The 144179-nt window shown below is 38.3% G+C and overlaps 3 protein-coding genes across 9 annotated transcripts; 2 read left to right on the top strand and 1 right to left on the bottom strand.

Annotated features, from left to right (window-relative positions):
- Positions 1–27272: 27272 nt before the first annotated feature.
- Positions 27273–121726, bottom strand: LOC311080364 (cellular tumor antigen p53-like). 5 transcript variants are annotated; one of them, XR_014605567.1, is made up of 11 exons: positions 121612–121720; positions 121059–121192; positions 120690–120750; positions 118896–119108; positions 43996–44245; positions 43233–43345; positions 29552–29661; positions 29336–29460; positions 28045–28769; positions 27845–27948; positions 27273–27714 (listed from the first exon to the last, which is right to left on the bottom strand). XR_014605567.1 is itself a non-coding variant. In XM_084110293.1 (11 exons), exons 2-11 carry the CDS (start codon positions 121124–121126, stop codon positions 27657–27659), a joined length of 1146 nt encoding a protein of 381 aa, XP_083966419.1. In that variant the 5' UTR covers positions 121127–121192; positions 121612–121726; the 3' UTR covers positions 27273–27656. The 5 variants fall into 5 exon arrangements, 3 of the variants coding, with proteins under 3 accessions (XP_083966419.1, XP_083966418.1, XP_083966420.1); XR_014605568.1 differs by having other exon boundaries at positions 43996–44182; XM_084110293.1 differs by having other exon boundaries at positions 28045–28151; positions 43996–44182; positions 121612–121726.
- Positions 64195–75428, top strand: LOC311078919 (uncharacterized protein; the record flags this gene model as incomplete). The annotated part of the gene is made up of 6 exons (XM_084107972.1): positions 64195–65575; positions 65821–65871; positions 67102–67149; positions 67342–67410; positions 68625–68675; positions 75381–75428. The coding sequence occupies exons 1-6, from the start codon at positions 65498–65500 to the stop codon at positions 75426–75428; spliced, it is 345 nt and encodes a 114-aa protein (XP_083964098.1). The 5' UTR covers positions 64195–65497.
- LOC311080365 (uncharacterized protein) lies at positions 75477–87127 on the top strand. Of its 3 annotated transcripts, XM_084110296.1 has the most exons (4): positions 75477–75716; positions 75831–76166; positions 76281–76343; positions 84051–87127. In XM_084110296.1, exons 2-4 carry the CDS (start codon positions 76091–76093, stop codon positions 84299–84301), a joined length of 390 nt encoding a protein of 129 aa, XP_083966422.1. In that variant the 5' UTR covers positions 75477–75716; positions 75831–76090; the 3' UTR covers positions 84302–87127. The 3 variants fall into 3 exon arrangements, with proteins under 3 accessions (XP_083966422.1, XP_083966423.1, XP_083966421.1); XM_084110297.1 differs by lacking the exon at positions 76281–76343 and having other exon boundaries at positions 75831–75893; XM_084110295.1 differs by having other exon boundaries at positions 75477–76166.
- Positions 121727–144179: the final 22453 nt, after the last annotated feature.

The following is a 144179-nucleotide window of genomic DNA, read 5'->3' as shown; positions in this document are numbered from 1 at the left end:
TGTTGCAATATGGTTGCTAGGTGGCTCTAAATGGTTGCTAGGGTGTGAATACACAGTTACCATGGTGATATTTACAGACTGTTTTACAACTGAAACTAATGAGCCAACCCCCATCTCTATACAATATTCTGATGCAGAGATGTAGGTCTTGTAAAATGGTTGCTAGGGTACTCTGTTTGGTTGCTATGGAGTTGCTTGGCAGCTGCTAATGATGAAACTGCAAAGGCTTCTTGTCAGTATGAATTATATAAACCAACTCCCATCTCTATACGATGTTCTGATGCAGAGATATACGTTTTGCTAAACGGTTGCTAGGGTACTCTGTTTGGTTCCTAGGGAGTAGCTTGGCAGCTGCCAATCATGAAACTCCAAAGGCTGCTTGTCAGTATGAATGATATAATCCAACTCCCATGCCTCTGTGAAATACAGAATGGAAGATATCCCTCTTTGGATTTTGGTTGCTAGTGTACTCTATTTAGTTGCTAGGGAGTAGCTTGGCAGCTGGCAATCATGAAACTCCAAAGGCTGCTTGTCAGTATGAATGATATAATCCAACTCCCATGCCTCTGTGACATTCAGAATGGAAGATATGCCTCTTTGTATTTTGGTTGCTAGGGTACTCTGTTTGGTTGCTATGGAGTTACTTGGCAGCTGCCAATGATGCAATTCCAAAGGCTTCTTGTCACTATGAATGATATAATCCAACTCCCATGCCTCTGTGACATTCAGAATGGAAGATATCCCTCTTTGGATTTTGGTTGCTAGGGTACTCTGTTTGGTTGCTAGGGAGTGTCTTGGCAGCTGCCAATCATGAAACACAAAGGCTGCTTGTCAATATGAATGATATAAACCAACTCCCATGCCTCTGTGACATTCAGAATGGAAGATATGCCTCTTTGGATTTTGGTTGCTAGGGTACTCTGTTTGGTTGCTATGGAGTGGTTTGGCAGCTGCCAATGATGAAACTCCAAAGGCTTCTTGTCAGTATGAATGATATAAACCAACTCCCATGCCTCTGTGACATTCAGAATGGAAGATATCCCTCTTTGGATTTTGGTTGCTAGGGTACTCTATTTTGTTGCTATGGAGTGGTTTGGCAGCTGCCAATGATGACTTTCCAAAGGCTTCTTGTCAGTATGAATGATATAAACCAACTCCCATGCCTCTGTGACATTCAGAATGGAAGATATCCCTCTTTGGATTTTGGTTGCTAGGGTACTCTGTTTGGTTGCTAGGGAGTGGCTTGTCAGCTGCCAATCATGAAACTCCAAAGGCTTCTTGTCAGTATGAATGAAATAAACCAACTCCCATGCCTCTGTGACATTCAGAATGGAAGATATCCCTCTTTGGATTTTGGTTGCTAGGGTACTCTGTTTGGTTGCTATGGAGTGGCTTGTCAGCTGCCAATCATGAAACTCCAAAGGCTTCTTGTCACTATGAATGATATAAACCAACTCCCATGCCTCTGCGACATTCAGAATGGAAGATATCCCTCTTTGGATTTTGGTTGCTAGGGTACTCTGTTTGGTTGCTAGGGAGTGGCTTGTCAGCTGCCAATGATGAAACTCCAAAGGTTTCTTGTCACTATGAATGATATAGACCAACTCCCATGCCTCTGTGACATTCAGAATGGAAGATATCCCTCTTTGGATTTTGGTTGCTAAGGTGCTCGACAATGGTTGCTAGGGAGGGGCTTGGAAGTGTTGAGGTGATTCATGATTGGCTGTTTGCTGCGCCGAGTCAAATGAGACCACCCCCATGTTTCTATGACAATTCAGTCTGGAGATATCTGTTTGAACTCTTTCAATGGAAGTCTATGGAACTTGTTGCTAAGGGGCTCTAAATGGTTGCCAGGGCGTGGCTTTATAGCTTCACAATGATCTTGAGAGACTGATTGGTCGTCTGAGTAAAATGAGCCCTCCCCCTTGTCTCTATGACACTGTGATCCAGAGCTACGTTCAATACAAAGTCCCTATGCAATTTACCATAGTAGGAAAAGCATGTGTGTTTCACGGGACGTTCCTTCCCCATAGTAAGTCAATGGGGCAACTTTGGGCATCTCCTGCCCCCCAGGGGTGCAACTTTTAGCCCATTGTGAGGTATGTTCTTACAGAGCCTGTCAGCCTCTTCAAATGTGGCAAATCACACGTTTCTGCGAAATCCTCGCTCAGAGCTACGTGTGGTCAAAGTTCGTCGCAATGTTAAGTCAATGGGACTTTTTTGGCCGCTTTTTCGCCCCTGGGGTGAACACCGCACCCCCGATCGCTTATAAAAATCATAGCACACCTCTCCTTAATGAGCCAGTCGATTTGACACCTCATTCATGGGTCTGAGACAAACGGTGCGGGGCGAGTTACGCGCCAAACTTTGTCCAGAATAAAAATAAGAATAATAATAATAAGTATGCAAGAGAACACTAATGATGCCTTGCCTTTGGCAAGCACCATTAATAAGAATAATAAGTATGAGCAATAACAATAGTGATGCCTTGCTTTCAGCAAGCACCACTAATAATAAGTATGAGCAATAACAATAGTGATGCTTTTAAAAAAGCACCACTAACTAGAATGTACATTTCCTGAAGAAAATGTGAAGTGGTGCTTGCAGTGGCAAAACTCGCCACTCGGTTGCTAGGGTGTTGTACTTGATTGCATACGAGCCAACAACCACGTCTGTACGATGTTGTGGAGCTGAAATATGGCTTCTATATGTTGCAATATGGTTGCTAGGTGGCTCTAAATGGTTGCTAGGGTGTGAATACACAGTTACCATGGTGATATTTACAGACTGTTTTCCAACCGAAACTAATGAGCCAACCCCCATCTCTATACAATATTCTGATGCAGAGATGTAGGTCTTGTAAAATGGTTGCTAGGGTACTCTGTTTGGTTGCTATGGAGGTGCTTGGCAGCTGCTAATGATGAAACTACAAAGGCTTCTTGTCAGTATGAATGATATAAACCAACTCCCATGCCTCTGTGACATTCAGAATGGAAGATATCCCTCTTTGGATTTTGGTTGCTAGGGTACTCTATTTGGTTGCTATGGAGTTGCTTGACAGCTGCCAATGATGAAACTGCAAAGGCTTCTTGTTATTATGAATGATATAAACCAACTCCCATGCTTCTGTGACATTCAGAATGGAAGATATCCCTCTTTGGATTTTGGTTGCTAGGGTACTCTGTTTGGTTGCTAGGGAGTGGCTTGGCAGCTGCTAATCATGAAACTCCAAAGGCTGCTTGTCAGTATGAATGATATAAACCAACTCCCATGTCTCTGTGACATTCAGAATGGAAGATATGCCTCTTTGGATTTTGGTTGCTAGGGTACTCTGTTTGGTTGCTATGGAGTTACTTGGCAGCTGCAAATGATGAAATTCCAAAGGCTTCTTGTCAGTATGAATGATATAAACCAACTCCCATGCCTCTGTGACATTCAGAATGGAAGATATCCCTCTTTGGATTTTGGTTGCTAGGGTACTCTGTTTGTTTGCTAGGGAGTGTCTTGTAAGCTGCCAATCATGAAACTCCAAAGGCTGCTTGTCAGTATGAATGATATAAACCAACTCCCATGCCTCTGCGACATTCAGAATGAAAGATATACCTCTTTGGATTTTGGTTGCTAGGGTACTCTGTTTGGTTGCTATGGGGTTACTTGGCAGCTGCTAATGATGAAACTGCAAAGGCTTCTTGTTAGTATAAATGATATAAACCAACTCCCATCTCTATACGATGTTCTGATACAGAGATATACGTTTTGCTAAACGGTTGCTAGGGTACTCTGTTTGGTTGCTAGGGAGTGGCTTGGCAGCTGCCAATGATGAAACTGCAAAGGCTTCTTGTCACTATGAATTATATAAACCAACTCCCATTTCTCTGTGACATTCAGAATGGAAGATATACCTCTTTGGATTTTGGTTGCTAGTGTACTCTGTTTGGTTGCTATGGAGTAGCTTGGCAGACACCAATCATGAAACTCCAAATGCTGCTTGTCAGTATGAATGAAATAAACCAACTCCCATGCCTCTGAGACATTCAGAATGGAAGATATGCCTCTTTGGATTTTGGTTGCTAGCGTAATCTGTTTGGTTGCTATGGAGTTGCTTGACAGCTGCCAATGATGAAACTGCAAAGGCTTCTTGTCACTATGAATGATATAAACCAACTCCCATGCCTCTGTGACATTCAGAATGGAAGATATCCCTCTTTGGATTTTGGTTGTTAAGGTGCTCGACATTGGTTGCTAGGGAGGGGCTAGGAAGTGTTGAGGTGATTCATGATTGGCTGTTTGCTGCCCCGAGTCAACTGAGACCACCCCCATGTTTCTATGACAATTCAGTCCGGAGATATCCCTTTGATCTCTTTCAATGGAAGTCTATGGGACTTGTTGCTAAGGTGCTCTAAATGGTTGCTAGGGCGTGGCTTGATAGCTTCACCATGATCCTGAGAGACTGATTGGTCGTCTGAGTAAAATGAGCCCGCCCCCTTGTCTCTATGACACTGTGATCCAGAGCTACGTTCAATACAAAATCCCTATGCAATGTGTAGGACGGCCCATGAAATGTACATGGGCCTACACCATTGTAAGTCAATGGGAAACTTTGGGACGCTCCTGCCCCCCAGGGGTGCAACTTTTACCCCATTGTGAGGTATGTTTTTACAGAGCCTGTCAGCCTCTTCAATTGTGGCAAATCACACGTTTCTCCGAAATCCTCGCTCAGAGCTACGAGTGGTCAAAGTTCGTTGCAATGTTAAGTCAATGGGACTTTTTTGGCTTTTCGTTCGCACCTGGGGCGAACACTGTACCCCCGATCTCTTAGAAAAGTCAGTGGACACTTCTCCTCAATAGGCCGCACGATTTGACGCCTCATTCATGGGTCTGTGACAAAAGCTGCGGGAGGAGGAGTGCCCCAAAATTTTTCCCGGAATAGTAAGAATGTAATACTAGAAAAATTTCAATGGGGAACCTTTGGGACGCTCCTGCCCCCCAGGGGTGCAACTTTTACCCCATTGTGAGGTATGTTCTTACAGAGCCTGTCAGCCTCTTCAAATGTGGCAAATCACACGTTTCTCCGAAATCCTCGCTCAGAGCTACGAGTGGTCAAAGTTCGTCGCAATGTTAAGTCAATGGGACTTTTTTGGCCGCTTTTTCGCCCCTGGGGCGAACACCGCACCCCCGATCGCTTATAAAAGTCATAGCACACCTCTCCTTAATGAGCCGGTCGATTTGACACCTCACTCAGGGGTCTGTGACAAACGGTGCGGGGCGAGTTACGCGCCAAACTTTTGTCCGGAATAATAAGAAAAATAACTAGAATGTACATTTCCTGAAGAAAATGTGAAGTGGTGCTTGCAGTGGCAAAATTCGCCACTGGGCAGATGCTAACACAATTAACATGTTGTGATACCTTGATATACCACATTTTAGCATTATTTACCACGATTTACCATGTTTCTAAGATGTTTTACTACGATTTACCACATTCCAGCATGATTTACTATGATTAACATGTTGTTAGAATGATGCTAGCAGGATTAGCATGTATTTAGCATGATTAGCATGTTGGTTGGATGATGCTAGCATGATTAGCATGTTGCTAGCATGCTTTTAACAAGATGCTAACATGATTAGCATGTTGCTAGCATGCTTTTAACAAGATGCTAGCATGATTAGCATTTTGCTAGCATGTTTTTAGCTAGATGCTAACATGATTAGCATTTTGTTAGCATTATGCTAGCTTGATTAGCATGTTGCTAGCATTATGCTAGCTTAATTAGCATGTTGTTAACATGATGCTAGCTTTATTAGCTTGTTGGTAGCATAATGTTAGCATGATGCTAGCTTGATTAGCATGTTGCTAGCATGATTCTAGCATGATTAGCATTTTGCTAGCATGCTTTTAACAAGATGCTAGCTTGATTAGCATGTTGCTAGCATGATGCTAGCTTGATTAGCATGTTGCTAGCATGATTCTAGCATGATTAGCATGTTGCTAGCATAATGCTAGCTTGATTAGCATGTTGCTAGCATGATGCTAGCTTGATTAGCATGTTGCCAGCATGTTTTTAGCAAGATGCTGTTGCCAGCTGGTTTGCTAGGGTGTTCTGGGTGGTTGCTATGGTGTTGCTAGGCAGTTGCTAAGGTGTTCTGGGTGGTTGCTAGGCAGTTGCTAGGGTATTCTTGGTGGTTGCTATGCAGTTGCTAGGGTATTCTTGGTGTTTGCTAGGGCAATGCTAGGTGGTTGCTAGGGTCTTCTGGGTGGTTGCTATGGTGTTGCTAGGCAGTTGCTATGGTTTTCTGGGTGGATGGTAGGGCATTGCTAGGCAGTTGCTAGGCAGTTGCTAGGCTGTTCTGGGTGGTTGCTAGGCAGTTCTGGGTGATTGCTAGGCAGTTGCTAGGTGTTCTGGGTGGTTGCTAGGCAGTTGCTAGGGTGTTCTGGGTGGTTGCTAGAGTTTTTTGGTGGTTACTAGAGCATTTCTAGACGTTGCTAGGGTGTTCAGGGTGGTTGCTAAGGTATTTTTGGTAGTTGCTATGGTGTTACTAGGTGGTTGGTAGTTGTCAAATATGGTTACTATGGAGTTTTTATAGACTTCTTAAAATCTTTAATAACGAGTGCCTTCAGTACGGCACTCGGCCTGCGGCCTCGTGCCTATGGCCGAATAGGCACAAGCATGGAGCGATATCGCAAGGCCACGAGAGTAAAATTGCTTTAAAAAATACAAAAAATTTAAAAAAATGTTTTTTTTTGGTTTAGGGTGGTTGCTAGGGAGCTCTTAGTGGTTGCTAGGGTGCTGAAACTGGTTGCTAGGGTGTGGCTATGAAGATTTTAGGCCATTACTTATTGGCTGCTTGATAATATAAATCCTCTGAGGGAGAGAGAGAGGGAGAGACGCAGGGGTGTCAGGCCCTTTGGAGTCTGTGTGTGTGAAAACGTCGGTTGGGATTCAAATATTTGTAGAACTCCCAATGTAAAGTCAATGGGACTTTTTTGGCCGCTTTTTCGTCCAATGTGCGAACATCGTACACCCGATCGCTTAGAAAAGTCATAGCACACCTCTCCTCAATGAGCCGCTCGATTTGACGCCTCACTCAGGGGTCTGTGACAAACGGTGCGGGGCGAGTTTCGCGCCAAACTTTTGTGTGGAAGAATAATAATAAAAAGAATAATAAGTATGAGCAATAACAATAGTGATGCTTTCAAAAAAGCACCACTAATAAGTATGAGCAATAACAATAGTGATGCTTTTAAAAAAGCACCACTAATAATAATAAGTATGCAAGAGAACAATAGTGATGCCTTGCTTTCAGCAAGCACCACTAATAAGTATGCAAGAGAACAATAGTGATGCCTTGCTTTCAGCAAGCACCACTAACTAGAATGTACATTTCCTGAAGAAAATGTGAAGTGGTGCTTGCAGTGGCAAAACTCGCCACTCGGTTGCTAGGGTGTTATACATGATTGCATACGAGCCAACAACCATGTCTGTACGATGTTCTGGTGCTGAGATATGGCTTATTCATGTTGTTCTGGGTGGTTGCTATGGTGTTCTGGGTGGTTGCTATGGTGTTGCTAGGCGTTTGCTTGGGTATTCTGGGTGGTTGCTAGGCGGTTGCTAGGCAGTTGCTAGGGTATTCTGGATGGTTGCTAGGGCGTTGCTAGGCAGTTGCTAGGGTGTTCTGGGTGGTTGCTATGGGGTTGCTAGGCAGTTGCTATGGTATTCTGGGTGGATGCTAGGGCGTTGCTAGGCAGTTGCTAGGGTGTTCTACGTGGTTGCTAGGTGTTCTGGGTGGTTGCTAGGCAGTTGCTAGGTGTTCTGGGTGGTTGCTAGGCAGTTGCTAGGTGTTGTGGGTGGTTGCTAGGCAGTTGCTAGGGTGTTCTGGGTGGTTGCTAGAGTTTTTTGGTGGTTACTAGAGCATTTCTAGACGTTGCTAGGGTGTTCAGGGTGGTTGCTAAGGTATTTTTGTTAGTTGCTATGGTGTTACTAGGTGGTTGGTAGTTGTCAAATATGGTTACTATGGAGTTTTTATAGAGTTCTTAAAATCTTTAATAACGAGTGCCTTCAGTACGGCACTCGGCCTGCGGCCTCGTGCCTATGGCCGAATAGGCTCAAGCATGGAGCGATATCGCAATGCCATGAGAGTAAAATTGCTTTAAAAAATAAAAAAAAATTAAAAAATATTTTTTTTTTGTTTTAGGGTGGTTGCTAGGGAGCTCTTAGTGGTTGCTAGGGTGCTGTAACTGGTTGCTAGGGTGTGGCTATGAAGATTTTAGGCCATTACTTATTGGCTGCTTGATAATATAAATCCTCTGAGGGAGAGAGAGAGGGAGAGACGCAGGGGTGTCAGGCCCTTTGGAGTGGTGTGTGTGTGAAAACGTCGGTTGGGATTCAAATATTTTTAGAACTCCCAATGTAAAGTCAATGGGACTTTTTTGGCCGCTTTTTCGTCCGCTGTGCGAACATCGTACACCCGATCGCTTAGAAAAGTCATACCACACCTCTCCTCAATGAGCCGGTCGATTTGACACCTCACTCAGGGGTCTGAGACAAACGGTGCGGGGCGAGTTACGCGCCAAACTTTGTCCAGAATAATAAGAAGAATAATAATAACTAGAATGTACATTTCCTGAAGAAAATGTGAAGTGGTGCTTGCAGTGGCAAAATTCGCCACTGGGCAGATGCTAACACAATTGACATGTTGTGATACCATGATATACCACATTTTAGCATTATTTACCACGATTTACCATGTTTCTAAGATGATTTATTACGATTTAACATATTCCAGCATGATTTACTATGATTAACATGTTGTTAGAATGATGCTAGCAGGATTAGCATGTTGTTAGCATGATTAGCATGTTGGTTGGATGATGCTAGCATGCTTTTAACAAGATGCTAGCATGATTAGCATGTTGTTACCATGTTTTTAGCTAGATGCAAACATGATTAGCATGTTGCTAGCATGATTAGCATGTTGCTAGCATGATGCTAGCTTGATTAGCATGTTGCTAGCATGATGCTAGCTTGATTAGCATGTTGCTAGCATAATGCTAGCATGATTAGGATGTTGCTAGCATGATGCTAGCTTGATTAGCATGATGCTAGCATGATGCTAGCTTGATTAGCATGTTGTTAGCATGATGCTAGCTTTAATAGCATGTTGGTAACCTAATGCTAGCATTATTAGCATGTTGCTAGCATTATGCTAGCTTGATTAGCATGTTGGTAGCATGATTAGCATGTTGCTAGCATGATGCTAGCTTGATTAGCCTGTTGCTAGCATAATGCTAGCATGATTAGCATGTTGCTAGCATGATGCTAGCTTGATTAGCATGTTGTCAGCATGTTTTTAGCAAGATGCTGTTGCCAGGTGGTTGCTAGGGTGTTCTGGGTGGTTGCTATGGTGTTGCTAGGCAGTTGCTAAGGTGTTCTGGGTGGTTGCTAGGCAGTTGCTAGGGTATTCTTGGTGGTTGCTATAGGCAGTTGCTAGGGTATTCTTGGTGGTTGCTAGGGCGTTGCTAGGTGGTTGCTAGGGTGTTCTGGGAGGTTGCTATGGTGTTGCTAGGCAGTTGCTAGGTGTTCTGGGTGGTTACTAGGCAGTTGCTAGGTGTTCTGGGTGGTTGCTAGGCAGTTGCTAGGGTGTTCTGGGTGGTTGCTACAGTTTTTTGGTGGTTACTAGAGCATTTCTAGACGTTGCTAGGGTGTTCAGGGTGGTTGCTAAGGTATTTTTGGTAGTTGCTATGGTGTTACTACTTGTCAAATATGGTTACTATGGAGTTTTTATAGAGTTCTTTAATAACGAGTGCCTTCAGTACGGCACTCGGCCTGCGGCCTCGTGCCTATGGCTGAATAGGCACAAGCATGGAGCGATATCGCAAGGCCACGAGAGTAAAATTGCTTTTAAAATTTTTAAAAAATGCAAAAAAAATTTTTTTTTGGTTTAGGGTGGTTGCTAGGGAGCTCTTAGTGGTTGCTAGGGTGCTGAAACTGGTTGCTAGGGTGTGGCTATGAAGATTTTAGGCCATTACTTATTGGCTGCTTGATAATATAAATCCTCTGAGGGAGAGAGAGAGGGAGAGACGCAGGGGTGTCAGGCCCTTTGGAGTGGTGTGTGTGAAAACGTCGGTTGGGATTCAAATGTTTTTAGAACTCCCAATGTAAAGTCAATGGGATTTTTTTGGCCGCTTTTTCGTCCGCTGTGCAAACATCGTACACCCGATCGCTTAGAAAAGTCATAGCACACCTCTCCTCAATGAGCCGCTCGATTTGATGCCTCACTCATGGGTCTGTGACAAACGGTGCGGGGCGAGTTTCGCGCCAAACTTTTGTGTGGAAGAATAATAATAAGAAGAAGAAAAATAATAAGTATGAGCAATAACAATAGTGATGCTTTCAAAAAAGCACCACTAATAAGTATGCAAGAGAACAATAGTGATGCCTTGCTTTCAGCAAGCACCACTAAAAACTAGAATGTACATTTCCTGAAGAAAATGTGAAATGGTGCTTGCAGTGGCAAAACTCTCCACTCGGTTGCTAGGGTGTTGTACATGATTGCATACGAGCCAACAACCATGTCTGTACGATGTTGTGGAGCTGAAATATGGCTTCTATATGTTGCAATATGGTTGCTAGGTGGCTCTAAATGGTTGCTAGGGTGTGAATACACAGTTACCATGGTGATATGTACAGACTGTTTTACAACTGAAACTAATGAGCCAACCCCCATCTCTATACAATATTCTGATGCAGAGATATACATTTTGCTAAACGGTTGCTAGGGTACTCTATTTGGTTGCTATGGAGTTGCTTGGCAGCTGCTGATGATGAAACTCCAAAGGCTTCTTGTCACTATGAATGATATAAACCAACTCCCATGCCTCTGCGACATTCAGAATGGAAGATATGCCTCTTTGGATTTTGGTTGCTAGGGTACTCTGTTTGGTTGCTAGGGAGTGGCTTGTCAGCTCCCAATCATGAAACTCCAAAGGCTTCTTGTCACTATGAATGATATAAACCAACTCCCATGCCTCTGCGACATTGAGAATGGAAGATATCCCTCTTTGGATTTTGGTTGCTAGGGTACTCTGTTTGGTTGCTAGGGAGTGGCTTGTCAGCTCCCAATCATGAAACTCCAAAGGCTTCTTGTCACTATGAATGATATAAACCAACTCCCATGCCTCTGTGACATTCAGAATGGAAGATATCCCTCTTTGGATTTTGGTTGCTAAGGTGCTCGACAATGGTTGCTAGGGAGGGGCTTGGAAGTGTTGAGGTGATTCATGATTGGCTGTTTGCTGCCCCGAGTCAAATGAGACCACCCCCATGTTTCTATGACAATTCAGTCCGGAGATATCTCTTTGAACTCTTTCAATGGAAGTCTATGGAACTTGTTGCTAAGGGGCTCTAAATGGTTGCTAGGGCGTGGCTTGATAGCTTCACAATGATCCTGAGAGACTGATTGGTCATCTGAGTAAAATGAGCCCTCCCCCTTGTCTCTATGACACTGTGATCCAGAGCTATGTTCAATACAAAGTCCCTATGCAATTTACCATAGTAGGAAAAGCATGTGTGTTTCACAGGACGTTCCTTCCCCATAGTAAGTCAATGGGGCAACTTTGGGCATCTCCTGCCCCCCAGGGGTGCAACTTTTACCCCATTGTGAGGTATGTTCTTACAGAGCCTGTCAGCCTCTTCAAATGTGGCAAATCACACGTTACTGCGAAATCCTCGCTCAGAGCTACGTGTGGTCAAAGTTCGTCGCAATGTTAAGTCAATGGGACTTTTTTGGCCGCTTTTTCGCCCCTGGGGTGAACACCGCACCCCCGATCGCTTATAAAAGTCATACCACACCTCTCCTCAATGAGCCGGTCGATTTGACACCTCACTCAGGGGTCTGAGACAAACGGTGCGGGGCGAGTTACGCGCCAAACTTTGTCCAGAATAATAAGAAGAATAATAATAACTAGAATGTACATTTCCTGAAGAAAATGTGAAGTGGTGCTTGCAGTGGCAAAACTCGCCACTCGGTTGCTAGGGTGTTGTACATGATTGCATACGAGCCAACAACCATGTCTGTACGATGTTGTGGAGCTGAAATATGGCTTCTATATGTTGCAATATGGTTGCTAGGTGGCTCTAAATGGTGGCTAGGATGTGAATACACAGTTACCATGGTGATATTTACAGACTGTTTTCCAACTGAAACTAATGAGCCAACCCCCATCTCTATACGATGTTCTGATGCAGAGATATACGTTTTGCTAAACGGTTGCTAGGGTACTCTATTTGGTTGCTAGCGAGTGGCTTGTCAGCTGCCAATGATGAAACTCCAAAGGCTTCTTGTCACTATGAATGATATAAACCAACTCCCATGCCTCTGCGACATTCAGAATGGAAGATATGCCTCTTTGGATTTTGGTTGCTAGGGTACTCTGTTTGGTTGCTAGGGAGTGGCTTGTCATCTGTCAATGATGAAATTCCAAAGGCTTCTTGTCAGTATGAATGATATAATCCAACTCCCATGCCTCTGTGACATTCAGAATGGAAGATATGCCTCTTTGGATTTTGGTTGCTAGGGTACTCTGTTTGATTGTTTTGGAGTTACTTGGCAGCTGCCAATGATGCAATTCCAAAGGCTTCTTTTCACTATGAATGATATAAACCAACTTCCATGCCTCTGTGACATTCAGAATGGAAGATATCCCTCTTTGGATTTTGGTTGCTAGGGTACTCTGTTTGGTTGCTAGAGAGTGTCTTGGCAGCTGCCAATCATGAAACTCAAAGGCTGCTTGTCAATATGAATGATATAAACCAATTCCCATGCCTCTGTGACATTCAGAATGGAAGATATCCCTCTTTGGATTTTGGTTGCTAGGGTACTCTGTTTGGTTGCTATGGAGTTGCTTGACAGCTGCCAATGATGAAACTGCAAAGGCTTCTTGTTATTATGAATGATATAAACCAACTCCCATGCTTCTGTGACATTCAGAATGGAAGATATCCCTCTTTGGATTTTGGTTGCTAGGGTACTCTGTTTGGTTGCTAGGGAGTGGCTTGTCAGCTGCCAATCATGAAACTCCAAAGGCTTCTTGTCACTATGAATGATATAAACCAACTCCCATGCCTCTGCGACATTCAGAATGGAAGATATCCCTCTTTGGATTTTGGTTGCTAGGGTACTCTGTTTGGTTGCTAGGGAGTGGCTTGTCAGCTCCCAATCATGAAACTCCAAGGCTTCTTGTCACTATGAATGATATAAACCAACTCCCATGCCTCTGCGACATTCAGAATGGAAGATATCCCTCTTTGGATTTTGGTTGCTAGGGTACTCTGTTTGGTTGCTAGGGAGTGGCTTGGCAGCTGGCAATCATGAAACTCCAAAGACTGCTTGTCAGTATGAATGATATAATCCAACTCCCATGCCTCTGTGACATTCACAATGGAAGATATCCCTCTTTGGATTTTGGTTGCTAGGGTACTCTGTTTGGTTGCTATGGAGTGGTTTGGCAGCTGCCAATGATGAAACTCCAAAGGCTGCCTGTCAGTATGAATGATATAAACCAACTCCCATGCCTCTGTGACATTCAGAATGGAAGATATCCCTCTTTGAATTTTGGTTGCTAGGGTACTCTACTTTGTTGCTAGGGAGTGGCTTGTCAGCTGCCAATCATGAAACTCCAAAGGCTTGTTGCCACTATGAATGATATAAACCAACTCCCATGCCTCTGCGACATTCAGAATGGAAGATATCCCTCTTTGGATTTTGGTTGCTAGGGTACTCTGTTTGGTTGCTAGGGAGTGGCTTGTCAGCTACCAATCATGAAACTCCAAAGGCTTCTTGTCACTATGAATGATATAAACCAACTCCCATGCCTCTGTGACATTCAGAATGGAAGATATCCCTCTTTGGATTTTGGTTGCTAAGGTGCTCGACAATGGTTGCTAGGGAGGGGCTTGGAAGTGTTGAGGTGATTCATGATTGGCTGTTTGGTGCCCCGAGTCAAATGAGACCACCCCCATGTTTCTATGACAATTCAGTCTGGAGATATCTCTTTGAACTCTTTCAATGGAAGTCTATGGAACTTGTTGCTAAGGGGCTCTAAATGGTTACCAGGGTGTGGCTTGATAGCTTCACAATGATCTTGAGAGACTGATTGGTCGTCTGAGTAAAATGAGCCCTCCCCCTTGTCTCTATGACACTGTGATCCAGAGCTACGTTCAATACAAAGTCCCTACGCAATTTACCATAGTAGGAAAAGCATGTGTGTTTCACGGGACGTTCCTTCCCCATAGTAAGTCAATGGGGCAACTTTGGGATGCTCCTGCCCCCCAGGGGTGCAACTTTTACCCCATTGTGAGGTATGTTCTTACAGAGCCTATCAGCCTCTTCAAATGTGGCAAATCACACGTTTCTGCGAAATCCTCGCTCCGAGCTATGAGTGCTCAAAGTTCGTTGCAATGTTAAGTCAATGGAACTTTTTGGGCCGCTTTTTCGCCCCTGGGGTGAACACCGCACCCCCGATCGCTTAGAAAAGTCATAGCACACCTCTCCTCAATAAGCCGGTCGATTTGACACCTCATTCATGGGTCTGTGACAAACGGTGCGGGGCGAGTTACGCGCCAAACTTTTGTGTGGAAGAATAATAATAAAAAGAATAATAAGTATGAGCAATAACAATAGTGATGCCTTGCTTTCAGCAAGCACCACTAATAAGTATGCAAGAGAACAATAGTGATGCCTTGCTTTCAGCAAGCACCACTAATAATAAGTATGCAAGAGAACACTAATGATGCCTTGCTTTCAGCAAGCACCATTAATAAGTATGAGCAATAACAATAGTGATGCTTTCAAAAAAGCACCACTAACTAGAATGTACATTTCCTGAAGAAAATGTGAAGTGGTGCTTGCAGTGGCAAAACTCGCCACTCGGTTGCTAGGGTGCGGTTAGCTAGATTTTAGCAAGATGATAACAAAATTAACATCATGCTAGCATGATAAGCATGTGACTAACATAATGCTAGCACCATGTTAGCATGATTAGCATATTGCTAGCATGATTATTATGTTGCTAGGATGATGCTAGCATGCTTTTACCACGTGGCTAGCATAGTTTACCATGATTTACCATAGTTTACCATGATTTACTATAGTATACCATGATTTACCATGCTCAAGTATGATTTACTGATTCAAGCATGATTTACCATAGTTTACCACGATTTACCATAGTTTACCATGATTTACTATAGTATACCATGATTTACCATGTTCAAGTATGATTTACTGATTCAAGCATGATTTACCATAGTTTACCATGATTTACCATGATTTACCACGATTTACCATAGTTTACCATGATTTACTATAGTATACCATGATTTACCATGTTCAAGTATGATTTACTGATTCTAGCATGATTTAGCATTGTTTACCATGATTTACCACGATTTACCATAGTTTACCATGATTTACTATAGTATACCACGATTTACCATGTTCAAGTATAATTTACTGATTCTAGCATGATTTACCATAGTTTACCATGATTTACCATAGTTTACCACGATTTACCATAGTTTACCATGATTTACCATAGTTTACCATGCTAGCTTGATTATCATGTTGATAGCATGATGCTAGCATTTTTTACCATGTTGCTAGCATGGTTTACAATGATTTACCATAGTTTACCATGATTTACCACGATTTACCATAGTTTACCATGATTTACTATAGTATACCATGATTTACCATGTTCAAGTATGATTTACTGATTCTAGCATGATTTTTCATAGTTTACCATGATTTACCATAGTTTACCATGATTTACCACGATTTACCATAGTTTACCATGATTTACTATAGTATACCATGATTTACCATGTTCAAGTATTATTTACTGATTCTAGCATTATTTATCATAGTTTACCATGATTTACCATAGTATACCATGATTTACCATAGTTTACCATGATTTACTATAGTATACCATGATTTACCATGTTCAAGTATGATTTACTGATTCTAGCATGATTTACCATAGTTTACCATGCTTTTCCATAGTTTACCATGATTTACCATAGTTTACCATGATTTACCACGATTTACCATAGTTTACCATGATTTACTATAGTTTACCATGATTTACCATGTTCAAGTATGATTTACTGATTCTAGCATGATTTACCATAGTTTACCATGATTTAACATAGTTTACCACGATTTACCACGATTTACTATAGTTTACCATGATTTACTATAGTATACCATGATTTACCATGTTCAAGTATGATTTACTGATTCTAGCATGATTTAGCATAGTTTACCATGATTTACCAGTTTACCATGATTTACCACGATTTACTATAGTTTACCATGATTTACTATAGTATACCATGATTTACCATGTTCAAGTATGATTTACCATGATTCTAGCATGATTTACCATAGTTTACCATGATTTACCACGATTTACCATAGTTTACTATGATTTACTATAGTATACCATGATTTATCATGTTTTAGTATGATTTACTATGATTCTAGGATGATTTACCATAGTTTACCATGATTTAGTCAAAAGAGCCAAGTCCCATCTCTATACTATGTTTTGATGCAGAGATATACGTTTTGTTAAACGGTTGCTAGGGTACTCTTTTTGGTTGTTATGGAGTTGCTTGACAGCTGCCAATGATGAAACTGCAAAGGCTTCTTGACACTTTGAATGATATAAACCAACTCCCATGCCTCTGTGACATTCAGAATGGAAGATATCCCTCTTTGGATTTTGGTTGCTAAGGTGCTCGACAATGGTTGCTATGGAGGGGCTAGGAAGTGTTGAGGTGATTCATGATTGGCCGTTTGCTGCCCCGAGTCAAATGAGACCACCCTCGTGTTTGTATGACAATTCAGTCTGGAGATATCCCTTTGATCTATTTCAATGGAAGTCTATGGGACTTGTTGCTAAGGTTCTCTAAATGGTTGCTAGGGCGTGGCTTGATAGCTTCACAATGAGCCTGAGAGACTGATTGGTCGTCTGAGTAAAATGAGCCCGCCCCCTTGTCTCTATGACACTGTGATCCAGAGCTACGTTCAATAGAAAATCCCTATGCAATTTACCATAGTAGGAAAAGCATGTGTGTTTCACGGGACATTCCTTCCCCATAGTAAGTCAATGGGGCAACTTTGGGACCTTCCTGCCCCCCAGGGGTGCAACTTTTGGGTGCAACAGTGTTCTGGGTGGTTGCTATGGTGTTGCTAGGCGGTTGTTAAGGTATTTTGGGTGGTTGCTAGGGTGTTGCTAGGCGGTTGCTAGGGTGTTATGGGTGGTTGCTAGGGTATTCTGGGTGGTTGCTAGGCGGTTGCTATGGTGTTTTGGGTGGTTGCTAGGGTGTTCTGGGTGGTTGCTATGCTGTTGCTATGCGGTTGCTAGGGTATTCTGGGTGGTTGCTAGGCGGTTGCTAGGGTATTCTGGGTGGTTGCTAGGCGGTTGCTAGGGTGTTCTGGTTGGTTGCTAGGTGGTTGCTAGGGTGTTCTGGGTGGTTGCTATGATGTTGCTAGGCAGTTGCTAAGGTATATTGGGTGGTTGCTAGGGTGTTGCTAGGCGGTTGCTAGGGTGTTCTGGGTGGTTGCTAGGCGGTTGCTAGGGTGTTCTGGGTGGTTGCTAGGGTGTTGCTAAGCGGTTGCTAGGGTATTTTGGGTGGTTGCTAGGGTGTTGCTAGGCAGTTGCTAAGGTATTTTGGGTGGTTGCTAGGGTGTTGCTAGGGTGTTCTGGGTGGTTGCTAGGGTGTTCTGGGTGGTTGCTAGGGTGTTGCTAAGCGGTTGCTAGGGTATTTTGGGTGGTTGCTAGGGTGTTGCTAGGCGGTTGCTAAGGTATTTTGGGTGGTTGCTAGGGTGTTCTGGGTGGTTGCTATGGTGTTGCTAGGCGGTTGCTAAGGTATTTTGGGTGGTTGCTAGGGTGTTGCTAGGCGGTTGCTAGGGTGTTATGGGTGGTTGCTAGGGTATTCTGGTTGGTTGCTAGGGTGTTCTGGGTGGTTGCTAGGCGGTTGCTAGGGTGTTTTGGGTGGTTGCTAGGCGGTTGCTAGGGTGTTCTGGTTGGTTGCTAGGGTGTTGCTAGGTGGTTGCTAGGGTGTTCTGGGTGGTTGCTATGATGTTGCTAGGCGGTTGCTAGGGTGTTTTGATGGTTGCTATGGTGTTGCTAGGCGGTTGCTAGGGTGTTCTGGGTGGTTGCTATGATGTTGCTAGGTGGTTGCTAAGGTATTTTGGGTGGTTGCTAGGGTGTTGCTAGGTGGTTGCTAGGGTGTTCTGGGTGGTTGCTATGATGTTGCTAGGCGGTTGCTAGGGTGTTCTGGGTGGTTGCTATGATGTTGCTAGGTGGTTGCTAAGGTATTTTGGGTGGTTGCTAGGGTGTTGCTAGGCGGTTGCTAGGTTGTTCTGGGTGGTTGCTATGCTGTTGCTAGGGTGTTTTGGTGGTTGCTATGGTGTTGCTAGGTGGTTGCTAGGGTGTTCTGGGTGGTTGCTATGCTGTTGCTAGGCGGTTGCTAGGGTGTTTTGGTGGTTGCTATGGTGTTGCTAGGCGGTTGCTAGGGTGTTCTATTCTATTTTTTTTTAGCAGTGGTGTGAAGTTGAGTGTTACCAACTCTGACAGTCTGGAGGAAATCTTAATGCCTAAGTAAGTGATGTGATCATGACATATAGGTATAGGTGATTGGTGGGGTGCCACATCCCACAGGGGGACGAGGCATCCCTGCCTCGTCCCCCTGTGCAGTGTGAAGCTTTGTGATGTTAGTCCATTGGTTGTGACTGTGGCAGATGGTGATGTGTATAAAATCTTGATCCAGTTAATAAATGACTCTCCAAAGCCAAATTTTTGTAGTGTGGTGAATAAAAATTTCCAGTTGACCCTATCAAAAGCTTTTTCAGCATCTAATGTGGCAATGAGAGTATCTTTCTGTTGTACTGATGAGTAATGCATTAAATTGTATAATCTGCAGGTATTGTTGGATGCATGTCTACCTTTTATAAAGCCGGTCTGATCAGGATGGATGATATATGGTATAATTTTTTCAATTCTATGGGATAATGCTTTGCTAATGATTTTTATGTCGACATTTATAAGTGAAATAGGACGGTAGTTAGATGTGAGGGTGTGGTCTTTGTTAGGTTTAGGAATGAGTGATATAAGCGCTGTATTCATGTGGGATGGGAATTTAGCATTTTGTTTTATTTCCGTTATTGTTCTACTGAATAGTGGGTATAAAGTTGACCAAAAATGTTCGTAGAACTCAGCAGGGAAACCATCCGGTCCTGGTGCTTTATTATTTTGCATGTGTTTCAGCACGGAGTGAAGTTCTTTTTCAGTGATTGGTAATTCGAGAGAGGTAATTTGTTCCGGGTTGAGTTTTGGTAGAATGGTGTTATCGAGGAATTGGTTTATGTCTTCTTGGTTTGGGTCCAGATCAGATGAGTATAATTTTGTAGAGTATTCTTCAAATATTTTGTTTATCTCAATTGGTGAATTGGTTAGCTTCCCTGCTGAGTTTCTAATGGAGGTTATAGCTGTTTTTTCTTTATTTCTTTTAATTTGACTGGCTAAACATTTTCCGGATTTATTGCTATGGTGAAAAGTTTCGTGACGAAGTCTGTGAATCAGAAACTGGTTTCTTTTGTTTATTATTTCATTAAGCAAGAATTTATTTTTTCTTAATTCTTTATAGATTTTTTTTATTGGTTGTTTGCGTGTAAAATTTCTAATTTTTTTTTTTTCTTCCAGTTGGACTTCTTTTTCTTTTTCCTTCTTTTTTTTATGGACTGAATATGATATAATTTTCCCCCGTAATACTACTTTCCATGTTTCCCAGAGCAGTGATGCTGGTGACTTTGGAGAGTCATTTATTTCAAGGAAGGATGTCCACTCTCTCTTGAAGTAGCTGTCAAGTTCTGGATCTTTCAAGAGAGATGTATTAAAACGCCATCTGGTGGGGTGCTTCTGTATTGCAGGTGGGTTCCATGTAAGAGTTACCGGAGAATGGTCACTAATATTGATGGGATGAATTTTGGTTTCTATGATATTTGGTATGATTGAATTACTGGTTAGAAAGAAATCTATGCGGGAGTAGGTTTGGTAAAAATAAAAAGTGTATTCTCTGGCGAGTGGGTGTTGTAGCCTCCAACCATCGCCAAGACCAAAATCACCCATGAACTGTTTTATTATTTTGGAGGACTGCCAGGATTTGCCTGTATGTTTTGACCTGTCCAATGATGGATTGATTACAGTGTTATAGTCTCCCCCTATAATTATTGGACCGCTGGAAAGGTTTGAAAGAGAGGAAAAGAAATTTGAAAAGAAGGAGGGTTCATCAGAGTTTGGTCCATAAATGTTGCCGATTGTGATTGGATTATTGTTGATTGAAATGTTAATGATAAAACGGCCTTCAGGATCTGAAATGGTTGTATGGTGGTTAAATTGTATTTTTTTGTTTATTAAGATGTACACTCCTTTGTTTTGAATTATAGTAGGAGGAAAAACAGTGGTTAAAATGTGTAGTTTTTAAGCTGTTTTGTGTAGATTGTGAGAAGTGTGTTTCTTGTATTAGACATATATCAGCTTGCGTATTTTTTAGGTAATTTAGGACTTTGTTTTTTTTTTTTTTGTGAGGCAACTCCACGAATGTTCCAAGTTCAGAATTTTAATTGCATGGACCTATAGTGTGTATTTCATAATTACACTGTGTGAGCATAAGTCTGTGTGTATGGATGTGAGTGTGGGTGTGTGTGTGTACTTGTAGATCTACAATACCAAATGACAAACAAAACAGGACAAACATAAATACCTATAACCAACAACAAAACATGTAAACAGTGAACAAAAACGTTAATTTGGTGCATTTAGTATACAATGTGTGTGCGTGGTGCAAGTTGTTTAATGTAAGAATATAAATTGATTGGGGGGGTGGGAGGATGAAAAAGTTACAATGAGTAACTTGTCTCTGAACAATTGTCCATCAATATATAGTTTGTCTACTGTAATGATTGCTTTTTTACCTTGATTGATCATTGTCTTGCGGATGGGGAAGAGTAGCTTACGTCTGCGGATGATCTCTTGTGGAAATTGGTCGAGTCCGTAATGAGTCCCTTCTAGCTGCCGGCCCTGTCGCTGAACCAGTACTTTTTGTTTGAAATGTTCAAATTTGACGATGATGGGCCGGGATCGGGTGGAGTTGAGGAGTTTCTGTCCTAAACGGTGTACGCGATGGAAGGTGATGTGCTCAACAGTCTCTGGTGTAAGTTTGAGCTGGTTAACCATGAAGTCCTTAACAGATTTTTCGGGGTCTTCGGTGGATGATCTTCACGCTTCACGCACCCATCACCTAATCATTACGTGACATCCTCTCACGTGCCTCCGTGATTAAGACTTGATTTTAATGTGTTCTTTCAGCGACGTATGCCGCTTGTAACCGCAGGAACAGTGAGGACAGGTGTGCAGTTGGGAGAATGCATCAGGAGTCTTTTTTTTTTTTCTATAGACAGTACTCAGAAAGGTCTAACGATCAAGATTAACTTAAAAATTGCCTGGAGTTCTCCTTTAAGGGTCTGAGTGTGCTCGTTGTACCACGGCGTTGGATTATTTTCTTTAATCTTCTTTAAGTGCAACGGAGCAACTGTGTCTAAAGTGCTGGAAAAGAGAGAGTTAAAAGTTTCTGTTGCAATATCAAGTTCTTCTAAGCTATCCGGGATGCTGAGATGATGAAACTGATTAGGAAGATTATTGATATAGCAATCTTTAGTGGCAGAAGTGATAGGTCTAACATATTTATAACACTGAGTCGGCTTTGCAGCCTTGGCTAAATGTAATTTACAAGAGACTAGATAATGATCTGAGATGTCATCGCTCTGCTGCAGAATTTCAACAGCATCAACATCTATTCCATGTGATAATATTAGATCTAGAGTATGATTACGACAATGAGTGGGTCCTGACACGTGTTGTCTAACTCCAATTGAGTTTACAATGTCTTTAAATGCCAATCCCAATGCATCTTTTTCATTATCTATGTGTATATTAAAATCACCAACAATTAGTACTTTATCTGCAGTCAATATTAATTCTGATAGAAAGTCCACAAATTCTTTGATAAAATCTTTATGGTGCCCTGTATACAGTAGCCAGCACAAATCTCAAACGTGATTTATCATTTACACTATATATTTTTGCATTAAGCACCAACACTTCAAAAGAAGTATATTTAAAACTTGATTTCTTAGTGGTTTTGAAAATATTACTATAAATTACAGCAACTCCTCCCCCTTTGCGTTTCAGACGAGGTTCATGTTTATAACTGGAATCTTGTGGGGTTGACTCATTTAAAGTAATGTAATCGTTTGGTTTTTGCCAGGTTTCTGTCAAACACAGCACATCTAGGTTATTATCTGAAATCATATCATTAACAATAAGTGCTTTTGGAGTAAGGGATAGAATATTCAGCAACCCAAACTTTAGCCTTTGCTCTTCTGTATTATATCTGATTTTTATTTGTTGAACAATTAAATTTTTAACCTTAGATGGGTTTGGACGTTTTTTGGATTTCCAAATTCGGGGAACAGACACAGTCTCTATATAGCCCCTTTCACACAGAGATTCCGGAAAATACACGGATAAAGTGACCCGGGTTCATTTGATTTTGGTACATTCACACTGCCAGTGATTTTCCGGAATGAGTGAGTGCGTTCACACACAAGCCGTAAAAATCCCGTAAAGACACGTGACATCGACGTGACTTTAATGTCTCAGCAGCGTCTGAAGTTTGCTTATGAGCTGCGATTTCCCTCTCGAGAAACCACGCTTGTGCATTTTTTTCTCTGATTCGATCATAAACTTGCGCATTACGTACCGTTTCACAGCTGGCGAACGATCCCGGCTTCAGCGTCATCACTACGACACGGCATTATTACGGCTTTTGTTCACACAGCGCGCGTTCCGGGACTGAACACGGCAATGTTACTAGGTCCCCAACCCGGCATCGATCCCGGCATTAATCCCGGGTCGTGTTTGCTTTCACACAGAAGGCGCTCTGGCAATTTGCCGGCAATTTCCCGGGTTCAAAGCGCTGTGTGAAAGGGGCTCTTGATGATATCTAGGTGAAAGAGGCTCTATGTTATGGGATTTATCTGACCTTGGTGACGTGAGGCTGCTAGCAGACGGTCGGTTAAGCCAGTCTGTCTGCTTCCTGACCTGGTGCCCAATTTGTCATTTTTTTATCTCTAAGACTATGAGCCAAATTACTAGAGAGAAGAGCAGCACCATCCCGGGAGGGATGAATACCATCTCTTTCCAACAGGTCAGGTCTGCCCCAAAAACATTTCCAATTGTCTATGAATTCTATATTATTAGACAGCCAGCCATTGAGTGAACACAATCTACTAACCATCTCATCACTCCTGCGAACAGGAAGGGGGCCAGAGCAAATTACAGAGAAATTACACGTTCCGTGTAATAGAATCACCAATTACTAGGGCACAATCAACAGAATTCTCAGTGGGTGTTTCACTGAGCGGGGCAAATCGATTTGTTATGGTAATCGGAACGGAAGAGTGTTTTTTTGATCCGCGACTAGAGCGATCCCTCACTGTCACCCATTTGCCTTGCTGCACAGGCATTAATTCAGCCGGAACCGAATCATGTAAAGAGTTCACTATGCTAGGCGCATCCAAAATAGTATCTAAAGCTCTAGCACTCTTACTATCCTCAATTAAAGTTTGGATGCATGTCTCTAGCTCTGAAATCTTCTCCGTCAGCCTGACTGTCTCCTTGCATTTATCACATATAAATCCTATATTGCCGACAGAGAAGGCTATGCTAAACGTGACATGAAGTGCAGGTGACAATAACAGGACAAGACATTACTCACCGTGTTTGTTGACTAATTCTTACTCACCTGGGCTTTTTATGAACTCAAAGGCGCGGGCGCGCGAGAGAAAATAAATAAAAAATAACTGAGTGCACGGGTGGCGCGTTAACAGGTTAGTGAATTACTAGCGTGTTGTGCTAATAATAACGGAAGCTAGCGATATCAGGTTAATCTGAGATGTTGGGTAAGCTGTATTTAGTAGTATAAACAACCAGAAATTATAGTAAATGATGGTTAAAAACAGAAAGAAATACGAGGCTAAGCAATCGATCAGCGATCAATTCATCAGTGAATGGTGAGATATTTTAGTAAATAAAATTATCCTGTCAGAAAAATTGCGCGATAACTTATTTATTTTTCCATCTGAATCATATCAGTGATCTTTTGTGGGTTTTTACGCATGCACAGTAAGGTGAATTTAGCGTTTTAAGGCGTTTTTCAAAAGTTTCTCATCCACACTGAAACGTCCGAAAACGCTAGTGCGGACGGAGAGCGTTTATAAATGAAAACGCCGTTTCGTTTAAAGTCTCGGTACTTGCTCTGCAGCTGCAGCAGCGTCTATTCCACCAAGACCAAATTAGGGATGTCCCGATACCACTTTTTCACTTCCGATACCAATGCCGCAGCTTTGGCTATTTGCCGATACCAATATCAATCCGATATTTTTATTTTATTCTTGAACTAATACTACTACTACTAATAAAATATACGGAAGCACTTTGCTCAATTAGCCACATAAAAACATGTCACTCAAATGGAGAACAAATACTTCATGTATAGTCCACAACAACAGTTGATAATGAAAGACTGCCAACCTTTATTCAAAAGACCTTGAGATATGTTTGGTAATTGTACCCAAATTAATTTAAAATTAATTTGCTATATTTCAGATCAATATATTGGTTTCCTTAAAATTGCAATTAACTTTAACTTTATTCTCATCTGAATTATAAATAATTTATTTCTGTATAAAATAATACTACCATTAAAAACACATTTGATTTTATTTTTTAATCAATGTAGAATGTGTAACTTAAAAATAAACAGATTAGTGCTCTGTTTTAGGACAAGAAATGAAAACCAATGCAATATGATTAATGTCCAAAAGATGAGATAATTTTTGCTTTTAAACAGTGTGTGTGTGATTTTGGTTGGGTGACAGTTGTAGGTTACAGTTTGACAAGAGTTTACAGTTTGACAAAAGCACAATGTTGTGTTTTACACAAATATAAGTAAGCTAAACATTTTGCAGTTTTAATGATGTCCTGTATGAACAAAATGACGAAGTATGTTTTTATGTTTCCACTGTTCGATCGCGCCCGTGCCTCTCTCTCTTTCTGACACACACACACACACATTCCAGCATTGCAAGCTTGTCATCGCAGCCTGTTCATTATGCTGCGTTCACACCAAACGCGAAGAGAGGGTCAAATTCGTGTCTAGTTCGACGCTTGAACATTTTGAATCCTTTTGCGCGTCCAAAGCGAATAGGATGCGCGTATAAAGTGAGCGTTTGAAGCTAAATAGATGCGCGTTCAGAGCTAAGGCGGGGCTACAGATTATTATCTGAATATTATCTAAGTAATTTAAAGTTAAATCTTACATTTATTCAGTTTATAAATGTTTGAGACAAGTGTACCAAAAAACAAAACAGCAGCAGCGTAGCAGATCTATTCAGTCAAGATCAAACATGTTAACTTTGTCATATCAATATAAAAACAAGTAAGAACAAGATAATCAACATGCTGATCAAGACTCGAGGCCTGTTCCACATAAACGCCTAAATTACAAAGGGTAGCTTTAACAGAATAAGATAAAGGAACAAGGCATTTTATCGCTTTCGGGAGAACACCAGCAAGAGCAGAAATAAGAACTTCTGCCCCCCCCCCCCAGTATTTAAAAGGGAGTTCACCCACAAGTGAAAATTCTGTCAATTTACTCACCCTCAAAATGTTCCAAACCTGTGTGCATTTCTTTCTTCTGCTGAACACAAAAGATGATCATTTTGAAGAATGTCTGTAACCAAACAGTTGATGTGCCCCATTGACTTCCATAGTATTTTTTCCCTACTATGGAAGTCAATGGGGCCATTCAACTGTTTGGTTAACCATATTCTTTAAAATATGCACACAGGTTTGGAACAACCTGAGGGTGAGTAAGTGATAATTTTTTGGGTGAACTATTCCTTTAACGGCAAGTAATTATCTGCCATCCAATCTTTTATATAGTTTTTGCAACTTAGAAGAACAGACAATTTTGTGATTTCATGAGGCTTAAAAAAAATTATATATGCATAATCTCCATAACAATGATAAACACCCTTTAATGTATGTATTAATTGCCCAAGAGGCAGCAAATATAGCGCAAAAAACAATGCAGTTATAGCCAAAACAGAACCCTGGGGAACACCACAGGACAGAAATGCTGTTGATGAGGCATAATTTTGAACTCTGGCTGAAAAAGACCTGTCTGATAAGTATGAAGAGAACCACTTTAAGGCTGTTCCAGAGATGCCAACACACTGACTATTCCAGGAACTTAGCCATGAAAGATAACTTAGAAATAGGTTTATATACTTTAGGGCAAAGATGGATCAAGATTAATTTTCTTGAAAAGTGGTTGAACAATAGCTTGCTTGAAATACATTGGAACAGAACCAGACATCAGAGACTTCTTAATTATAGAAAGCATGCAAGGACCATGGTGTCTAACATTTTTAAACAAAGCAGTGGGTACTACCAAAATCAAGAGGACTAAGAGAAGCTAACCAGTTTGGTAAGATCTTCTAATGTAATCTGAAAAAAATTCTCCAGGAGATACAAAGTATTTTGAAAGGAAGTAGAATGAATGTTATTTCATATATTGTTTATCTAAGCCACAAAAACCAAGTTAACTGTTGCTGATGGTGTTAAACTGAATTTTGGGATTGTGTCTACTACTAGATATGTGACTCCAATGTTGTAAAATTGCATGTGTTTAAGGGATCCGAAGCCAGAAAAACTTAGTAGAAAGATGCAGTATTATAAATCAAAATAAACTGTCGACAATGCAGGTACAGCAACTCAAAAGCATCAGCATAGATTCATTTTTACATAATGCTTCTGATACCCCAAACAGAAATAATGTAATTTTCATTGAGGGTGTTTGAAGCAGGTTGACAATCAAAAATTGCATGCTTATCCTGAATTCTTGTTTGACAAGCAAAAGCCAGTACATCAATTTTAAATATAATTTAAAGAAATTATACCTCAGAACCCAAACAGTATATATTTTTTCATTGAACCGCTTAAAACCGCTTTTGAAATTCCTTTTCTATTTGTGCAGTTAGATGCATCAGGGTTAAGAAATACTTCAGATCTAATATGCAATTACAAACTCAACATTTATCTTTTATTTTTACAAATATATCCTTGCTGGTTTTACAAAAGATTACAGAAGTAAATAGAAGTAGTAAAGCTTTTGCATGTGTGAATAAACATGCAAAAACTGGTGACACTTGAATAAGGTAAGGTACACGACAGATGAAGAGAAGTCGAATTAGAAAACATTTTACTTCACTACTAATAAGAAAAATAAAAAATATTGAGCATGTACATTTTTTTTTGTGAAATTCAGAATGTTTGAAACTTTGACATCTTAAAAAAAACAAAAAAACAGGTTACCCCACCTTCAGAACAACTAGAAGCAGAACACTGTTTTTTTGTGCATAGAAAATAACACTTTAAAAAGCTATTTATTCTGAATCTTTTAAGATTTTTTTCCACTCTTCGGCTGCAGACAGGATTGATCATGTTTTGAGGTGTGTCTAGAGGAGAGATTAAAAGAAGTAAAAAATAAAACTATTTATTTGGCATGTAAAAATTAAGGAAATATTAACTAGTGTTACAACAAGGAACAAAAACAGAGACCAACAAAATGGCTGTCAGGAGTCGTACCGTTTTTGCCTGTACTTTTCTTGGTCAGCAACAGGCATCATGTGCATAAGCTCCAAACTAGCGTTTATAGTCTTTAGCATTTTGAAACGTTCCTTGCCACGTACCTAGAAAATGAGGGGGGAAAAAAAACCTCTTAAGAAATTTTCATGAATTGTCTTTTTATAAAATAAGTTGATTAAAAATATTCCCATGTTACACACATGAAGAATGTAGATGTCTTCGTCAGAACTGGAGTCAGTCTTGATCTTCTTGCACGCAAGACCAGCAGCAGGGAGTGGCTCTTTTAACAGATCAGAAACCTGATGCTCTGGTGTGATTGGGTCAAGGTGAATAAGATTTAACAGATACAATAGTTACAAATAATGCACATAATACTGGGATGGGTTAGATATTACCTTTTTTCTCAATTGCTAAAACACTAAACCCCATTCTCTGGACCAAATGCTCAGTGGCCTAAACATGTTTGTCAAATCACTCTTTAGGCAAAACCTCCAACAAGTTCAGTTAGACACTATTTGCAAAACTCTAAACACATTTTCACTCACTAAAACATTTTGCACTGTGCTGGAAATCCAAAGTTGAACAACTACAACACAGTTGTCATTGTTTACACACATCCACTTATTCACACTTGTTTTTAATGATGTGATTAAAACAACTGTACAACATAAGCCAGTTCAGAGTGCACAGGTGCACTGACGTTGATACGAACAATGGATTCAAACAATCTGAGAGGAGGAACAGCACGTCAAAGAGGTGATGGACGAAGAGGACGAGGAGGAAGAGGGTGAGAAAGAGCAAGTTGTTGAGTTTTGTCAAGCTGGCTCTGGCACACCAGAGGGTTTTTCCCATTGCCTAGCAAGGGACATCATTGCCTGTGATGTGAACAAAGTCCTCAGGCTGGACCCAGCACAAAGACGTGATGCTGAGGAAGAATTAATCTATCATTGACCTTGTTTTTGCAACTTTGCAAAATATTATTTTTGAGTGTACTATAACATGAAAACATTTAGAGTTTTCAATAACTTTTTCCAGTTGGGACTACTGCATTTTTACAGTATGGAAATTCTGAATAAAATTCAATACTACACAGTATTCACTACAATATTATACTTGAGGTACACAATATATTCAGCTAAGTTGCAATAACAATACTTTACCTAATTGCCAAATTGGTTTACTGTATCCAATATTATTTTTTTCTGCAACTACGTGCTCTGGATGCAGTGTAACACTTGACAATGTATGACGTAGGAGTAGCGTAAGCAAACAAACAGGGCAACCGCATTAGTCATTACGTTGTGTGTTAGTTCAAGGGTTACTCTTTTGGCATAAATCGACTTGCGTATGGCCGTCTGTAATTGTAGGGACATCAACTTTACATTTTCACGCCCCTAAACATGATGCGGAACAAAAACTGTTATTGGTTGCGTCTTTTTTTATTTGAGGTGGTTATCCATCTTATTTCAGCCCCCTCATTTAAACACTTACTTCTCTTTGTCCCAGGAACCATCTCCCCATTAATCTTTTTCAGGTTGTCTTCCTCCGTTTTGCGGTCACGGCCTGGACATGCACACACTCGAACTTCAAAACATCGGCGACCAAGGACCTGTTTGCTGTGAATGAAGAACACCACCAAACATTCAACCCTGATCTCCAGTGCTCCAGTACAAATAAAAGAAGAGAAAATAGGAGAGAGGGACTCACTCGAATGTCTCCAGGGTCAATATGGTGAGAATTGGCCTCCTATTCATCCCACCCATACAGCTGCTATTGCACATGAAATTCAGTAGTATGGTGGTTACCACTGAACCCAGCTAGAGGGACAAAGACAAAATACAAATCAATGAATGTTCTAAAGTCGGGTTTTATTCTGGCATGTTGAATTCGTTTGGATTTATTTTTCTCATAACAAATTAAAAGAACTTGTACTCCGTAATTTTTTGGTCATACAGATTTAGAGTAGCCTAGCCTACATCGTAGGCCAGGTCTAAAGCCTTTAAATGTCTAAATATTTAATAAAATGTTATCTGATTATGCATTCCATATGAAACCGAGAGACACAGAGGATCTACTCAAAACATGTTTAGCTATCATGTGAGCGCTTCCCAATGAGGAAAGGACAAGGCAAGAGTGAAAATATCGCTCTAATTAAATGTAAATCGCCTGAATTAAAATGTAAAAACAGATCAAATAATTTATGTCTAAATGTTGCGATATTGTTTAATTTAAGTTCATAATTATTCTATAAATGTTATTTAGTTTAACAGCAGCACCACGAAGCACTGTGGTTCGAGATTTATTTGAATAAAAAAAACAACAACCCTTTATTCACAAATCGCATGCACCCTGGTTGTAAGGATCCAAAGATCCCTGTGGAATTTAATATTGAGTTGAACATTTTGTTCATGACAACAAATGAACATGCGTTTGAAGACTGTATTTAGTTTTGCTTGGAAAAAGCTGGCCCAAACCAAAGTAGTAGTTCTTCAATTCTTCAATTATTGAAATAATTAAATATTTAGTTAATAAACTTTATGACAGAATTTTACTACATGTAGCCTAAATGATTTAATTCCTTCACTATCAACACTTTAATAGCCTAATGCTAATGTCTAGAATTCAACTAGGCATTCTGTGTCTTTGAAGCAACACAGGCTAAATAATTTGTTACACTATTTTCATGTTGTACTGTTTTAATTGTTTAATTTGGCTGCAATTTCTTTGGCAATACAAATTTAAAATGTCGCAAGAATAAGATTCTGTATTTCTTATTTTGCATTGCAAAGGGAATAAACTCGATGCAACCCTGTTTTAAATGAATAAACTGTCCCGACACTTTATTTAAACCTTGAAATGTGCAATGGGATTTTAAACTTAATTAATTTTAGTGTTCTTTTACATTTAAATTTTTTATATTTTAAAGCAATATTACAGTGGGGAGGAACAAGTATTTGATACACTGCCGATTTTGCAGGTTTTCCCACTTACAAAGCATGTAGAAGTAATTTTTAATCATAGGTACTCTTCAACTGTGAATGACGGAATCTAAAACAAAAATCCAGAAAATCACATTGTATGATTTTTAAGTAATTAATTTGCATTTTATTGCATGACATAAGTATTTGATACATCAGAAAAGCAGAACTTAATATTTGGTACAGAAACCTTTGTTTGCAATTACAGAGATCATACGTTTCCTGTAGTTCTTGACCAGGTTTGCACACACTGCAGCAGGGATTTTGGCCCACTCCTTCATACAGACCTTCTCCAGATCCTTCAGGTTTCGGGGCTGTCGCTGGGCAATATGGACTTTCAGCTCCCTCCAAAGATTTTCTATTGGGTTCAGGTCTGGAGACTGGCTAGGCCACTCCAGGACCTTGAGATGCTTCTTACAGAGTCACTCCTTAGTTGCCCTCGCTGTGTGTTTCGGGTCGTTGTCATGCTGGAAGACCCAGCCACGACCCATCTTCAATGCTCTTACTGAGGGAAGGAGGTTGTTGGCCAAGATCTCACGATACATGGCCCCATCCATCCTCCCCTCAATACGGTGCAGTTGTCCTGTCCCCTTTGCAGAAACGCACCCCCAAAGAATGATGTTTCCACCCCCATGCATCACGGTTGGGATGGTGTTCTTGGGGTTGTACTCATCCTTCTTCCTCCAAACACGGCGAGTGGAGTTTAGACCAAAAAGCTAACCTTCTCACCAAGCTGCTTGCCTATTGTCCTGTAGCCCATCCCAGCCTTGTGCAGGTCTACAATTTTATCCTTGATGTCCTTACACAGCTCTCTGGTCTTGGCCATTGTGGAGAGGTTGGAGTCTGTTTGATTGAGTGTGTGGACAGGTGTCTTTTATACAGGTAACAAGTACAAACAGGTGCAGTTAATACAGGTAATGAGTGGAGAACAGGAGGGCTTTTTAAAGAAAAACTAACAGGTCTGTGAGAGTCGGAATTCTTACTGGTTGGTAGGTGATCAAATACTTATGTCATGCAATAAAATACAAATTAATTATTTCAAAATCATACAATGTGATTTTCTGGATTTTTGTTTTAGATTCCGTCTCTCACAGTTGAAGTGTACCTATGATAAAAATTACAGACCTCTACATGCTTTGTAAGTAGGAAAACCTGCAAAATCGGCAGTGTATCAAATACTTGTTCTCCCCACTGTATTTAGTTGTCTGTTATTTTGTGTAGCCAAGTCAACAAAATCAGTCTTTTTCTGATTCGTTCAATGTATGGATCTGTTTTGAAAATTTTCTTTTGTTGCTATGGCCGGGTATCCCTGTCAGTCATCTCAATTTCGTGAATGATTCACAAAACCAATAATTTAGCAGATTAAAGACGAGCTTCATCTTCATTTTCTGGTGCGATCGGCTGACAATCTTCCTTCGTCAGTTTTGTCGTCTGTGCAGCGGCTCTACTGGAATGTAGCAAATGTATGTTGTAATGTGCCATTGATAATTAAACAAAATGCTTGACTTTAATAAACAGTTACCTATTTAAGCATCAAGAATGGTAAAACAAATGCTGTCGGCCAACATCGGTTAACAGCATGAAGGCTATAATGTTATAGACCTATCGTCTAAACGCTTATTAATAAAAATGACAGGAAAACACAAATCAAATCACACACAAAGCTCCAAAAAGTGTTACGAAACAATAAATGAACATCTCAAAAGTTTTATTTTTGACAAATATTAAACTAGAGACAAAATTATGAAGATGGTATAGCCCCTCCTTGAACTGCCACCTTACCGTGGTGGAGGGGTTTGAGTACCCGAATGACCCTAGGAGCTATGTTGTCTGGGGCTATATGCCCCTGGTAGGGTCTCCCAAGGCAAACAGGTCCTAGGCGATGGGTCAGACTAAGAGCGGTTCAAAACCCCTTATGATGAAGAAAAAACAGAGGACCGTGACGTCGCCCGGTATGGCGCAGCCGGGGCCCCACCCTGGAGCCAGGCCCGGGGTTGGGGCTCGTATGCGAGCGCCTGGTGGTCGGGCCTCCCCCCATGGGGTCCGGCCGGGCTCAGCCCGAAGGAGCGACGTGGGGCCACCCTCCCGTGGACCCACCACCTGCAGGAGGGACCGTATGGGGCCGGTGCTAAGTGGATCGGGCGGCAGTCGAAGGCGGGGGCCTAGACAACCCGATCCCTGGATGCGGAATCTAGCTCTAGGGACATGGAACGTCACCTCTCTGGCGGGGAAGGAGCCTGAGATTGTGCGTGAGGTTGAGAGATTCCAACTAGAGATAGTTGGGATCACCTCTACGCACGGCTTGGGCTCTGGAACCACACTCCTCGAGAGAGGATGGACTCTTCACCACTCTGGAGTTGCCCATGGTGTGAGGCGGCGGGCTGGTGTGGGTTTGCTTATAGCCCCCCAGCTCAGCAGCCATGTGTTGGAGTTCACCCCGGTGAACGAGAGGGTCGCTTCCCTGCGCCTTCGGGTCGGGGATAGGTCTCTCACTGTCGTTTGTGCCTACGGGCCGAACGACAGTGCAGAGTACCCGGCCTTCTTGGAGTCTCTGGGAGGGGTGCTGGAAAGTGCTCCGACTGGGGACTCCGTCGTTCTACTGGGGGACTTCAACGCCCACGTGGGCAGCGACAGTGACACCTGGAGGGGCGTGATTGGGAGGAACGGCCCCCCTGATCTGAACCCGAGTGGTGTTCTGTTATTGGACTTCTGTGCTAGTTACAGTTTGTCCATAACGAACACCATGTTCAAGCATAAGGGTGTCCATCAGTGCACATGGCACCAGGACACCCTAGGCCGGAGGTCGATGATCGACTTTGTGGTCGTCTCATCCGACCTCCGGCCGTATGTCTTGGACACTCGGGTGAAGAGAGGGGCGGAGCTGTCAACTGATCACCACCTGGTGGTGAGTTGGATCCGATGGCGGGGGAGGAAGCTGGACAGACTCGGCAGACCCAAACGTACTGTGAGGGTCTGTTGGGAACGTTTGGCCGAATCTCCTGTCAGAGAGATCTTCAACTCCCACCTCCGGCAGAGCTTCGACCAGATCCCGAGGGAGTCTGGAGATATTGAGTCCGAGTGGACCATGTTCTCCACCTCCATTGTCAACGCGGCCACTCGGAGCTGTGGCCGTAAGGTCTCCGGTGCCTGTCGAGGCGGCAATCCCCGAACCCGGTGGTGGACACCGGAAGTAAGGGATGCCGTCAAGCTGAAGAAGGAGTCCTATCGGGCCTGGCTGGCTTGTGGGACTCCTGAGGCAGCTGATGGGTACCGACGGGCCAAGCGGACTGCAGCCCGGGTGGTTGTAGAGGCAAAAACTCGGGCCTGGGAGGAGTTCGGTGAGGCCATGGAGAAGGACTATCGGCTGGCCTCGAAGAGATTCTGGCAAACCGTCCGGCGCCTCAGGAAGGGGAAGCAGTGCCCTACCAACGCTGTTTACAGTGGAGGAGGGCAGCTGTTGACCTCGACTGGGGATATCACCGGACGGTGGAAGGAATACTTCAAGGATCTCCTCAATCCCGCCGTCACGTCTTCCATTGAGGAAGCAGAGGCTGAGGGCTCGGAGGCGGACCCGTCCATCACCCAAGCTGAAGTCACCGAGGTAGTCAAGAAACTCCTCGGTGGCAAGGCACCGGGGGTGGATGAGATCCGCCCTGAGTACCTCAAGTCTCTGGATGTTGTGGGGCTGTCTTGGCTGACACGCCTCTGCAGCATCGCGTGGCGGTCGGGGACAGTGCCTTTGGATTGGCAGACCGGGGTGGTGGTCCCTCTTTTCAAGAAGGGGGACCGGAGGGTGTGCTCCAACTATAGGGGGATCACACTTCTCAGCCTCCCTGGGGAAAGTCTATGCCAGGGTACTGGAGAGGAGAATCCGGCCGATAGTAGAACCTCGGATTCAGGAGGAACAGTGTGGTTTTCGTCCCGGTCGTGGAACACTGGACCAGCTCTATACCCTCTACAGGGTGCTGGAGGGCTCATGGGAGTTTGCCCAACCAATCCACATGTGCTTTGTGGATTTGGAGAAGGCATTCGACTGTGTCCCTCGTGGCATCTTGTGGAGGGTGCTCTGGGAGTATGGGGTCCGGGGCCCTTTGCTAAGGGCTATCCGGTCCCTGTACGACCGGAGCAGGAGCTTGGTTCGTATTGCCAGCAGTAAGTCAGACTTGTTCCCGGTGTGTGTTGGACTCCGGCAGGGCTGCCCTTTGTCGCCGGTTCTGTTCATAATTTTTATGGACAGAATTTCTAGGCGCAGCCAAGGGGCCGGAGGGGGTCAGGTTTGGGGACCACACGATTTCATCTCTGCTCTTTACGGATGATGTGGTCGTGTTGGCCTCATCAAACCAGGACCTCCAGCATGCACTGGGACGGTTTGCAGCCGAGTGTGAAGCGGCTGGGATGAGAATCAGCACCTCCAAATCCGAGGCCATGGTCCTCAGTCGGAAAAGGGTGGCTTGCCCGCTTCAGGTTGGTGGAGAGTTCCTGCCTCAAGTGGAGGAGTTCAAGTATCTCGGGGTCTTGTTCACGAGTGAGGGAAGGATGGAACGGGAGATTGACAGACGGATCGGTGCAGCTTCTGCAGTAATGCGGTCGCTGTACCGGTCTGTCGTGGTGAAGAAGGAGCTGAGCCGCAAGGCGAAGCTCTCGATTTACCGGTCAATCTACGTTCCTACTCTCACCTATGGTCATGAGCTTTGGGTCATGACCGAAAGGACAAGATCCCGGATACAAGCGGCCGAAATGAGCTTTCTCCACAGGGTGGCTGGGCGCTCCCTTAGAGATAGGGTGAGAAGCTCGGTCACTCGGGAGGAGCTCAGAGTAGAGCCGCTGCTCCTCCACATTGAGAGGGGTCAGTTGAGGTGGCTCGGGCATCTTTTCCGGATGCCTCCTGGACGCCTTCCTGGGAAGGTGTTCCGGGCATGTCCCACCGGGAGGAGACCCCGGGGAAGACCTAGGACACGCTGGAGAGACTATGTCTCCCGGCTGGCCTGGGAACGCCTCGGTGTCCCCCCGGAAGAGCTGGAGGAAGTGTCGAGGGAGAGGGAAGTCTGGGCATCCCTGCTTAGACTGCTGCCCCCGCGACCCGGCCCCGGATAAGCGGTAGAAGATGGATGGATGGATGGGTATAGCCGAGATTCGATCTCGGAACGCTTGAAGCTCCGCGAAGCGCATGTTGCGTTGACCACAGAGCTATCGCCTGAACACTCTCTAGAGAATGAGGTCTTATGGTCATGCAAAGCCTCATTGATGTAGCCTAATATTTTTCTATTGCAATGTTTTATGTTGAAATGTTTTCATTATTTATTAAAGAAAATTATGCTAATCATAACAACCTACTGTAAGCCTATTTAATTCTTAATAAAGAATGCTAAAACACAAATGCTGCCGACTAACTTCGGTTAACAAGTCCTGATCAATGTTTTAATTTTACGATAATTTAGTTTAATTTATTTCACTGTTATGTTTCAGTTAATAAATCTACTGACAAATTAAAATAACACGAAGTATAAGATAAAACCTATTGACATGTATAGCCTTTCTAAATTATAGAAAATTTGGACACACAATGTTAACGGTTAGCCTACTTTGCTTAAATTAGATGCAATAACAGAAGCCTACATTTGTTTCAGTTCTAAATTTGTACTGTGATTTCAGTATTGTGATTATAAATTCGTTTAACTACAATGTTTCCTTTGAATTTATCTGCTACCAGCTCTCAATCGCTCTCAATGAGCCGCGGCGCGGCAGCAGATTACGCAATAGAGAGAATAAACTGACACTTTTCAAGAGTCTGTGATTGTAGCGCCTCTTTGCAAAAGGCAGCAAATACACACCCGCAATTATATAAAAAGTATATAAAAGTATTATTCTGGTTGAGTACCAAATCTAGATGCTGAACACCGGTGGTCGATGAGAAGAGATCCCTTTGGGGCTAAACAATTAATCATATTTTAATCGCTATAACTTAAACGATTTCTGCTTTTCTGAAAAATAAAAAATCGTTGCGATATTTGCCCAGCTGATTATTTGTCCATTTTTATTTAAACATTTCCGTTATCTTGCATTGGTAACAAGCATACAACATCTTTCCTACATGGGCTTGCCAGATGTCAAGAGAATAAATCCCCCAAGCAGGGCTTTTCTCTTAAAAGGATACATTTTCTGCCCTGATGATCTGACAACACAGACAAACATGGAGTTTAACAATGTTCATTGTGAAATTATGTTAGAAAGAAAGCGTCATACAGGCCGTGTGTGCGATTTGCTGCTATTAAATCTGAAAGCGAATAAAGCAGCAATAAAGAACACTTTAAATTGTGTTCATGTGATTTTATAGATTGCTGTGAAATTAATGAATGCATAATAATTGTGAAACCGTGATTAATAATTGGACCAACAAAATCTATTATCGTTGCATCCCTAATCGACATAATACACATTTTCGAGGACAGCATTGGGCAGGATGTATAATAACATTGTTTAAACATTGTTTAAAATAATGGATTAAAATTAATTACATTTTTTTTTTAGATGTCCCATCCGATTAATAGGGAAAAATATAATTGACAGATTAATCAATTATCAAAATAATTGTTAGTTGCAGCTCTTAACATAACGAAGCTTACATCATTCTGCTGAACAAATTGCCTTATATTAGCTTTACAAATCATACAGCAGGGGTGCAAAACTCAATTCCTGGAGGGTCAGCCCTGCAGAGTTTAGTTCCAACCCTGCTCAAACATGCATACCTGTAGTTTTCAAATAAGCCTGAAGAAGTTGAGCTGGATCAGGTGTGTTAACCGGCACAGCTTTTGTAGTCTTTACGGTAGTGGTTTAGTGGATGAGGAAACACACAGACCAGTTGCATGCGAGTTAAGCCATCCCACGTGATACTGCTCAACCAATCAAGTCTGTGCATTCCAGGTAGTAAACATGGCGACTCTACAGTGCAGACAGATGAGAGAGCTAGAGGCAAGTTGCACATGAAAAGATGGTAAAGAGAAGAAAAAAAAAAAGAAGAAAAAAAAAAAAAAAGCAATACAAACGACTGAGCCGGAGAAAATTGAGAAAAAAGATGAGTGAGAGAGAAACAGACGAGTGAGACGGAGAAAGTGAGAAACAGACGAGTGAGCCCGAGAAAGGGAGAGAAAAATAAGGCACAAATGGCGCTCTCCAAAAAAAGGAAAGTGGACAGTGATAAAGAGAGTAGAAACTGTGGCACTTAATAAAAGTGCCAATATGAAACGCCATAATGAGACAAAAAGGTTATGAACAAACATACCCACTCAAATCTGAAGTGAGATCAGAGAAAATAAGTAGTCTCAGAGCCTAATATGACCAGTCCACCAGGATCCTGAGCCACACATTCACTGCACAACAACATTCTCATGAGTTGCTTGGATTTTGCGTCAATACAAAAAGACATCATCAGCATCATCATCTGCCACAAAGAAAAGTGACATTAACTCAGGACGTGCTAACCCAGCTAGATGAGGCCATGCATAAGGCATCATGTGTAGGCTTAGCCGTGGATGAGTCCATTGACGTGTGACAATGCTCAGCTGTTAGTGCATATCAGGTTTTTCAACAGACCGGAAAGCAATTTGTGAAGATATGTTAGGTGTCACTCCCCTTCAGACCAGTACAAAAGGAAAGACATCTACCTGGCCATTAAGGAGATGTTAACAAAGAAAGGAATTGAGCCACAAAAAGTGGTTTCAATAACCACAGATGGAGCCCCTGCTATGATAGGGAGAGATAAAGGAGTTGTAGCAAAACTGAAAGAGTTGAAAACTGAGCTCATAGCTTACCATTGCATCATTCATCAATCTGTCCTCTGCACCTCCCTGTCAGATGAGCATGCTGAGGTGATAAAAACAATGATGAAAATGATCAATTTTCTCAGGGCATCCTCTTCCTACCAGCATCACATGCTTAGGGAATTCCTCAGAGAAGTTGATGCCAATGCTGATGATCTTTTGCTGCACAACAATGTGAGATGGCTCAGCAAAGGCAGGGTGTTAGGGAGCTTTTGGTCCATCAGGAGGGAAGCAGCATCTTTTTTGGAAGAGCTAAGAAGTCAAGAGGCAACAGTTTTCTCTCTTTTTAGAAAATGAGAAACAGATGGACAATGTGGCCTGTTTGGTTGATCACTTCACATCTGAATGAAATGAATTTGAGGCTACAGGGCAAGGACAATTCAATTTGTTAACTGATGACAGCTGTCTGCTCCTTTCAGAGGAAACTTGAGGTGTTCAAGGAAAACCTGCAGGGAGACTGTGCACACTTCCCTGCAGTGCAGGAAAAGGTTCAGGGACAGAGAGATGTGTCTTTTGTTGACTTTGATAAGCTTATTGTAAACTTCAGCAAGCATTTTGACAGCTTCAGCTTTGGGCAGCAGCTCATCATGTTCATTCAGAACCCATTTCTCATCACAGATGTCAAGGGGTTCTTAAAGGAAGTCACAGCACTTTAAATGGGTAAATGCTGGGTCTTTCCAGATGCAATTGGTTGATCTCCAAGCAGATGTGGCCCTGAAAGCGCAGTTTGTAATAACTTAAGCTTCCACTTTCTGGCTCCAAATGGTCCCCGAGACAGCTTTCCCAGGTCTGAGGATAGTAGCCGTTTACACCTTGACCATGTTTGGCTCCACATACAACTGCAAGGCAGCTTTCTCCACAATGAACAATCAAAACTAAATATCGTTCCAGACTTACCAATGAGCACCCCCATACGTGTATGAGAATGGCCCTGACTCCATTCACACCCAGGTTTAAAATCCTGGCAAGATAAGCTAGAGCTCAATTCTCTCTCTGAGTAAAAAAGTGGGGGAGTGGGATATATAAGTGATACTCTAAAACTGTTCAATTGTTAAGATGTGTCAAGATTTATTATCTGTAAAATTGGTTGAGACTGTTGAGTCAAGATGTGAAACAGAAAAGGGGAAATTCAAGCTTTTCCTCCTTTTTTTTGTCTGAAGTTAAGCACTTTATTTGAACCTTCACAATTTTCACATTTTATACATTTTTCTCTTATTTTGAAATGCAGCCCTACTTTTATTTAGTTAATGAGAGAACATTATCCATATCTGCAGTAGGGCTGGGCGATATGGCCAAAAAAAAAAATCATCTCTCTTTATTTTTTGGTTAAATGGCGATATACGATATATATCTCTGTACTTTCTACGTTTATCTATTTGGATAAAGAAAATCTGTACTTATTTAAAAAAAAATAAAAAATGTATTTCACATCCTGCCCAATGATATCCTACAAACAATGTTGATATTGAAGGATATGGAAACAAAAATAGTGAATGCAATGTAGACTATGTAATATATTACGTGCAAAAAGGTGGTTAAAATCATATTACATTCTAACATTACAATCTAAAAACATAATGCTTTTGTTTTTAAATTGACTAACAGCTAAACTAAAAATGAAAATAAAAATTATAATAATATACCCCATTATAATGGTCACTTTCATAAAAAAAAATTAAGCACTGCTGAAATGCACCACATCTCAAACGCATTAAACAGCGCAAGTATTTATCTGTCAGTCAGCAACAGTATCTGTCAGAGCATCTGACAGGGCAAGCTGCTTAAACTTGTTAACTATATCTTACCAGTTATTTTGAAGCCCTAAATATAAGCTTGAGTCATGTTTAGGACAAATTTGTACAAAATGTACTTTCACTGCAGGAGCTCACACTGCGTCCTCAGCTATTTTTCAGATGTGCTTGTATCAATCTACTGTATCGATATAAATGGTTTTGCCTCATTCCATATAGTTTCAAAAAAATATTGATATATCTTACAAACTCGATATACCACCCAGTCCTAATCTGCAGTCATGCATATATGTTCAGTTCTACGCTACGTGACAAATATTGTCAAAAAGTTTTTGAAATCACACTGCATTGATTACATGCAGATGTTGATACAACTACTAGGCTACTTAAATATATATCACCTAAATAGTTAGACATTATGATCTCCGGACCTTTGCTTCAAGAAACTGGACCTCTCTAAATTTTAGTTGAATACCCCTGGACTAAACTATGTACATCATTTTTTACCTTTTGTTTCATAATACATTTGATTTATAGAATACTTTTGCTGATTTTTTTTAAAGGATAACTGTCACCAAAATGCAACCTAGGGTCTTTTTGTTAAACTACCCGAGGCAAACTTTCGTTTAAAAGCATAATTAGAATGGAAACGCCACTCAAGTTTGACCATATTTGTCCGCCGGCATTTTGACAGTCAAAAATAGTTGATCTCCGAATGCAACTTAAAGGTCCCATGACATGAAATTTTCACTTTCTGAGGTTTTTTAACATTAATATGAGTTCCCCTAGCCTGTATATGGTCCCCAAGTTTCTAGAAATTTCAATCGGGGTAAATCGAGCTTTTGCTATCTTTCTCTGCCTTTGAGAAAATGGAGGCCCATACGCGCTGATCTTGAATCTCCTCATGACGTCATAAGGAGGAAATGTTACCTCCCCTTTCTCTGCTTTGCCCGCCCAGAGAATATTTTCCGCCCATGAGAAAATGCACTAGGAAGTAGAACGCGCGCGCGCGATTTTAGTTTGTCCACGAGAGTTATCATGGCTTTTGAGTGAGCGAAGCATAACAATTGCTCAATAATTGGATGTACAAATGAACACCGAAGGGTCAATACAGAGCTGGGCTTGCTGAACGTCTGAAACTAAAGTCTGGATCACTCTCTTTGGCTCAGCTACACACCTCGGACAAGTAAGTCAACTAATGATATATAAGTGTGTTGCTTTACTGTTTATGGTTACCTAGACTGTTACACGTAGAATGTGGCTGTAACATTAGCTATGCAGCTATGCAGTTTGTGTGTGAATACACACACTGTAACGCGAGTGTTGTACACTTCTTTGTTATTTGGATAACCGTTTTCCTGTTGGTTATATGGCGCGCGCGATATCCGCATTTCAATATCGCAGAGCTTGATGTAATTGTAATAAGATAAATTACAGATGTTACAGATCTCTCATGTAAAGGCAACAGTAGGTTAGCGTTAGCTACATGATAACTGTAAACCATCCGAATAAAGTACCGTATCCAGACATAATATTTTAAACTAACCATTCGGAAACGTCCTGCTGGAGCCGCTGAGTTGCAACTTCTTCATCCGTTGCTTCTCCATCCGGATCAGATTCTGGGTCAAACTGAAATGCTTGAACGACTGCGTGTCTTCGTGCCATTGCTATATCCAACGTAAACATGCATGCCACGGTACCGTTGCGCAAGATGGTCAAGGCCACACCTATTTTTTACAGTCTATGGGCCACACCCACCCTCCACCTTGCGCCGCCTTTCTCCTCCTCATTATCATTTAAGGCTACAGACACCGAAACGGCCTGTCTGAAGGAAGCTCATTCTGGGACTGGCTTGTAGTGGCTATAATTCTGCACCGAGGCTGAATTTTTGGAAAGAGATTTCAGATACAGTACTAGGGACCACTAAGGCCTATATTAAAGCCTACAAAAAGTAGCATGTCATGGGACCTTTAACAAGGAGGAGAGTAAAGATGGAAAGCTCCTAAAGCTTGGTTCCATATAAATTCACGGATAATTTGTTGTTAGTGAAAATCAATATTGACCTTGAATTTGAAAAAGGATGCTCATATAAGAAGCAATACTAAAATTCAGAGTCAGTTCATTCACATTCGGAGATCGACTATTTTTGACTGTCAAAATGCCGGCGGACACAGCTACAGTGAGTTGTTCAAAATCTTTCTTTTTAGTAAACTGTGTACACAAACAATGTTATCAATGCTCGAGTTCATGTGTAGAGCCCCTGGTGATACTTCGAGCAAAGTTTTGAAGTATGCAAATGTTGTATCAAGCCTTCTTAGTGTTTTAAAAATCATAGTAGTGCCCGAAGCACTCCCATTCAAATTTGGCAATTTGACCGAAAACGAAAATAGTGTCAAACTTAAAAGTGGCGTTTCCATTCTAATTATGCTTTTAAACGAAAGTTTGCCTCGGGTAGATTAACAAAAAGACCTTAGGTTGCATTTTGGCGACAGTTATCCTTTAAGTGTTACATAAACAGGACAGGTACCATCTACACAATATACATAGATGTAAAATGTAAAGATGTAAAAACTTAAATATCTTGGAAACAGTAGATAAAGCAGTTGTTTTAATTGTACTGATTTCAAGTGAATTCGAATTCACCACATCAAAATACATAATAAACAGCACATTTTATCTCCAAAGTAGATGACTTCTGAGATAAAAATTATAGACAAATGTTATCAGTTTAAGCATTTTGAGTGAACAGTAGAACATAAAAAAAGTGCTATATAGGCCTAAATGCTGCATTCATTCTTTAATTCAATCAAGAAATTAAGCAGTGTGCTGAATTCTGGTGTACCTGTGGGGACTCGTAAGGCAGCGTCACACTATGCCTCTTGGTGTTTAGATCCTGGTGGTACTGTATTTTTTGACTGCCCTCCACACGGATGAGATGACTACGGTGAGAAACACCTGAGAAGAGCAAAGGGCAATCACTATAGAAAAAACTGGATACTGACAGGCATTGCTGACTTTTTAATATCAACTTGTATTATACAATATAATTATTTGGATTTGTTCTAACAAATTCATAAGACTTTCTGATTTAAATTGCATTATTTTAAAATTATTTTTTAGGCAAAGTAACACAATCATTAATGGGGTGACAAGTGTGCAGATTCCTAAACATTTGGTTCACCCTAATCTTCAGTATTTAGTTTAATCCCGGTCCAGTGAGGCCAACAACAGCTCTTATATCATCTTATTGCATAATTTTAGTGCGCCTCATTTGCAATTCAGAACACACTCGCAATTCAGAACACACTCGCTCATGCAACAATCTATAAGACGAGTCCTGGTTTGACATTATTTTGTGATTTATTTATTTTTTCTCTTCATCTCTTGGCTCTTCCTTAAACAGCCTTTTTTAGCCATTTGAGAAGCTTGCTAATTTTTAACATTACATGTTTGTAGTTGTATGGTTATACTTTCCAAATAGTGTGATGCATACTTTTAAACATTAATGATGCTGCCCTCTTGCCAACCAAACTTCCATTGCAACTTGGCAAGTGTATATGCATTTCTAAAACTCACAAATTCAGCTGTATTTAAAACATACAAACCTTCGTTATTCTCAGCGACACTCTGGTGGTGTGGGCAGCGGATTACCACCTCGGAAACATGCTCCGATTTCTTATAAATTGCTGTGGCTCTCAGCATGGCACCCTTAGGTGGTTCTCTGCCCACCAGCACATCCACAGGACATGTTTTTGCAAGCTGACAGTACAGCTTATTCAGTAGCTGAGAATACTGTGGGAGAGATAGGTGGAGGGTTACAGCACGACGAATCTCACCTTTTTGCCAATGTAGTATCTGTTGGGAATGACATGGTAAATTTGAAATTTTATCAGAAAAAAAATAAATAAAATTAATTAATTTTGCAGTTAATTCTCATATTGTATTTTCAGAAAATGCTGGAATATTTTCCTTCTCCCCAAATTTGTCACTATCGAAACACAATATTAAATAATTTATTAAGAAGGCTTATAATGACCTATTAAGATTTTGTTTACATCTACCTTATAAATATATATTTTTTCTATTTTTGAAATAATTTTAATAATATTTTAAGTGTAATTTATGAGATTTGTTGTATTTTGAACCCAATCTTTCTTTGTAGAAGGCATAAAGTTTATCGTACTGATTTCAAAGTTAAGGATTCATTAGTTTGAATATGCATTGAACCAAACACTATCATAACATCTTGTTTGATAATTCAATATACTTTATTTTTGACAAAACATCCCATGTTACGGTAGTGACTGCACATTTTTGGTAGTGACAGTAATGTTTTGGTAGTGACCACAATACTTAGTTTGCCATGGCTGAATCAGACTGTCCACATTTTATGTTAATATAAATAAATAACTATGATGCACATATGCAGTCAGTACATATAGCAGACACACATCTGACAGTAAATATCTTATAAGAACACTTCTGTTCTTTTCTTCTGAGCTATTCTATACTTTGGGTATTGAGGTGCAAGTGAGAAGAGGTATGCTCATAGATTTTTCTTCCTAAAAAAACAACAACTTACAATGTAGACTGTTTCAGAACCACTTTGTTTTATTTTCACATTTTCAACATTTTGCTTATGAGTCATTCAGATAAATCTCCAGAACCACTGAACTGTGTGTGTGTGTGTGTGTTTACATCTATCTATAAATTACAGAAACGTCTGTCTGTCTGTCTGTCTGTGTGTGTGTGTGTGTGTGTGTGTGTGTGTGTGTGTGTGTGTGTCTTTTATTTGCATATCTCTCGAACCGTTAGTCCGATGGATTTCAAACTCGACAGGTGTCTTTCTACGGGCACGAGTAAGTGCAGTGCCAAGTTTGACGTTGTTTGGATGAGAAATGCTAAAGATATCGTTAAATATATCATTTTTAGAAGGTTGTGGTTTAAAAATAAACATTCTGACATAAAAAAACTCAGTCAGCTACACTGTTTACTTCTGAATATTATAGTTTGGTTCCAAAATGTGATAAATCCATTTAGATTAATTTGAGTAAAAATGTGTTTTCTTTACCAAGAAACCAACAATTACTAAAAACACACACAAAAACTGATTTTGCACGGGCACTTTGCACTGCTCCCTGAATTGACGTGCTTATTCATTTGTGGATGTTAACTGAATCTGTAAGTCAGCTATGCTGTTTACTTCTGAATATTATATTTCATTCTGGTGCGCTTAACGTTATCACTACTGTGTAATAGTAGCCTATGCTATTCACCAACTAAACATATCCTATTCAATGCGTTCACAGTCTCTTTCACGGCCATCATTTGTAGTAGCCTATTCACAAACTGTTTGCTCAAGCATAGCGTTTTCTTGGAGTTCACTTTGTGCTTTCTACCATGCACAAATAAAAATGTCACTGAACTTTTGCTGCGTAATTGTAACAATGAGCACTCAAACACACCAAACCAACAATTACTAAAAACACACACAAAAACTGATTTTGTACAGGCATTTTGCACTAGTAAAACATTAATTTCAGAATAATTTTCCTCATTCAGATAAATCTCCAGAACCACTGAACTGTGTGTGTGTGTGTGTGTGTGTGTGTATTGTTTTCCTCCATGCTTTTCTGACATGTCTTTGCTCCCTGTCAGATAATTCACTGATACTCTTCAACTTTCCTTCTTCCCTTCGTTTCTTATTTCTTTCTCTTTCTTTCCTTAAGTATTCCTCGTACTTCACTGGGTCTTCCCTCAACCTTTGTTTGTATTCTCTCTGTCTCTCTGTTGTAGTTTTTCTATTTTTTTTTAGGCATGTTGGTGTTTTATGTCATTCTCCCTGTCAAGTTAATCATAGAAATTAACATTACTGACAACAACCTTACACCTAAGCTAGTATCATGGACAGCAACCTTAAAGGTGGGGTATGTAATTCTCTTTTTTGGCCATTTTTTCAAAATCACTTGAAATCCTATTCCTAACCCCCTTACAGCCACTGAGTTAGAAGCACTGAAATGAAAATTAAGCAATTTAATCATCTGTGGAACGGGCAGGACTCGAAAAACTCCAGCCAATCATTTCCAAGACCACCTAGAATCATTGGACAGTAAGTGCGTCAATCAAACGGTCGTACCATCCCCCCCTCCCCCCATCCCCCTCATGTTCTTTGAATGGGTGGAGTCAAAGGAAAGAAGGTAGGACCATTTGAGTTGTGTATTTTCAAAATCTGCCAGCCGTTTTGCAAATCACATACCCCACCTTTAAGTAATTGTAACCTCATCTCATTACAGAATTTTAACAGAATCTTGCATACTAAAACACTACTAAAACATACTACAGTAGTAATTATTTGCATAACTGTACTAAAATGTAGTTTATTCCTCCAAATAAAGGATTATGTGTTCCCTTTTGTCACTACCAAAACAATAATGTCACAACCGAAACTTCAAGACATGTTTCGGTTGTGACTGTTTTGGTAGTGACAATTTTAGATACTTTTGAGCCTAGCTCAAAGATGCTAATCAGCACATGGTTAGCAATCACTGGTCAGAACAGTTGAACACATATAACAACTAAATTTTATGGAATAACATCCAAAAAAGTTCTCAATAGCAGAAAAAATTAGTTTGGTAGTGACATTCCTTAAAGTTACACACAGATTTTTAGACTTTAGAACACATTTACCTCAAAATGATGGGATCAATCTACTCACCATATAGCACATGAGAGAGAGGGACACAGGAATATTTCCTGATCAAAAATGTAGGGCTGTGGTTAAAATAAGTCTCAGTCAATGGACTACAACATTCACTGTTTTGGTAGTGACATGAAAATGCAGGACACGTTTTTTTTAGATAAAGTTTCATGATTTAAAAATAAAATAAATATTTTTTTAACTTAATTTTTTTTTAAATAACAAAAATATTTTTTTTAAAACAAGAATGGAAAAATGTGCAAATTTTTTTCCAATATTTTCACAAGTTGAAATTTAGGGGTTAGGGTTTGGGACAGCCACCTCCTAATTGAAAGTAGCCCATAAATTATGATTTTATATATATATTAAAGCTGCAAGCAGCGATGAAAGGGCCCTCGCACCCGTGCCATCAACACTCGGTGGCTTTAGGAAGACAGAGCATGGTTGGGAAATGTACATTTAAGGAGGTATATATAGTAAGAGTATGTCAAAGTCAGTTACAAAATGTTTTGTATAATGGTGATAATAGCATGCTTCATGACTCAGCTAAGTGTTGCTAGCATGTTTAGTCTGTTTCTAGCATGCTTAGTACACAATAATTATGTGGTTAGTACTGCATTACTGTGTTAACCATGTCAGTTTCTGTTGCCAGTAGGTTGCGTTATGACTATAACTGAATATGAGCATGGATGGGTGTTCAGGACAGAACTCTTATCAAACGTGTGAAGTTTGGTGCAAATTGGACATTGCCTTCTTGAGTAACAACAAAGTCATGTTTCATTGAATTAGTATTCTTTAGCACGTAGCTAAGCATTGTTAGCATGTTTTAACATGTTTCTAGCATGTTTAGAACTCAATGCCATTTTTAACATGTTGCTAGAACGGCATCAACGTGTTAAACATGTCACTTCCTGTTGCCAGTAGGTGGCGCTATTACTATAACTGAACATTCTCATGTAGATGTGTTCAGGCCATGACTCTTATCAAAAGTGTGAAGTTTGGGGCAGATTGGACATTCCATGCCTGAGTTACAGCAAATTCCTATTTAATTGCAATAATAGCATGCGTTAGCACTTAGCTAAGAGTTTGCTAGCATGTTTTACCATGTTTCTAGTATGTTGTTAGCATGTTTAACACTTGCTGGCACTTTTTTATATGTTATTAGGAGTCCATAACAGTGTTAAACATGTCACTTCCTGTTGCCAGCAGGTGGCGCTATGACTGTAACTGAATATAAGCATGGTCATGTGTTCAGGACAGAACGCTTATCAAAAGTGTGAAGTTTGGGGCAGATTGGACATTCCATACCTGAGTTACAGCAAATTCATATTTAATTGCAGTAATATCATTCTTTAGCACTTAGCTAAGTGTTTGCTAGTATGTTTCAGCATGTCTCTAGTATGTTGGTAGGATGTTTAGCACCTACTGGCATTTTTTTATATGTTATTAGGAGTCAAGAACAGTGTTAAACGTCACTTCCTGTTGCCAGCAGGTGGCGCTATGACTATAACTAAATATGAGCATGGACATGTGTTCAAGAGATAACTCTTATCAAACGTGTGAAGTTTGGGGTAGATTGTACATTGCCTTCTTGAGTAACAACAAAGTCCTGTTTCATTGAATTAGCATGCTTTAGCATTTAGCTAAGTATTGCTAGCATGTTTTAACATGTTTCTAGCATGTTTAGAACTCAATGGCATTTTTAACATGTTGCTAGAACGGCATCAACGTGTTAAACATGTCACTTCCTGGTGCCAGTAGGTGGCGCTATTACTATAACTGAATTTGAGCATAGACATGTGTTCAGGCCATGATTCTTATCAAACGTGTGAAGTTTGGGGCAGATTGGACATTCCATGCCTGAGTTACAGCAAATTCCTATTTAATTGCAGTAATAGCATGCTTTAACACTTAGCTAAGTGTTTGCTAGCATGTTTCTAGTATGTTGCTAACCTGTTTAGCACTTGCTGGCTCTTTTTTATATGTTATTAGGAGACCACAACACTGTTAAACATGTCACTTCCTGCTGACAGCAGGTGGCGCTATTACTATAACTGAACATTCTCATGTAGATGTGTTCAGGCCATGACACTTATCAAACGTGTGAAGTTTGGGGCAGATTGGACATTCCATGCCTGAGTTACAGCAAATTCCTATTTAATTGCAGCAATAGCATGCTTTAACACTTAGCTAAGTGTTTGCTAACATGTTTTAGCATGTTTCTAGTATGTTGTTAGCATGTTTAGCACTTGCTGGCACTTTTTTTATATGTTTTTATATGTCCACAACAGTGTTTAACATGTCACTTCCTGTTGCCAGCAGGTGGCACTATGACTGTAACTGAATATGAGCATGGTCATGTGTTCAGGACAGAACGTTTATTAAAAGTGTGAAGTTTGGCGCAGATTGGACATTGCCTTCTTGAGTAACAACAACATCCTGTTTCATTGAATTAGCATGCTTTAGCACTTAGCTAAGTATTGCTAGCATGTTTTAACATGTTTCTAGCATGTTTAGAAGTCAATGGCATTTTTAACATGTTGCTAGAATGGCATCAACGTGTTAAACATGACACTTCCTGTTACCAGTAGGTGGCGCTATTACTATAACTGAATATTCTCATGTAGATGTGTTCAGGACAGAACGCTTATCAAAAGTGTGAAGTTTGGGGCAGATTGGACATTCCATGCCTGAGTTACAGCAAATTCCTATTTAATTGCAATAATAGCATGCTTTAGCACTTAGCTAAGAGTTTGCTAGCATGTTTTAGCATGCTTCTAGTATGTTGTTAGCATGTTTAGCACTTGCTGGCACTTTTTTATATGTTATTAGGAGTCCATAACAGTGTTAAACATGTCACTTCCTGTTGCCAGCAGGTGGCGCTATGACTATAACTGAATATAAGCATGGTCATGTGTTCAGGACAGAACTCTTATCAAACGTGTGAAGTTTGGGGCAGATTAGACATTCCATGCCTGAGTTACAGCAAATTCCTATTTAATTGCAATAATAGCATGCTTTAGCACTTAGCTAAGAGTTTGCTAGCATGTTTTAGCATGCTTCTAGTATGTTGTTAACATGTTTAGCACTTGCTGGCACTTTTTTATATGTTATTAGGAGTCCATAACAGTGTTAAACATGTCACTTCCTGTTGCCAGCAGGTGGCGCTATGACTATAACTGAATATAAGCATGGTCATGTGTTCAGGACAGAACTCTTATCAAACGTGTGAAGTTTGGGGCAGATTAGACATTCCATGCCTGAGTTACAGCAACTTCCTGTTTCATGGCGAAACATCGAAATTTGTCAGGCCGCCGAGGACCCGCCCTTCGACGAAAACTCAAGATCTTCGCAATTTAACGTCGCAAAGGCCTTAAGATTACACTCACCAAATTTGAAGATGATCAGATTAAAACTGTAGGAGGAGTTTGTTAAAGTACGAGGCCTGAAAATGGCAAAAACTGCACAAAAATCTGAGAGGAAGTTCAAAATGGCTGACTTCCTGTTGTGTTTAGGGCTATGCTCCAAGAGACTTTTTTGTAGGTATTAGGTCATTACATGTATGTACCGAATTTCGTGCACGTACGTGGAACGTTGCGGGAGGCGCACTCCGTTGAACTTTTATAGGTGGCGCTAGAGCCATTTTGCCCCGTCCAATTCTGAAACCTTTATCAGATGTAAATTTTCGCCAGTTCTGACGCGTGTGCAAAGTTTTGTGAGTTTGAGCATGTTTAGGCCCTCAAAAATGCAATTAAATGCGGAGAAGAATAATAATAATTAAAGCTGCAAGCAGCGATGAAAGGGCCCTCGCACCCGTGCCATCAACACTCAGTGGCTTTAGGAAGACAGAGCATGGTTGGGAAATGTACATTTAAGGAGGTATATATAGTAAGAGTATGTCAAAGTCAGTTACAAAATGTTTTGTATAATGGTGATAATAGCATGCTTCATGACTCAGCTAAGTGTTGCTAGCATGTTTAGTCTGTTTCTTGCATGCTTAGTACACAATAATTATGTGGTTAGTACTGCATTACTGTGTTAACCATGTCAGTTTCTGTTGCCAGTAGGTGGCGTTATGACTATAACTGAATATGAGCATGGATGTGTGTTCAGGACAGAACTCTTATCAAACGTGTGAAGTTTGGTGCAAATTGGACATTGCCTTCTTGAGTAACAACAAAGTCATGTTTCATTGAATTAGCGTTCTTTAGCACTTAGCTAAGCATTGTTAGCATGTTTTAACATGTTTCTAGCATGTTTAGAACTCAATGGCATTTTTAACATGTTGCTAGAACGGCATCAACGTGTTAAACATGACAGTTCCTGTTGCCAGTAGGTGGCGCTATTACTGTAACTGAACATTCTCATGTAGATGTGTTCAGGCCATGACTCTTATCAAAAGTGTGAAGTTTGGGGCAGATTGGACATTCCATGCCTGAGTTACAGCAAATTCCTATTTAATTGCAATAATAGCATGCTTTAGCACTTAGCTAAGAGTTTGCTAGCATGTTTTAGCATGTTTCTAGTATGTTGTTAGCATGTTTAACACTTGCTGGCACTTTTTTATATGTTATTAGGAGTCCATAACAGTGTTAAACATGTCACTTCCTGTTGCCAGCAGGTGGCGCTATGACTGTAACTGAATATAAGCATGGTCATGTGTTCAGGACAGAACGCTTATCAAAAGTGTGAAGTTTGGGGCAGATTGGACATCCCATGCCTGAATTACAGCAAATTCATATTTAATTGCAGTAATATCATTCTTTAGCACTTAGCTAAGTGTTTGCTAGCATGTTTTAGCATGTCTCTAGTATGTTGGTAGGATGTTTAGCACCTACTGGCATTTTTTTATATGTTATTAGGAGTCAAGAACAGTGTTAAACGTCACTTCCTGTTGCCAGCAGGTGGCGCTATGACTATAACTAAATATGAGCATGGACATGTGTTCAAGAGATAACTCTTATCAAACGTGTGAAGTTTGGGGTAGATTGTACATTGCCTTCTTGAGTAACAACAAAGTCCTGTTTCATTGAATTAGCATGCTTTAGCACTTAGCTAAGTATTGCTAGCATGTTTTAACATGTTTCTAGCATGTTTAGAACTCAATGGCATTTTTAACATGTTGCTAGAACGGCATCAACGTGTTAAACATGTCACTTCCTGTTGCCAGTAGGTGGCGCTATTACTATAACTGAATTTGAGCATAGACGTGTGTTCAGGCCATGATTCTTATCAAACGTGTGAAGTTTGGGGCAGATTGGACATTCCATGCCTGAGTTACAGCAAATTCCTATTTAATTGCAGTAATAGCATGCTTTAGCACTAAGCTAAGTGTTTGCTAGCATATTTCTAGTATGTTGCTAACCTGTTTAGCACTTGCTGGCTCTTTTTTATATGTTATTAGGAGACCACAACACTGTTAAACATGTCACTTCCTGTTGACAGCAGGTGGCGCTATTACTATAACTGAACATTCTCATGTAGATGTGTTCAGGACATGACTCTTATCAAAAGTGTGACGTTTGGGGCAGATTGGACATTCCATGCCTGAGTTACAGCAAATTCCTATTTAATTGCAGCAATAGCATGCTTTAACACTTAGCTAAGTGTTTGCTAGCATGTTTTAGCATGTTTCTAGTATGTTGTTAGCATGTTTAGCACTTGCTGGCACTTTTTTTATATGTTTTTATATGTCCACAACAGTGTTTAACATGTCACTTCCTGTTGCCAGCAGGTGGCACTATGACTGTAACTGAATATGAGCATGGTTATGTGTTCAGGACAGAACGTTTATTAAAAGTGTGAAGTTTGGCGCAGATTGGACATTGCCTTCTTGAGTAACAACAACATCCTGTTTCATTGAATTAGCATGCTTTAGCACTTAGCTAAGTATTGCTAGCATGTTTTAACATGTTTCTAGCATGTTTAGAAGTCAATGGCATTTTTAACATGTTGCTAGAATGGCATCAACGTGTTAAACATGACACTTCCTGTTACCAGTAGGTGGCGCTATTACTATAACTGAATATTCTCATGTAGATGTGTTCAGGACAGAACGCTTATCAAAAGTGTGAAGTTTGGGGCAGATTGGACATTCCATGCCTGAGTTACAGCAAATTCCTATTTAATTGCAATAATAGCATGCTTTAGCACTTAGCTAAGAGTTTGCTAGCATGTTTTAGCATGCTTCTAGTATGTTGTTAGCATGTTTAGCACTTGCTGGCACTTTTTTATATGTTATTAGGAGTCCATAACAGTGTTAAACATGTCACTTCCTGTTGCCAGTAGGTGGCGCTATGACTATAACTGAATATGAGCATGGTCATGTGTTCAGGACAGAACTCTTATCAAACGTGTGATGTTTGGGGCAGATTGGACATTCCATGCCTGAGTTACAGCAACTTCCTGTTTCATGGCGAAACATCAATATATATATATATCTTTAATGTATTTTTATCATGTTGAAAAAGTTTGGTGTGAATAAAATAAACCACTTAGGAGGAGTAACTAAAAACTCAGTCTGACATATCCAAAAAATCCACATTCAAACCAAAATATCTGACTTCCTGTTGCTCGGAGCTAATGACTGTAAATTCGAAAGTTGTCCGGCTCGATGAGACCAATATGCGTACTGATTTTTGTAACTGTGGGTAAAAGTAACCCCCCCACTTTTGTCAAAAGCATTTTGAAAGTGACACACTTCCTGCTACCAGTTGGTGGCGCTATAACTTTGACTCACAATAGTTACATCCATCTGACCGGCCTCTTACCATGAACACACTGCTGAAGTTTCATCAAGATCAGTTAATGTATGCAGAAGTTATAACACTTCGTGTTTCTCTTTTCTCGCCATAAATTCGTTTCATCGCCACGGCCGAACCGTTCGAGATATCAAAAATCCATCCGCAATTTAGAATCCTCAATGTCTTGACTTCATGCTGACCGAGTTTGGAGGCGAGTGGATGAATTCTCTAGGAGGAGTACATCAAATTCCACAGCATGCGTTTTTCAAACAACCCATAATAGCAGACTTTCTGTTGGGCGGAGCTAATAATTTAGAGTGCGGAAGTTGTTCGGCCCGATGAGATCTATATGTGTACCGAGTTTCATATTCATTCATGCAAGAGTTTTTGATATATGGACCGAGTTTTCAAACCGTGTTCAAGGGGGTGCTGTTGAGCCCCCCTGCCACGCCCGGGTACCAGCTTCAGCCCGGCCCTGATGACCGTGGGCTCTGACCTGTGTGCAAAGTTTCAAGAGTTTTTGAGCATGTTAAGGGCCCCAAAAGCCCCTGAAACCTTGAAAAACAAAGATTAAATGGAATAGACAAATCCCCCCCACCCCCTCCACACACACACACACACACACACACACACAGAGACAGAGAGAGAGAGAAAATTCTCCAGAAAATCCACATTCAAACCAAAATATCTGACTTTCTGATTGTCTGAGCTAATAACTGTAAATTAGAAAGTTGTCCGGTTTGATGAGAACAATATACATACCAAGTTTTGTGATTCTAGGAAAAACTAAGCCCCCATTTTTGACTAAAGGTGGCGCTACTGAGCCATTCCACCACGCCCGTTTCTGAAACTTTGCACATGTCTACTGGATAATAAATGTGATGTGTCTGTGGAGTTTCATGCATTTTCAAGCATGTGAAGAGTCTCAAAAGCATCTGAAAATAATATTAAAGTTTGATGCGTTGCCACGACAACAGTATCTAAGATATCAATAATCCTTTCACAGGTCTACATCTGCCGTGTGTCTACATTATACACATAAAGTTTGAAGCAAATCGGGTAAATATAAGAGGGGGATTTCAAAGCATTTTGAAAGTGACACTTCCTGCTGCCAGTTGGTGGCGCTATAACTTTGACTCACAATTGTCACATCCATGTGATCGGCCTTTTACCATGAACACACTGCTGAAGTTTTATCAAGATCAGTCAATGTATGCAGAAGTTATAACACCCTTCCTGTTTCTCTTTTCTCGCCATACATTCGATTCCTCGCCACGGCCAAACCGTTTGAGATATCAAAAATCCGTCCGCAATTTAGCATCCTCAATGTCTTGTCTTCATGCACTCCGAGTTTGGTTGCGATTGGACGAATTTTCTAGGAGGAGTATTTCAAATTCCAGAGGATGCGTTTTTCAAACAACCCATAATAGTTGACTTCCTGTTGGGCTTTTGTAAAACTTAGAGCACGAAAGTTGTTCGGCCCGATGAGATATATACGTCTACCGAGTTTCATATTATTATATGCAAGCGTGTTTGATTTATGGACCAAGTTTTCGGACACCATTCCAGGGGGCGCTGTCGAGCCCCCCTGCCACGCCCGGGTACCAGCTTCAGTCCGGCCCTGATGGCCGCGGGTTCTGACGTGTGTGCAAAATTTCAAGAGTTTTTGAGTATGTTAAGGGCCCCAAAAGTGGCAAAAAGGCAAAAAAATAATAATAAATATAGCTGCGAGCAGCGATTACGGGCCCAAGCCGGTGGCACCGCAACCCCGGTGCCTTTAGTTACCTAAAGGCACCGGGGTGGCGGTACCGCCGGCTTTGGCCCTCCATCGCTGCTCGCAGCTATATTTATATATATATATATATATATATATATATATATATATATATATATACACATACACACACATACATATATATGTATATATATATATATATATATATATATATATTATTGTTCAAAAGTTTGGGGTCAGTAAGATTTTTAATGTTTTTAGGAGAAGTCTCTTCTGCTCACCAAGGCTGCATTTATTGATTAAAAATACAAACAAAAACAGTAATATTGTGAAATATTATTCCAATTTAAAACAGCTGTTTTCAATTTTTAAATATTTTACATAGTAATTCATTTCTGTGATCAAAGTTGAGTTTTCAGCATCATTACTCCACTCTTCAGTGTCACATGATCCTTCAGAAATCATACTAATATGATGATTGATGCTCAATAAATATTCATTATTATTTTCAATGTTGAAAACAGTTGTGTACAGATTTTTTTTTTTTTCAAAATGCTTTGATGAATGTAAAGTTCAAAAGAACAGCATATATTTCAAATATATATATTTTTAACATTATAAATGTCTTTACTGTAACTGTTGATCAGTTTAACTCATCCTTCATAAATAAAAGTACTGATTTATTTTATTTATTTCCCCAAAAAATAAAATTTTAATTATTACTAACCCAAAACTTTTGAGCGGTAGTGTTTAACGTTACAAAAGCTTTAGATTTCAGATAAATGCTGTTCTTTTGAACTTTCTATTCATCAAAGACTGTACACAACTGTTTTCGACATTTAAAATAATAATGAATGTTTCTTGAGTATCAATCATCATATTAGAATAATTTCTGAAGGATCATGTGACAGTGACGACTGGAGTAATGATGCTGAAAACTCAGCTTTGATCACAGGAATAAATAACAGTTTAAAATATATTAAAATAGAAAGCAGCTGTTTTAAATTGGAATAATATTTTACAATATTACTGTTTTTGTTTGTATTTTTAATCAAATAAATGCAGCCTTGGTGAGCAGAAGAAACTTCTCTGTTATGTGCGCGCCACAGACTGCACGCACGTCCGCTTAGAGTTCCGCCTTTTGCCTTCCGTCAATATTACGTTATTAGAAAAATATTTTTTTAGAGAATCGATTTTTTGACATTTGTGAATCGATTCAGAATCGTCCACGTCCGCATCGCGATGCATCTAAGAATAAATTTTTTCTCCCACCCCTAGATTTCATACAACAGGTTAATAAACAGTTACAATTAAGTCACTTACATTTTAGATGCAATGTTGACTGTTTTTGTTCTGTTTCAGCAGCGAAAATAGTTAAACAAAGATCACGGCAGAACCATCACGCATCACGTGTTTTCTCATAACTGAACGATTCAGCATTTTTAACGAATCGGTTGACTCAAAGATTGAATGATCAATCCATAAACATCTGTCTTAATCATGATCGACTCATTCGAACAAATCGTTTGAACGAATGAATCAATGACTCGCTTATTAAGATGGATGCCTGGCGACACCTAATGGCGGTTTAGTGTTGTTTAAAAGCATCATTCTTTCCCACATGTGTGTGATTTGTGTGTGCAACATTATCATTATTTTTCTTACACTATTATATTAGCGATTTAAAAGCACCCACTCGTGTCACACGTCGATTAACCGGTGGGAAAATATCCTCAGACACATACCTAATACATGTATATTTAAATACAATATTGGCCTACCTGGTAAAAAGTTTTATATACTATTTTGATGTCCTTTTGGACACAAGAGGGCAGTATAGCCCTATGTTTGCTTTTTTGTTGAACCAAATAGCACTAAATAGCCTGTTTTAACTTTTTCATTCTTCTTGAATTGCAAAAACAGAATAAAATGGGTTTAGTTGTGATATTTGTATACTTTTATATAGAAATAAATGGTATATAATTACATTTTTAGAAGATTTTTAGTGTTTCCTTTTTGGACATTATTTAATCCCTCGCCATAGCAAAACCGTTTGAGATATTTATTATCCATTCACAATTTAGCATATTTAATGTAGTTTCATCATGTTGAAAAAGTTTGGTACGAATAAAATAAATAGTTTAAGAGGAGTGGCTAAAAATTCAGAGGCTGATTTTGCAAAAAAATCCACATTCAGACCAAAATATCTGACTTCCTGATGGCCAGAGCTATTGAATGTAAATTAGAAAGTTGTCCGGCTTGATGAGAACAATATACAAACTATTTTTTCTTTACTGTAGTTAAAACTAACCCCCCCACTTTTGTCAAAAGCATGTTGAAAGTGACACACTTCCTGCTGCCAGTTGGTGGCGCTATAACTTTGACTCACAATAGCTACATCCATCTGATCGGCCTCTTACCACGAACACACTGCTGAAGTTTCATCAAGATCAGTTAATGTATGCAGAAGTTATTCCACTTCCGTGTTTCTCTTTTCTCGCCATAAATTCGATTCCTCGCCACAGCCAAACCGTTCGAGATATCAAAAATCCGTCCGCAATTTAGCATCCTCAATGTCTTGACTACATCCACACCGAGTTTGAAGGGGGCACGGTGAATTTTCTAGGAGGAGTATTTCACATTCCACAGCAAGCGTTTTCCAAACAACCCATAATAGCCGACTTCCTGTTGGGCTGGCGTAAAACTTGACCGGGGTAAAGTTGTTCGGCCCGATGAGATCTATATGTGTACCGAGTTTCATATTAATTCATGCGAGCGTGTTTGATATATGGATCAAGTTTTAGAACCCCGTTCAAGGGGGCGCTGTTGAGCCCCCCAGCCACGCCCGGGTCCCAGCTTCAGCCCGGCCCTGATGGCCGTGGGTTCTGACCTGTGTGCAAAGTTTCAAGAGTTTTTGAGCACGTTAAGGACCCCAAAAGCCCCTGAAACCTTGATTAACAATATAAAAGCAATAGTCAAATCCCCCCCTCCCCTCACACACACACAGACACAGAGAGTGAGAGAAAATTCTTCAGAAAATCCACATTCAAACCAAAATATCTCTCTTCCTGTTGGTCAGAGATGGTTCATGTAAATTAGAAAGTTGTCCGTCTTGATGAGAACAATACACATACCAAGTTTTGTTACTGTTGATAAAACTAACACCCCCACTTATGACTAAAGGTGGCGCTACTGAGCCCCTCACCACGCCCGTTTCTGAAATTTTGCACATGTCTACTGGATAATAAATGTGATGTGTCTGTCGAGTTTCATGCAATTTCAAGTATGTTAAGAGTCTCAAAAGCATAAAAAAAGAATATTAAAGTTTGATGCGTTGCCACGGCAACAGTATCTAAGATATCAATAATCCTTTCACAGGTTTACATCTGCCGTGTGTCTACATTGTACACATAAAGTTTGAAGCAAATCTGGTAAAAATAAGACAGTGATTTCAAAGCATTTTAATAGTGATGTACTTCCTGCTGCCTGTTGGTGGCGCTATAACTTTGACTCACAATAGTCACATCTGTGCGATCGGCCTCTTACAACGAACACACTGCTGAAGTTTCATCAAGATCAGTTAATGTATGCAGAAGTTATAACACACTTCCTGTTTCATTTTTTCGCCATAAATTCGTTTCCTCGCCACGGCCAAACCGTTCGAGATATCAAAAATCCGTCCGCAATTTAGCATCCTCAATGTCTTGACTTCATGCACACCGAGTTTGGAGGCGAATCGATGAATTCCCTAGGAGGAGTACATTAAATTCCACAGCATGCGTTTCCAAACAACCCTAAATAGCCGACTTCCTGTTGGGCTGGCGTAAAACTTAGAGCACGAAAGTTGTTCGGCCCGATGAGATCTATATGTGTACCGAGTTTCATATTATTACATGCAAGCGTGTCTGATTTATGGACAAGTGTTCGGATCCCGTTCCAGGGGGCGCTGTCGAGCCCCCCTGCCACGCCCGGGTACCAGCTTCAGTCCGGCCCTGATGGCCGCGGGTTCTGACCTGTGTGCAAAATTTCAAGAGTTTTCGAGCATGTTAAGGGCCCCAAAAGTGGCCGAAAGGTTGACAAAATAATAATAATAATAATAAATATAGCTGCGAGCAGCGATTACGGGCCCAAGCCGGTGGCACCGCAACCCCGGTGCCTTTAGTTACCTAAAGGCACCGGGGTGGCGGTACCGCCGGCTTGGGCCCTCCATCGCTGCTCGCAGCTATATAAATATATATATATATATATATATATATATATATATATATATATATATACATACATACATACATACATACATACATACATACATACATACATACATACATACATACATACATACATACATACATACATACACACACACACACACACACACACACACACACATACATATATATATATATATGTATATATATATATATATATATATATATATATATATATATATATATATATATATATATATATATGTATATATATATATATATATATATATATATATGTATATATATATATATATTATTGTTCAAAAGTTTGGGGTCAGTAAGATTTTTAATGTTTTTAGGAGAAGTCTCTTCTGCTCACCAAGGCTGCATTTATTGATTAAAAATACAAACAAAAACAGTAATATTGTGAAATATTATTCCAATTTAAAACAGCTGTTTTCAATTTTTAAATATTTTACATAGTAATTCATTTCTGTGATCAAAGTTGAGTTTTCAGCATCATTACTCCAGTCTTCAGTGTCACATGATCCTTCAGAAATCATACTAATATGATGATTGATGCTCAATAAATATTCATTATTATTTTCAATGTTGAAAACAGTTGTGTACAGATTTTTTTTTTCAAAATGCTTTGATGAATGTTAAGTTCAAAAGAACAGCATATATTTCAAATATGTATATTTTTAACATTATAAATGTCTTTACTGTAACTGTTGATCAGTTTAACTCATCCTTCATAAATAAAAGTACTGATTTATTTTATTTATTTCCCCCAAAAATAAAATTGTAATTATTACTAACCCAAAACTTTTGAGCGGTAGTGTTTAACGTTACAAAAGCTTTAGATTTCAGATAAATGCTGTTCTTTTGAACTTTCTATTCATCAAAGACTGTACACAACTGTTTTCGACATTTAAAATAATAATGAATGTTTCTTGAGTATCAATCATCATATTAGAATAATTTCTGAAGGATCATGTGACAGTGACGACTGGAGTAATGATGCTGAAAACTCAGCTTTGATCACAGGAATAAATAACAGTTTAAAATATATTAAAATAGAAAGCAGCCGTTTTAAATTGGAATAATATTTTACAATATTACTGTTTTTGTTTGTATTTTTAATCAAATAAATGCAGCCTTGGTGAGCAGAAGAAACTTCTCTGTTATGTGCGCGCCACAGACTGCACGCACGTCCGCTTAGAGTTCCGCCTTTTGCCTTCTGTCAATATTACGTTATTAGAAAAATATTTTTTTAGAGAATCGATTTTTTGACATTTGTGAATCGATTCAGAATCGTCCACGTCCGCATCGCGATGCATCTAAGAATACATTTTTTCTCCCACCCCTAGATTTCATACAACAGGTTAATAAACAGTTACAATTAAGTCACTTACATTTTAGATTCAATGTTGACTGTTTTTGTTCTGTTTCAGCAGCGAAAATAGTTAAACAAAGATCACGGCAGAACCATCACGTGTTTTCTCATAACTGAACGATTCAGCATTTTTAACGAATCGGTTGACTCAAAGATTGAATGATCAATCCATAAACATCTGTCTTAATCATGATCGACTCATTCGAACGAATCGTTTGAACGAATGAATCAATGACTCGCTTATTAAGATGGATGCCTGGCGACACCTAATGGCGGTTTAGTGTTGTTTAAAAGCATCATTCTTTCCCACATGTGTGTGATTTGTGTGTGCAACATTATCATTATTTTTCTTTCACTATTATATTAGCGATTTAAAAGCACCCACTCGTGTCACACGTCGATTAACCGGTGGGAAAATATCCTCAGACACATACCTAATAAATGTATATTTAAATACAATATTGGCCTACCTGGTAAAAAGTTTTATATACTATTTTGATGTCCTTTTGGACACAAGAGGGCAGTATAGCCCTATGTTTGCTTTTTTGTTGAACCAAATAGCACTAAATAGCCTGTTTTAACTTTTTCATTCTTCTTGAATTGCAAAAACAGAATAAAATGGGTTTAGTTGTGATATTTGTATTCTTTTATATAGAAATAAATAGTATATAATTACATTTTTAGAAGATTTTTAGTGTTTCCTTTTTGGACATTACTTTAATCCCTCGCCATAGCAAAACCATTTGAGATATTTATTATCCATTCACAATTTAGCATATTTAATGTAGTTTCATCATGTTGAAAAAGTTTGGTACGAATAAAATAAATAGTTTAAGAGGAGTGGCTAAAAATTCAGAGGCTGATTTTGCAAAAAAATTCACATTCAGACCAAAATATCTGACTTCCTGATGGCCAGAGCTATTGAATGTAAATTAGAAAGTTGTCCGGCTTGATGAGAACAATATACAAACTGTTTTTTCTTTACTGTAGTTAAAACGAACCCCCCCACTTTTGTCAAAAGCATGTTGAAAGTGACACACTTCCTGCTGCCAGTTGTAGGCGCTATAACTTTGACTCACAATAGCTACATCCATCTGATCGGCCTCTTACCACGAACACACTGCTGAAGTTTCATCAAGATCAGTTAATGTATGCAGAAGTTATTCCACTTCCGTGTTTCTCTTTTCTCGCCATAAATTCGATTCCTCGCCACAGCCAAACCGTTCGAGATATCAAAAATCCGTCCGCAATTTAGCATCCTCAAAGTCTTGACTACATGCACACCGAGTTTGAAGGGGACACGGTGAATTTTCTAGGAGGAGTATTTCACATTCCACAGCAAGCGTTTTCCAAACAACCCATAATAGCCGACTTCCTGTTGGGCTGGCGTAAAACTTGACCGGGGTAAAGTTGTTCGGCCCGATGAGATCTATATGTGTACCGAGTTTCATATTAATTCATGCGAGCGTGTTTGATATATGGATCAAGTTTTAGAACCCCGTTCAAGGGGGCGCTGTTGAGCCCCCCAGCCACGCCCGGGTACCAGCTTCAGCCCGGCCCTGATGGCCGTGGGTTCTGACCTGTGTGCAAAGTTTCAAGAGTTTTTGAGCACGTTAAGGACCCCAAAAGCCCCTGAAACCTTGATTAACAATATAAAAGCAATAGTCAAATCTCCCCCTCCCCTCACACACACACAGACACAGAGAGAGGGAGAGAAAATTCTTCAGAAAATCCACATTCAAACCAAAATATCTCTCTTCCTGTTGGTCGGAGATGGTTCATGTAAATTAGAAAGTTGTCCGTCTTGATGAGAACAATACACATACCAAGTTTTGTGATTCTAGGAAAAACTAAGCCCCCATTTTTGACTAAAGGTGGCGCTACTGAGCCATTCCACCACGCCCGTTTCTGAAACTTTGCACATGTCTACGGGCTAATAAATGTGATGTGTCTGTTGAGTTTCATGCAATTTCAAGTATGTTAAGAGTCTCAAAAGCATCAAAAAATAATATTAAAGTTTGATGCGTTGCCACGGCAACAGTATCTAAGATATCAATAATCCTTTCACAGGTTTACATCTGCCGTGTGTCTACATTGTACGCATAAAGTTTGAAGCAAATCGGGTAAAAATAAGACACTGATTTCAAAGCATTTTGAAAGTGATGTACTTCCTGCTGCCTGTTGGTGGCGCTATAACTTTGACTCACAATAGTCACATCCATGTGATCGGCCTCTTACAACGAACACACTGCTGAAGTTTCATCAAGATCAGTTAATGTATGCAGAAGTTATAACACACTTCCTGTTTCATTTTTTCGCCATAAATTTGTTTCCTCGCCACGGCCAAACCGTTCGAGATATCAAAAATCCGTCCGCAATTTAGCATCCTCAATGTCTTGACTTCATGCACACCGAGTTTGGAGGCGAATCGATGAATTCCCTAGGAGGAGTACATTAAATTCCACAGCATGCGTTTCCAAACAACGCTAAATAGCCAACTTCCTGTTTGGCTGGCGTAAAACTTAGAGCACGAAAGTTGTTCGGCCCAATGAGATCTATATGTGTACCGAGTTTCATATTATTACATGCAAGCGTGTTTGATTTATGGACACGTGTTTGGATCCCGTTCCAGGGGGCGCTGTCGAGCCCTCCTGCCACGCCCGGGTACCAGCTGCACCGGGGTTGCGGTGCCACCGGCTTGGGCCCTTCATCGCTGCTCGCAGCTATATTTATATATATATATATATATATATATATATATATATATATATATATATATATATATATATATATATATATATATATATATATATATATATATATATATATATATATGGCTATAATGAACAGGCTGCGATGTCAAGATTGCAATGCTGGAGTGTGTGTGTGTGTGTGTGTGTGTGTGTGTGTGTGTGTGTGTGTGTGTGTGTGTGTGTGTGTGTGTGTGTTTTGTGATTTATGAGGACATTTCATATGAATACACACCACACTATGAGGACATTTTGAATTATGAGGACAGGGCCAGTGTCCTCATAATACTGACAATGTAGAAGTGTTTCTATTGCTAGGGGGAGCTCAAAGTCAAAATTTCAGCTCATGTCCCCATAGTTCACAATTACATGATTTTGTGTATCAGCTGTGTATCGAGACAGCGCCTCTGTAGGTGGGTCAGTGGTACTGCATCTCCTCATGAATATTCACCCATGTGTATGGAATTGAGGATTGTGATTGGCTGATCGCAAGAAGTCCTCATAATTTCGGGTTTTGTCAAACCACTGTGTTAATCTCGTTCAAACTCGTTCATCAAAATGAAGGAATCTTTTTTCGAGTCATTTCGTTAATTTAAGGGGCTTTAAATGTTATACTTTTAACAGGCAAATTCCCAAAACACATCCACCTACGCAATCTTGATCATATTCTGAATTAAGAAATAATTATAATGCAGTAAAAAATAATTCACAGGTAACATAAATAATAACTTTACCTTCCGAGTCTTTCGTTCATTTGTCACGTGACAGACGCAATGAACGGATCCCGTTAATGAACGATTCATCACCACATTTCTGAGACAGCCAGCCACGTGCGGATCAGTCTTCACGGTGAAGAGACGTCAGGTAAGAATTGTGTTCAAATTCCAAGCACCCAGCTACACTTCAAGTCTAAAAACTGTATTAATATTATTTTTATATTCCGTTGGTAGTAGTTTGAAATATTCTAAAGTTAATTTGAATTAGCAGTTAGGCTATAAGCTAGCTTTGGTGACACGTGTCTGTATTTCACAACGCGTGAGGATTTAATTTAATATTGAACTTATTAATCACGTTATTGCCATATTGAGATCATATTTATTTCGCGGAACATTTGGGCAGTGTAATGAGGTTGACTTGTGAATCAGTATAACGTTAATGTTAGTTCGATAACCTACTCAATTTCTAGGTCCCTGTCGTGCAATTTAGGCCTAACAACTATTATTTAACGTTAGTATCCCGAAGCATGGTGATTATTTGTAACTGAAACTTTGTTCCTTAGCTAGTCCTAGTTTTTAAGCTGAGGAAGGTGCTGTTAGTCAAATTATAATGGTTAACTTTAGGGACATCTACAGTGTGTTTGAGAGAGAAAAGCAGCATGTTTAAAAAAAATTAAAATCACTAAACACAAGATTCATGTTTTACTGTACTAGTAAAACTTATTGGTATTACATCCTGGTATGTATAATAATCGTTATTGTTAATAATTTCACCGTTCATAATAACAAATAAAGGTGTAAAACAGTTGATTATGTCAGTGATATCTAAAAGTCATGTTGTAAACTGATTAAAAACACCATGTGGCCTTTGCAGGAGATGGCAGCTACAAGATCCAGGAGGACCAAATTAAAAACTAAAGAAGAAGCAGCCACGTCTGTATGTCCTCATATTCACTGCTGGTGTCATATTGTGTATTGAGAAGGATAGACAGAAGTTCAGTATTAGTCAGATTGGACCATAGTTTGTGTCTGTATGTCCTCATATTTACCAGAGTACTGTCACTACAGTACAAACAGTGTTTCTCTTACTTCAGTACAGTCGGATTGGACCATAGTTTGTGTAAAAGCAATTGTGCAAATTTATGTATTTATAATCAAACTGTTTTCTTTGTTCCTCATAAGATTTCAACTGAGACGGATCCTCAGTTGAGACTTAATGACACCAATCAACAGGTAATTTATGTACCATTTAAAGGGGTGGTAAAACACGATTTGACTTTTCTAACTGTAGTTAGTGTGTAATGTTGCTGTTTGAGCATAAACAACATCTGCAAAGTTACAACGTTCAAAGTTTAAAGCAAAGGGAGAGATTTGCATTTAAAGAAATCAATTTCTAAGAACTACAGAAACGGCTGATAGGGACTACACGACATTCCTGTGGGCTTGCTGACATCACTAAGCCCAATATTTACATAAACCCCTCCTCTGGGAACACAATAAATAAAGGGGGCGAGGCAATTTTATGTTGCTTTGGAAAAGAGTTGTTGTGGCAGTAGAGTGTCGTTGCTGCTATGCCGTCGAAATGCTGTTATTTTCACCCAGATTGCAGGTCCACTTTGTTGTCTTCCTAAGGACGGTTACAATTTATTTTTTACTTGGTCCCTCATAATTATAATCCAAATGCCACTCTCTGTGCTGCACATTTTCCGGAGGAAAGCTTCCTCAATCTACGCGAGTTCAATGCAGGATTCACAAACGGCTTGTCCTGAAAGATCGAGCAGTTCCAACTGTTGTTTACGAGCCACAACCTGTAGGTATGATTTTTTTTCGTTGATGCGTTTTCCTGTAATAGTTCGTATTGTTAATTGTACGTTGTAGCAAGGAAGTAAACGAAGGACAACGCTGTTTGGCTCCACAAACCAGTTTGTTAAATGCTAATTCATACGTATCCGACGAACACATACAAACTTCTGTTTAATATCACCAGCGCAGCGAACTTGCACTTGGCGGTTAGCGAATCACAGCACACTGGGCCAGCTAACCAATCTGAGCCCATTGCGTATTTTTGAGGGCGGGGCTTCATAGAACCCGGAAATCATCCGACCGTTTTTACAAGGAGGGACAGAGCAGTGTAGAATAATGGTTAAATATGTGAAAAATGCGAATTTTTAAAAACGAAGCATGAACACATGTTACAGTGCACCCCACAAACACAATCAAGCCTTCGAAAAAAGGTGTTTTACCACCCCTTTAAGTTTTGGCAAAATCATGTAGAATCTCCATACGTTGAATAGTTTGTTTTCATGTAGATAAGATGCTGTCCTCACAAAAATCCATACCAGTGAGGACTTTGTGCTAGAGTACATTCTCACACACATTAATTGTTAATCTATGAATTCACCTGTATTATCTGTTATTCTGAAATGAATCTTCATTAAACTCCTTTTTTCTCTCTCCCACAAGATCTCTACTCTTGATCCTCAGCTGACTCTTTATGATCCCTCTCAACAGGTAATGTTTACCATTGGAAATATGCGTTTATTTCTAATGTTTTTTTAATTGTCAAAGACGTGTTGATTTCTAATCCAATAAGGCTTTTAGAGTAAATGGTTAGTTATAAGAAATGTTTTCATATTTCTCATAAAGCAGTACACATGATTTTCTGCTTATCTGTGTTTACAAATGTTTAAAAATATTTCATAGGTGATATCTGAAACAGAACAACACACCAAGGGTTTTGTCAGCGGTGAGGCAGATGATGGATCAGAGAAGGTGATTTTTAATTTGTGTGTGAATGTAACCTAGAAAGGGTTTGCCTAACACCGTGTCCTAACTACACGCGACGCGACGCCGCGACACGCGATAAAAGGTATATTTTCCATATTAATCAAAGTTTTTGTCCTAACCAGCTGCGACGTCGACACGCGACGTTTCTAATTTAGAAATGGTTTCTATTTTCCTGCGATGTCGCACTGGAACAACAAACACAAAGTATGGCAATGATAATCTCAGGCACTATTTATGTGCTTCATTTAAAGGTATAGCGGAGGATCTTTCCGAATTTTAGATAAGACCCGCCCTCTCGACTTTTTGAAAAGTTTGATTGATTCACCAGAATGATTGACAATTAGGAGGACCAATAGTATACACTACCCACCCGGAAGTAAAAAAATCCTCCGCTATACCTTTAATGTTAAAAGTGTGTAATGTGACTTTGAATGTCATTTAGTGCTCCAGCTATGAAGCTGTAAAAGCAACAATGGATATAATTCACCTCAGATCTTGAAATTAAACAAATGGAAACAAGAACGTTAAAACTGTGAACAAACAAGTGTATTATTTGACAAAGATTGTTTTAGTAACTCAGTAGCCTATGTATTTTTTTAATGGTGTAATATTTTATAATTTGATTATGTAGCTACTAATCCATTTTCGTGCGATTGCCGTCAAGATAACTCTCTAGTGCTGTGCACTTGCCGCGAGACCCCGCCCACACACTGTTCTGATTGGCTGTGATTTTTGATTGACGTTGTGGTGTCTCACAGTCGCGTTGCGTCTAGTGTGGACAGACACACTGCCTGTCGCTGGAATCTTCTCGCGTCGCGTGTAGTTAGGACACGGTGTAAGGTAAGGGAGCCCTGCTCCTGGAGAGCCTCTGCCCAACAGAGTTTAGGTTCCACACTAATTTAACACTGCTGTTTGAAATGGTCATGTTCACAATAGCTAGACAGGTAATCATTTCTATGGGCACTCAGCCAATATGTACCATGGTATTTAGAGAAGTCTCAGCAGATTTTTCACTACAGTCAGATTGGACCATAGTTTGTGTCTGTATGTCCTCATATTCACTTACTAGAGTACTGTCACTACAGTACTAACAGTGTTTCTCTTACTTCAGTACAGTCGGATTGGACCATAGTTTGTGTAAAAGCAATTGTGCAAATTTATGTATTTATAATCAAACTGTTTTCTTTGTTCCTCATAAGATTTCAACCGAGACGGATCCTCAGTTGAGACTTAATGACACCAATCAACAGGTAATTTATGTACCATATAAGTTTATAACGATACAGCAAACCCACGATTCGGATCGTTTCACGATTTTTTATATATTTTTTTTAATGTTAAATTAAATATTTAATATTTTTATTAAATAAGATAGTTTGAAAAACCTGTATAAACTGAACACCAAAGAACAATATTAACTATTAAGCGGTAGTGACGCCATGTAAGGGACCTAAAGCGCGCCTAAAAGCTGTCACAAAGAACCGGTAAAAGTAATGATTATGAATGTCAAATATAGCAAGGAGACATTTCTATTGTTTATTAATAAACAAGTGTTTTCTGTGTCAAAGATGAAGTTGACGATGCTGACTCGCGATCTTCGCAGTAGTGAACTCGCCGGAGAGAAATGCACATACGGATTACATGAGCCGAGAGCAGTCTGTTTTCTTTTTTTCGTTTTGAATTGTTTTGTTTAAAAGTAGGCTACACAGTAGGCTACACATTCCAAGCTTTCTATCGATATATGTCTCCGGTCTGTGAGGCAAGTAGCTTATATGCTGAGTTTCGGTTCATTTATGAGACGAGCTCCAGTTCACGCGCCTGCGCCTCCGTGTCCTGATTATATTGCCTGCTATATTTATTATTTATTAAATCCATTCAATTGGTTGATGAAACATTGATTAAAATTAAGATAACACAATTTAACAAAATTCACTTTAAAGAAAGGCTTTCTACAAAAACAAACTTAATGAAGTGGTCAATCATGTCTGCCCACTCGTCTCCTGATATACTGCGCATATTATGATCTTACTCACGCTTTTCACTTTTCATATAATCAACATAGATTAAATTAAAAAGTGTATTATTTTATTTAAACATAAATATGAAACTAAATCGTTTTCTTTAATGACTGGGCTACAACATGTAGGCCTATTAGCCTACAGTACAGAGACATTCAATGTCGGAGCGGGATTTGAGTGAACGCCGTCTTATCGTTGAGCATGTCGGGGGAGAGGTACGATTTTCAAACAATCATCGAATATTATTTTACTTGATATGCCAATCCTTAATATTTGGTGTTTTAAATGCGTATTTGAGGTCTCTGTGAAAGTTTGAAAGCTTCTAGTGCTGCTTTTAGAGTGCTCACGTCCGTAACAGAGAACTGTCACATCCTTAACATTGTTTTTTCCTCATAAATGCGAAACATGATAAATAATTCGTAGAAAGTTCTGTGGAGAGCCAACCCTTCTTCATTCAGTGGGTAGTATTACTTTTGGTTTGCGCAGTGTAATTCACAGAATTACAAAAAAAACATTTGCCACCTAAAAGTTAAAGATTTTTTGTGTCACGTCCGTAACGCATGTATAGCCTATTTCCCTTATATTAAATATAAAAAGCATATGTAAACTGATATTTTTCTAATGTCTGGACTCCTTTATTAAGGGAGTATGGATATATAAACAGATGTTTCAATATATTGGTATTAAATGCGTTTTCTGAGAATTTATATTTCAAGTTTTGACTGCAAATGTCACGTCTCCCAATAGTAATTTAAAGATGTGGATCTTGAAGGGAAGGATGACTCTAGGAGTTGGAAGGGGTGTGTTGCGATTCTGCCTTCTCACAACGCAACACAGGATCGTAGATCTGAGTATCGTGGTTTCGGTTTCATATCGCGTATCGTTACAGCCCTAATCTCCATATGTTGCATAGTTTGTTTTCATGTAGATAAGATACTGTCCTCATAAAAAGCCATACCAGTGAGGACTTTGTGCTAGAGTACATTCTCACACACATTAACCCTCTGGGGTCTGAGGTGTTTTGGGGGTCCTTGAGATGTTTTGACATGCCCTGACATTTGTGCTTTTTTCAGTTGCTTATAAACATATTAATGGCAAAGGTATAATTACACTCTATTTAGCACAAACAGGGCTACCATAATATGTGAGCAACATGTGTGTACATGTTTGTATTTTTGAGAGAATAATGTTTATGCTTTAACAAAAAATTAAAGTTTCTGAAATAAGGCCAAAAAACACATACTAAATATGTGTCCACAAGACTTTTGAATAATGGATGTTGTCGCCGAGAGTTTTTTCTTCAAAATGATCTGAAAATCATCCTGCCTAATCATTCACATAAAACAATACATTGATTTAAACTTTGTAAGACACATTTTGTTTGGAAAGGCAATATGCATGGGGTCGTGATTCACACCTGAGAAGACGACCCGCATAATGAGCCACATAACGAGCCTTTCATTCGGGTGTGTCACTGAGAGGGTATACCACAAGTAAAGAATGTGAGGACTTATTTTGTATGCATGCAAATTGCATAATATCCAAGGTAAACATTTCTAGTAACTATGCAGTTAATTCTCATACTGTATTTTCAGAAAGTTTTGGAATATATCCTCTCCCCAAATGTCACTAATAAAAAACTAAAATAATGTAATGAGAAGGTTTATATTGACTTATTAAGATGTTACTTCTACCTTGTGAATGTTTTGCTATTTTATTAAACAGTTTTCACATATGAATCAACAATTACAATTTTAACAATATTTCAAGTGTAATCTTTCTTTGTAAAAAGTATACTTTGATTTTATCATACGTATTTCAAAGTTAAGGATTCATTAGTTTGAATATTGGAACAAACACTATGCTAACATCTTAATTGATAATTCAATATACCTACTTTATTTTTCACAAAACATCACATACTATATATTTAACGTGAGCAGAAATTGGTGAACAAAAGCTTATTTGATGTGACCGTAGTCTTTTTTACAGTAAAAACTTTATAATCTATCCAAAACTAATCAACGAAATCTTGTCTAAACATTCATATTTCATCTGTAACACATCGTTTTTATGATATATTTGCATATACATGTTAATTTGCAGTTTAATACGTTGCTTATACAAAGACATTTTATTTAAACATATTTCAGTCGATTTTTACTCATCTCAGTATTGCAATATAGTTTGGTAAAAGCTAAACTAGTAGATGTGTTCATGTAAAAATAACATGTTTACTAATGTAAGTGCAAGTGTTAACGAAAGGCACAGATGCGCGCTGTTGTTCACAGCTGTAGTAAACATCTGTGCCATTCATTCATTCACACACAGACACGCGATTCATATTCAAACAGTCTTTTTGCGTTTACAGACACTATTGCATATCGCGATTAGAACAAAGCACTTAAGAATAAAAAACTTACTACAGTGCTCTGAATAGCTGAATCCGTTGGTCCTCGATGTGAAACTAAATTATTCCTAAGGATTATTCCTCACAGCGAAGCAAGATGACATAAAGGGCACAAGTCTGATTAAACTCGCAGTGTGTTTTATCCAGCTGATGTGGGCGTTGACACGTTTGCATGGATTGCTTCAGATCATTTGCGTTTGAATAGCGCGTGCTCTCTGTGTGCGTTTACATTAATGATTGCTGACCCCAGAGGGTTAATTGTTACAACTTCAAATAGATTCTCCTCACTCAGTGAAACACCCACTGAGAATCCTGTTGAACGTGCCCTAGTTATTGGCGATTCTATTACACGGAACGTGAAAATAGAGCCACCAGCCACCATAGTCACATGTTTTCCGGGAGCCAGAGCGCCTGACATCAAAGCAAATTTAAAAGTGCTGGCTAATGCTAATCGTAAATTCTCTAAGATTATTATTCACGTCGGCGCAGACAATTGGAAAAGTTTTTGGGGCAAACCTGACCTGTTGAAAAGAGATGGTATTCATCCCTCCTGGGATGGTGCTGCTCTTCTCTCTAGTAATATGGCTCATAGTCTTAGAGCTCAAACATGACAATCTGGGGCTCAGGTCAGGAAGCAGACAGACTGGCTAAACCGACCGTCTGCTAGTGGCCTCGCGTCACCAAGGTCAGATAAATCCCATCACATAGAGCCTCTTTCACCTAGATATCATCATATAGAGACTGTGTCTGTTCCCCGAATTAGGACGATACAAAAAACTCCTAAACCCGTTCAAGGGTAAAAATGTAATTGTTGTTCAACAAATAAAAAACAGATGTAATACGAATGAACAAATGATAAAGCTTGGGTTGCTGAATATTCGATCCCTTACTTCAAAAGCACTTATTGTTAATGATATGATTACAGACTATAACCTAGATGTGCTGTGTTTGACAGAAACCTGGCTAAAACCAGACAGTTATATTACTTTAAATGAGTCCACCCCGCAAGATTACTGTTATAAACATGAGCCTCGTCTGAAACGCAAAGGGGGAGGAGTTGCTGTAATTTATAGTAATATCTTCAGAATAACTAAGAAGTCTTGTTTTAAATGTAATTCTTTTGAAGTGTTGTTGCTTAATATAGCAATATATAGTGTAAATGATAAATCACGTTTGAGATTTGTGCTGGCTACTATATACAGGCCACCAGGGCACCATACAGACTTTATCAAAGAATTTGCTGATTTTCTATCAGAGTTAGTATTGGCTGCAGATAAAGTACTAATTGTTGGTGATTTTAATATACATGTGGATAACGAAAAAGATGCATTGGGATTGGCTTTTAAAGACATTCTTAACTCTATTGGAGTTAGACAACACGTGTCAGGACCTACTCATTGTCGTAATCATACTCTAGATCTAATATTATCACATGGAATCAAAGTTGATGCCGTTGAAATTCTGCAGCAGAGCGATGACATCTCAGATCATTATCTAGTCTCGTGTAAACTTCATTTAGCCAAGGCTGCAAAGTCGACTCCGTGTTGCAAATATGTTAGACCTAGGGTTGTGCCGATAGACGATAGTATCGTGTATCGACGATAGACAGAGATATTGTCGATAGCAGATGCCTTTGACGATATCAATACGATAATTGGCTTGTTTTCCCATTAATGTATTAAATTATTATTATTATTATTATTATTATTATGAAGCTAGTATAGTTATTAAATTAATTAGGAACTACAATTATATTTGCCTTGCCTAAATTCACGACATCACCACAACCACACTTGCGACATCACCACACTTGCGACACGACGCGCGCGTGTGAGGACTCCTCAAAGAAAATGTTTTTAAAACAGACAAAAAAAAAAACTAACGACACACACAACGTTCCCACAACGAAATTTAATTGCAAGGTGATCCATTCACAAATTGTCAAGAGTGCTTGTTTTAACAGACGCATCATTCTTATACAGAGCCAAGATAAAGACGGCATCGTTGTTCGTCAGTATTTGGTTTCCATGGTAGGCCTTCATTAACAAAATATTTAATGACACTAATAACACTAAAAACAATACAATTACAAAATATTAATTATAATTATAATATCAATAAAATTATATAGGGCGCCTAGGCCTACTAAAGTCTTTAGTTCACGAAGCATCTGTGAAACTCTGCCAGTTTAACAAGAAATATTCTTCTAATTTTTTCACTGTCAATAATGTAAGTCCACAAGAGAAATATTAAGCCAGTAAATTAAGATAGTTGCTGTAGCCTACCATTATATCCACCGTCGTCTCTGAGAGAATGCGCCGTTAATGCAGCGAAAGCTCAGTCGGTTTCTGCTTTCGTTTTCAGGGAATGAGAGCGTTTACATGCACATTCTTAACTCGATTAGGCTATGCTGAATAAACTGACAATGCATGTGGTCATGTAAACGCATTAACCCGTTTTCCTTTATCAGAGTCAAGTCATAAGTTTAAGTAGCCTATAACCGATCGACTTTTAGATTTTTGCCTCTGATTTCTCCCGGCATTTAAAACCCGCGTTATTTGGGCTTATTGAAGTGCGGTGCGCATATGAAGTGCATCAAGGCAGAGAGAGCACTGGTAGGAGGACATATATCGCAGACTCCGACTCTTTCTTGACCCAAGAAATTATTAAAACTTGTTCACATCTCGTGCAGACGTACAGTGTAGTTACAGAATGCTGCATCTGTAACTGCGTGAGAGGATAATGTGTGTCCGTAAATTTCCCGCTGACATGTTGAAATACTCAGAGTCAGATACAAGAATGATTAGGATATTTTTTTTACCTCACTATTCCAGGAAATAACCTGATTTAGCCTATTAATAAACACTCCACCTTTACTAGCAAAATAAAAAAAGATTTTCATTTAAAAGGAAGTAATAAAACAAGCAAATTGATGAGTAAATAAGCAAGTTAATAATCAAATAAGTAAGCCCCGCCCCCCTCACGATAATATCGTGTATCGCCGATCTCACAGGCTGCGATAGGACGATATGAAAATGGAGCATATCGCCCAACTCTAGTTAGACCTATCACTTCTGCCACTAAAGATTGCTTTATTAATAATCTTCCTGATCAGTTTCATCATCTCAGCATCCCAGATAGCTTAGAAGAACTAGATATTGCGACAGAAACTTTTAACTCTCTCTTTTCCAGCACTTTAGACACAGTTGCTCCGTTGCGCTCAAAAAAGATTAAAGAAAATGCTCCAACGCCGTGGTACAGCGAGCACACTCGGGCCCTTAAGAGAGCAGCCAGAAAAATGGAGCGCAACTGGAAGAAAACAAAACTAGAGGTATTTCGCATTTCATGGAAGGAGAGCTCGATTGCTTACAGAGAGGCCTTAAAATCTGCTAGATCTGCTTTATTTTTCAACCCTATACGCTGATTTCTAGACATTTGCAGTTTCATCGCAATGTGCAACAGTTTGTTTGTGTTTGAATTGTCTAAACCTGTGACACTAGTATTGAGCTCTACTGTTCATACCACAGGAACAAAGAGAGCTAGTGGACCTGTTGAGGAACCCCCAGGCACCATAGGTAGTATGAGCTACAATACCTCAGTCCAACAGCATGTCCGGAGGGAAGAGACTGAACAACCAGGTAAAAGCCCACAAATACACTGCACTAGGAAGAGGTATAGATCAAGAATCAGTTCATGTAGGCATAACACAACTAGTGTATGCTTTTTTTAAAGTATTCTTTTTCCATTCACAGATGTTGACTCTGCCTTGGGAGACCCATCTCAAGATATGACAAGAATATACGAAAACACTGGCGGTAAGAAGGACAAGAAGCGCATCAGGAGGGAAGAGACTGAACAACCAGGTAAAAGCCCACAAATACACTGCACTAGGAAGAGGTATAGATCAAGAATCAGTTCATGTAGGCATAACACAACTAGTGTATGCTTTTTTTAAAGTATTCTTTTTCCATTCACAGATGTTGACTCTGCCTTGGGAGACCCATCTCAAGATATGACAAGAATATACGAAAACACTGGCGGTAAGAAGGACAAGAAGCGCATCAGGAGGGAAGAGACTGAACAACCAGGTAAAAGCCCACAAATACACTGCACTAGGAAGAGGTATAGATCAAGAATCAGTTCATGTAGGCATAACACAACTAGTGTATGCTTTTTTTAAAGTATTCTTTTTCCATTCACAGATGTTGACTCTGCCTTGGGAGACCCATCTCAAGATATGACAAGAATATACGACAACACTGGCGGTAAGAAGGACAAGAAGCGCATCAGGAGGGAAGAGACTGAACAACCAGGTAAAAGCCCACAAATACACTGCACTAGGAAGAGGTATAGATCAAGAATCAGTTCATGTAGGCATAACACAACTAGTGTATGCTTTTTTTAAAGTATTCTTTTTCCATTCACAGATGTTGACTCTGCCTTGGGAGACCCATCTCAAGATATGACAAGAATATACGACAACACTGGCGGTAAGAAGGACAAGATATATATACACACTAGGGATGAGCGAGTACAGCATTATCTGTATCTGTATCTGTTAACCATATGAATTATCTGTATCTGTACTCGGACTGGGCGGTGCCTAACCCGGAAGTGGGCGGGATTTAACCCGGAAGTGGGTCGGGTTGTCTTGAAATGGGTGGGGCTTTAACCGGTATGTTATTTTAGGCATGCAATTGATATGGGTTGATCAGAAATTGTTATATTTATTGCTGATTAGACAACTATTTACATGACAGCATTAGCATTGAGCTTCAGATCAATGGTTTTGATCACGATAACAAACGAACTACAGAACAAGTTTTGCAACAATGAATACAACACATGCGGTTGCAATTATGAAGTAAAATGTAATGAACAAGAGTTTTCATCTCAACTAGGGCTGGGTGATATGGACCAAAAGTCATATCCTGATATATTTAGGCTGAATTTCGATATACGATATATATATCCCGATATTTTTTTATTTTTCATGTTTTATTTTTTTTTAAATTTGTTGACACACACACACAAGTACTGTCCCCCTTTACTTAACATAAATTGTAAGAATATGACTAATAGTAAAGACTAGTAGCCTACTAATAAACATTAGGCCTATGCTAAAGGTATTAAACAGCAGTCCCAAACTAGTTTTTGTTAATACAATGTTGAGCCACCACAGTCATTTAAAAATATAAAAAAATAACACAAAGAAAAATAGTGACATTTTGGGGTTAATATGGAAACGACAGTTACCATGGTGAATACACAATACTAACAAGAACTGTGAATGAAACATGGAAACTGCTCCTGGTGAATAGAATGAAAATCATACCTGCATTACTTTTATTTCGTGTAATTTACAACGTAACGGCGTTGCCTGCTCGTAGTTTCTTTTGCCCTTTATATTCAGTGAGGCGATGCAGCGCGCGCCGCCGCATTGCGCGTGCAATTGAGTGTGCGCTACTACGACTACAGTTTAACGGCTGACAGGACAAGAAAGTCCGTTTTTCTGGGGTGAAAGACTTTGTTTTTTATAACATAACATACTCTAAACACGCATGCAAAGTGGAAAAGGAGGGGCGGGGGCGCGGGGAGCAGTGCAGAGAGCTCCGGGTCAGCAGCTTGCTTGGAGCAAGGATCACAGCGCAAATTTGAACTATATCGATATATGCGATATGGTCTAATTCCATATCGCATGTAAAATAAATATTATATATATATATATATATATCTCGCCCAGCCCTAATCTCAACATAACTTTTTTTTTTTTAAATCCGAGCACAGATATTGACTCGTATTACTCGTATAATACTCGTACTCGACAAAAGTGCTTTATCCGTACCGGATACTCGTTTCAGCCGAGTATCCGGCTCAACTCTAATACACACACATTCTTTCTTTCTTTCTAACTAATCTAATTTCTAACTAATCTATCTTTCTTTCTTTCTTTCTTTCTAACTAATCTAATTTCTAACTAATCTATCTTTCTTTCTTTCTAACTTTATCTTTCTTTCTTTCTTTCTTACTAATCTAGCTTTCTTTCTAACTAATCTATCTTTCTTTCTAACTAATCTTTCTTTCTTTAACTAATCTTTCTTTCTTTCTTACTAATCTTTTTCTTTCTTTCTTTATAACTAATCTATCTATCTTTCTTACTTACTAATCTATCTTTCTTTCTAACCAATCTTTCTTTCTAACCAATCTTTCTTTCTAACCAATCTTTCTTTCTAACCAATCTTTCTTTATAACCAATCTTTCTTTATAACTAATCTTCATTTCTTTCTTACTAATCTTTCTTTCTTTCTAACCCATCTATCTTACTCTCTTACTAATCTATCTTTCTTTAGTTCTAACTAATCTATCTTTCTTTCTATCTAATCTTTCTTTCTAACCAATCTTTCTTTCTAACCAATCTTTCTTTCTAACCAATCTTTCTTTCTAACCAATCTTTCTTTCTAATCTATCTTTCTTTCTATCTAATCTTTCTTTCTTACCAATCTTTCTAACTTATCTATCTATCTATCTTTCTTTCTTTCTTACTAATCTTTCTTTCTTACCAATCTTTCTTTATAACTAATCTTCATTTCTTTCTTACTAATCTTTCTTTCTTTCTAACCTATCTATCTTTCTTTCTAACCTATCTATCTTACTTTAGTTCTAACTTATCTATCTTTCTTTCTTACTAATCTTTCTTTCTAACCAATCTTTCTTTCTAACCAATCTTTCTTTCTAACCAATCTTTCTTTCTAACCAATCTTTCTTTCTAACCAATCTTTCTTTCTATCTAATCTTTCTTTCTTACCAATCTTTCTAACTTATCTATCTATCTATCTTTCTTTCTTTCTTACTAATCTTTCTTTCTTACCAATCTTTCTTTATAACTAATCTTCATTTCTTTCTTACTAATCTTTCTTTCTTTCTAACCTATCTATCTTACTCTCTAACTAATCTATCTTTCTTTAGTTCTAACTAATCTATCTTTCTTTCTATCTAATCTTTCTTTCTTACCAATCTTTCTAACTTATCTATCTATCTTTCTTTCTTTCTTACTAATCTTTCTTTCTTACCAATCTTTCTTTATAACTAATCTTCATTTCTTTCTTACTAATCTTTCTTTCTTTCTAACCTATCTATCTTACTCTCTAACTAATCTATCTTTCTTTAGTTCTAACTTATCTATCTTTCTTTCTATCTAATCTTTCTTTCTTACCAATTTTTCTAACTTATCTATCTTTCTTTCTATCTAATCTTTCTTTCTTACCAATTTTTCTAAGTAATCTATCTTTCTTTCTATCTAATCTTTCTTTCTTACCAATCTTTCTTTATAACTAATCTTCATTTCTTTCTTACTAATCTCTTTCTTTCTAACCTATCTATCTTACTCTCTAACTAATCTATCTTTCTTTAGTTCTAACTAATCTATCTTTCTATCAAATATTTCTTTCTTACCAATCTTTCTAACTTAGCTATCTTTCTTTCTAACCAATCTTTCTTTCTTTAACTAATCTTCATTTCTTTCTTACTAATCTTTTTCTTTCTTTCTTACTAATCTTTTTCTTTCTTTCTAACTAATCTATCTTTCTTTCTAACTAATCTATCTTTCTTTCTTTCTTTCTAACTAATCTTTCTTTATTTCTAACTTTATCTTTCTTTCTTACTTACTAATCTCTTTCTTTCTAACTAATCTTTCTTTCAAACCAATCTTTCTTTATTTAACTAATCTTCATTTCTTTCTTACTAATCTTTTTAACTAATCTCTTTCTTTATTTCTAACTTTCGTTCTTTATTTCTATCTTTCTTACTTTCTTACTAATTTATCTTTCTAACTAATCATTTTCTTTCTAACTAATCTATCTTTCTTTAGTTCTAACTTATCTATCTCTTTCTTTCTAACTAATCTTTCTTTCTTAACAATCTTTCTTTCTTTAATCTTCATTTCTTTCTTACTAATCTTTTTATTTATTTATTTCTAACTTATCTATCTTTCTTTATTTCTAAGTTATCTATCTTTCTTTATTTCTAACTTGCCTCTTTCTTTCTTACTAATCTTTTTTCTTACTAATCTATCTTTCTTTATAACTAATCTTCATTTCTTTATTTCAACTAATCTTTCTTTCATTGAAACTTATCCATCTATTTACTTTCTATCTATTATTTATCTATTTCTAACTAATCTTTTTCTTTGTTTCTAACTATTCTTTCTTTCTTTCTAATCTTTTTCTTTTATAACTAATCTACCTTTCTTTATTTCTAACTTATCTCTTTCTTTCTTACTCTTCTTTCTAATCTCTTTTTCTTTCTTTATAACTAATCTATCTTTCTTTCTATATTTGTAACTTATCTATCTTTCTTTCTTACTAATCTTTCTTTCTAACCAATCTCTTTCTTTCTTTCTTTTTCTTTCTTTCTTTCTTTCTAACCAATCTTTCTCTCTTTAAAACCAATCTTTCTCTCTTTAACTAATCTTTATTTCTAACTTATCTGTCTTTCTCATAATCTCTCTTTCTTTCTCATAATCTTTCTTACTAATCTATCTTTCTTCCTTTATTTCTAACATAACTAAGGGTGTCACGATTCTCCAAATCCTCGATTCGATTACATTTTCGATTCTAAATTCACGGTTCGATTCGATTCTCGATTAAAAACATTTTTTTTGAAAGCACAAGCTATGCCATTTTTAGACTTTTATGCAATATAATAATATCTGACCTTTGTTCGCAATGTACCACAAATTTAAAACGTTTATTAATAACATAATGTAACAATAACTTATAAGTCAATTGGAAACTTAAACAATATAACCTATAACCTATTATAGACCCGGGGCTCCCTGGACTCCTCAGAGCAGTCCCAGACGAATAGCACGGCATTTTAAATTGGGTTCCCACAGCGTTTGCAACGCAGTACGAGAGAACGTTCTCGTAAGGGAACGTACTTGGTTACTTGCGTAAATCGGTTCCCTTAGAGATAAGGAACGACTGCGTTGCCTTGCCGTGCTATTTCGCTCATATCAGGTACTTCGCTTCAGTCGATTTAAACCTAAAGTCCTTTGGCGAGTTTTCTCTGACTTCAGCCGCGTCCAAATTGGCGCGCTCGAGGTTGGCAGGGTGCCAAGCGCTCGCATTGGACCGCATACCACTGCTAACTCGCCATAGGTTCGTGCAGTTGCCGCAGCACAGCCAGCTCGCTCAGTCGAGCTATGGTGCTCTCGCTGTGCAGCTGCAATGCGATTTAAAATAAAGGCTTCAATATTCTCGAGAAAAGGAGTTTTACCTGTTACAGGCAAGCCGAGCTGACGTGACATATGGGGCGTGGCAGCATCGACGATTCCATATTTTGATTCGATGATTGAGATTGAGCATTAATTTCGATCGATTTCGATTTAAAATCGATATCGTGACACCCTTAAACATAACTAATCTATCTTTCTTCCTTTATTTCTAACATCTTATTTATTAATCTCTTTCTTTCTTACTAATCTTTGTTTTACTAATCTTTCTTTCTTACCAATCTTTTTCTTTATTTTTCTTTCTTTCTAACTAATCTTTCTTTCTAACTAATCTTCATTTATTTATTTCTAATCAATCTTTCTTTATCACTAATATTCATTTCTTTCTTACTAATCTTTTTCTTTCTTTCTTTCTTTCTTACTAATCTTTCTTTTTCTTTCTTTAACTAATCTTCATTTCTTTCTTTCTTTCTTTCTTTCTTTATAACTAATCTTCATTTCTTTCTTACTAATCTTTTTCTTTTTCAACTAACCTCTTTCATTGAAACATATCTATCTACTATCTATTATTTATCTATATTTCTAACTAATCTTTTTCTTTGTTTCTAACTATTCTTTCTTTCTAACTAATCTATCAAATTTCTTAACTCTCTGGTCCGGCTTTTTCAAGCCAACTTAAAGTTTGACTCAACAAACTTTTTTCTAGTTACCATTATGTTGCTAACTCTGTGTAATGGCTATTAAGGTTGATGCAGCGGTGCTTATTGTGTTGTGTCTGCCCTGATCAGTGCAGCCTTCGCTTTCATTGCGTTGGGATATGCAAATTTTGATAAGGTCGGAGCAGACTTCTCATGGTCTAGTCCACCCATGCATTTTATACTGCCTGCGAACCTGTCAGTATTTGCATGGTTTGCGAAAAGTCCCCAGCTGGCATTAGCCCTTAAGATTTCAGCTAAAGTGGAGAAGGCAGGAGTTCCCATATACGTCACGCTGACGTAATGTCTCGTTCCCGCCTCTCAGGGAACTGAGGTTACGAAAGTAACCGGAGACGTTTTACGTGCAAAAGGTAATCCATCATTCCTACTAGGGCTGGGTATTGACACAAATTTCACAATTCGATTTCGATTCACAAGCTTGCAATTCGATTCGATTACGATTACGATTCGATTCAATATCGATTATTTTGGATATCAGGTACAATACATTGCAAATTTTCTCAAGGAAAACATCTCTTAACTATTATTGTAAACTATGGGAGTCAGTTGTAGCCGATAGGCTTCATTAGCCTACTATATTATTGAAGGTAAAGAATAACTGATTTGTATACAATCACTTAAAATACACTTATTTATTTTTATAATAATAAAGTTATGAAATTATATAGCCAACAAATTTAAATGGTGGCCTTCATAAAAAAACTGTCCAGATTTATTCAAACAAGCATTAAATATTGAAGAACATAAAAAATTATAATGAATATGTAATATGGTGCATATATTTAACAAAATGCTCCTCTAGAGTTAATTTTTCTAGCTGACTAACGTTTATAGTCACTGGATGTTTTTTTGAGGTAAATGTGAAGTTACATGACATTGTTTACTAACGTCTTTCCACGCTTGAAACACTGATTCAGTGATTCCATGTGACATGATACGGACTTCGATAAGTTGTACTCTACCTTTTAACACACTTTCAGATGCTCATTCATGTTTATCTCGTGCTGTAACTGATATTATTTAGGCAGAAGAGAAGATCATGTGCGCGCCGCGGCTTCTCTTGAGCTGAGCAAGAGCGATCTCACGCCACTGCGCCAAAACGGTATTTATGTTTTTGAATTTCATAAGAAAATGGACGTAATTTGAGACTTTGTTTCGTATTAATAATAACAAAGCACAAAGAGTATTGCGATTTATTGAATGGGATGCGCGCAGCAATGTTACATTCATTCATCACTGAAAACAGGATGACTAATCGATTCTTGAGATTTATGAATCGATATCGTTTCGTAAAAATAAGATTCGATTAAAATCGAGAAATCTATTTTTTACCCAGCCCTAATTCCTACTGCGTTTTTCTACTTTTTATAGTAAAGAATGCGAATAGTAAAGAATGCGAATATAATAATAGGCCTACTTAAAAGCAAACCAAAGGAAGAAACGTTTTTAATCCCCTGCGAAAATGGGTGAGACGTGAGTGAAAATTTGGGAAAAGAAACAGATTCCATGTCGAGTGGAATAACTAAGGGAATATTGTTAAATTTGTTGATAATTGGGTGACCAGATCGCAAAACGGAATACAAAGCAGACGAAGCTTAAATTTATGGGCTCACGCACAACTCTCTCATTCATCATGAATCCAAACGTTTCCATGGCTGCGATTTTAACATTTAATTGCTAACCTATTATTTATTTTGTAAACAAAGCTTTGTGCTTCACTCCTGTCATAATATTTATGTACAACAGCATTCACATACAAAAAAATTTGTTTTGGCGGGCCACCGCAGTGGTGTGGTTGTCAAGTTTACTGGCACAGCACTAAATTAGATTGCTTTGGTGATTTTGTTTTTTCTTTTTGTTTTTTCTTTTTTTTCCGTCCGTCAGTCCATCCATCCAAATTTTTATTGCATTATGTGCAGTTTATTACATCGAGTAGTCGGTTGCTAACACCAGGAATATAATGAGTGGAAGCACTTCCCATCTTTTATTGCAATCAATCTGCTCTGGTAATTCAAGCAAAATGATTGATGAACCTGACTAATACAGTTACATGTTAGCTGTTAAATTTGTATCAGGGCCAAAAAAATGAAAATTGTTAAACAAAAACAGAAGCCCTTCACTTTTGACTCAGATTAGAAATCAGTAAACTAGACTCAAGATGAGGGTGAGGAGTGTGTGGTTGGTTGGGACAGACTGAATATGCGTTCTGGCCTTTGTGGTGTTCAACCCAATCTGTTGTTCTTTTGTAGTGATTTTTGATGCAGCCACACATGATGCAAGAAGGAAAGCGAAACAAACATGGTCTCCAACAGAAATCGCAGCAGTACTCAAACATTTCCGGAACCACATTGCAAGGGGTAAACTTGTGAGTAAAATTGAATGTCAACAGTGCAAGACTGCCGAGTATCCTGCTTTAGCTGGTCGCTCTGTGCAAAACATTAGAGACTTTGTTAGGAATCGGGGCGTATCACTGAAAAGGAAACAGGTACAAAATGTTTAAGTTTATTTTTTTTTATTTTTTTTTTCGTTTTTTGTTGCTGCTGTTTTGTTCTAATGTGGGAAAATGTTTTAAACTTCTGTTGAAGGCTGTAAATGGATAGTGTTTCGTCCTATGTCATTTCTTTGGAGTTTTCCCCCTCCCCCCCTCCCTTTTCTCTTTGTACTTTCACTTCTAGCAGAAAGTTAGTAATGCTCATCGTAATGCCTGGTGACTATTCAACGCAGCTCCACCAAAATGGATAGTGTTTCGTCCTATGTCATTTCTTTGGAGTTTTCCCCCTCCCCCCCTCCCTTTTCTCTCTGTACTTTCACTTCTATCAGAAAGTTAGTAATGCTCATCGTAATGCCTGGTGACTATTCAACGCAGCTCCACCAATGCACTTGATCCTTTTGTGATTCATGTTTGCCTGCCTGTACTGTTATAGTGTTTTGAGAAATGTGTCTTTGAGAACTTGGTTCTTGAGGCTCATTTGGGCTGTCTTTTCTCTGTGAGTATTTCGCCGTTCATGTTTGTTCTCGTGGTTTGATCTGTTATTAAACGTGGGAAGAGAAAAGGACAGCTGAGTTTTGTTGTTTTTTCCCTTTACACAAGAACATTAGTGTATTTTGTTATTTGTTTAATATTGCCAGCAACAACTGTAATGTTGAAAATAAGCTGTAATTATTAAACAACTTCTTGTTCACTAAAGGTGCATACTGTTATATGTCCTCTAAAAGGTCATGTGGATATATCACACAAATATCAGATTCTTGAATGGTAAATGGACTGCATTTATATAGCGCTTTCACAGACCCAATGGCCACCCATGCGCTTTACAATATTGCCTCACATTCACCCATTCACTCACTCATTCATACACCGACGGCGGTGTCAGCCATGCAAGGCACCATCCAGCTCGTCGTCTTGCTCTCAAGGACACCTCGACACTTGGTCAGGTGATTGAACCACCAACCTTCCGGTTTGTAGACAATCTACATGAACCACTGAGCCACTGCCGCCCCTTGAATGCACCCTATAAAAGACTTGGCTGAATTAATATTCAAAATATCAGAATATCATAGTTTTAAATGGTTGGCTTTGTTGTCTGTTGGAGTATGAGCCCACAGGTGAGGATGTGTTTGCAGTGCACAGTATTGTTTTTAGTCTAATCATTTGTCCTCATAAATCAGGTATGTCCATTTAATGCACAGTGCTATCACTTTTGTGTTTGTGTTTAGCCATGTCCCATTAATTCATGTTTGTCCCTCTAATACACTTAAATGACAATTTTGTGTTGTATAGCAACTGTCCTTATAATATTGTTTTGTGTCATGGGCGGGGTTTAGACACCTAATTATATGTGTCCTCATAATTAAGTATATTTTCAGGTTGTTACATTATACGTTGTGTTGTGTGTAAACAAACTCTGAAGTGAAATCTGTGTTGTATGGCTCAAAACAGATTTTTTGATACCCTCCCCATCTCTGTAGAGCAAGTGGAAATGGGTGTCCCCCTAATACACCAACAGACTGGTTTGGGCTGAAGTGTCCTTGTAATTCACAAAAACCCGTATGTGTGTGTGTGTGTGTGTGTGTGTGTGTGTGTGTGTGTGTGTGTGTGTGTGTGTGTGTGTGTGTGTGTGTGTGTGTGCATGTGTGTTCATGTTTTTCTATCCCGGTGGGGACTTCAACCTGAATGCACACAGACTCATGGGGACTCGTGTCACAGTGGGGACCTAAATAGAGGTCCCCATGGGTAAACAAGCTTAGAAATCATACAGAATGAGTCTTTTTGGAAATGTAAAAATGCAGAAAGTTTTCTGTAATGGGTAGGTTTAGGGGTAGGGTTAGTGTGAGGAGATAGAATATACAGTTTGTAAAGTATAAAAACCATTAAGTCTATGGAGAGTCCCCACAAAGATAGTAAACCGTGTGTGTGTGTGTGTGTGTGTGTGTGTGTGTGGCGTGGGCGCGATGGAACAGTGGACACATAAAAACATACGTCATTATACAGGACCACATTCAAACTGCAAAGTGTTAACTTATATTTGTGTACTGTCGCAATAAAACACAACATTGTGCTTTTGTAAAATAATTTCAAGCAATCCACCCCCCGAAAGGCGCAAATTTTAAAATTAAACTAAAATGCTCATGGCTGCACGGGCATTCATGGTGCGCATCCACGACAAGGAACGAGCAGAACAGAGTGAACGTTTTTCAGTTTATTCCTACTTCCATAGGAATTCATTTGAAACGCTCGCTCAACCGCTCACCCTGTGGTCTGTGTGAGTCCTAATGCCCCAGTGTAGTGACGGGGACACTATACTGCCAAAAGAGCACCGTCCTTCGGATGAGACGTTAAACCGAGGTCCTGACTCTCTGTGGTCATTAAAAATCCCAGGATGTCCTTCGAAAAAGAGTAGGGGTGTAACCCCGGCATCCTGGCCAAATTTGCCCCTTGGCCTCTATCCATCATGGCCTCCTAATCATCCCCATGTACTGATATACTGATTGGCTTCATCACTGTCTCCTCTCCACCAGTAAGATGGTGTGTGGTGGGCGTTCTGGCGCAATATGGCTGCCGTCGCATCATCCAAGTGGATGCTGCACATTGGTGGTGGTTGAGGAGATTCCCCCCATCTATGTAAAGCGCTTTGAGGTCTCAGAAAAAGCGCTATATAAATGTAACAAATTATTATTATTATTATCAACCACTATCAATGTCAGTGCGGACGAAAATATTTTACTTTCGTTTTTAAGTTTGCGATTCAAAAGCCCCCAGCGGTGTCACACGTCGATTAACCGGTGGTAAAATTTTCTCACCGTCACATACCTAGTATATTTTTATGTAAATACAATAGGCCTACCTGATTTTGAACACAAGAGGGCAGTATAGCCCTACCTGATTTTGAACACAAGAGGGCAGTATAGCCCTATGTATGACTTGACTTTTATGAGACTAAATAGTACAATTACTATTTTTAAACTTATAAATAATTATTAAATTTAAAAAAAAAAAAGAATAAAATGAGTTTGGTTGTGATATTTGTATAATTTTATAGAAATAAATGGTGTATAATTACATTTTTAGAAGATGAGGCTTTTAGTGTTTAATTTTTGTACATTACTTCAGTCCCTCACTATAGCAAAAACATTTGAGATGTTTAATATCCGTTCACAATTTAGCATCTTTAATGTATTTTCATCATTTTGAAAAAGTTTGGTGTGAATAAAATAAGCCAGTTTGGAAGAGTAGCTAAAAACTCAGAGTCTGAAATATCCAAAAAATCCACATTCAAACCAAAATATCTGACTTTCTTTTGCTCTGAGCTAATGACTGTTAATTAGAAAGTTGTCCGGCTCGGTGAGACCAATATATATACTCATGTTTGTAACTGTTGGTAAAACTAACCCCCCCACTTTTGTCAAAAGCATGTTGAAAGTGACACACTTCCTGCTGCCAGTTGGTGGCGCTATAACTTTGACTCACAATAGTTACATCCATCTGATCGGCCTCTTATCACAAACACACTGCTGAAGTTTCATCAAGATCAGTTAATGTATGCAGAAGTTATAACACTTCGTGTCTCTCTTTTCTCGCCATAAATTCATTTCCTCGCCACGGCCAAACCGTTCAAGATATCAAAGATCCGTCCGCAATTTAGCATCCTCAATGCCTTGACTTCACGCTGACCGAGTTTGGAGGCGAATCGATGTATTTCCTAGGAGGAGTACATTAAATTCCACAGCAAGCGTTTCCAAACAACCCTAAATAGCCGACTTCCTGTTGGGCTGGCGTAAAACTTAGAGCACGAAAGTTGTTCGGCCCGATGAGATCTATATGTGTACCGAGTTTCAAATTAATTCATGCAAGCGTGTTTGATATATGGACCAAGTTTTAGAACCCCGTTCAAGGGGGCGCTGTCGAGCCCCCCTGCCACGCCCGGCTACCAGATTCAGCCCGTCCCTGATGACCGTGGGTTCTGACCTGTGTGCAAAGTTTCAAGAGTTTTCGAGCAAGTTAAGGGCCCCAAAAGCCCCTGAAACCTTGAAAAACAAAGATTAAAGGGAATATACAACCCCATCCCCCCCCCCCACACACACACAGACACACAGAGAGAGAGAGAAAATTCTCCAGAAAATCCACATTCAAACCAAAATATCTGACTTCCTGGTGGTCTGAGGTTATGACTGTAAATTAGAAAGTTGTCCGGCTTGATGAGAACAATACACCTACCAAGTTTTGTGATTCTAAGAAAAACTAAACCCCCATTTTTGACTAAAGGTGGCGCTACTGAGCCATTTCACCACGCCCGTTTCTGAAACTTTTCACATGTCTACTGGATAATAAATGTGATGTGTCTGTCGAGTTTCATGCATTTTCAAGCATGTGAAGAGTCTCAAAAAAAAATCCGTCCGCAATTTAGCATCCTCAATGTCTTGACTTCATGCCGACCGAGTTTGGAGGCGAATGAATGAATTTCCTAGGAGGAGTACATCAAATTCCACAGCATGCGTTTCCAAACAACCCATAATAGCTGACTTCCTGTTGGTCTGGCGTAAAACTTAGAGCACGAAAGTTGTTCGGCCCGATGAGGTCTATATGTGTAACGAGTTTCATATTATTACATGCAAGCGTGTCTGATTTATGGACAAGTGTTCGGATCCAGTTCCAGGGGGCGCTGTCGAGGCCCCCTGCCACGCCCGGGTACCAGCTTCAGCCCGGCCCTGATGGCCGCGGGTTCTGACCTGTGTGCAAAATTTCAAGAGTTTTCGAGCATGTTAAGGGCCCCAAAAGTGCCCGAAAGGTTGACAAAATAATAATAATAATAATAATAATAATAATAATCCTACCGAAAACAATAGGGCCTTCGCCCTTTCAGGGCTTGGGCCCTAATAATAATAATAATAATAATAATAATCCTAACGAAAACAATAGGGCCTTCGCCCTTTCAGGGCTTGGGCCCTAATAATAATCCTACCGAAAACAATAGGGCCTTCGCCCTTTCAGGGCTTGGGCCCTAATAAAAAAGAAAAAGAAAAATAATCCTACCGGAAACAATAGGGCCTTCGCCCTTTCAGGGCTTGGGCCCTAATAAACAATAATCCTACCGAAAACAATAGGGCCTTCGCGCTTTCAGGGCTTGGGCCCTAATAATAATCCTAACGAAAACAATAGGGCCTTCGCCCTTTCAGGGCTTGGGCCCTAATAATAATAATAATCCTACCGAAAACAATAGGGCCTTCGCCCTTTCAGGGCTTGGGCCCTAATAATCCTACCGAAAACAATAGGGCCTTCGCCCTTTCAGGGCTTGGGCCCTAATAATAAACAGAGCAATTCCAAGAGGGTCCTCACACCATCGGTGCTCGGGCCCTAATAAAGCTTACTGGAATCTTAAATATTATTGTGGGTTTCAATAGATAATTGAAGGATCTTAGTAAACATCTAAGATTTTAATAATTAAATGCTTTTCAAATGTGTTTTTTGGATGAGGGACCAATTCTGTAGAATGGCCCATATATATATATATATACATACACAGTGCAATGCATAAGTGAATACACCCATGCTAAAGTTGACTAAAAAGAGGAATAAAAAAATCATATTTTGGAAATTGAACTTAATGCCTTAATTTAAAAAATTAGGAAAAATCCAACCTTTAAGGACACCAATTTTCTTTGTGAATGAATAATGTATCGTAAATAAATAAATGTTCTTCCTTAAAATACATGGTGCATAAGTGAGTACACCCCTATGTTAAATTCCCATAGAGGCAGGCAGATTTTTATTTTTAAGTATTTTTAAAAAAAATTTTTTAGGATACTATGCATCCTGATAAAGTTCCCTTGGCCTTTGGAATTAAAATAGCCCCACATCATCACATAGCCTTCACCATACCTAGAGATTGGCATGGGGTACTTTCCATAAGATCATCTCTCAATGCAAATCAAACTAGCTTTTAGGCTAACTGAAATAAAATCATGCCAATCTCTAGGTATGGTGAAGGCTATGTGATGATGTGGGGCTATTTTAATTCCAAAGGCCAAGGGAACTTTATCAGGATGCATAGTATCCTAATTTTTTTTTTTTTAAAAATACTTAAAAATAAAAATCTGCCTGCCTCTATGGGAATTTAACATAGGGGTGTACTCACTTATGCACCATGTATTTTAAGGAAGAACATTTATTTATTTACGATACATTATTCATTCACAAAGAAAATTGGTGTCCTTAAAGGTTGGATTTTTCCTAATTTTTTAAATTAAGGCATTAAGTTCAATTTCCAAAATATGATTTTTTATTCCTCTTTTTAGTCAACTTTAGCATGGGTGTATTCACTTATGCATTGCACTGTATATATATATATATATATATATATATATATATATATATATATATATATATATATATATATATATATATATATATTGTTTTGTGGTGCTTAATTTAACCACTTGTTTGGGTCTTAAATATAGACACCTTCTACCTTATTTTGTTTATTCTCAGGTTAGGTAAAGTCAGTCGAATTCATTCTAAACAATAAGTATATAAATTTCCATACTTACAATTCAGTCGAAAGACTGCTCTGTTGTTTAGTTCAGCTCAATATTTTGTAAAACAGAGACTTAGGCCCAATCCCAATTCTATTCTATTTTATACCCCTTCGCCTACCCCTTACCCTTGCCCCTTGAAACAGTGTCAAGGCGTAGGGGTGAAAATATTCCCCTAAGAAATGGGACACCACTACTACACGTTACATGTCATTATACATCGTCGCTAGCGCCTACGTCACAGGAGATGCGCCAATGTTTATCACAAACTTCCAAGATGCCGTCGTCAGCTGCGTGAGTTACAGCTATTTTTTTGCATTTTTCTTCTGAAGTTTGCAGAAAACAACGTAGATGATGATATCTTCGACGCCTAAAGGCCCTTTCACATTGGACATACATCGAATTTTGACGCACGAATAATTCGCGCGATGGGTTTATTTTTTGATCAGCTGTTTGTGTAATGAGTGCTTCCACACCGAACGCGAATGTGCTGCGGCGAAAAAACGACTTTTATTTTTTTCGCTTCGATGTCGATTTTTTTTTTACTTTTGCGGCGACAGAATAGGCTTCAGCCAATCATATACTACAAGGACAACAATTTGAAAGACAATGTGTGGCGTAGCATTGCCAACCAACTCGGTTATCTTGACTGTGAGTATGTTGTGTGATAGTTTTAGTCGTTGTATAGTCCTGTGCTGTGTAGGCTAGCAGGCCAAACTACATTTGGGATAGAAAGCGAACACTATTATCGTCAAAGATAGAGACAGAGACCGTGTTTACTTTGAACACGTAACAAAATGTAGTGAGACTATTTAGGGCTGCTTTTAGTATACTATACATTCTTTCTGTGATATCTACAGTTTCTAGTCGAATGATTTTTAACTTACTTCGTGTGTTACATGTAATGTGTAGTGACATTACAAAACGCACTGTGTTTAGTTGAAGACGCAAAAAAACCTGTGCACATTAGCATACTCCCCTTCAGACTCTCTGTTCTGTAAGATTGGGTGCACCCAAAACCTTCTTTTCTGTCTTTTAAATAAAATGAAAAGCTCGTCTTCACTGGATGCTATGACTATGACTGGATGATGATGATGATGATGATGATGATGAAGTGTCCATGTTTTCTCAGCTGTCGGCGCGATTCGCGCGAAAGTTTTGGAATGTTGAAGCTCTCTGAACGTCACAGACGTCGCAAATTCGCGTCGCGGCTGATGTGAATGGTTTTGATGCGAACTATTCGCACACGAACTATTCGCTTTTTCGTTTCGCTTTTTCGTTACGCATCCGGTGTGAAAGGGCCTTAATGCTGCGTTCACACCAAATGCGAATAGAGCGTCTGGCTCGAGTGATTTCAATGTTTAGACGCGTTTACGCGCGTCTGGAGGTATTGCTGCGCGAATGAGGTGTTTAGCGCGACGCGGTGGACGCGGTCCACTTCGCTTCAAACTTTTGCTTTTTACACGCGTCATATTGTTAACCAACTTTAACGATTTTTTTGCAACCGTTTCTTTGAAGAACATGGCCGTAAATATGAACACAAGATTGAATGTGACATAAAGAAAATGATTATTGGCTGTCATGTTGCCTCTGTAGCCGGTGTATGCAGGTACATTTCTCATACCCCTTCGTTTGAAGTGTGGTCACGAAAAATCTTCGTTTCAAGGGCTATCTGGCCCTTCCCCTTACCCCTACCCCTCCAACCAAAAGAGAATTGAGACAGCCCTACCCCTTCACGGGAACGTGCAAAACGGAGGGGTAGGGGCGAGGGGTAGGGGCAAGGGGTGAATTGGGATTGAGCCTTAAGGCAGACGAGCTTCTTAATTTCAATTATATGTATTTTTTATTAAATACAGGTTAACTAGTTTACATAAACGGTACTAATATATAAAATAAAAATAAAAGTAAATCAAAACCAAATAATTTACAAGCTTTCATCTTCATGAGGCGTAATGGCAAGGCATCTAACACCGGAGAGGCCGTCCTTGGTGAATCAGCATCTGACTTTGACATTCCTTACAATACTTTTTATAGTCCACACGCCCTGCGCACAGATTCAGTCCTTTACAGACAATCTGCCCAATCCGAAGTCTTGAACTGTCCTCAGTTCTGGAAACCCCCTTCTAAACTCCATATATAAAGCTCTTTCCTTTGTTCTCCTTTGCTTGCTGCTCTGGACCCTCTGCCTTTCTCCTGCGTCTCATGCTCCTCATCAAACGGGTATTGCTTGCCATTTCTACTTTGCTAAGATACATGCTTTCTATTACTTAGTGTTATTACTACCTACTGTAGTTTATTCTTTCATTTGATTAAATGCTTAAACATCGAATATAGTATAGTCATTTCTTTCATGCATTATCGTAATAAAAAACTTTTACAATACAAGTTGCAGTGTTTTTCTTAATAAACCAGATTCATAATAAAAACTTTTACAACACAAGTTGCAGTGTTTCTCTTATACAACACTCTTTCTTAAGTTACAATTGTGGTTATATCATATAAGCATATATATATATATATATATAATGTATATATGTATATGTAAACATGCAATTTATTCTTTTATAATGCCTCATATATATATATATATATATATATATATATATATATATATATATATATATATATATATATATATATTCCCTGTACTAAACATTATTTGTAGAATGCCTCTGGGTGCCATATCTGGGTGATATGGCAAATCGCTGTAGCGCCTCAGTTCAAGCAGCAGCGCGGAGTGCGAGTCTATTCTTCCACTTTAATACAAATTATATCTAGAAAAACATGCATGAATATCAGAAGGCAAGTTGAAAGTTACAGTACAACTTACCAAAATCCGTATCATGTCTCATGTAATCACTCAGTGTTTCAACCGTGGAAAGATGTCAATTAAAACTAGCTTGTGAAGCTTAAAACTAGCTTGTGTCACAATATCACTTAATGTTGCATTTACCTCAGGAAAGTCATCTGTTTGTTAGTTAGCTTTAAAAAATAAATAAAAAAAACCTAGAGAGGAGCTTATTTACTGCTAATTATATTAATTACATATGCATGTTTTAATAGATTTGCCATGAAGACAAGTGCTTATGTAGTAACTGAGTTGTATACAAACATTTCAGCTTTTATTTGAATGCAAGTATTATATCTGGAAATAAATAGCAGATGAATATAATAGCTGTTGTTATTTTAACCTCTAACATTATAGTGTTCCAAATGAGAGGGTTCTCTGTATAGTTTGCAGCATTATTTGGGAAAGAAAAAACAAACTATCGGTATCGGCTGAGAAATTTCATATCGGTGCATCGCTAATAAAAATTATATTGTTCTATGTCAATGCAAGTGAATTAACAGTCATGTTTGGTATCATTTAAAATGTTTCAGTGTGACTGGTACAATGGTCTCATCTCCACAGAAGTAAACCAAAAGGTAATAAAGGCTTGTACTTTGCTTACTGTGGTGGCCCTGTGCCCCTTTCTCAGGATCCTCCATCCAAACTACAAGATGCAAACTTCCTAGGTCTCCCTAGTCAAAGCAAATTCCTATTGTAAGTTCATGCCCCACATTGGGGTATGTTTTGTCTTGGTCTGGGCATTTAAAGAAATGCTGAAAAAGGCTTGGGCGATTTGTAGTCAAATAAGCCAGTAATGCTGAACATCCTTGGACACTAAGCATTATGTACAGTGAGGAAAATAAGTATTTGAACACCCTGCTATTTTGCAAGTTCTCCCACTTAGAAATCATGGAGGGGTCTGAAATTGTCTTCGTAGGTGCATGTCCACTGTGAGAGACAATCTAAAAAAAAAAAAAATCCAGAAATCACAATGTATGATTTTTTAACTATTTATTTGTATGATACAGCTGCAAATAAGTATTTGAACACCTGAGAAAATCAATGTTAATATTTGGTACAGTAGCCTTTGTTTGCAATTACAGTGGTCAAACGTTTCCTGTAGTTTTTCACCAGGTTTGCACACACTGCAGGAGGGATTTTGGCCCACTCCTCCACACAGATCTTCTCTAGATCAGTCAGGTTTCTGGGCTGTCGCTGAGAAACACGGAGTTTGAGCTCCCTCCAAAGATTCTCTATTGGGTTTAGGTCTGGAGACTGGCTAGGACCTTGATATGCTTCTTACAGAGCCACTCCTTGGTTATCCTGGCTGTGTGCTTCGGGTCATTGTCATGTTGGAAGACCCAGCCTCGACCCATCTTCAATGCTCTAACTGAGGGAAGGAGGTTGTTCCCCAAAATCTCGCAATACATGGCCCCGGTCATCCTCTCCTTAATACAGTGCAGTCGCCCTGTCCCATGTGCAGAAAAACACCCCCAAAGCATGATGCTACCACCCCCATGCTTCACAGTAGGGATGGTGTTCTTGGGATGGTACTCATCATTCTTCTTCCTCCAAACACGTTTAGTGGAATTATGACCAAAAAGTTCTATTTTGGTCTCATCTGACCACATGACTTTCTCTCATGACTCCTCTGGATCATCCAAATGGTCATTGGCAAACTTAAGACGGGCCTTGACATGTGCTGGTTTAAGCAGGGAAACCTTCCGTGCCATGCATGATTTCAAACCATGACGTCTTAGTGTATTACCAACAGTAACCTTGGAAACGGTGGTCCCAGCTCTTTTCAGGTCATTGACCAGCTCCTCCCGTGTAGTTCTGGGCTGATTTCTCACCTTTCTTAGGATCATTGAGACCCCACGAGGTGAGATCTTGCATGGAGCCCCAGTCCGAGGGAGATTGACAGTCATGTTTAGCTTCTTCCATTTTCTAATGATTGCTCCAACAGTGGACCTTTTTTCACCAAGCTGCTTGGCAATTTCCCCGTAGCCCTTTCCAGCCATGTGGAGGTGTACAATTTTGTCTCTAGTGTCTTTGGACAGCTCTTTGGTCTTGGCCATGTTAGTAGTTGGATTCTTACTGATTGTATGGGGTGGACAGGTGTCTTTATGCAGCTAACGACCTCAAACAGGTGCATCTAATTTAGGATAATAAATGGAGTGGAGGTGGACATTTTAAAGGCAGACTAACAGGTCTTTGAGGGTCAGAATTCTAGCTGATAGACAGGTGTTCAAATACTTATTTGCAGCTGTATCATACAAATAAATAGTTAAAAAATCATATATTGTGATTTCTGGATTTTTTTTAGATTATGTCTCTCACAGTGGACATGCACCTACGATGACAATTTCAGACCCCTCCATGATTTCCAAGTGGGAGAACTTGCAAAATAGTAGGGTGTTCAAATACTTATTTTCCTCACTGTATTTTTTCTAATGTAAGGTATGCATCTTTTACTCTTTACCTCAGAGCATTTGATGTTATATATTGCGTATCTTTGAATTCATCATATATTGCATGATACATTTACCTAATAATAAATTGTTACTAGTGGTCGACCGATATTGTTTTTTTGATGGCCGATGCCGATATCTTAGAGAGCAGGGTGGCCGATGGCCGATATAAAGACGATATTTTTATATATATTTATTTTAATCAATATTTAATAAATTATAAATAAATTAGAAAAATCTTTAAAATAAACATGCTTTTATACTTTAGATGGCAACTTCTTGAATCTGCAATCCTATTACAGTATTTTTCACAAAGTGTTTGTTTAGAAATATATGAATGTGTGAATAAAAAGAAAGTAAACACTGTAACATTGCACTCAGTAATCTGGTAATTCCGTGCTGGTAATCATATTTTTTCAAATAAAGACAAGGTAACGCTAATTTTACATACAGCACAGTGAAAACGATATGAATATGACACAGTTGGCAACTGGATATATCACAGATATGAATATGACACAGTTGGCAACTGGTTATATATCAGCATATTTTAAAATGAAGGATTTAAAGTTTTTCGATCGCGTCTCCTGTGAAGCTGATCTTCTGTTCGCATTCACTCACTTCGCACGGACCGACCGTCACTTAGGGCTGGGTACCGAGTTTCGATACTTTTTAGGTACCGATCGAATTGCCTCGATACTATAGAGTATCGAAAAATGACAGGTTGTTCGGTACCAGATTTCGATACCTAAGGGGTTAACTCGTCAACGTCAGTGCTCAAACAAATACATATGAAATGCACAACGACACACATAAAGTCGCTCACGCACGTGGGTCAATGACGTATAAGGACAGGTATTTTCGACAGGTCAATTTTAAAATACAAAACAAAATACTACCTGTTGCAATTGTTCAAACATTAAGGATGTTGTGTACACCTAAATTCATTTAAAAAATTTAATTTAAGTGATTTTAGTGTTTTTTCATCTAGATGAACTGTCCGTAGCCTTAAAAAATGTCATGTGGTGCGACCGTGATTTATCTTAAAATTAATTAATTTCCTTAACATGCTTAAACATTTTTTTTTACAAGTTCTTAGTAATTAAAGTGTTTAAAAACCAAGTTTTGCATTTCTTTTGAGTTTTTGTAAATAATGATCTCGTTTTTTGTTCTATAATTTCTGAGTTGCCTTCTTAAATCTAGTTAACAGACTTACTTTTCCTGTAAATCACATAAAACTGATATAAATGTTTTAAAAATATCATTTAATAAAGCATACTGTATCAGTGATTCATATTTCAGCCACAGAAATAAGATATTTTATTTTACATTTAATACAGTGATTGCTTTTATTGGTCGCACCACATGATAAGTGGTCGCTCCAAATGACACGAAGACCTTATGTAGTTAAAAATCTATTTAAAGAGATCAATGAACAATACATTTTATACAATTTTTTATACAATTTAAACCAGATTTCATACAAATTTCACAGAATTTTCCTGAACATAAACTTTTTTTTTTTATAAAAATCACATCACAAACACAAGTGCACCATTTCTTTTAACTTGACTTAGAATTTCTTTCTAACAAATAATAATGTTATAGATATAAATTATTTCATAACATTATTGTATACAGGTAACATTTGGGGTCAATAGTTTAAGTAATTAATACTTTTAATAATCAAGGACACATTCAGTTGATAAAAAGTGACAGTAAAGATATTTAGGCTATAATGTTACGAAAGATTCTATTTCAAATAAATGCTGTTCTTTTGAACTTTCTATTCATCAAATAATCCTGACATATAAAATGTATCACAGTTTCCACAAAAATATGAACATTGATAATAATCAGAAGTGTTTCTTGAGCAGCAAATCATTTTTGACCCTGGATCACAAAAACAGTCACAAGTCGCACAGGATATATTTGTGGCAATAGCCAACAATACATTGTATGGGTCAAAATTATCGTTTTTTCTTTTATTCCAAAAATCATTAGGATATTAAATAAAGATCATGTTTCATATTTTGTAAATGTCCTACCATAAATATATAAAATATTTATTTTTGATGAGTGAATATAGCAATATCGCAAACATAAATGGACAACTTTAAAGGTGATTTTCTCAATGTTTCGATTTTTTTGCACCCTCAGATTCCAGATTTTCAGTTGTATCGGCCAAATATTGTTCTATCTTAACAAACCATACATCAATGGAAAGCTTATTTTTTTTCAGCTTTCATATGATGTATAAATCTCAATTTAAAAAAATTGACCCATGTGACTGGTTTTGTGGTCCAGGGTTACATATTAGAATGATTTCTGAAGGATCATGTGACACTGCAGACTGGATTAAAGATGCTGAAGATTAAATTTAGCTTTGATCACAGGAATAAATTACAGTTTACTGTATGTTCACATAGAAAACAGATATTTTATACTGTAATAATATTTCACTCGTCTCCTATCAAGGTACTCCGCTCTTGCTGCAGGGTCAGAATTTTTTCGCTTGGCAGTGGCATCTGGTAAAATAGATTAAAATAGTTTTAAATAAATAAATAGGCAATAATAAATACACTACTAATAAATGCATAATTACTAAACTGAAATTACATGCTCTAATTTTTTGTTGCATTTTTCTTGAAATATATGAAGAAAATATTCCAAATTGCATAAAAATCTATTCCAAATGATACTAAATTAAAGTATTTTTTTGTATATAAACTGTCAATTGAATATAAAAGCATAAAACTGCCAATCTAGGACATATATCTATCATGGAAAACAGTCTGCAGTGGTCGCACCACATGATATTTTCAAATTCATTCAAAATTTACAGGCACAGATTTGGCCACCTAAACAAAACAAGCTAGCTTCCCAAAAAAAGGTCACTATGAAATTTATAATACAAATATATATTTGTAGAAATAACTTTAATATTAATTTTTTTTTTTGAGGTCATACCACATGACATCCAAATGTGGCAACTACATACCAACCATTACAGAGGTTTATTTTTTTTCCAATTTGAGAGAATTACAAACCTGCTTGCTGCTTCCATGGGTCCTTGGTAAATTGGTATATGATGTAACGTCCTGTGTTTGAATAGTTTTCTACATATAAGTCCCAAAATGGTAGTTCCTTGATGGTCACACCACATGATATTTCATAAAATGGACATCATCGGACAAAGTTTGTTTGTATATTATGATCGAAATATAAATACAAATGCTTTGAATTTTTTTAAAGGATTACAAAACATTTTGGAAATCATGCCAAATAGTGCAGAAAATAAATTTGAATAAATTCAGAGTAATTTCAAAGACGTTTTCAAAACAGAAGTTATGGCCGGACGGTCGCACCACATGATGTTTTGACACTTTAAATAACAAAAAAAATAACAAATAAGTAAAGGTTTTTGATGAGTTAAAGTGAGTACATACATGGGAGAGGTACTTCAAATATGCAGTATCTTTTTATGCATTTAAACCCGTTTTTGCCTGAAAAAATGCAATCGGACAGAAAATTTAGGCGTCACGTCATTGACCCACATACATGTGTAGAGTTTGCGTAACTCTACACACACGAGAAGCGCTGAACTCTCCGCGCACATACCCATATGAGACGCGCGCGCGCACGCACAAACTCTCCACGCGCATACGAGACGCGAGTTTTGTGTGTGTGCTCGCGCACATACTCAATGAGACGCGAGCACACACACACACAAACTCTCCGCGCACATATTCATGAGACGCGAGCACACACACATAATACCTTAAAGATGTGGAAAAGTCAATCAAAAGTGTGGGTACATTTCCTCAGGCTCGATGCCAACAGCGCGCGATGCAGTATTTACGGTAAAATAATTGCTGCAAAGACCGGTACCACAACAAATATGATGAAGACCTTGACAGTGCACGGCCACGGAGTAAACATAATAGCAGAAAGTTGCTTCGCCTTCGACTGGTAAATGAAGAGGTACCTTGTTGATCACTCTGACAGTTTATATTGCAATAAATAACCCAGCAAACACAAAACGTTTTTACAACGTTTCACAACGTTGTTTTTTGGTTGCAATTAGGTAATGTTGCAGTGCAACGTTTTAAAAACGTTTAAGAAACCACACCTAAAATAAAAAAAACAATGTAACCAAAATAAAACGTTTTAGAAACGTTGTGAAAATACCAACCAGGTTTGTTTTCTTTAGGTAGTCAAAAAAACGTAAATATCACGTTTGTCTACTACGAAAACAAAACCAGACCAAAATGCAACTTTGGCGAGACGTTTTATTTAGGTGTTAAAATAACGTAGTCTGCACGTTGAAATAGGTTTTAAAAGAAACGCCACGACAGTATTAATACAACATGCCAAATCTCCAATGGTACGTTCTTTTTGTGTATAAAATATAACATTTTAACATTAAAGCGATTCTTCATTGACCGAGTAGCCTAACAGACGAGACCGCTGTAGGCAGCCTGATTATCAAGTAGCAAAAGGACTTAGAAGTGATATGTGAATGCTTACTCTCAGTCGTCTCTTCTCATTTAATAGCCTATAAATATTCTGATAAAATTTTTTACGCTAATCATCACTGAACATGTCATACACACTTTTGGAAAAATGTTAATGTCCTTGCATGCAGCCTGAGGGTGACGCTCTAATGATGATTGACATACTTTATATGAAAAGATGTTAATTATATCATGTAGTTTTTGCTATTTTATTTATACACCTCGTTTACCATTTCTAAAGGTAGACCTATATATTATGTTATAGCCTATTATATAAATGACTTAAAACATTGTTTTACATTTTCAATGCTTTCAGATTTTCATTCAATTTACAGTTTGCGATGGCCACAGGCCTACTATCCACTTAATAATATATCAAGTTTCATGATATTTTAGCTTATCATCAAATAATTCATTCCATCAATCTAAATGTAAATGCTGCGTGACTTCTACGTGTTTTAATGGGCGCGCGCGCTGAACATTCAAGCCGCATTTGAACTGGAGCGGAGGGCGTTACCATGGGAACGAGGCGGCAGCTCAACTGACAATCGGCGAAACTCCGTCTCACTGTTGTGTTAACAACTTTAAGGTAAGTTTAGTCCATAAAATTACACAAATAGTACATACAAATGTTTCTGAGACTTTCTTTCATGTAAATCACTCGCTTCCGTTGAATATTTACTTAATAGAAATGGTTTAGTGCCTTCGAAAAAGTCCGTTAGCATCTAACGTTAAATAACTTTAGCTATCTAAGTTAGTAGCTAGAGGTAACGTTAACGTTAGGTTGACTAGACTTGAGCTGTAAGTTTGGGCTTTTAATCACATCGTATGTGTAGATGAGATATTTTGATAGTTTTGTAAAGGTTTTGCTGACAATTGGTCAATGGATGAATGGAAATAAGCTAATTTATTTAACCTAAAAGTACGCACTGTATGGTTAATTCATAGTTATCACGTGACGTCACACCATTACGCCCACCTGGAGGGCAAAATAAGGCTTTCCTCCACTGCCCAGTCATTTTTATCAGGTTTGTAGTTAGTATTAATAGTAAAACAGTGTTATTAAAAGATCAAATTAAATGTATAGCCTACCGCTTATTCATGATGCATACTTTGTACAGGTAAGCAGATGAACACAGAACAAATTATTTACAACAAAATAATATTGTTTGTCTTCTCCCCTTTACAGTATTGTTTGCCATCTAGTCCTGATCACAGAGTTTAGCTCCAAACCCTATTAAGCAGACCTGAGCAGCTGATCCAGGATCACCAGAAACTCTGCAGAACTTTGGTCTCAGTGTTCCAGTGTTCAGGTGTCCCAGTGTTGTAAGTTCAGAATATATTGCAGGAGATCTCAACATTGTCTCTCAAGGTCCACTTACATGCAGAGCTTTACTCCAACCTAGTCCAGCACACCTGAACAAGCTAATCAAGGTGCTAAACTCTGGGTAAATATTACTCAGGTCTCTAGCTCAGTAGTCAGTGGTTAAAGGCCGTCTTTATCACAAAATCCTTACAGTGCACTGAAACATTCGCTCCCTAAAAACTCACTATGTTATCGGAAGTTCTGAAGCACAAAACTTTAATCACACGAGACAGTTCGCTACAAAATGACATGTGATAGGTGATTTTAAAACACAAACCAATATTATATTTCAGCATAAACATAACATCTCTAGACAGGTTAGGTCTAATCAAGCAAACATTTACAATTTATTTATGACTGAAATCTTGCACGTATATGTAGAGGGAAAACTCAAGTGTATACTTCACATTTTGGACAACCATTGTTTTTTTACATTTACATTTTGGTTATTGTTCTCTTTCTCACTTTAGATGCTGGAGAAAAAACAGCCAGGCTAAAGCATTCCAAGTGGAAACTTCTGTCATGGCTCAATCATCCAGGATTGGGATGGTGGAAGGAGCAGATCAGAGATCAGGAAGAGATCTACTGGTGCCCCTGAGGAACTGATTTACCTAATGCGTCAAATTTAACCAAACATTTTCATCACTCACCTTCATGTCATTGCAAACCTGTAAGACTTTCGTTCATCTTTGAAACACAAATGTAGATCTTTTTAATGAAATCTGAGAGCTTTCTGTCCCTCCATTTCATAGTTTATGCAACTTCAACTTTCAAGCTTCAGAAAGGTAGTAAAGACATTATAACAATAATCAATATGACTCCAGTGGTTTAACCTCAACTTTATGAAGTAAAGTGAATGCTGTGCGTGTGCAAAAAAACCCATTGCATCTTTATTCACAAAATATACGTCTCTGACACGTGTTCACGGAGCACCACGATTCATCAGGGTTGTTTTGGCGAGAGAGCCAGCGATCTCATGGCGCAACATGCGTTGGAGATACATCATTTGTGAATAAAGATGTAATTGTATGCGCACGTAAGGTATCTGTTAAAAATATCTTCATTTGTGTTCTCCACAAAAGTCGTATGGGTTTGGAGCGACATGAGGGTAAGTAATTAATGACAGAAATTAAATTTTTGTGTGAACTATCCCTTTAATGTTTTCTAATGTGGTTATAATTGGCCATTGTTCTGTTTTATAAACATTTTCAATATTTTAAAGATTTATTGTTTTGAAAAAAATGTTTATACAGAAAAGATAGATTAATTTGATCAAAAGTCGCAGTGAAAACTTTTAAATTGTTTTTAAAAAATTATGTTTCAAATAAATGTTGCTCTCTTGAAAGTTGTTTCCACAAAAATATAAAATATCATAGTTTCCACAAAAATATGAAGCCGTACAACTGGTAATAATCATAAATGATATATATATATATATATATATATATATATATATATATATATATATATATATATATATATATATATAAATAGATTGTATCATTATTTATTCTAGAATTAGTAATATATTACAGAAATGCACTCATTAATTAAAATCATTAATCATATCAATCATATTGTGTTATTAATCAATAAATTCTAAAGAATTTGCTTAACTTTTATGTTTTGTGTCCAGTGATTTTTCAATGTTTTTAACGGGTCCCAGAAAGAATTGTGTTAAAGATGAGTTTATAGCCCACTGGATCGATTACTCTTCACACTGGACTCTTTGAAGACGGACGTGGCAGCAGTTGCAGAACGGCTGCTGCTACAAACGCTTACAGGCTACATCCAAGGATGGAAACATTTCAGGTTTTAGTGATTAACACGTTCTTTCAGTGAATTTTTCGGGTGAACGTGGTAAAAACCAATAGGAAAAAAAGTACCACATAAGACGTGATATTGACATTTTGAAAATGTTGAACATGACGCATATCGTTGAAGCAACGTTAACAAAAACTGTTTAATCAATGGTGTGAAAATAGGTATTTATAACGTTCAAAAAATGTTTCAGCCACGGTGTGAAAATACGTATTTATAATGTTTAAAAAACCCGACATCTGTCGTATTAAATACGTAGGATAAAAACGTTGTGACAACTTTTTCACGACGTGAAAAAAACGTTTTTGCAACGTTTTTGTGTTTGCTGGAAATAACCTACTGAGTGTACACAGCCGTTCAAAAATGTGTTGGTTAGTCAGAATTTCTTTTTCAGTAAGGATGCATTAAAGTTATCAAAAGTGACATTAAAATGTGTAATGTTACAAAATATTTCATTTTTAAATAAATGCTGTTCTTTTGACATTTTTATTCATCAAAGAATCATGAAAAAAATTTATCATAGTTTCCAAAATATTAAGCAGCAAACTGTTTTCATATTTCTGAAGGATCATGTGACACTGAAGTAATGATTTTGAAAATTCAGCTTTGACATCACGGGAATAAATTACATTTTGAAATATATTCAAATAAGATTTTAAATTGTAATACTATTTCACAATATTACAAGTTTTACTGTATTTTTTTTTATTTTTAAATTCAGCTTTGGAGAGCATGAGCTCTTTATAAAACATTTTTTGTTCCTTTGTGCACTGGCTAAGGAGCATCAAACTGAAAAAATAAAACCAACATTTTCTGAGGTAATGTGTTATGTAATCTTGTTAAAATGGATTTCATAAAATTGGTATCGAAAAAAGTATCGTTAGGAACCGGTATCGAAACTGAGGTATCGAAAATGGCACCGGATCGAAAGATTTTGAACGATACCCAGCCCTACCGTCACTTGCTGACAGTAATGCACACTTCACAAGATATCACAGCTGGATTCGATTAAATCTGCAAGGTTTGTGAAATTAAATGTTTATTAGATATTCAGAGATTTGTTTAAATGACGTAGATGCGCATTTGCTGAATGTTGACGGCAAATGAGAAAGTATTTTAGCCTAATTGTTTGCCTTTTGTTACAAATAATATAAATGCAAACTCTTAACTTTACTTACTTCGCATACCATTTACTTTCTTTGTTTACCAGTTCTGTCTAACAAAGTATTAGATATGACTGACAGATCGTAAATTAATGAAGACGGAGAATGTGAGTGAGCTCTGTGTGATCTGAGGAGCTGCCCTTGCTGTTCTCTTCTGGCGCTGTTCTCAGCGCTGCCCGTCAAAATAAAAGTCCGGAGCGCCATCAAAATAAAAGTCCCGCTTCCAACACATTGGCCAATCAGAAAAACTTATCGGCCGATGCCGATATTTCAAAAATGGCAAATATCGGCCGATATATCGGCCTTGGCGATATATTGGTCGACCACTAATTGTTACATTTGACTTTAATCTGACTTACTCTGAAATTATTAACAAAACTATTACTGAAGTTTTGAGTGGAGCATAGGGCACACCAACTGCGATTTTAGAGCTCCGGCTAACACTTGGCACTAGTTCAAGTGTACTTGGTCTGTAAAGGCTAAAAAGGGAATTTCCATTTAAGACAACAAAATGTTGCTCGACCAACCTAAATAGGGTGAGCCTTACCTCTGTTTAATGTAATGTTACTCAAGCTAAGTGTGCATGGGAAACCATGGCATGACCAAACCTACTATCAGAGAAGTAATGTTGGTCGGCTTATATCTGTAGTAGTGGTCATGACCTCTGACTAGTCAGTGTTGATAGTGTTAGATAGTGTTGATAGTACTAGATAGTGTTGCTTTAATTCAAGTGTATATAGATCTATGGGGACTAAACAAAATACTTTTAGATAGAGCAAGCACGAAGACGGCCTTCTAAACAGTATAGTCAATTACCTCTGTCTAGTGACCAAGACTGACGAGTTTGTGATCGTGAGCCCGCATAAAAATGAACGGCCGGTGCGAGGACCCTGTGAACACTTCTCATATGTTGCCGGTACTCTGACCCCCATTCGAAACATAAAAGCAAGCTATTAATTAATTGTATACGTCGCCATTTCTGAGCTTTCATAAGCATGAGTGTTGCGCGAATCACCGTAGGTGCGTTCACCAGCGTGCGCAAAGTGTGTAAAGATTTGTGCAAGCCGTTCCTATGATAAATTGTGCAACCCATTTGAATTCTATTGAGAATGTAGTAAAACACTATGGAGAAAGTCAAACATGATCTAAAAACAGCCACTAAAAAGACTGATGAAACGAGTGGAAAACATGCTCCTGCAAGCTTCTTAACTTTCTCATGACCACCTTTACTATAATATATCAGGTTCTATTGTATTTGAGTAAATACATTTATTGTATAAATACTAACATGTTCAGTATAAGAATTTTAAGTAAAGATAGTTTGACTTCCCATGGCACTTTGTAAACAAGTGATTGTTAACTATAGGCTATTACTTTATTGCAGTTACGTTATCAACCAACTTTATATGTAGGACCAACTGTATGACTAGCAACTTCCTACTAAATTCTGAAAAAACAGATTCTAATTATTGGACAAAATACTTCCTCACGTAATAACCTAGAATACTGTCTAACACTTGATGGCTGCTCTGTAAAGTCTTCGTCGTCAGTTAGGAACCTGGGTGTGCTCTTTGATACCAATCTTTCATTTGAAAGTCACGTGTCTAGTATCTGTAAAACCGCATTTTTTCATCTTAAAAATTTATCTAAATGACGTCATATGCTCTCAATGAAAAATGCAGAACAATTAGTTCATGCGTTCATGACATCAAGGCTAGATTATTGTAATGCTATTATGGGTGGTTGCACTGCACGCTTAATAAATAAACTACAGCTGGTTCAAAATGCAGCAGCTCGAGTTCTTACCAGAACCAGGAAGTATGACCATATTAGCCCGGTTCTGTCAACACTGCATTGGCTCCCTATTAAACATCGTATACATTTCAAAATATTGCTGATCACTTACAAAACACTAAATGATTTAGCTCCCCAGTACTTGAGCGACCTCTTGACGCATTATAGTCCTTCACGTCTATTGCCATCTCAAAATTCTGGCCAGTTAATAATACCTAGAATATAAAAATCAACTGCTGGTGGTAGTTCCTTTTCCTATTTAGCACCAAAACTTTGGAACAATCTTCCTAACATTGTCCGGGAAGCAGACACACTCTGTCAGTTCAAATCTAGACTAAAAACACATCTCTTTGACCTAGCATACACATAACACATTATAGACTTCTATAATTCAGTGTTAGGCTGCATAGTTTAGGTCATCCGGAACTGGGAACACTTCCCATAAATCCTGATGTACAGTACTTGTTACATCATAAGAAGGATGGCATTGTAACGTTCAGCCAATAAGGTTGAGATTACAAAAGTTAAAATGGGGTCAGATTTTACTGTGTCAGGAATTGGGTGTTAAAAGAATGAGACAAAACTGAGGTTAATGGGCATATTGCAGGTTTTTTTATTTTTTCAAAATTAATATAACCTTGTATGAAAATACCATATGAAAAGTAAATGCAGGATTAAAAAATGTTTTGCAAGACATAAGGGCACAAATTTAATAGAAAACGTGACAGTTTCCTTGACCGTGTTGAAAAAACCCTTTTTTTTAACCATCGCGTCATATGACGTCACCAGAGGGAGTCTTTCGCCGGCTCTGCGTTCGCTCAGTGCGGAGTAGGTTGGTATTCAGTTGGAGCGGTCATGATTCAGTGTGTTTTCGGTGCTTATTGTATTTCAATTAATCATCGTCGTGGTAAAAGATTGTGAATTATGGCCTGTCAGGACACCGAGTCCACAGGTTTCCGAATAAGAAAAAGGACGGTGCGATCTTCCGTGCCTGTAATGAACTGCGTTTGTGCAGGGTAAGAGACGGGACTTCACTTCTGCTTCTGCTTTGAATAACGCGGTAGTGTGTAGCATTCACTATAGACCGGATGATTATAATCCCGGCGATATGTGCACACTGTCCCGGCTCCTTCATCGGGTCGCCCGGTGATGGTCCGCCGTCAGCATGTGGTTCGGCCGCCAGCGGGAAACATTGACGCTCACGGATCCGTCAGAGATCACTTATTGTACATCTGTTTTACAAAATGTGCCTTGTCTTAATTAGGGGCCAAGCCCCGAAGGGGCTGTACTTGTAGCTTGCTGTACCTGTTCTGCTTGCGGTGCGTTTAAGGGCTTGGCCCCTGTATCGCTGCTTGCAGCTATATTTTAATTCATTAACATATCCTACACAAACTTGTAATGTAATGCATTTATGTGTTTGTTATTAGTCTGCAGCCGACACGTATTATTATTATTAGGGGTTCAAGCACGAAGTGCTGAAACCCTATTGTAATTGTACCGATTTTTATTATTATTTTTCTTCTGCCGTAAAACGCATCGTGCAGCCCAAACCGTAAGAGCTGGAACGTTGAAACTTTGCCAGATGGTAGTACAAAAATCGAGGAGAGGTTATCAAATTATGACCCCGATTGGCCGATAGGTGGCGCTATAACAACCAAAAGCGCGAAACTGCTCATAACTCCTAGACCGTATGTCGTAGACTCAAGTGTCTTATATCATTGGAAAGCTGGACGCCTGGCGAACAAAACTTATATCTCCGATTTCATTTCCGCCATAATAGATTTTCCGCCATTTTGAATTTTGTCAAAAACCTACTTTTGCGAACTAGTCCTAGGTTTTTCGCCCGATCGGAACCAAATCAGTGCAGAAATGTTCTCTAGAGACTGAAAATCAATAATTATCGAAATTTCGTTTCACGGACGCTAAGGGGCGCCAAAACGTACATTGTGGGAGGGGCCTATTTTACTAAAATGGCTATAACTCCAGAAGTAAATGAGGCGATTGGCCACATGGTGGCGCTATAACATGAAAAAAACATAAAACGGGCTATAACCACCTGACCGTCAGTCCGATTGACTTGAAAATTGGTATGCAGTGTCTTGGTGCAAGGTGCCATGTATGTCTATGAGGACATTGGTGTATCTCAAAAAACATGGCCGCCATCGGCCAATGAAGTTTGAGCACCTATTAGACAAGGTTAACGGAGGCCGATCGGAACGAAACTCGATGGGCATGTTCGACTCATGGCTGTAAAGGTCTGTAAGAATTTTGAAAGAAATCGGCCACTAGTTGGCACTAACGAGTTTTATGGGTCTGTAATCACGTGGTGTTGCACACATCCACAAAATATGCATATCATTTGATAGATCTGCTCATGCTGAACAACTTTGCCTCAAGAACCATTGCTGTCCATCAATCCGTTCATTAAATATTCGCGAACATGTTAAAAACCTACTTTTGCGAACTAGTCCTAGGTTTTTCGCCCGATCGGAACCAAACGAGTCTAGGACAATTCTATGGACTCTCTAGATCAGTAATTATCAAAAAAAAGTTGAACTTTTGCATTTTTCGCATGGGTATATTGGGTCATAAAAAAAATGGGCGTGGCAAAATGCACTCAAAAGCCTATAAATCCTAAACAAAAACTCAGAACTTCACGAAAATTGGTGAGAATATGTGCCATAACATTCTAAACAAGCATGCAAAATTTCATGTAGATCGGATGATAGGTGGCGCTATAACTGTTAAAAAGCTTTGAAAACAATATATTTCCTATGGTAAATTGCCTGTATTGGCTGTAAATGGACTTTTCCATCTATTATTTCAGTGGTTACAAGCTTTCTAAATAAATCTTAATGTCTTGAATGCTTATGTGCTTAAAGGCCTTAAATGCTTGAACCCCGATAAATGCTGCTTGCAGCTTTAATTATTATTATTATTATTATAATAATAAATAAAATATATTATGTTCTATAATTCATCTTCAATCTGTACAAACCGACTTTAATGTTTGTGTTGGCTGTTTCTACATATAAAGTTTTTATACAGTTAGACAGTTGTGATTGTGATAAAAAAAATTGTATTCATCGTCACCAAATGGGTCAATGAAGACTTTCAAAGCCTTTATATAAAGTCCCTCTTCCTCTGGAAACACACAACACATGCAGGTAAGGGTCTAAATACTAGCTTTGCTATTGCCTGATACATGATGATAATAATCTGTACAGTATTGTGATCTGAGCATAGTGTTATACATATCGTCGGCTAACGTGAATACATCTATAAGCTAACACTGTTCTCTCGCCCTGTTCTCCTCATACCACAACTCACCGTTGTTCTGTCTAATCCTGGCCTGTCCTGCTCGCTTGGCTTCATATCAGGCTCATAATTATATGATATCATCATATATATCAATTATATGAATTATATATATATATATATATATCATACGAGTAAACATTTAGGCTACAATTTCCTCAACTTCCGAGCTGTCATTGCAATCCATTGCTTTCCTATTGTTTACTTTGACGGCTCTCCCTCCCGTTACGTCACTTCCGGTTCGGCGGTTTTCAAATGCGGAAGTAAAATTCTCACAAAAACGACTCCAGAAGCCTAAATAGCGTTTTATAAGTATGTGTTTATATTTAAATCTAGTTCCTACATTATTTTTCTATACATTGGCTTACTGGGTACTCTAACCTGCAATATGCCCTTTAAAGTGGATAAGAACGGTGTATTTACAATCTTCACAAGAGACTTTAAAACACAATAAAACCAGGAAAACTCGGGCTGTTAAAAGCATAGAGTCGCACCATACCATAAAATAGTCCATAAGAATCCTTGTGTGTTGAATCCTTGTGAAAAGAAGTGATAATCCAAAAGCTTGAAGTGGTGTCTGGAAAGGTGAGTCCACAAAAGGTAACTCCACACTCCACACCCACCTTTCCAGACACCACTTTAAGCTTTAGGATTATCACTTCTTTTGGACTGTATACACTGGTGGACACTCACATTGGGACGCTTCAACACACAAGGATTCTTATGGACTGTTTTAGGGTATGGTGCGACTTCCACCTTTTTTCGGCCGCCACGCCCCCGGCACTATTCACATGGTAAATAGTTTAGGTGATCTATTTGCATCGCAAATAGATCAATGCCATAAAAACATGAAGTTTCTTCATCAGATTCACTGATAGTTCATCGCGTTTTGAGGATGGATGGTTTTGAGTAAAGAAGCCCTTCAGCTGATTCTGGACAGCGAGGAAGAATTCACCTTTTCCTCAGAGGAAGATTGCAACTTGGACGACGAACGGCAGCATTTTGAAGAGCGAATTGATCCCGCCGAGGATACAAGTTCGGCATAAGTTGTTTACTGTTATATAATTCCTTTTCTGATAATATAGAACTCATGAATTTTCAGACTATATTTTGCCTAGTTTTGGCTAGCTTTTGACATCTTAAAAGGAACGATTGCCTTACAATATCCCTAACATTCGTGTATATGATCAAGTGTAAACTTTTTTTTTAATGTGATATTGCTCTCTAAACATTTGTATATTAAATATATTTCACTCAGTTTTGATTAGCTTATGACACTGATTATCATGCTAAAATACTGCCTTATGCGTAATGTAGCTTGTTTGCGAATATCTGCTTGGGTTATATGTGATTTAATGCAAGTATATTTCAGCCTCCGGTAAAATATGTGATAGTCTAAATACATTATATTTTTATATAAATGTTCGGTTTTGGTTAGCCTATGACACTGCTTATCATGCTTCAATACTGCCTTATGCACAGATGTTTGTGAATACAGGTGTAAATGTTTGAAATGTAGTGATGTGTCATTCGCAAACAATCCGTTCATTGTGTGTCACTAAATGCGTGCGGTCTATATGGCCCATCAACAAAAACTCGCGGCCTACGGCCCATCAATAGATATTTCTCCGTCCTATGGCCCATCAACAGATATACACATTGTGCGTCCATAACCATCAATTGCTCATCAGTTTACTTTGGATAATGTACGCTAACAGTTTTATTTTGTTGTTGTTTTTTAGGAATGTGTCTGCATCACGCTCTCCTTCACCAGCACCTTGCAGAGGGGCACACAGGTGTCGTTCAGTTCTCAGTGTGATCGAGAATCATACTGAGTAAGTGCATAGACGTAATATTTTACAGATGAAATGTAGCCTTAATTGTGTCAGGGGAGTTGTCTTCACCTCTACAGCTGGTGGAGAATATGACGGGACTCGGGCAGAAATCAAATTCATGGATGACAGGTAATGTATTAAAGATTTATTAACGTTACAAAAGCCGTTGGAGCGGAACGAGGCCGCTGGATTGATTGCTAATGAGAGAAGCACGACACATGGCTCGAGAGCAGTGGAGCTATTATTATGCACAGATTGTTTCCGCTTCTTCCGGTCATGCGTATGTGGGGTAATGCAGCACTGTTTTATCATTAGAAATATTTGAGTGTGATGAAAGTTGTTATAATTACGGTTGGGTATCGTTTGAATTTTAACGATTCCGATTCCTATCAATTCCCAATTTTGATTCCAATAAGGTAAAAAGATTTCATTCACATTTAGTCTAATTGCTAAACATTTAATTGTAGCTGAATATCATAAAAAAAAAAAATAATAATAATAATAATAATAATAATATATATATATATATATATATATAATCAACAGGCTGAAGAACACTTAGACAAGAAACTTTTTCCTGTGGTTTAAAAATACCAGACAAAACAACGACAGGGCTCTCAAGTCACACACATTCACCGTGAGACACACGCATTTCAACCAGTTCACACGCCACACCTTGTATTTCTCATGCTGAGGAGTAAGGGATAACTTGTCCCGCTATACAATCAATGGACAAGGTGTAGGCAAACGGAGGGAAGTTCTCTGCCAAGTCTGCTGCCTCGAGTTATACAGAGTTATATGCCACCTAACAGCCAATCAGAAATTAGAATTCGTTGTTTCCGGGTAAATTACGTGTTCCCGCTGCAAGCACGTTAGTTACTAGGCAACACGCGCACACACAGAGTGGAAGTTGGAAGAGCAAGATCTGATGAATGCGGTTTGCTTCATTTTTTTTTTTGCATTTTAATTTTACGATTCGTGGACAATATCTCTTGCCTGTGATCAAAGACAGTGAGAGCTGATGTTGAGGAATATAGCCAAATTCATGCTAAATTATTTGATGCAGTCAAAAACTCTCCAAATGCTTTTAAAAGGGGTCATCGGATGCAAAATTCACTTTTATATGGTGTTTGCATATAAATGTGTCTTTGCAGTGTGTGGACACAAACACCACACACTGAAAAGAATCCATTCACTTTTTTTTTAATACTCAAAAAGCCTAAACACTCAATCAAGCGTTTGGATTTTCTGAGCAATATGATGTAATATTGCTCATGCTCCACCCACGAGCGCTGACAGACTGTCCTGTATTAGCATATTTCCTCCCTCAGCCATTTGGGGCCGAGGGGCCGCTGCTGCAAATATTTGGGTGGCTCCTCCCCTAACAGATCTCACTCCAAACTTTTGATAAAACTTGAGAGCCCTGTGTGTGTGTGTGTGTGTGTGTGTGTGAGAGAGTGAGATTATGACTGGTGTTGTTTATTGTAAGTGTTTGTTGCCTTTTTGGACTTGTTGCCTTCCACCTGCACTGTCTCTTCCTCGGTCTCCTCTAATGGGCCTACCCTTTTCGCCACTTTCTCTGGGCCAGCATCCTCTAACCTGGCCTTTTTAGGGGACTTTCCTCTCAGGGCGAATGAGAGGATGCTTAATTACTTTTTACCTGACATCTTTGAAAGACAGATGCAATGATTAATGCATACATGGCCAGGATATAATTATAAAATATGACATGGTTTTAAAAGTGACCTATAACATCGACTATGCAATACACTTTAATTTATTTAGTGCTAATAAAAATTATTAAGCCTATTTGGAGAGAGAGATGTTTATAATGTGACAATATGTCAGTCATCGTGTGATAACGAAACTATGACTTGGCCTAGACCAGGGGTTTTCAAAGTGGGGGCCGCCAGGGGGCGCCGCAGCAAGTTGAAAAAAAAGTGGAAAAAAAAAGGTTAAAAAAAACGTTAAAAAATAAATATTTGCTAATATGAGTATTGTTATCAAATAACAATAATTTGTTGCATAGCCTATCTGAACATTATACTTTTAATGCTAATCTTTTAGAGATGAACTGATTAATTGGCTAGTGACAAGAATTGGCCGATTTTCACGTGATTATGCCGATTCAAATGCACTCGGGCGCGCATGAATAACATCGCGCAACATCAGCATCACACATGCATACAGAACGCACATGTAGGAAATCTTGTGAATTACGGCCGTTTCAGACCGCGAGCGGCGCGTGAGCAGCGCACATTTTTTTCAGCGTGCATGTTCAGTGAGTGCATTCACACCGCGAGCAGGAGCAGCGCGTGAGCGTCAAGCAGGAGCGTCGCATGAGCAGTAGTGAAGCGGAGGGTTTCGGCGCCGAGTCTATTTTTGCTGCGCTGCTCACGCTCAATTAAAGTGAAAGCACACTTTTGATGGACAAAATAAATATGATTTCACACAAAAAGTAGCCTACCTAAAATGCACATAATTTGCATGTATAGTGTGTTTGAACAAGAACTGGATTAGGCTATGTCAGAAAAGAAAATGAAGACAAAAATATTTATAGAAAATGTATCCATTTAAACTTGTTTTTATTAATCAGTTTGGGTAAAAGTGGTGTTTTATTATTTATATATAAAATATTTGTGTGTGCTGTAAAGTGGTTAGAAAAAATGAAATCAGAATCGGCTAAAATCTGTATCGACAGGTCAAACTCAATGAAAAATCGGAATCTGCCTTGAAAATTGTAATCGGTGCATCTCTATAATCTTTCTGATTGGCTGGTATCAAACACCATCACATAATCTGATGTTCACCTAGATGTTTTATTTATTTATTTCTACACATGCCGTAGTATTGTCGATGGGTTCAACAACACATCCTAAGGGGGGCCTTGGCCAGAACCTAGTGGTATTTGGGGGGCCTTGGCATGGAAAAGTTTGGGAACCCCTGGCCTAGACTACTTGTTCTGAGCAGGTGTTGTCAGTGAACAGGCTGTAAAACTGTTGGCTAAGTTACAGACACTCATGAAAAACTGATGCTAATTATCTGGGAAACATTCATTAACAGCAGTCAAGTTGTCACTGTTTGTGGCAAACAAGTTGTGAATTTGTTGTAACATTAAAACAGGAGATCATGACTTAACTGTGCTCAAAGTGATGCTCGGAGCGGTTTCCTCTGTGGGTGAACGATACTTTCGGAAGACGTTGTAGTTGAATCACGTGAACAATTCCAGGAAATGCTTTTTTTTCATTGGTTGTTGCGTTAAATCTTACCATACAATACAATAGTGCTATTTTCTGATTGGCTATTGTGTAGCCCCTTTCTTTTTTTTGATTGGCTGATAAGTGGCAGGCTTGAGTAAGAATTCCAGGAGAGACGCGCTTGATTCCTGCCGGTTCCATAGTGAGAGCGGCACGGCCAGAGAAATTTTGGGGCGCTGCGGCATATTAAATATATTATAAATAGTTTTTCCACTTGAGAAATACAATGTGTGGCGGGAGTGCGTGACAAAAGACCGAAATGAGTGACTGTCACACTCAATGCGTGACACTTGAGAGCCCTGCACACACGCGGAAATTGAATAAATACTTTGTATTTGGTATTTGAGCAATTATTAATAACAACAACAAAAACACTAATAATAATATTATTAATGAAACACCCCCATTCCCGCGACCCGTCCAACCCACCCCCCCTTTGACCCCCTGACAGGGGGGAATGTCACTTTTGCCTGTCTTCAAAACTTGAGAGCCCTGCTTATAGACGACGTTGACCGAAGATGGCCACTTTCGTTCCAACAGAGGATGAAATGTCATTATCTTTGAGTGTTAAGTGACGCAACATCCCTTTCAAGTGGACGCGTGGAAGAGACGTGAGACTAAATGCATTGAAAAGCCCTCGTGCTACTCATATGCTGAGAGAGAGATAAGACAATAGAGCTCAAGATTCATCTTTATAAGACTGTGATCTCGATTCAAACACCCACGCGATCTTCCATTTCGTCTGTCTATTAAACCTTTGACAAATCATATCGCAACATTCAAATCTTTGTTGGCGCTGCCGCTGACCCAGAGAGAGTAGTCACGAAACAGCAGTCTTTTCAACCTCATAGTATCCTTATTTATGTGATACAATAGTTCAAATCATCATAGAAGTAATGGGATAAAAGTTTAAAGTTCAAATATAAACACTGATGTCTAGGATAGCGATCCTAACACCGTGTCCTAACTACACGCGACGCGACAAAATTCCAGCGACAGACAGTGTATCTGTCCACACTAGACGCGACGCGACTGTGAGACGCCACAACGTCAATCAAAAATCACAGCCAATCAGAACAGCGTGTGGGCGGAGTCTCGCGGCAAGTGCACAGCACAGAGAGTAATCTTGATGGCACTCGCAAGAAAATGGATAAGTAGCTACATAATCAAATTCACAAAAATTACACCATTTAAAAAATACATAGGCTACTGAGTTACTAAAACAATCTTTGTCAAATAATACACTTGTTTGTTCACAGTTTTAACGTTCTTGTTTCCATTTGTTTAATTTCAAGATCTGAGGTGAATTATATCCATTGTTGCTTTTACAGCTACAAAGCTGGAGCACTAAATGATATTCAGAGTCACATTTCACCCTTTAAACATTAAATAAAGCACATAAACAGCACCTGAGATTATCATTGCCACATTTTGTGTTTGTTGTTCTAGCGCGACGTCGCAGAAAAATAGAAACCGTTTCTAAATTAGAAACGTCGCGTGTCGCGCCTGGTTAGGACAAAAACTCTGATTAACATGGAAAAGATACCTTTTATCGCATGTCGCCGCGTCGCGTGTAGTTAGGACACGGTGTAAACCTAATAGATCGGGCTGGGTACCGAGTTCGATACTTTTTAGGTACCGACCGAATTGCCTCCATACTATCGAGTATCGAAAAATTACTCGTTTTTCGGTACCAGATTTCGATACCTAAGGGGTTAACTCGTCAAGATCAGTGCTCAAACAAATACATATGAAATGCACAACGACACACCTAAAGTCGCTCGCGCACATACACGTGAACTCTACACACACACACGAGACGCGTGGAACTCTCCGCACATACTCATATGAGACGTGAGCACACGCACAAACTCGCGCACAAACTAAATGAGACGCGAGCACACACACACAATACCCTAAAGATGTCGATCAAAAGTGTGGCTACATTTCTCCAGGCTCGATGCCAACAGCGCGCGATGCAGTATCTGCGGTAAAATAATTGCTGCAAAGACCGGTACCACAACAAATAATGATGAAGCCCTTGACAGTGCACGGAGTAAACATAAGAGCAGAAAGTTGCTCTGTCTTCGACTGGTAAATGAAGAGATACCTGATCATTCTGACACTGTTTATATTGCAATAATGACCTACTGAATGTACACTGCCGTTAAAAAATGTGTTGGTTAGTCAGAATTTTTTTTCAGTAAGGATGCATTAAAGTGATCAAAAAATGACCTTAAAACATGTAATGTTACAAAAGATGAATGCGATGAATTATCAACAAAAGATTTATGTTTCAAATATAAATGTTTCAAATAAATGCTGTTCTTTTGAATTTTTTTTCCATCAAAGAATCATACATACAAACGTAGGCTACGCTCTCTTTTAAATAAAAACCTGTGGCGTCATCTATGATTATAAGGGCTGTAGGCTATATGCGAAATGAAAACCGAAATCGCGACACTCAGGGCCACGACCTGTGTCGTGGTGTGAGGAGGCAGAATCGCGACACACCCCTTCCAACTCCCAGAGTTATCCTTCCCGTCCAGATCCAATGCTACCACATCTACGTACGTTTGTATGTAGGCCTATGGGCAATTTATATTCAAAATACTTACTAAAATATAATTAATATAATTTTATTGCATTTGTATTAGTTGTTTGAAGAGTAAAAAAAAAAAAAATCTGTCGGTCTTAATGCAAGTTTACAATCGGCAAGTCAGTCGGACTAAAAGGGAAAAAAAATAGAGCTGTTTTTGACCAGGTAAAATTTGCGTTTTTTTACAATACTAATGAGAATTTTTAAAGTATATTACAAACTTTTAATTAGCTAAAATAATTAATTGGGTCGGTCCTAAATTGACAGGGTCGGTCGGGTTATGGCAAACAAGAATATTTTTAAGGATGGCCTGAAGAACGAGAGACCCCAGGCCTGGACTTTGTTCCGTTTTGTTTCTGTTTTATTATATGTGGCAGCAGTTGTCCGAGAGGGGCTGCTGCCTTTACTTTCGTTTTGTTGTTTATTGATCGTTATTCAAATCTTTAAATGTTTGCCGGTTCTCGCCAATGTCAGTTTTTTTCCAAAATCATGCAGCCCTAGTGCAAGCTTGCCTTAAGGTAGCACAGAAATGAATCAGGACAAACTATGTGCAGATATCTTCAAACTACATTTTAGGAAACATTTTTCTCTCTGTGTTCTTGAGTAAAAGGCTCAAGAACAAAGGACAAGGTAAGAGAAAGAAAGCTCCTAAACTCTCTCATCAAGCATAAAGGCTCACCTAATTGATAAAAGGGAAGGAGTTTATACAACATGTATGATGTGTTTTAATCCTAATAATGTGAAAAGAATCCAGTGGAATACCTACAATGGTCTTGTATCAAATCCAATCATTTTTGCCTATTTTATTTCCCATTCCTTTTTTTTATTTCCTATTCTTTGCCTATTTTTATATCCTAAGAAAAACATTAAACATTGTACAAGCAATAGAACTGATATAAAAAACACCTTGATACTATTGAACTAATATATATGACATTCTGAACATCTTCAAACACAAAATAATCTAGTTCTAGAAAATAACTGACTAACATTTCCAATGACCCTTTGCAGTCAACAAAAAAATATTCACATTATGCAAATTTGGGGAGGAATTAAAATTGTTTATATTCAAAATCTTTTGCTCATCACTCACTGTGGATGTGGCTGACTTTGCAGTGCTGGACTGATTAAAGCGTAACTGGAAACCATATTCCCCAGGATAGTCAGAGATGGAGGGCACTACAGTTGCAGGAGGTGGGAGGTTATCCACAACTGGGGCCACATCAGGTGCAGGAACAGCAGTGTCAGTGTTCTCTGGGAGATCAAGGTCAAAGCCATCTGTGAAAGCAGGGCCATCGGGCAATGCCTGAAGTAGGAAGAGAGTTTAAATTTAGGTATGGATGCTTTGTGATGCTTCATTCTGTTCTTGAATTTAGAATAAGCAGCAAAAAATAAATGCAGTAAAGTTTCAGTCAAAAAAAGCTGTTGGACCTTTGGTAGCTGATATCTGGTAATATAATAAAAATTTAAAGCAATAGTTCACCCAAAGATGAAAATTCTGTCATTTACTCAGCCTCAAGTGGTTTCAAACCTTTATGAATTTCTTTCTTCTGCTGAACACAAAAGATGATATTTTGAAGAATGTCCATAACCAGACAGTTGATGGACCCCATTGACTTCCATAGTAGAAAAAAAATACTATGGAAGTCAATGGGTTCCATCAACTGTCTGGTTACTGACATTCTTCAAAATATCTTCTTTTGTGTTCAGCAGAAGAAAGAAATTCATACAGGTTTAAAACAACTTGAGGCTGAGTAAATGACAAAATTTTAATTTAAAGGGGTCATATAATGGTACATGCACTTTTACAAGTTGATTGTACTGAAATGTGTGTTGGCAGTGCCTGTACACAACCATCATAAAATGATAAAAATCCATCCAGTGTTTTTTTTTATCTTCTTATATGTTCCCCCCCCCCCATCTCAAATCAAGCCGTTCGATTTTGTGACGTCACAAAATCGACGCCCCTCCCACAATTGTTGATTGACAGCATCATTTCAACACAGACCCGCCCTCGCTCGTGAGCGAGCTGTCAATCATTGTTGATACGTTGGAGCACTGTCTATGAGCAGAATGGCGTCTAAGCGATTGTGGTGTTCTGTTCTTGGGTGTAATAACGAACACAGCAGTCATTTTGATGTTCCTAAATCCGAACCACTGAAGACGCAGTGGCTGAGTTTGTTTTCGAAGGGAATATTCCCCCCGATCAACGTCAATGCTTTCATGTTTGCGCGAATCATTTCACACACCAGACTGCTTTACAAACGAGGGTCAGTAACGTTATAAAGCTGGTTTTGCTAAGAAGCTGCTCCTGAAAAAAGGATCGGTACCAACTATTCTTGTTCCTGCTGCACCTCCAGAATAACTGAAGTGAGTGTAACATTTTATTAACCTTTATATTAATATTTATATTAATCTTTGCAAATCGCTTGCTGCACGCTTCACGATGAATGCGGCTGTTTACACTCAGGGTACATTACGGCATGTTTTCTATGTACGACGTTCTCAATATAATTCATAATCCCACGTTTATAATGAACAACGTGTTATGGTTATTGTGTTATTAAAACTGTGTATGCAGTATCCACAGAACAGAGGGGCGGGGTGAGCAAAGCTCATTATAATTTAAAGACGCATACACGGCGTGCTGAAAACAGAGCTGTTTTTGACCAGGTAAAATTTGTGTTTTTTTACAATACTAATGAGAATTTTGAATTAAAGTATATTACAAACTTTTAATTTAGACCCTAAAGAATCATATTAGCTTGTACAAAAATGGCATTATATGACCCCTTTAAGTGAACAATCCCTTTAAGTCATATTTAAAAAAACAAAACAAAAAACATCCACCCTGAAGTGCAACTCAAAAATGAAAATACCAGCTTACAGCAGTAAGCCAAGCATCACTGTTTGTACGAGGCAGCTCCTTGATCAGCTCACCAAATCCTCTATGGATGAAAAGAAATATCATAAAACATTTTTTTTATGGATGTTCCCATAAATGGATGGATGGATTTAGTATCCATTTGCATTTAGTTACTAAATGGATAGATTTAGTAGTTTTAATGATCTAAAAAAATAAAATAAAGACATAGGCTACATTAAAATGTAAAACTTAACATGGATGACTGAATGCACATGCATGATCCATTTTGGTCACTTGTGCAATATGGTGTATATGTTGCTAGTTTGCATTCTCATTTTATTGTTAGACTTCAACAATACAACGATTAATTTTATAGTGAAATGGACTTACAGGTCCCCCCAGATCTGCTCAAACTTGCCCTGGCTCAGGGGCAGCTCCATCATCTCCCCATCACTCATGGCTCCAGTGCTCCACTATAGCCAATAAAGAGGGCACTTTAGACTGCAGAAACAAACAAGCAGGAACTGTGACAGAAAAAAAGAAAAAGAAAACATATTAGGAAAGAATATAAAAATGTCAAAACAATGTGATGATGTCATTACAGGTCCTGTGACTGATGATAAAAAGACCTAAAACCAAACCCCAAAACTCACAGTAATCCGTCACCAAAAAAAAAAAAAAAATTGGCACACTTAACTTCACTGTGGTATCAAAGACATCTCATGGAAAATACTGATAAACTAAGAGGCGTGAAGTGTGTTGACGTCCACACAAGAAAAAAAAAAATTCACTTCTCCGTGTTTAAACAAAAAAGTGTAGGCTATCAGGCCCAAATCTAAACACTGAGAAATCGAATTTCGACTTTCAAACATGCGTGTTAATTAATCAGCAGATCGATCTCGCCTCAAAGTGAAGTTCCTTTCCTAAATCTCTACACACTTACCACTTTCTGATCTTGAAAAAACACACGCGCTGCTTCAGATAAAAGCTATCCTGCAGTTCAGTCTCTTCCTTTATTCATCACAGTGAAAGAGAAAGAGCGCGCAGTCACGTGGAGCGGTCATATGACCAACCAGAGGCGCGTATTATCAAAGTGCATTTTTTGAATTCACAATCAAGAAAGTATGAAAGCTTTTTTTCCGTCACGTAAAAATATAAAAAAGGTAATTGCGTTTTTTTCTTCTTCTTAGAATTGCCAGATATAAACTCACAATTGCTAGTTATAACGTCTTGAAATAAACGAGTACTTGCGAGTTCAGAATTACAGAATATAAACTCGTAATTGTGAGAAAAAAGTCAGAATTGCGACTTTATATCACGCTAATGCAGTGAGATCCAGTTAGACGAAGAAGTGATAGATAAAAAATATTTTATTTATAAGTAAAGTATACAATTAATAAATAAAACAATGAATGGTTAAATTAAAATAACGTAAATTTAGAAAACGTAAAATAATATTGCCACAAAAGTAAAGAAGAAGAGGCCTTCTTGCTACAAAAGAGAGAGCAAGAGGAACTTTGCAACAAAAATAAAAATAAAAATTCAAGTCAAGTCACCTTTATTTATATAGCGCTTTTTACAATACAGATTGTTTCAAAGCAGCTATACAGACATAACAGGAAAATAATGCAACAAAGTTTGTGTCAAGAAAGAAAATAGCGTCACAGTCCAGCTTAAGTAAGTTCAGTGATGGTTCATTTTTGTTGTAAATAAGATATTAACTTATTAATAAGAAAAATAAGCTCAGTTCAGTTCTCATATAATGGCATCAATGCAGGCAGATCAATAATATTGTTGAATTGTCCTTTGCTGAATAATAGACTGCATTGACACCATTGTATGAGAACTGAACTGAGCTGGATGATGACATCACTGTTTTCTCCAGAGCTGCTGTTTATGAACTAAATTTCTTACTCCTTCAACTCCTTGTCGTCCATTACATTAACAACATGACAATCTGGGCCTCAGGTCAGGAAGCAGACAGACTGGCTAAACCAACCGTCTGCTAGCTGTCTCACGTCACCAAGGTCAGATAAATCCCATCACATAGAGCCTCTTTCACCTAGCTATCATCATATAGAGACTGTGTCTGTTCCCCGAATTAGGACATACAAAAAACTCCTAAACCCATTCAGGGGTAAAAATTTAATTGATGTTCAACAAATAAAAAACAGATATAATACGGATGAACAAATGATAAAGCTTGGGTTGCTGAATATTCGATCCCTTACTTCAAAAGCACTCATTGTTAATGATATGATTACAGATTATAACCTAGATGTGCTGTGTTTGACAGAAACCTGGCTAAAACCAGACAATTATATTACTTTGAGTCCACCCCGCAAGATTACTGTTATAAACATGAACCTCGTCTGAAAGGGGGGTGTTGCTGTAATTTATAGTAATATCTTCAGAATTACTGAGAAGTCTTGTTTTAAATATAATTCTTTTAAAGTGTTGTTGCTAAATGTAACACTATCTAGTGTAAATGATAAATCACGTTTGAGATTTGTGCTGGCTACTGTATACAGGCCACCAGGGCACCATAAAGACTTTATCAAAGAATTTGCTGATTTTCTATCAGAGTTAGTATTGGCTGCAGATAAAGTACTAATTGTTGGTGATTTTAATATACATGTAGATAACGAAAAAGATGCATTGGGATTGGCATTTAAAGACATTCTGAACTCTATTGCAGTTAGACAACACGTGTCAGGACCTACTCATTCTCGTAATCATACTCTAGATCTAATATCACATAGAATAAATGTTGATGCCATTGAAATTCTGCAGCAAAGCGATGACATCTCAGATCATTATCTAGTCTTGTGTAAACTTCATTTAGCCAAGGCTGCAAAGTCGACTCTGTGTTACAAATATGTTAGACCTATCACTTCTGCCACTAAAGATTGCTTTATTAATAATCTTCCTAATCAGTTTCATCATCTCAGCATCCCAGATAGGTTAGAAGAACTAGATATTGCGACAGAAACTTTTAACTCTCTCTTTTCCAGCACTTTAGACACAGTTGCTCCTTTGCGCTTAAAGAAGATTAAAGAAAATAGTCCAACGCCGTGGTACAATGAGCACACTCAGGCCCTTAAGAGAGCAGCCAGGAAAATGGAGCGCAACTGGAAGAAAACAAAATTAGAGGTATTTCGCATTTCATGGAAAGAGAGTTTGATTGCATACAGAGAGGCCTTAAAAGCTGCTAGATCTGCTTATTTTTCAAACCTATTAGAAGAAAGTAAACACAACTCTAGGTATTTATTTGAAATAGTGACTAAACTATCGAAAAATAAATCCTCAACCACAGACGTTTCCAAGCAACACAGCAGTAATGACTTTATGAACTTCTTTACTAACAAGATTGATAATATCAGGGAGAAAATTATAACTATGCAACCATCTACTACAGTATCGCATCTGTCAGTGCATTGTAGTCTCCTTGAAGAAAAATTTGATATATTTTTTTTCCGTTGCTATAGGAGAGGAAGAATTTACTAAACTCGTTAAATCATCTAAATCGACCACATGTATTTTAGACCCTATAGCCTACCGACTAAGCTACTGAAAAAGATGCTTCCAGAGGTCATAGAGCCTCTTCTTCATATCATTAATTGTCTTTGTCTCTAGGATACGTACCAAAAACCTTTAAGCTGGCTATGATTAAACCGCTTGTTAAAAAACCGCAACTTGATACTACAGAATTATTCAATTATAGGCCAATCTCAAATCTGCCTTTTCTGTCAAAGATACTAGAAAAGGCAGTATCCTCACAACTATGTTCCTTTTTAGTAAGAAATGATATCTGCGAGGATTTCCAGTCAGGATTTAGACCGTACCATAGTACTGAGACAGCTCTCATTAGAGTCACAAATGATTTGCTATTATCATCCGATCGTGGTTGTATCTCGCTATTAGTGTTACTCGATGCTGCATTTGACACTATCGACCACAACATTCTTTTAAATAGACTCGAAAATTATGTTGGCATTAGTGGAATTGCATTAGCATGGTTTAAATCATACTTATCTGACCGTTATCAGTTTGCAGCAGTAAATGAAGAGATGTCTTATCGATCACAAGTTCAGTATGGCGTACCACAAGGCTCAGTACTAGGACCGTTGCTGTTCACTCTGTACATGCTACCCTTAGGAGATATCATTAGGAAGCATGGCATTAGTTTTCACTGTTATGCCAATGATACTCAGCTCTATATTTCTTCACGCCCAGACGAAACTTACCAATTCACAAAATTAACGGAATGCATAGCTGATATAAAAAATTGGATGACTAGTAATTTCCTACTACTTAACTCTGAAAAAACAAAGATTCTAATTATTGGACAAAAAACATCCTCACGTAATAACCTAGAATACTGTCTAACACTTGATGGCTACTCTGTTAAGTCTTCGTCGTCGGTTAGGAACCTGGGTGCCCACACGGAAAAAACCTATATAAACATATATGTTTTAATATAGGTTTTGATATAGGTTTTGAATATATGTGACATATATAAAATTGGCCGTTTTCCTATATTATATGTACATATATGCACATATATGTTCACCTATATATGCACCTATATGTTCACCTATATATGCACCTATATGTTCACTTATATATGCACCTACATATGCACCTATATGTTCACCTATATGCACCTATATGTTCACCTATATATGCACCTATATGTTCACCTATATATGCACCTACATATGCACCTATATGTTCACCTATATGCACCTATATGTTCACCTATATATGCACCTATATGTTCAGCTATATGTTCACCTATGTGTTCACCTATATATGCACCTATATGTTCACCTATATATTAAATAAATAAAAAATGGACTAAAATCCATAGCTACTACACTGTAAAAAAAAAAAAAAAAATCCCATATACAAACGGTAAATCTCTGGCAGCAAAGTTTCCCGACGGATTCCGTTAAATTACGGCAAATAACCATTTCACAAAATTACTGGCAAAAACAGCAAAAATAAAGAATTGACTTTAAAAGTTCAAAATTAAATTACAGTACATTGCTTTTGATAATGGCTTATTAAACCGCGGAAAAACGGATAAATGATGTCATATTATATTAAAAAAAACATTTAACCTTTAGGTTAAACTGTAAATTTAGGGTTTTATAAAGTTATTTTATAATAATGCTGTCTATCTACAGTAATTATCTTTTAATATAGTTTTTCTGTGTATAATAACTGTGAAGTTATGTATAAAAATGCAATAAGTACATAAATTCAAATAAATTCAAAAGTTTGTATATTTACATATATTGTATATTTAATTTTTGCATTTCCAATTTTAAAACTTTGACCAATCTCTAATTAAGTACTTAATAATAGCAAATGTACAGTCAATTTCTGTTAAATTAACTAAATGTATAAGTTCAGAATACCTGCACATTTACAGTTTTACTCATTAAACATAAACACATAACATCAAGATACGTGAATGATAGGAAATACAAGCTTAGTATATAATTTAGAACATGTAAAAATATCCACATTAAAAGGCAATTGCCGTATACCTTTATACTCTAATATAACTTATTTTACACATTTACATTTTATCCAAAGTGACTTAAAAATTAAGAGAACAATAGAAGCAACAAGTGCAGTGACAAGTCCCAGTTAGTGTAGCACAGTACTCATAGCAATTTTTATTTTAGTTTTTATTTTTTTTAAACAAAGATTTAGTATTATTATTGGGTCAAGTGTTTATGAAAAGATGGATCTATAACAGTTTCTTGAAAATGTGTTGAGTTGGGCAGGTCATCCCACCAGCAGGGAACAGTCCAGGTAAAGGTCAGTGAAAGTGATTTTGTGTCTCTTTGGGATGATGGCACCACAAGGTGCCGTTCACTTGCAGAACACAAGCTTCTGGAGACACATAGATCTGAAGCAGTGAGTTTAGGTCTTGCTGCAGCATCTGGATCAGTTGCAGAGGTTTGACTGATGCTGGAAGGCCTGCCAGGAGAGAATTACAATAGTCCAGTCTGGATAGAACAAGAGCTTAGACAAGGAGTTGTGTGGCTCCGATAGGAAGGGCCGGATCTTTCTGATGTTGTATAAGGCAAATCAGCAGGATCGCATGGTTTGGGTGAAAGTGAAACCATAAGCAGTTTTGTCTTGGCAAGGTTGAGTTGAAGGTCATTCATCCAGCAAGAATTTTCCATCAGGTAGGCTGAGATGCGAGCAGCAACCGTCAGATCCTCTGGCTGGAATGAAAGGTAGAGATATATGTCACTAAGTGATAGGAAAACCCATGTTTCTAAATGACAGAGCCTAGTTACAATACAAAAAAAAAAAAAAAAAATTAGATAGATAGATAGATAGATAGATAGATAGATAGATAGATAGATAGATAGATAGATAGATAGATAGATAGATAGATAGATAGATAGTGTTTTACGGTGTGTACTTTACTCTTAACACCTTTTACCTATTTATTTATTATTCTCAGGTAAGGTAAAGAAAGTCAAATCTGACCTAAACCGTAAGCATTCAAAAGGTACTTACAATTTGGTCAGAAGACTCCTCTGTGGTATGTTCTCATTAAAAGTCTTCCAGCATCATAAATCTCAGAAGGCAGATTTTGTAATCAATTCAATTTCTTTTAATTGGTTACTTTTCTTTTTATAATAAACAAAAGTATAAAGGCAAATAGAACTTCATCGTTTAAGTATAAAATACAATAATCGCGTTTTAAATCAAAGGTGTAGTAAGCTCTGGGCTTCTTATCTTCTGCTCGGGGTTTCTTGTCCCCAGCTCTGGGCTTCTTATCTTCTGCTCGGGGTTTCTTGTCCCCAGCTCTGGGCTTCTAGGCGCCGGGGGCACTGGCGTATAAGTATCCCAAGAGGCAGTCAGTTCATCAGTCTTTTATACTCCTGTTGTTTTTAACAGGCGTTAGGTTGACACTCCTCCAAAGTTTCCCAGATCCTTCTCCAGGCATGTGCAAGCGGTCCACCTCTTCATGTCCTTGAACTACAGTAAACTCAACTAAGATGGCTGAGTTCATTTAAAGTTCTAGGAGTCTAGCGCACACACATAATCGCACTTTTCTGCTCCTCTTAACATGGGTTGGCACAGTCACATATACATACAAAACCAATTACTGTACATCTATGCCAAAACAATATAAGCCATCTTTTACAAACAAAATAAATAATAACATTGAATGCAATGCATTATATCCAATACATTGGCTAAATATGTGTAACAATAAAGGCATCTATAATAAACAAGGAGGCAGGTAATTGCATTTTCTTGATATTATACAACACCACCTTCATGCAATTATCCTGACTCTGTATCCTTCATTTTCATAATTGTAGCATAAACTTTGTTCACTTCATTAAACTTTACCAATTTGGACATTTGTCCATAATTCTTAAATAGATTGGTTTGCTACAGTTCATGCAATATTTCATCCAGTTTTGTTTTCTGGTTCCCATAACAGAAATAATCAATTATATTTCTTTTGTAATTGTATTAAAATTATTTATTTATCAAGGGGCAAAACTTTGTGCTCTGCTTGTCTATCATATATTAGGCCAATTTGGATCTCAAAAAGAATCCATTACTTAAAGCACCCGTTCTTCCCTAGGAGTCGCGGCTCCTCCCCTTGCCCAGCTAGGGGATGCGCTTCCAGGTGAAATGTGGAAACGTGAGCCGCTACATATCCTGGGATCTTTAGGGCACAAAGTCAGTATCTGGGGTATGATGAGTTTTCTTGCCCCAACTACAAGTTTAAACATCCCCCTTGGTTTGAACCAGTCTAGAAATTTATTCAATATTCAAACAGTGCACAAGGTTTCTTTTTTATTATTGCTTGTAAACGTCCAGTTCCAAACCTCTGGGTCAAATATTTTCAAGCATCTCATTTTCTCATTCAAATATCTTACACCAAATCCAGTAATCATTTCTTAAGCATTAACAGATTCTCAGATATCATAATTGTAACATCAAATATAACAAACCCTTTTGTAGTAATTGTTGCATAAACATATCACATCCTACAATTATTTAATTATGGTTACATTTCATACATTTACTATAATCAGAACAATCCAGTAATTAAACCTTTGTATCCAGAGTAATCCTTCTAATGTTTCCCTTAATTTCTGAGAACACTATATGTTCAAACATAAATTATATAAGTCAATAAATCAATGTGTTCCTTGTTATACATAAGGTTCCCATTGTAAAGTTTATAAACAATCTCTCAAGTTAATAATGTCCATCTTTAAACCTTTTATATTTTAAATTAAATGTACAAGTTCATCTTTTAACATATGGAATTCCAAAGCTGCTAATATTAAAAATAAATAAATACATAAATAAATATACAAATAAATGTAAAAAATAAAAAATAAATATATAAATAAATATACATAGAAAAGCAAAAAAACGAAAATAAATAATTATTTATACATTTATTTCCTTATTTATGTATATATTTATTTTTTTCCATATTTATTTATTTATTCTTGTATTTATTTATACATTTATTCATTTCTACATTTATTTATTTATACATTTATTTATTTTTACATTTATTTATTTCTACATTTATGTATTTCTGCATTTATTTATTTCTTCATTTATTTCTTCCTACATTTCTTCCTGCGTAGGGTAATGAGGAGGGCGTGGTTTACCTCAGACATAGCAATCGAGCTCAGAGTAAGCGAAGGCGAAGGGTTGAGGCCACAGTGACACCCTGTGGCGAAATACAATAAGTAGCCTATAGCTGACTGACGTTGATACGGTCTGTGACTGCGAGGTATATAGTCAAAATCCTAAATCTTACTGTGTGACATGGATAGGCTATAGGCTACTCTTTATTCCGGACATGGCCGTAGAACATCGTTTGGTCTGGATTTGTAAAATGTCCTGGGCTAACAAACATGAAACAGGGACTCTGAAACGGAAGCGCTTGATATTTTCCATTTTTCGGTCAGAACTCACGGAAAGGAAGCTGGGCACATATAGGCTACAGTGAAGTCGACGCAAGCATATTGACCAATGCTTTTGAAACGAGACCATTGCATTTTAATGTAGCCTAATTTCCAAAAACAATACTGACAGCAACAGAAACATTTTTTTTATTCTATTAAACGTACAGTATGGAATTTTTTCTCCACTAGGGGTCGCTAACCTATTTACAATAACAAAGGCGTAGTTTGATGACGCAACATTTGCTAAGAATTATGGATCTTGTCGTCAACGTCAAGCCGACCGATCTAATAATGTTTATGGGTGACTGAATACATCAATGTTTTTATCATGACTGTGATATGAAGCAGTTCGGGATTGCTAAGAGACAGTTATCAGCTCCACAAGTGACGCGAGTCCCGCAGATATAAAAGGAATATGGACATTTCATTCTACCGAACTACACGTGAGTGCAGAATTACTACTCACAGGTCAGTTTATTAGACAAATTAAACTTGTGAGGTAACGCAGCGCTGTTTCACTTGGTCTAACATTACACTATCACACTAAACTGCATTTGAATGTGTTGAAATGTATGTGTTAGTTTGTCTGTATGAGACTAGCAGTAAGCTAGATCAACATGAGAATAACATACAGATCATATTCTAACATTTTATCATTGTTGAACTATATAACATTGATTAGTTTTATGTAAATGTGCTCACCTGTTTAATAAAGTACATGTAGGAGCGGTCGAAGTCTCGGACGTGGAGCTCTCGGCATCTCGAAAACACCGCACTGATATTGATTCTCGTTTTAGTTCTCCTTTTTTATCCAAAGTCTGCTTGCCATGGTCCATAATGTTTGAACGAAACAACAACAGCGTGCAGATAGACATTGCGAACTACAGTGGTCCACGTCTGTCGTCTTGGTTACTATCAGAGGGCTCTAGTTCATAGCTCTGGTTACCATGGCAGCACGAGCGGAAACCAGGGACAACGCGGATATGACGCCATTGACTGCGACAAAACGGAAATAAAGAAACGTGCCGTGTCTTCAAATTAAATTAAAATTTCTCCTGGTTTGAAAGTTGTTGGAAACAGTCGGGATAATGTAAGTAAACAACTAAAAAAAATATATAACATAGATATAGTGATTTTTGCTATTTTTAAAGCAAAAAAGTTACATATTGTGCCTTTAAGCGGTGGTAGTCTTTAGCCTACCTCCATAAACTCATGTCCAGGGGCAACCTTATTAAATGTATGAATGTCACGTTAATCCACATCGATAAATTCAGTTAGAGGACTGTAGGACTGTTAGCCTACCACTAAAATCCAACCAGAGCTTCATCAGAGCCATCAATACAGAAGAGATCTTAATGCATTTACACAGCAATTAGCCTACAAGTGCATACAAATATTATGAAGTGTTTTACATTTTGAAGACATAAATATGTATGATGGAATCAATGAAGTGATAGGCCTACGTTTAATATGAAACTAAAACAGACACCAGGTGGCAGAAAGTCACTGTCTTAATGAGTGAGTTCAATCCACTCGTTTGATTCCTTAAAATACACAGAATCAAAAACAACTTGACGTTGAAGCGGTTCAGCTGTGGATTTGTTTCTGATCATTTCTATTTAGGCCTATGCGTTATTTAAATAATAATAATAATTAAAGCTGCAAGCAGCATTTATCGGGGTTCAAGCAGTTAAGGCCTTTAAGCACACAAGCATCAAAACACATTACGTTTTATTTAGCAAGCATTTAACAACTGCCATCATAGATGAAAAAGTCAATTTACAGCCAATACATGCAGTTTGCCATAGGAAATATATGGTTTTAAAGCGTTTTTACAGTTATAGCACCTTTTTGCCTGAGTCTTCTTACAGTCTTGCCTGATCTCCACCACTTTTATTAGTAGTACTCAAAGTGTGCCTATATATATGTGGCAAATTTGTTGTAAATATGTAATTTTGATAAGGAGTTTAGACAATTATATTCAGTGGCGTAACGAGCCAACACCGGACACTTAAGTAGGATTATCAAGGCGGGCCCCTTGATGACGCAATTGATGACATTGATAACGCAATGTCCGCGAGTAGGCTACCATCAATAGGGCAGGATATGATCATACACAGCATATAAGAGATGAGATGACTAACAAAATCAGGAGGAGCCTACGCTCACCAAAAAACAAACAAAAAAAAAACACTGGTGACAGCGCACCATAACACATTGTTAGGCCTAGGTCCAAATACATAAAAAAGATGCTCTCTTACATTATAGCAGGATTTTCCGGGCTTTCCTATGTGCAACTGCAAAGTTGTCAATTAGATCAGGATTGTGCACACGGGCATTCTCAATTGACCCTTCGCAGGGAGTTTGATTGACAGGTGATCTGACTAATCATAATCCGCCATTTTGTCCCACAAAGCAGTCAGGAGAGTTAGTAGATTAAATTTGGAGGATTTAAATTTGAAAAACAAAGTGTACTGACGACTTAGCACTTTAAAACAACATTCCTTTTATGTTAATTCATGTTTATTTTAATGCTATAAATTAACTAGAAGGAAGAGATGATCGGTTCACGAGCAGCTTTAACTGAGCCTTGAGTCTACAGCGATCTGTCAGACACATTAAAGAGTCACAAAACGGTATTTATTGTTTAAATGTCTCTAAAAAATGACTACATTTGAAAGGTGAGACTTTTGGCGCTTTTCCATTACCAGTACCAGCTCAACTCAACTTGACTCAACTCGACTCGGCTCGCTTTTCGCTCCGTTTTCCATTGCAGATAGTACCTCCACAATAGTACCTGGTCGTCATAGCGACGCTGCAGGAAACTGCTGTGACTTAATCTTCTACGCGAGATACATCCGCTGCCACACACAATGGACAATGAAGGAAATCGAGTGTATGCTGTTTCTGGATGTTTTTGTTTTTGCTGTTTTTTATTCAGGATACTCCGTCTGGCGCGTGCAATGATGACGCAGTGAATAGTGACGATTCTCTCTGACCAATCAGCAGTCTGCCGTGTTTTCACGTCACATTTTAGTATCGCCTTAGCTTGCCCCAGCTCACTTAGAACCTCGCCGGAGGTGGTACGAAAAAAAGTACCTGGAAGCAGGTACAGGTACAACTTTTACACAGTGGAAAACCAAACAAAGCCGAGTCAAGTCAAGCCGAGCCGAGCTGGCTGTAGTGGAAAAGCGCCATTTGTTTCATATCAAAAGTACTTGTCTGTCAGCACGCAGTCTCCTCTCTGATCCGCAATGTATTTTTCACTGCGTGAGAACTTGGTGTGGTGTGAGAGTGGCGTCGCTTGTCAGGTCAGACATAGCAACAGTAACTAAAGTGGGCGGGTCTTTGCGAATGGTCATTGACAGTATGGACGGGGATTCGCCAGTCCCAATTCAAAACAAATTTCATGACAATCCATCATTGTTTGTTTTAAACATGTGAGAGCATCAAAATGATCCATGGGTGAAATTGATTGGATTTAATTCATTTTTTTGTCACTTCCTATCATAATTTTAACATTTTGGCGTTATTGTTTAGCTATTTACCTATGTTTTCAAATTTCCTGTGTTTTTTTGTTGTTGTCTCGATCGGACTAACGGCTTTGAAGATAAACACAATTTTTTAAAGCTCTAAATTACACTTACAAAGCGAAACCATAAGGCGAAACCTGGCATGTTTGGTATTGTTGGACTCTGCAAGGATTCAGGAGTCTTAGGAGGTCACTCCTGTGAAAAAACACTGGCTTGAAACTTCTAAGGCTCCTTCAAGGCATTGTGCCAATGACGTATACTGAGTTTTTTGAGATACACCAATGTTCTCATAGACTATCATGGCACCCTGGACAAAGACACTGCGTGCCAATTTTCAGTAGACTAACAGTTGGGTGCGCTTATAGCTATTTTCATGATTTTTTTCACTGTTATAGCGCCACCAAGTGGCCAATTGTCACGTTTTTTTTCATGTCAACTCAGATTGAGCTTATGAACATGTGTGCCAAGTTTAGCGAAAATATCTCTTTCCGCTCACAAGTTATAACCATTTTATAGTGCCACCAAGTGGCCAATTGTCATGATTTTTTTTCACGTGACCTCAGAATGAGCTCATGAACATGTGTCCCAAGTTTTGCGAAAATATCTCTTTCCGTTCACAAGTTATAACCGTTTTATAGTGCCACCAAGTGGCCAATTGTTGCGATTTTTTTCAAGTGATCTCAGGTTGAGCTCAGGAAGATGTATCCCAAGTTTAGCAAAAAAAATCTCTTTCCGTTCACAATTTATAACTGTTTTAGTAAAAGTGGCCCTGGTGCCATCAAATATTTTGGTTCCCCTTATCGACCGTTAATTGAAATTTTGAATTTTTTGGATGATTATTGATTGTCAGACTCCAGAGAATACTCTTGCAGTGGTTTGGTTCCGATCGGGCCAAAAACCTAGGAGAAGTTTGCAAAAATAGGTTTTTAAAAAAAATGCAATTTACTTGAAATTGGCGCTTGAAGGACGAGCAAATCGGAGATAGCCATTTTGTCCGCCTTGAGCCAAGGATTCCAACGATATAAGACACTTGACCCTGGGACAAACGGTCTAAGAGTTATGAGCGATTTTGAACTTTTGGTTGCTGTAGCGCCACCTATGGGCCAATCGGGGTCATACTCTGATAGGTTGTCCCCAAACTGAGGCCTACCATCTGGCCAGGTTTCAAGTCTCTAGGCCTTACGGTTTGTCCTGCACGATGCGTTTTACGAATCCTTACAATTACAATAGGGTTTCAGCATTTCATGCTTGAACCCCTAATAAATAAATAAATGACCAAATGTTCAAAAAGTTGGCAGAGAGGGGTCATGTTCGGGGAAACAACATAATTGTTGATAGGCTATTTGTCGGGGCCATGAGTTTAATGCGCAAACCTGCGTGACCATATAGCAACTATTCAGAAATGGAAATTACGAATGCATTAATATTTTGTTTTGAATTTAAGAAAAGTCGATTGAATATTTACAGGTTTGTATCTCGTTATTATTTTCAGAATAGTAAAGTCTTTGTAACCAACCATAGTGATCAAATATCGAAGCTATCTCTATCTAATAGGCTACTTCAAAGATCAAATCAAATTATTTATTGTTAAATTTTGTAAAAATTTCTGTAGCCCAAAAACATTAAAAAAAATAGCTAGTAGCCTACATAACTTTTTAATTTGTATTATTATTATCATTCTTTCTTTCTTTCTTTTTATTATTATTATTATTATAGGCTATTGTTATCATCACCATCATCAGCTGGCAAACCATTATGGAGTCTATTTAAAGGGAATGATTGTGGCGAGGAGTTTGGTCAAACTATGGCAGTGATAGCCTACAGCGAATATAACGGGTTGAAATAAAAGACGGCGCCGTCCACAGAGACATTTCTATGTGCACTATTTCATCTGTGAAAACCTTTGTCCCCTGGCTATCATGTCAGAATCTGCAATTCAAAATAAATTTTGCCTGCCACGGCAGAAAATTCAGCAGCTTGTGGATTAACGTGACGTTCATACATTTAATAAGGTTGCCCCTGGCCTGGACATGAGTTTATGGAGGTAGGCTAAAGACTACCACCGCTTAATAGAATAAAAAAAATGTTTCTGTTGCTGTCAGTATTGTTTTTGGAAATTACACTACATTAAAATGCAATGGTCTCGTTTCAAAAGCATTGGTCAATATGCTTGCGTCGACTTCACTGTAGCCTATATGTGCCCTGCTTCCTTTCCGTGAGTTCTGACCGAAAAATGGAAAATATCAAGCGCTTCCGTTTCAGAGTCCCTGTTTCATGTTTGTTAGCCCAGGACATTTTACAAATCCAGACCAAACGATGTTCTACGGCCATGTCCGGAATAAAGAGTAGCCTATAGCCTATCCATGTCACAGTAAGATTTAGGATTTTGACTATATACCTCGCAGTCACAGACCGTATCAACGTCAGTCAGCTATACTTATTGTATTTCGCCACAGGGTGTCACTGTGGCCTCAACCCTTCGCCTTCGCTTACTCTGAGCTCGATTGCTATGTCTGAGGTAAACCACGCCCTCCTCATTACCCTACGCAGGAAGAAATGTAGGAAGAAATAAATGAATAAATAAATAAATGTAGAAATACATAAATGTATAAATGAATAAATGTATAAATAAATAAAAGAATAAATAAATAAATATGGAAAAAAATAAATATATACATAAATAAGGAAATAAATGTATAAATAATTATTTATTTTCGTTTTTTTGCTTTTCTATGTATATTTGTTTATATATTTATTTATTTATTTATTTATTTTTACATTTATTTGTATATTTATTTATGTATTTATTTGTTTTTAATATTGGCAGCTTTGGAATTCCATATTAACATGCCCTACGGTCACAAGAGTTTCTTCTTCAATTAGCATAGCATATATTTTAATTTACTTAATATATTATATACATTCGAAGTCCACTGAAACCAATGAATTCTTTAATTCATAAAGATTTAAAAATATTTCAAAAGCAAAAACAACAACATTATTTTCAGTAATTTCTTACTATAAATTATCTTTACATCCCCATTATAAGGTTCACACTTTGTTACATCAGTATTTGGTGGCATCACACACATTTTAAATCCACAAAAATGAACCCAATAATTAAATCGTCTTATCAGGAGTTCTCCCCCTAAACATCTCCTTAGTTAAATCTAAAAGGTATAATCTTTTCTAACCCCAGATTTGTTTGTTACTATAGTATAATACATTTTCACATAATTAAATTAGAATATTATTTATTCATTTACAATAATATATTTTGTTTTCTTAAATCAACATGTATTTATCAGTCAGTAAAAACCATAAATACTTGGCATTATAGATGACATAAAATTATTACATTTTATCTTAAGTACATTCGTGTTTACAATATCAAACACCCACTTCATAATAGTCCTTTTAGTTCTATGGTTTTTATTTTATTTATTTTTTATAAATCATTAAAATAATAAAGTAATAATATAGGATTTCCCAAAAGGCTTAACTGACCCCAGCTAAGGTCTCAGTGCTGGTGGATGCAGAGCAGCCGTTTTCTTGCTATCACAGTCTATCTTGTTTTACAGTCTATTTTGTGACTGAATAAGAGGCATATACAAACTATATAGGACTTCTTATGCTATTTCCGCCCCCTTCTTTGGAAGGGTTCCAGATTCAGTCAAGGCCATTTGGTGCTCTTGCATTGATCATAATGAGAGCTTGTTTGTCCTCATCTGCTCTCTTGCTGTTCTCAAACACTTGCATGATAAGCCTGCATCCAGGAGTGTCAGGTCAACATTACAATATGTCTACTAGCACCTATTATTTATAATGAGCTAATTTTCAATTATTCATTTCTTTTTGTTTGTTATGGAAACATACTAAATTAGCTTTAAGTTGTTTTCTCCATTTTTCTACAAGATGATTGACAATCATTGTCCAGTTTCTCTCCCAATTTTTCCTAGTCTTCCTAGTCTTCTTTCTGCATATTAGAATATTTTAATATAACAAATACTGCAATATTTTCCATAATCCTAATCTACTTTATGTGACTCTCATTAAATATTATTGGCCTACATACTCCATATGCTATCATCATGTATTCGTGATTTAATATCACTCTTCGTTTCTGCTGCCAAGTACGTGCACACATTTTTTATTTTATTTTTCCTCTAAAAAGGAATACTGTCTATTTTCATTTTTAATTTTATCATGATATTTAGGATGATGTTTAAAAATAACCCATGTTTTATATCATTTTTCATTTCTCACTCTTACTACAAGTAGAAGGAATTAGCCTCCTATCCATGTATTACTTTATCTTATATTACCATTATCTCTTGGTTATTTTTCCTTCTAGCCAATGCTAGAATATTCTTCACTATTCTTCACATTATTTAATAGTTTTCAAAATATTAGTTTCATTATCACCAAATAAGTCTCCATAACTGTATTAAGACTTCTAGGATTTGCTTCTATGCCATTTTCTAAATTACATTCTTACACAATTCATATTTAATTCGTCCATGAATGTTCTTCTTAAACTTTGCTAAGACTGACTAAACTGGTGCAGTGTTTACTGATGTCTTTCCATTTTCCCCAAATATTTCAGTTCTAACCAAATGTATACTTTTCTCTCTTATCGACAAAATCTTAATTTCCTGTAATGTTCCTTTAGGGTATATTCACCTTACAGTGCGTTTACCTTCCTATTAAATATTTCTATCAAAACATTCACTTTAAAACATCTTGTTCTTTCTGTTTGTAATACTAATATCATTGGGTTTTTTCCTCCAATTTTTGACCCTAGTTTACTTAGTGCTTTATACGGTGGATTCATCAGGCAAGATTATGCAGATATGAGAATCCCATAATTTCAGCAGTTCCATAATGCACTATTCAAATGTTCTTCCTTTATGTACTATTAAAGATATTTTCCCACTTTCTATTTTATACTTATAGATTTTCCACATTAGCTTTATAGCACAACTTCCTGCTTTCTTTTGCTCCCAAAAAGCTTTAGTTCACTTAAATCACTTGTACAGTTAGGCTACAATAAAATCAACAAAATTCCAAATTGCTGCTACATTCATAATAATTTAAACAATCAATAATTATCATTTACCCACAGCAATTGATTTATATTAGCAGGATGTTTCTATATTTCAGCATTATTCTTCCTCTTTTTGGACTATTTACTTTAATTGTTTTTGATAAGTAAATTCCAAAGTATCATTCTACCCACATCAAAAACTTTTAATATTTTACTGTTTTGTTAATCTTGTGCCAGCTCTTTCTCTTGGCACAGGCAATCGAGGTGCTTTGCTGGTTGTCCTGTTCAGTATTTCCTTGAGGACCAGCCTGTCGTGCTGAGTGAACCTCTGCTAGCAGGCTCTCCCCTTCCAGAAGTTCACTGGCACACAGGATCAGCTCTGCCTTTCAATCATGTCATTGGGACTTTTTTATTTATATATATATATATATATTTTAAATATATTATGCATTTAATCACATTCCCCCTTTTTGGGTAGATTTTTTATTGTGATCAATTCTTACGCTATATTGTAAATAGCTTTTAGCAATTTTTTCCATTAACCATTTCTCACTTTGGTTGGAATATTTTGCCTTCTTCAAAGCAAGATTTTAGGCTCTCTAGTTTTCTCCCAAGTCTCCTGGGACAAAACCAGCAGCCACTTGCTTTGTACGTCATTTGTATTTATCTCAATACATTATGACCATATTTACGACACTAGAAATACCCAGCTGTTTCCAAGTCTGATTTCTTCGTACACCTTTGTTCCATAATTTTGCCTTAAATGGTTAAATTACCAAAGGTCCATGCCCCAAATTCTATGCCTATTGCCTACCATATATACCAGCAAATTACTTTGGTTAATGTCTTTCAAACATTCATCGCATTTAGTCCACTGCAACCCTGTTACATAAACAGTCCTATGCATCCATGCGCTCGCCGATAGTCACTGGGTCATTCATTATTACTTTGAGGATAACTCATCCTACATTCCTGGCAGACAACAACACAATAGGTTCTTTCATTGTTTGTTGACAATCGTCTTTTTCAATTTATCATTAAATTAACCTCAACCCTGATAATACCTCTCTAGTTATCGCTAACTTAAGAAGCTTTTCTTTATCTTAATCAAACTTTTATTGTTAATTTCAATTTCATTTGTCACCTTGTTTTTTATAGCAAGGATCAAATTCCTTTTAAATCAGAGGAAATGTTCTAATAACTCCAAGTTTCTTAATCAACTATCCTCACGTTTATTATTATTTTTACATCTGTAAATGGCTAATCTCCATGTAAGCTTATTCAGACATTCACTTTGCATGCAGTACTTGTTGATTTTCAGTTTCTTAAATAGCTGTAAAATGAAAGATATTAATTTCATTTATCACATCTTGCTTGCAACTTTTATTAGTAGGCTATTAACAGATGTTCTTGTATTTTGATCACTCTGCTGCATATCTTAATATTTATATTAGAACTAATTTCAGTTAATCAATATTCAAACCTTGTCTTTGTTCTAAATATCCTAAAACTATTTGCTCAGTCTAAAGCAGTCACTATCTCTTCCACCGTAGTAATAATTATACATTTACTCTTGTTATGTACATTATTATTTTATCATGATTATTATTATTATTATTATTATTATTATTTCTAAATTCATTCCGACGATCCATCCACTTTTTCTCTCTATGTTTCTTCCGGCTTCTCCCGTTATAGGGGTCATCACAGTGGATCATCCACGTATCTGTTTGGCATTGGGGTTGACAACAAATTCCTTTCCTTGTGTGACCCAGCATTGGGAGTGCACTCATGCAACGCCAGTCGATAGGACTTCCTAAAAATCCATGAACTACTATAATATGTAACGCACTTAATTATTTTAATATCTTATTTCTTGTTTACTATATTTAACTTCCATATTTGACTTTTAAATAACTGCATTATAATTGTTGCATATCTTGAACATATGCAATAGTATTATATCTTAAACAAACAATAGTAATATTATAATGTCTGTCCCCATTTAGGAACATGTATCTTGTTATCAGTCAAAACTTCAAAGATTAAATTCTCACTAAGGTGTCAAATTTGGTCCAATATTTGTTATATATTATACATTCTGTTTCTGTTTCTCTACTTTTCTTTAAGTCAAGCTAGTTATCAGCTGTATTAATATCATATCACTGTGTTTTCTTTAAAATTGTCTGGTTGGACTAAAAGGTTAAAAAAAAATTTAGTCTATACAAGAGGTTAAGTCCCCCCAACATTTTTTAAAGCTTTATAGGTAAATCAGTTAGTTTACCTGGCAGTCTATTTTCCCGTTTTTCAAAACAGTTTAAATTAAACCCTGTTTCTCTATGTATTGCTGAGTTTGTCTGGCAAAAATGCTGTTGAGCGACCTTGAGATACTCCCATGAGCTCTGCGTGCTAGGCTGTACCAGGAGAAAAATCACTCCCCCTAACATGCTTCTTTTCCGGACTTCAAACTGAAATCTACAGTCTTCAGTGCACATAGTTTTACAAACAATTGTACTTTTTTTAAGAAAAAAAAAGTTTCCTTTTATGACTTTTCCTTTTCCTTTTTATGACTTTTTATCTGGCTATTAATAGTTGTTACAACATAAGATATCAATTGTCCTTTTATTATAATGTTTTGCTTTTATTTTTATTTTTTATTTTTCTTCCTCACTGCAATGTTTCCACATTTGAGGCTCTCTAACTGTAGTTGTTTGTCAAATGGAGCATATCTTTTGACCTCGGTCAAAAATTCCAACTTGGAATATCTTTTGCATCCTTAGCTATCTTGAGCGGCTGGAATGGTAGGCATTTCAACTCCTTTAAAACCTTCTGCCATTAGTATAATAGTATTAAAAAATTATATATATATATATAGCCTATATATACATAAAAACAGCTTTGCCTTCTTTCACAACTGTATGAAATGTGCTATATAAATAAGCTTGCTTTGCCTTGCCTTATCTTGTTATTTTAATAAATTAACAATTTCTTGCTGCTAGCCCTTAATTACATATTTTTAAATAAATTATATTTTCTTACCTTAGAGTAGCAAAGTTTTCTTGTAGAAAACCCGTTATAAATTCAGCAAAAAAAGAAACGTCCCTTTTTCAGGACTGTGTATTTCAACAATAATGTTGTAAAAATCCAAATAACTTTACAGATCTTCATTGCAAAGGGTTTAAACAATGTTTTCCATGCATGTTCAATTAACCATAATCAATTAATTAACATGCACCTGTGGAATGGTCGTTAAGACCTTAACAGCTTACAGAGAGTAGGCATTTAAGGTCACAGTTCTAAAAACGCAGGACACTAAAGAGACTTGTCTACCGACTGTGAAAAACACCCAAAGAAAGATGCCCAGGGTCCCTGCTCATCTGCGTGAACGTGCATTAGGCATGCTGCAGGGAGGCATGAGGACTGCTGATGTGGCTAGGGCAATAAATTGCCATGTCCGCACTGTGAGACGCCTAAGACAGCGCTACAGACAGCGCTACAGGGAGACAGGAAGGACAGCTGATCATCCTCGCAGAGGAAGACCACGTGTAACAACACCTGCACAGGATCGGTACATCCGAATATCAGACCTGCGTGACAGGTACAGGATGGCCACAACAACTGCCCGAGTCACACCAGGAACACACAATCCCTCCATCAGTGCTCAGACTGTCCGCAATAGGCTGAGAGAGGCTGGACTGAGGGCTTGTAGGCCTGTTGTAAGGCAGGTCCTTACCAGACATCACCAGCAACAACGCCGCCTATGGACACAAACCCACCTTCGCTGGACCAGACAGGAGTGGCAAAAAGTGCTCTTCACTGATGAGTCATGGTTTTGTCTCACCAGGGGTGATGCACGGATTCGTGTTTATCGTCGAAGGAATGAGCGTTACACCGAGGCCTGTACCCTGGAGCGGGATCGATTTGGAGGTGGGGGGTCCGTCGTGGTCTGGGGCGGTATATCACATCTCCATCGGACTGAGCTTGTTGTCATTGCAGGCAATCTCAATGCCTTGCGGTACAGGGAAGACATCCTCCTCCCTCATGTGGTACCCTTTATGCATGCTCATCCGGACATGATCCTCCAGCAGGACAATGCCACCAGCCATACTGCTCGTTCTGTGCGTGAGTTTCTGCATGACAGCAATGTCAGTGTTCTGCCATGGCCAGCGAAGAGCCCGGATCTCAATCCCATTGAGCACGTCTGGGACCTGTTGGATCGCAGGGTGAGGGCTAGGGCCATTCCCCCCAGAAATGTCCAGGAACTTGCAAGTGCCTTGGTGGAAGAGTGGGGTAACATCTCACAGCAAGAACTGACAAATCTGGTCCAGTCCATGAGGAGGAGATGCACTGCAGTACTTCAAGCAGCTGGTGGCCACACCAGATACTGACTGGTACTTTTGATTTTGAGCCTCCCTTCATTCAGGGACACATTATTCTATTTCTGTTAGTCACATGTCTGTGAAACATTTTTAGTTTATGTCTTATGGTGTTGACTCTTTTAGTGTTCATACAAATATTCACACACATTAAGTTTACTGAAAGTAAAAACAGTTGAAAGTCAGAGGACGTTTCTTTTTTTGCTGAGTTTAGTTCAGTCTCAGTCACATCTCCATTTTTGAACATTTATCAGCGTACCAAGCCCTGTTCTAAGTTACTGAAGTATTTATCATTTTCTCTGCTGTAGTCATTATTTAAAATTTTGTTCGAGACTAAAATAGCCTATAAAATATGAAAAATTCTATTTATGTTTGTTTGTTTGTCCACTTATGTAATTTACATATTTATTTATTACTTCGTAGTATTCATATTATTTAGTTTTTACTATCTTGTCATTTTTTGACCTAGGAATATCTCTCTCAGTAATCGGTCATTATATTTGTCTTTATATCTAAGACAGATACACGTTTGTCTTGTAGCGAAATCTTGGCTCACCTACAGTGAGGAAAATAAGTATTTGAACACCCTGCTATTTTGCAAGTTCTCCCACTTAGAAATCATGGAGGGGTCTGAAATTGTCATCGTAGGTGCATGTCCACTGTGAGAGACATAATCTAAAAAAAAAAAAATCCAGAAATCACAATGGATGATTTTTTAACTATTTATTTGTATGATACAGCTGAACACCTGAGAAAATCAATGTTAATATTTGGTACAGTGGCCTTTGTTTGCAATTACAGAGGTCAAACGTTTCCTGTAGTTTTTCACCAGGTTTGCACACACTGCAGGAGGGATTTTGGCCCACTCCTCCACACAGATCTTCTCCAGATCAGCCAGGTTTCTGGGCTGTCACTGAGAAACACGGAGTTTGAGCTCCCTCCAAAGATTCTCTATTGGGTTTAGGTCTGGAGACTGGCTAGGCCACGCCAGAACCTTGATATGCTTCTTACAGAGCCACTCCTTGGTTATCCTGGCTGTGTGCTTCGGGTCATTGTCATGTTGGAAGACCCAGCCTCGACCCATCTTCAATGCTCTAACTGAGGGAAGGAGGTTGTTCCCCAAAATCTCGCAATACATGGCCCCGGTCATCCTCTCCTTAATACAGTGCAGTCGCCCTGTCCCATGTGCAGAAAAACAGCTCTTTTCAGGTCATTGACCAGCTCCTCCCGTGTAGTTCTGGGCTGATTTCTCACCTTTCTTAGGATCATTGAGACCCCACGAGGTGAGATCTTGCATGGAGCCCCAGTCCGAGGGAGATTGACAGTCATGTTTAGCTTCTTCCATTTTCTAATGATTGCTCCAACAGTGGACCTTTTTTCACCAAGCTGCTTGGCAATTTCCCCATAGCCCTTTCCAGCCTTGTGGAGGTGTACAATTTTGTCTCTAGTGTCTTTGGACAGCTCTTTGGTCTTGGCCATGTTAGTAGTTGGATTCTTACTGATTGTATGGGGTGGACAGGTGTCTTTATGCAGCTAACGACCTCAAACAGGTGCATCTAATTTAGGAT

The sequence above is a fragment of the Abramis brama genome, assembly GCF_963993115.1.
Source record: "Abramis brama genome assembly, chromosome: 3".
NCBI classification, from domain to species: domain Eukaryota; kingdom Metazoa; phylum Chordata; class Actinopteri; order Cypriniformes; family Leuciscidae; genus Abramis; species Abramis brama.
Note: the sequence above shows the minus strand (reverse complement) of the source record. Positions and strands in the feature narration are given on the sequence as shown.

Excerpts from the sequence above, each read along its gene's own strand:
- LOC311080365 (XM_084110297.1), top strand. The coding sequence starts at position 75,641 with ATGACAAGAATATACGAAAACACTGGCGGTAAGAAGGACAAGAAGCGC. Across the intron at positions 75,717-75,830 it reads GGAAGAGACTGAACAACCAG|ATGTTGACTCTGCCTTGGGA; the intron begins GTAAAAGCCCAC and ends TTCCATTCACAG. Across the intron at positions 75,894-84,050 it reads AATATACGAAAACACTGGCG|TGATTTTTGATGCAGCCACA; the intron begins GTAAGAAGGACA and ends GTTCTTTTGTAG.
- LOC311080364 (XM_084110292.1), bottom strand. The coding sequence starts at position 121,126 with ATGAGTGATGGGGAGATGATGGAGCTGCCCCTGAGCCAGGGCAAGTTT. Across the intron at positions 29,461-29,551 it reads TTGACCCTGGAGACATTCGA|CAAACAGGTCCTTGGTCGCC; the intron begins GTGAGTCCCTCT and ends CTTCATTCACAG. Across the intron at positions 27,949-28,044 it reads AAGACATCTACATTCTTCAT|GTACGTGGCAAGGAACGTTT; the intron begins GTGTGTAACATG and ends CTCATTTTCTAG.